The sequence below is a fragment of the Synchiropus splendidus genome, chromosome 2, assembly GCF_027744825.2.
Source record: "Synchiropus splendidus isolate RoL2022-P1 chromosome 2, RoL_Sspl_1.0, whole genome shotgun sequence".
Lineage (NCBI taxonomy): Eukaryota > Metazoa > Chordata > Actinopteri > Syngnathiformes > Callionymidae > Synchiropus > Synchiropus splendidus.
In genome coordinates, this window is record NC_071335.1 from 21,435,714 (window position 1) to 21,542,115 (window position 106,402).

Below are 106,402 nucleotides of genomic sequence, written 5' to 3' on the forward strand. Positions count from 1 at the left end.
GCTCTGGGTTTGTTCATCTGCAGTGGAGAACTGCTTCAGATACAGAGGTCGACCTGCCTTTCGCCCTCTGTTTTCACAGCCAGCATAAATGTAAGGTAATGAATGTCCATTTAAAGAACAAATAAATAAATAAAAACAGCAGCTGAAAACATAAAAAAATAAAAGCTAGTTCTACAAACGGAACAATGGTAGCAGCAGGAAGAAGGAGACGTGCGCAGCAGAACAGCACTGAGCAACAGGAGACAAGCTAAAATAGCAAAGTCCAGCCGAGGGGCTCGAGTGTGGATCCAAGTGTCTGGTCAATGTAAATGCTGAGTGACAAGGCTCTGACCCAGTGTGAGTGACAGCAGTATTATTAGGGATCTGGCTGCATTAAATGAGGCTCCTTCGGCTTTTGTTTCCATCTCCTGTGTGTGCACTGAGTTAATGATGCCTTCAGAAGATGTTTTCTTCGGGGGAACCCCAGCAGGGCCCCGTACGCCCCCTATCTCAGGAAAGCCTTTAATGCGACTGGACACTGAGTTGTCTTCAAACCTTTTTTTCTTCCCTGCTGTTTCACTTCCAGTTGTTCGCTGTCACATATATGGTATTGGAAGTGCTTATGTTTTATTTTTATTTTTATTTTTATTTTTATTTTTATTTTTATTTTTATTTTTATTTTTATTTTTATTTTTATTTTTATTTTTATTTTTATTTTTATTAAGTTCTATCTCAGGTATAAACTGAGATAGAACTGGACTATTTTTTTTTAAATGTATTAAACAAAATTTTATTTTTAATTTCTGTTTTTATTTATTTTACTTTTTTTAAAGCATTATCTTGACTTATATCTCTGCTGTAAAGTATGGAGTGGGCTTTAATTAAAAAAAATAATAATTTAAATAAATTATTTTTATTTTATAATTAACAAAATGTTTTTTTTGTTTTTTTTTAACTATTATATTCAGTGATATCTCAGCTTTAAAGTATGGCCTGGACTTTAATTTAAAAAAATGTAATAAAAGAAATTTTTATTTTTATTTTGTTTCACTATTATATTGAGTTATATCTTAGGTTTAAACTATGGCCTGTATTAAATGATTTTTTAATTTTATTATTATTTATTTTAATTATTTCATGAAATGGTTGTTTTACTTTTTTTTAATTGAAATATAACATTAAACAGAATTTATAATATTATATCACCACTGCAGCTATTCCCCATAATTCTGATCAAATCTGTTTAAAAATGAAAATCCATACACATCCTTCATCTCCATTCGACCAAAGGGATTTGAAAGTACTGACTGATCAGCGATGACTGACAGTGATTCTAATACGTGGTAATAATAAATAAAGTTCTGTCCTTTTGCTGTCAGCTCCCTGAAAACAACATCAGAACAATACACTCAAGACACGCGCCTGGTGAACCTCGAGTCGATGTCCTCTCCAATAATTGTTAAGTGGCACCAGCTCTGGAGTTATTCCTCTTCACTCTATTATGGTCATGACATGACTGAAACGGTTTGCTTGTTGGCCAGGATATGGCATTGCTTCCCTCCGAGTGAGTATCCAGTGAGCAGGCTCCAAATATGGCACCCGTTTGTTTTATACAGATCGAGGGGCGGTGAAGAGGAGAGTGCAGGCAGGGTGGAACTTGGAGGTGAGATGAGGGGGACAAAGGGTGAGGATAACGGAAGGACGACATGACTCTTCTCTAACAGGTCAGGACCGGCTCAGGTGAGGAAGTCTCAACCACTACTGAGAAATGTGAAAAGGCAGAGAAAAGAAGCAGCAATTTTGAAATGTTTAAACTCAAAAAACAGTGCAAGGAGACCAACATGATGTTGGCATGGCAAAACGCCTGCATGCTTATAGCCAACAACATGAAAACAGATGGTCAGTTCTTCAAGTGTCTTGAACAGTGTTGCAATGTGGCTTTAAAAATGATGTGTGTACTTCAGATTAAAAAAGCTTTTCTGCTTTCATATTTGGCTTAGTATTTTTGTGTTTCATTTTTTATTGTTAGTTTTTGTTTATGTTAATAATAGTGTTTAAATAGAACCTGGTCTGGAAACGGATCAGACGTCTTTGAAAGATCTTGGCTGATCCCTTGCTGGAGCCAAAAGAGGAAGGAAATGACCCCTGGATCAAAAGACTCGTCGAGCATCTTCACTGGGCGTCGGGACTCTTCCCTTCTGAAAGTGGATAATTTCCGGCAGAGATGTGCCTCAGATTAGCAGGTGCAGAGTCTTATTCCCACCTCAGATGCTGATAACTGAAAAGGATCCAGCCTCAGAAAAGCTTCTCTCCGAGACACACTTGCGACGGCGCGTTCACGCATATTCTGTCCTGTTTTACGCTGTGTAAATATTCCCCAACGTCAGACGGCGCAGGCTTCCACAGAAGACATGGTGCCATGCTGTCAAGCTTCAAATAAACGTGTCAAAGAGCCTTTTTTTTTTTTGTAAACAATTCCTCCGACGGTCCAAAGGAGAGGCGCAGGCGAAGACAAGGCACTGTGTTTTGCATTCTTAAACACACCTGATCCAGTCCTTTAGGAGCAGCCATTAATTCCTCTGCTTTTTATATGTATCTTTCTTTGAGCTGATTGATTTGGAAGGAGTGAGATGATAATCCAGCGAGAAACAAATGAGGATGCAGTGGAAGATCTCATTTGGAAAAGCAAAGGGAGGCGCAGCTCGGTAAACAAAATTCTATTTCACATTGTCAAAAGCTAATTTGTCTCCATCTCGCCTGCCAGTGCCTTCATAAATAAAACAGTACACACTGCAGGTGAGCGCACCTCCTTTCTCCCCCTACACTTCCTCTTTTGTTTGCTCGGTCGCTTGCATGCAAATTAGAGAGGGGTAATTTGAGATAAGAAGGAGCAAAATTAATAATCACTGGGCCAGTAGCAGCGCTACACAACAACATTTTTGCAGTAACTCCCCAGAGAGAACGAGAGAAACACGCACGCGGCCGCGAAATGTGATTTTCCTGCCGAGCGGCGGCACAAGCAAATAGTGTGCTAAATGTGGTAAATATCTATTGTTCTTCTCGACCTCAGGTCAGAGTTGTTGGTGTAATTTTTAATGGGATGCGGACATGAGAGACTGCTGTGCTGTGGGAACACACACACACACACACACACTCGGACACTTGTGTGCTGCCTCCAGATGGCGCTCTCATGATTTCCATGTGTGCTTTAGTTACCATAATTTCCAGACTATGAGCTGCTACTTTTTTCTCGTGGCTTATAGAGTGGCGCGGCTGATATATGGATTTTTACAGGATGAAGAGTTGCTTGCTCTCAAAATTTTGAGGGTTGTCACATCAAACCGATGGCATCACATGTGTTTTATTGACCTTAAAGTGCTCAAAATGCGCTGTTTTCTCCCGAGTGTCCACTGCTTCCAGAGGAACGGAGTCGAGAAGCAGCAGCTGAGACCGGCTGTGGTGTCGGAACTTCTGACATTTTGAGCGCTCTAATGTCAATAAAAGATGTGAGGAGAAAGTGATTCCAGTTCAGAACATTGCCCAGTTTGTTTCATCAGTCAGTCCCTGTTTTCAAAACTAGTTTGGAAGTGAACCTCATGCATTTTTAAGCACCACTGACCTTTCTACGGTGCAGACAGCACCACTGCACCAGCGGCTCATAGACTGCCGTGACTTATATCAGAATCAGAATCAGAATAAACTTTATTGCCATGGTCGGAGGGAATCCCACCAACTAGGAAACTGCTTCGGAATAAAATAAAATAAAATAAAAAAGGCTGATCACAAATTCAATATTGATATGTTTATATTTTAATTCTTGTGTTTAGTGGGTGGGGCTAATATTCCAGTGTGCTCTACAGTACGGAATTTACAGCGGATTAACAAGCATGTAAAGTACAAAAAAAAATCAAAATTAAAAATTAATATTCCATGAACTGAAAAAAACTTTAACTCCAGGCCAAACATGGGGGAAAAAAGACAAAAATAAATAAAATTACAGAAACAGTGCAGAAGAGCTCATGAATTAAAAATAAATAAATAAAATAAGCTTCATTATTCTATATTTGTGTTGGTTCATGGCAAAGAGGAAGTGACCTTTTTCTGGATGGAGCCTGGGCCACAGGTCGCACGACAAGACCGCCAGTGCTGCAACTGCATTCCTGAGTCCATTAGCTCAAAGCTAATGCCAATGGAAAATGCAATTCAGTGGAGTTAGCATCGACGATCACAAGCTTCCAGAAAGAAGACCCTGCAGAACTGAATGAGAAGATGACGGTTCTTATTCAATACACACTGCAGGGAACCAGACGACATACCCTGAGCCTTTACATTGGTTACTGACTGCCACTTGCTGACTGCCAAAACTAGAGGCTAAAGTAAAATAAATGCAACAAAGCACCAGCATGGTCAAACAGAAGCAGGAGACACACCAGGACGGCTGGAATGTGTTTGCGTCCAGGTGTCCCTGAACAAGATTGGTCCTAATGGCTCAGCTGCTGCCGCCGGTGTGTGGGTGATGGTGTGAATCGGTCACTTAGCGTAAAGCGCTTTTGGCGCCGAGACGGCACTGAAGAAATGTGTGCTGTTCAAGAGCGAGTCATTTACTTTTTGAGCGAGTTAAGACCTTCACTCAAAATGTTTTGAAACAATGTACAGGAGAGTCACATCTGGAGAAGTGTTGGACAAACAAAGTTGGAGGAATACAGTGAGGCCTTGAGGGGTTTGGCCTGCTTTGACATCGTGGATTTGCTGTTTACAGCTCATGACCGTCTGAGCAGGCACTTGGTGAAGGAAGCCAACAAAGTGTGGTTTAGTGTTTCTCGAGTCCTCTTTCGCTGCGTACTGACAAGTGAACACTCGACTCAGATATAAAGAGAAAACTGCCATGTTGTACCTGAATAGCTCAATAGTCCTCTTGTACCTGTCCTTTTTCTGTCATCGAATGATAAGCTTCATGGATCTAAAATAAGAATCTCCATATGTTTTGACTTATATTTTTGCCTCAGACCAGGATGTTTCATCTGCCTGTTCGCAGAATTACCCAAAAACTGAAGAACAGAATTCAATGTATTTCATCAGGTGGTGTTGTATCTTCGACCAATACACTTCTTCTTTATACCGGTTTCAGTCGGACCCGATGCCAGCTCCATGTAAACAAGCACTGAATCCACACCTAAAAGATGTCATCCATAAAACAGGCCACCGTGTGATTCGTCCCTCCAGCAGGAGCTGCTCCTTGCTGAAGACAGGGGCGCTAAAGTCCCTAAATTTGGTCCTAGTGTTTTTGAAACAACCCATTCTCACTCCCATATGGAATGCCAGGAATGAGTTTCAGTCACGGTGACTTGCTGGCGACACCGTCAGTAAGGAGGACAGCCAGCCACATACAGGGGTCTGAAATAGCAAATGACGTTTGTCACTACGGATATTTGACTCCATTGTAATGCCTGTGCATCAAAATGCAACCAATGCTGCCTTTTCTGTATAACACAAAAGTACACATTTGAGCGTCAATATATCACGTCATGAGAGTGAAGATGGGTTGTTTGGAAAGCCGTCATATTTAGTGACAAAACTGCAAAGTAGGCAGCACTGGAGAGTCTGTTGGTCTGGCTATTTACACGCGGTTATACAGTACTGCGCAAGAGTAGTTCAGTTCTCATTGAATTCTCGCGGCATGACCTCGCACTTTTGAATCCGACGGACGATTCAATCTCAGATTACAATACATGCATTCAGATTGAGGAAATAGTGCCCATGTAACCACAGCTCTCAAGTGATGTGTCATTCATGGGTCGATGATGTTTCATGAAACAGTGTCCTGATCTTCAGAGGCCACCAGATGGCACTGTCTGCTGTAAAATGTTTGGACAACTCATTCAATGAAGCCTCACATCATTTATAAACAAGAGCGCCATCTAGTGGCCTCTGAAAATTCGGACACTGTTTCACCCACTCTGCAATACTGTTTCATGATGCCTCATCGACCCATCACCATTGTACATGTAGCAGAGGACTGAAATATAAACTTTACTTCATTGTTTCACATACATCAAACAAATGAAGTAGTTTTCTACTTTGAATTGCAGTACAGATGGATTAGTTACTTTAGCGTCTGCATTGAAACCACCCCAGATGTCAGGCCTCAGTGGCAGCTTGTAAAACTACTGTTTATTTATTATTCAAGCACACAATAACACCATCTGCACCCAGAAGTAACCTTTCTTTCTGCCTTGTATGTGAACGGTGCTCAGCCCCGAGTCTGATATAACATTGTATTAGTTTGCATCCAGAAGTCATGCTGGGCCTAAAAGCATCCAACAGGGCCACTTACTTTGGGATTAAATCATCATTTCATGCTCTCCACGAGCCGGCGGTTAACTGGATTAACATTGCTAGCACAGCAGGAGCCGGGCCTGGCGCACAAGAGAGAATGAAAGCCACCGCTGTGAACTTTGTCCTGGGAGATCCCATTATCTCCAGTCCATTCACAAGCTCGTGCACTTTATGAAAACAGCAAGTCAAACTGCCAATCAGTGAGTTTTGCCTGAATAATGCATTACCTTCCACCATCTGTTTTACAAAATACTCTGCAAATGTGTATCCAAGTGACAGGAGAAACACAGTACTTTGCTTCCAAAACCCAAAAAGAATCATGAATGTCAAACTAAGCGCTGAAAAACATATCAAACTGCAGTGTTTTAAGACGCCCCCTAATGGAGGGGTGGGCAACTACATTTCCTTATGGGCCACGCGATCTATTGCAACAAATGTGTGGAACTTTGCTTTATAAATATTACAAAATACTAAGAAGTATACTTTTGCCTCGGCATTATGAGCTGAAGATATATAACTTTTTTCATGATTATTTTTTCATTTCTTTCTTATAATTCTTATTAAACAAATTTCACCATAAATTATGAGCGTTGTTTAAATTGCCGACAAAACAATGGGTAAAACATATGATATAGATTACTTCAGAAAACGATAAATTATTTATTTCTATTGAGGGTCAGGAATTGGGGATAATCATTAAAAGAATTTAAGTTACAAAAAAAAAAAAATACAAAGAAAGGAAGATGATAATAAAGGCCAAAAATATAATCAATGAACAATGAAAAGATAAATGCAACATAGTTTTGACATCATGGGAGCTGCATGAATATATCAGCCCGATATATCGGCTGCATATATCGGCTGCACTTCTTCTCTCACGTGTGGTCAAAGCGGTAGTACTCACCTTGGAGTGTAAATATCGGAGTTGTTTTTGTCTTATTTATGCACGCTTCATATTTTATTCATTGAATGAGCTTCTGCTCATTGTTTCAGTTTATCACGATTCTGAGGAACTTATTCTTTATTTCTTAAAGATCTACAGTTGATCGGTGAAACAGCTGGAGCGGTTGGTCTGTGAAGGCCGAGAGAAAACGGTGTCTGTGCCGGAGCTTTCACTTTCATACACGTGTGGTGTCAAAAAAGCCTGCATGGAGCAAGGAATCTGGTTATGTGGCTCAACCTTTAGGGCAGAAATGAAGACAGAAATACCATTCAATTCAGGATGAAGTCGCTGGCGAATTCGCTGCTGAGAACAAGAGGAAGCCTGAGGACGGTCCAAAATGGAGAGGAAGCAAAAGTGGTGTATAATTAACTTTGCTCCTGAGAGAGAGAGAGAGAGAGCGAGGGAGGCGATGATAAAAGGCTTTGATACTGTGGTTTAACTTTAAAAATCAAGACTCAGTTTGTGTGAAATGAGGGTAAATATTCACTGACTATTAAATCCTCTATCAAACTTTAAATGAGCTAAATAAATTGCTTTTCCTAATTAACACTTCCTTGATTCCATCCAGACGCTATCAGGAGCATTTGCTCATTTGCTTTACCCCAGTTGGGCAAAACATCTCACCTTTTTTTTGTTTTTTTTCAGAGTGCATTTAAGAATCCTTCCTGGTCACAGTAACGCCATTAATCCCCTCAATGGCGCCGCACATGTGGCTGCCGTGTGTCCTGTCTGCGAGGAGAAAACGGCGGTGTCAGACATGTAAACAGAAACTGCAGAGTCGTGATGAACTTCTGCCAACTTTCTTTTTTGATGAAAATTCTGGGCTATTTATACGCGCTACAGATATCTAATTAGTTCCCTATGGGGTTGTTTACGATGCTGGTTTATTCCATGAATTCATGCAGTAATAGTGGGACTGTCAACAAGCTGAGTGACACAGACCATAATGGTCCAAGAGTTATATGAAAAATGTTGTTGAAAAGCACTATTATTATTGCTATTATTATTATTGGCGTTGTGCATTTATATATATATATATATATATATACACACAGTGGCACCTCGGTTCTCGACCACAATCCGTTCCAGACGGCCGTTCGAGAAGCGATTTGTTCGAAATCTGAATGGATTTTTCCCATTACAATGAATGGAAAAAGAAAGAATGCGTTCCAAGCCTTAAAATAGTCTTTTGTAGGAGTGAATGTAGAGTGTCTGCTGCAGGTGGCTGTTCCTCTATGTGTGTGGCCGCTGCATGTGGGAGGGGTTGCCGAGTGAGTGAGGTCTCTCCAGAAGTGAAGAGGTGCCCGGTGCGTGTCCAGCTCTGAATGTGCGCTTCTGTGCAGTTTGGCTGTGACAAAGTCATAAACCAAGTCACGCTCTGTCCCAGACTGGCCTCATCCCTGTCCCAGCTCCAGCCCACAACAGGACATCAAACCCTGGAGTGAGCGCTCCAGCACCTCCCCTGTGACACTCTACCACGGTCCAGTGTGGAGACAGCAAAGGTTTTACACCTCAATATGAGGAAAAAACAGCCAGTAAATGTAGCTAACGGGACACGTCTGCATACAGAGGCTGCGTTATACACAATAACAAAGCGTGTCGTGGGTCAGCTGATCGGTCCGCGCGCGTTATGTTTTTTCTGGCTTTTTTCGAGTTCTGGATTTTCGTTCGAAATCTGAAGCAAAAAAATCTCGAAATATTTGTTCGAATTCTATATATATATATATATATATATATATATATATATATATATATATATATATATATATATATATATATATATTCTTTTTTCGTATGAATCACAGAGTTGCTTGAGTGAATTTGGATTATGATTCATTTTTAGTCGATTTTAATCATGTTTCCTTTTGCCTGAACAGACGCTACACAGAAGGGAACAGAATAGAATCAATCATCACTTTTCCGCTGACATGCTTTTCCATTGACCTTCAAATTACTTACATTGCTTCTGGTACATTACACAAACTATAAGGATCATTTCCTGAAACATTTTCCAGAGTTTGAAAAGGAGCAGACTGAAGAACCGTTTGTGTCATTTCTGACCCTAATTCCCACTTTCCTTTATTTTACTGAGCAGTAGTTAGACGCTGCTGTTCGTAGTGCTTTTAGTTTGTTTCGCTTTGATGTTTTTTTTCCTGTGTCATGTTCTCACCGCTATGTTCTGTGTTGTGTTCAGTGGCTCCTCATCTTTGAAGTCCCTTCTCTGGAGTAAACAGGCAGTTTCTTTGTCTCTGTGTCATACATTTTCTGTCTCTTTTAGATATTGGGTGAGAAGTTCTCTACATATATATATATATATATATATAGAGAGAGAGAGAGAGTGCACACTCCAGGGTTTGATGTCCTGTTGTGGGCTGGAGCTGGGACAGGGATGAGGCCAGTCTGGGACAGAGCGTGACTTGGTTTATGACTTTGTCACAGCCAAACTGCACAGAAGCGCACATTCAGAGCTGGACACGCACCGGGCACCTCTTCCCTTCTGGAGAGACCTCACTCACTCGGCAACCCCTCCCACATGCAGCGGCCACACACATAGAGGAACAGCCACCTGCAGCAGACACTCTACATTCACTCCTACAAAAGACTATTTTAACGCTTGGAACGCATTAGTTCTTTTTCCATTCATTGTAATGGGAAAAATTGATTCAGATTTCGAACAAATTGTTTCTCGAACGCCGTCTGGAACGGATTGTGGTCGAGAACCGAGGTACCACTGTATGTATATATATATATATATATATATATATATATATATATATATATATATATATATATGCGATGCAATGTCGTTCTGCGCTGCGACTGGGTTGAGAAACGTAAGGAGATTAATCCAGATGATGGATTAATCTGCTCTAAAACATTTAGATAGCGCTAATTATTATTTCATGGCTGAAGTGAAGCCCAGGATGCAAAATCAATTGGAAAATTGCTTTATCGTTGCCAGCTCTTTTCTGTTGGCTTCAGCAAAACAACCCCACTGCTTCCATTCTACATTCCGATCTCCTCACACGAGACATTTCTCCTCGTTCCTTCCTCCGTCAGAGTGTTCGCATGTCTTCTCTTAGTTTCCTCCGTGAATCTGTCGACCGGATTAATAAATCATCCTGCGACTGCATGCGTGTCAGGGACGTGTTTGGTGAATCACTATCAGCATGGATCAAAATTTTGGGAAATCAAGGTGGAGGTCCCACTGCGACCTCGTACACCACTGTTATTTAATCATTTAGAACTCCATGAATATTAAAGAAATCAGATTGCACAGTTGTGCTGGCATATATTTCCCTTTTGTAAATGCTTCGTACTGAACGTTCCCCAGTCGGTGGGCAACAAAGTGGCCTCTGGCTGTGGTTGGTTGCCAGTCAAATCCCTGTTTTTCTTTATTTATCAGCTTCAAATCGCACTTTGGTGACTGCGTCGACAAACATATCCAGTGTAGCCACCTGATCTCAGTGAGAACTACACAGCAGGTGGTGAAGGGTAAATGAGGTTTCATGAAACAGTGTCTTGATTTTCATTTGTCTGCTGTAAAATTTTAGGACTTGAACAACTCGTGCAATGAAACTTCACGTCATTTATGGACCAAGTGCGCCATCTAGTTGCCTCTGAAAATTGTTCCATCAACCCTGCAATACTGTTTCATGATACCTCATCTACCCATCACTTGTGCTGACCAATGTTAGGCCACATGGCCCAGGAAGTATCAAAGAAAACTTCATTTAAATGTAGGAAGAACACTAGCATCACTCACTTGTGGAGGAAAAAGTTCAGGCTTTAATCTGTTTTCAGAGCGGCACTCAGGCTGCTATGTGCATTTCTTCTTGTCTGGAGAAGCTCTGTATTCTATTCTCATCCTTCATTGGACTTAATATATCAATTATTGTTTCCTTTCATACAAGTATAAAAGACACTAAATTACCGTTGTCTTGCCATTCAGCTCCTGGTAGCACCTTGTCTGAAGTCCCTATACAGTAGTTCTACTAACACAGCAGCGCAAGAGTGGCTGCTTGAGCTACTCGGCATTGTGTTTGAAGGAGTGAACTTGATTTATATCATACATTTCCACATAGAAGTGGGACTTCACCTTCACCTTCACCTTCTTCTTCAGCTTATCCGGGGGCGGGTCGCGGAGGCAGCATTCGGAGCAAGGAAGCCCAAACTTCCCGGTCCGCACAAACCTCCTCCAGCTCCTCCCGGGGGATCCCGAGGCGTTCCCAGGCCAGACCGGAGACATCATCTCTCCAGCGAGTCCTGGGTCTTCCCCGGGGTCTCCTCCCGGGAGGACATGCCCGGAACACCTCCCCAGGGAGGCGTCCAGGGGGCATAAGGATCAGATGCCCGAGCCACCTCAGCTGGTTCCTCTCGATGTGGAGGAGCAGCGGCTCCACCCCGAGCTCCTCCCGGATGACCGAACTCCTCACCCTATCTCTAAGGGTGTGCCCAGCCACCCTGCGGAGGAAACTCATCTCAGCCGCTTGTATCCGCGATCTCATCCTTTCGGAGAAGTGAGACTCAACGTGCTAAACTAAGAGGAATGCCATCTTTTCAGCTTCAATTTCTCTTGTGTTTCTCAAAGTTTGAGTTACAAATGTGCTGTTTCACGGTATAGTTTTGAGAAGTATGGTGGTTAAATGATGCATCTTTCTAGATCGTACTCACTCACAATGGGTGGATGAGGTTTCATGACACAGTGTCCTGATTCTCAGTGGCCACCAGATGGCGCTGTCTGCTGTAAAATGTTTACAACTCATTCGATGAACCCTCACATTATTTCTGAACCAAGAGCTCCATCTGGAGTCCTCTGAAAATCAGGACACTCTTTCATCCACCCTGTAGTACTGTTTCATCGTCATGTCAACACTATGTTGCTTGTTAAGTTGCTATGGAAAAAGCTTGAGTGAAAACATTGGTGAGCAAATCCACACATAGGATGGAAGGGAAAACCCCACAGGTGAAACAATTAAAAAGCTTGCTGCAAGTTTACAGCAGGTTGACTGTTCTACAGTGACACATGCCTCATGTTTTCATGCATCTTCTTATCATTATTTCATAGGACTCGAGCGACTTCAAAGCCAGTTGTCGGAAGCCCTTGTCTATATTTCCCGCTCATACTCCAGCTGAATCCAAAATAATTGCTACGGAGGCAGGCGGCTGTAAGGAAGTGGCTCCTACAAGAAACAAGTCCGTGGCTTTTTATCATCGACAGTGCAGGGTGCAGTCGGGCTCCATCAGCCACATCCTCACCGTCTCCTCCTTTCTAGCTCAAGCAGCCCGTGGACATTCTGCCTGTCGGTTTAAGCAATCTCATTCTGTCAAGCCTTCTCTGAGCTAAATATCTCATTTAAATTTTAAACCTTGTGTGCTGCCATCAGCTGTCATTCCCACGACTGTTGCCAAACGTTTCTTCATCTGCAGCACCGGGGTTTAAATCTGACGTACGTCGGTGCCACGGCTCACTGTCACATCCCTGCTGTAAAAGTGACTCTGCATGCCTTGCTTGACTCTCATGCTGATACAGGCCTTATATTCTTGAACTCAGCCCGATAAAATTACATCCAAATAATATATTTTTTTCTAATGCAAATATTCAAATGCAACAAAATTGAAACATGCCTTTTGAAATTTATGTTCATAGCGTGCGAAAATGGAGACTTTATGGAACAGACAGATTTCAATATTTAGAAATTAGGTATTGCCAATATGCTTCGTGGGACATTGTCAACACAAGGTAGGTTTTTTTCTGTCTTTTAGAAATGTACAGCTAGTGATGAGTCGATGAGGCTTCATGAAACTGCACTGAATGTTTCCCAGTCCGGTAGGCAACAAAGTGGGCTCTTGCTGAGGTTGGTTGCCAGTCAAATCCCTGTGGGTGACTGAACATATTTCGTGTAGCCACCTAATCTCAGTGGGAACGATGCAGCAGGTAGTGAAGGGTCGATGAGGCTTCATGAGACAGTGTCCTGATTTCCAGAGGCCACCAGATGGCGCTGTCTGCTGTAAAAAGGATTTGAACTAATTCAATGAAACCTCACATCATTTCGAAACCAAGAGCTCCATCTAGAGGCCTCTGGAAATGAGGACACTGTTTCATCAACACTGCAATACTGTTTCATGATGCCTCATCTACCCATCACTAGCATATGCTAATCTCATCTCATTGGTTGATCATGGGACAGGTGTAATATACACATCTGACTTATGACCTGCTCGACTTACGTCCACCTGTTCTTACGACCACGGCCAGCAGATGTTTTTTTAATGCAACGTCTGTCATCGCGTACGACAGTTACGGCAGCACTGTGTCCTAGCATCTCACTCTCACACAGTGATCTACCACTACAGTAGTAGCTATAACCCTCGCGTCGGCCATTTTGAATGGCGTTCGACTCACGTCCAATCCGACCGATCCCAGTCGTAAGTCGGATGTTACGTGTATATTGTGCCACCTAGCATCTGCTAGACTTTGGGCGTGGCCACTGTCCATGAAGGTCCAGCATAAAAAAAAAAAATAAAAAAAAAAAAAACAAGAAGGAAAGGTGAATGATTGTTGTCTAATAAAGATTCCCCCAGTCCTTTATTTCATTGGTCAGTTTTATGACTGCGGCCCATTTCAACTGGCATTATTGAAAGGTGTTATTAAATGGCGTTTATGTCACAAAGATCTCCCACTAGCTTCTTAATTTTTTGAAGGGTAGCCCAGTTTTCACTCGACTTTCAGTTGGCAGGACGTCTAGCAAATGGCCAAGCCGGACAACTGCTGGATATATGGAGCCTGACTGTCTGCCAAAATCCACAAACATTTGTCACCTCACCCAGGATCAACTCTGAAACAATAAACTCTGATAAATATATATGCTGCCAACAGCATCAGCATTCAAGTGCTGTTCAAACATCCGGACGAAGTGCTCGCCTCCAAACATTCTTTTAATCTTGCCATTTGTTTCCTCGCTCACCTGTTTGGTTTATCGCACCGATAAGGTGTTTGTCTTTATTTCATGGATATTCACTGCTTTACAATCCATGAAAGGAGATTGACATTGCGGTGGCATCACTTTATCAAGAGACACAGATGTTTCTGGGCTTCTGACAATGCTGGAATTGCACCAAGAGTTCTGACCTTGACGTCTTGACAGAAATAACAGGGATTATCCAGGGAGGGGTGTTACAATGCATCTAGACTAATGGGTCCTTTATGGATTTAAAGGAGGAAATAACTGGAGGAAAGTCCAGGGATACTGGTCGAGATGATCTCTCAGAGATGAAGCTTCGTGAAGCCTTGTTTCCAGAGCCTTCTGGATCACACTCTCTTGTCTGTAAACAACTATTTTCATTTCATTTTTAAAATTGAGAGCGCCGCCCGCTGTGCTCTGCTGTGAGGACACAGCGTCATGACGCAGCCCATCTATGTTTCCAAATTGCCTCTTGCATTGTGAAGATTGGCTAATAATGACAGCAAATGACCCTGACATTACAGTGAAATTGCCGGGATGGTTGCGTAAAGGTTGGATTGAACTAACAAAAATATATTTCTTTCTCTCACATTAACAGAAAATACTGAGAATGTATTAAATTTCTTTCCAAGGTGATTATGTAAAGGTTAGCAAGACTCTGGCGGGTTGTGATGTTTAGAGCATCTGAGCGAGGAAGTGCTCTCTCTTAGGCCCTTGCTGAGCACTGTTGAGGGTAGCTGGCTGCTTCTTACAGCAGGAATGTTTGGACCCTTTGTCAGAAAGGAAGCACACGTGTGACCACAGGCTGGTGGCGGGACATAATATTCCTCACTGTCAAGGCAGAGTGCAGGTCAGAAAGCAGTCACTCGCTGTTGCCCGAGGTTCAGGCATCATATCGCAGGGAAGGATGCAATGAAGTTTCTTGCACTGAATTTTCATCTGGAGGACGAAGCTAGCTTGTGTGAGTTGGTGTATAAGCGTATCTATTCTAGTGAGGACCAAGTTTGGGGGCCCTTTGACAGGACTTCACAAGGCAAACCCTCAAGGATGAAGTCCTCAAAACAACAAGGATGGTTAGGTTTATGAGGTGAGGCTAGGGTGAGCGGTCCTCACAAAGATGTGTGGCAAACCTGTGTGTGAGTGTGTGTGAGACAGAGGGGACACTGGAAAGGTCATTCATGTGTAAATGAAAAATAGATTTAGAATTACATCCACCGGTTGTTGTTGTTTTGGCTTGACATTTTGCCTCTTCACTCTGTTTACTCAGAGAACTGAGCACTGCAAAGTTCCTCTGTCTCCAGATTAAAAAGGTCTTTCACCTTTCAAGTTCAATCAAAGGTTGTTAAGGCAGGGAAGCATGAAGATTTTCCTCAGCGTGTTGAACTCAGGAATTGACCAAAGAACACCTGTCATGGTCGATCATCTGCCATGTAGATCACATTCCCCAGCAAGAGAAGTTTACCTTTCCCCTGGGAGGACTGCAGTCTGCTCGATGCTGGTGTCTGATGTTGTTAATGTTAGTCAAGTTGACGTCCCTCGGCCTGAATGTAAAAAGCCTTCTGGTGTACGACACTGAACAATTGTCTGAGAGTGAAGTGGAGAAAACAGCTTCACTGTTGCCACTTCTTCTTCTTCTTCTTCTTTTTCCACGGCAATCGCTGCTATTGATATAAAAATGCTTTGGCTTGGTTTGTTGAATAAACCAGAGACTGGCCCACGAAAAGATAAACAGCCGCTAAAATGTCTGTCTCCACCATGGGATGGTGCTGAATGGTGACAGGCAGGTGAGGTATCATGGAACAGTGTTGATGAAACAGGGTCCTAGTCTTCAGAGGCCACTAGATGGAGCTATCTGACGTCCCAACATTTGACAGAAGACTGTGCCATCTGGTGACCTCTGACAGTCAGGACGCTGTTTCATGAAACCTCATCGGCTCTTCACTACTGTGTCATGAAACTTCATCCACCCAAGTCATGTCTGTTCATGCTTTAGATCTTGGCTAAAACAATGGCAACATTGAAGTCCCCCTATAACCGCCCCCCCCCAAAAAAAAGTGGCACTTGAAGTGTCCATGCGCTTCACTCTTGGTGCCCAAGTCAGCAGTGACAAGAGCGCCTCCTGATGGCAAAGCTCTAACCCCAGCCACTGACTTTTCTTCAACGTGCAAGTCCACTTGATATCTGACACCTAAGAATGCTGGGGACCAACTGCTGGGGAGATGCTGAAGCAGGACACAAAACTGAACATGGTGACCCGACACATGACCAAGACAACCACCGCCTCGCGAATGAACCTGGGGGTAAAGGTGATGGATTGGCCCAGTATGCGTCCAGACCTACTACATTGTGTAGGAGTCTAAACAAATTGGATGTGGAGAGGGACAAGGTCCAATTTCCTCAGGTGTTAGAAGAGTGAAAGTCATGGTGATGAACAATAAAGGCTGTGATCCAATTATTTTTACCTGCAGGAGACCTGAGTCGCCCTGTGGTCTGGTTCATTTCTCATAGATGGAGAAGCTTAAACTAGGGATCCACCAAACCACATTTTTTGGACTTCAGATCGGATCCCGATATTTGAATTAGGATATCTGCAGATACCGATATTCCTCCGATATGATACTTTTTTTTTTTTTTACCATTATTGTTGGTACTCTGAAGGTTTCACATCGGCATTTGGTATTTATTAAATCCAAGACAGACATATGTAGAAAGTGAACAGATACAAGGTACATCATACACTCGCTCATGGAGCATAAATAAATCCATTTTCCGACGGACAAGCGATGTAGGATGGACGTCTGAGGTCCAACATTGGAGGTGTCTTACTCATCTAAGGACACACACTGTGTTTGCAAATCGAAAAAACATCCAACGCGCTGTTCGTTCACATGTTGCGACTCTTCACTATTTCGTGCTCCTGTTGTGCTTTGTCAGCGAACACCTCCGCTCCACACCTTGGATTCTAACTGACTCGTAAATCCTACACATCCCAGGACAGATGTGCGGGAGTTTTTGCTCAGGGTGTATTCCGCTAAACGCTCGCATGCTGAGTGGCTACATGTTTTCAGCTGAAGTCTCAGAACGCTGCTCCGCGAGCTCACTGCAAACTGTGGAATGGACTTCCTAAAGCACGTCTCTTGCCTTTCACCAATGAACAGGAAATCCATTTCCCATTTTGCAGTGAACTCGCAAAGCAGCCGAACGTGAACAGATTTCCCCTGAAAACATTAAGCTCAAACTCGGATCGGTCATCGTCTCGGCAATTCCCGATGTGCCAAAAACGTTGGTATCGGAGCCAGATACCGATACCACTACCGAAAACCCTGAACATATCTGCTCCCTCACGACTGAAAGTTGATGTTAGAAATGGATCCATCACCATCTGGCCGAACATTGCTTCATGGCTACTGCAGGAGCCTAACACCGACAAGGTCCAAGACTCAAGACGCAACCCAAGTCCCTTTTGTTCAGCGTTGAATATCGGTTCATTTAACCGTGTCCTGTGAACCCACAGATCCAAGTCGTCACACACTTCATCTCCAGTGGCCTCGCAGAGTTCAGTTCACCGTCTCAACAGTTGTCAGAGCGCAGTCCTGGCATCAGGCGCGGACATGTCACAAACACTAATGAGATGTCGTAGTTGACACCGTAACAGATGATGATGTGCCTTCGGTGCACGCCGCTCCATGTGGACCGCTGCCTTGGCATGGTCTCAGTCTGTCTCAACTGTCTGGATCTGTTAAAACAGTTGAGCCTCGAGGATATTCCGTCCTGCACTAAGTCACATGGAGAGGACTGGTAAAGTTAATGGGCTGCAGTGGCCACTGGCATTTTAAAAGTTAGGTCTGGTTTAATGATCCCGATTGTAAGAAAGTAGGATGGTTGGCTTTGGGGCGCTGCTCCTCGAAGTCACGTCACTGGAGATCTAGTCGCCAAGTGGCCAAGATGCTTTTGGCAACTGCTGCTAGGGCCACGAAACACATCGCCAATTCAATGGCATTTTCAAATGGCGTTTGACATATATATATATATATATATATATATATATATATATATATATATATATATATATATATATGGCGGGAGGTTTTTCACTACACAATGGCCAGGGTTTCCACTACTCTGAATGTACTTGAAATTCTTATGAAATTGAAATTCTTATACAAATATTTTCAAGACATTAAAAGAGCTTCAGTTTAAATAAGGTGATACAAAAACCTGAATATAGTCACCATCGTGATTTATTGTGCTGTTGTCAAACTGATGCAAAATAAACAATATGTGGTTATTTAACTGTATGTATGGCTCCATCATTTGATTCAGTAATACCAAAGTATTCCGTACCAAATTCATTCAAATTGAAAAATGTGGCTTTTTGTGGCAAATATTTTTATACCATACTATTGAAAAAATTCTCTAATTCACTAGATTAATTTTTTGATCGAATCCCACCCCTAATATATATCAGTAAAATATGTCATCACAGTCACATGACAGTTGATTTAGTTTAAAACTTTGAGTTTGCTCTGTTTTATTACGGCAGCATTTTTTTTTGTGGTAATTTATTTTTATACTTTGTTCCTATTTTTTCTGAATATCTGCAGTGTTGCTACTGAGTTTCTTTTTTTTTTCAAGAACTATTTTCTTTATTGGGGCAGGAGCTCAAGAGGTTGTAGCTACGTGGCGGAATTCCAAATATTTTTAAAAATCAGGAAAAACCATTTGAATGAAAAACATAAAGGAGACTCTCAAAAAATGGAACAGTTGCCCAGAAAACAAACACAGAAAAACAGAAGTAAATGCCAGAAACAAACAACAACAAAAAACCTTGAAATTAAATGACCAAGTTTTTACTAGATATGAACAGGATGTGTGAGCAACAACAAACCATTGAAGTGAACGGAGATTCCTTCCAGTGTTATTAATTTAAGTTTGACTGGAAAATGGAATTCATCCCTGAGCTATTCAGGTGAAGCAGTAGAAAATAAATAAAACAGTGGTAATGGGTCAAGCTTCATTCTCAACACAAAAAAAAGCCAGTGTCCTTCTGTGATAGAAAGTGGAGCTGTCACTTCATCAATGTGTGTCTTTCAGAGGCGGCTGACACACTTCGCTGCGTTGACGTCAGTAACTGCAGATAATTCTACCCTTCAATGCACCACATTCATGGGACAGAAGACGCCACAATGTGAGGTCACAAATACCAGGGTCCATAAATGAATGAAGTGTATTGAGTGAATGGAATCTGACTGAGGATTCAAACACTGTGTTTTTTGAAAGGGTTTCACCTGGCAGTCTGTAGTTCTGGGAGAACACAGTACCATCTGTAGTGATGGGCAGATGAGGCATCATGAAACAGTATTACAGGGTTGAGGGAACAGTGTCTAATTCTAGATGGCGCTCTTGATTTAGAAATGATGTGAGGCTTCATTGAATTAGTTGTACAAGTCCAAACATTTTACAGCAGACAGTGCCATCTGGTGGCCTCTGGAAATCAAGACAGTGTTTCATGAAACCTCATCAACCCTTCAATACAGTGTCATGAAACCTCACCAATAAAAAAACTGTAAAAAAAAAAAAAAAAAAAAAGTTTGCAAAATAAGCGTTTGCATCTATTCTCGTATCGCGTGCACCTTCATGCACTGACAAAAGCATAAGACTTGAATAATGTGGGATGGAAGTCTGCGCTCATAGAGTTGCCGGGAAGATGAAGCCGCTAAAAACCTTGACAACAGAAGGCCGGTTCAACGCCGCCAGAATGAGTCTGCGCTGATCCAGTTTGAAACGTGAATAAATAAATGACACAGCAGCCTTTCTCTAAAAACGCCACAGCCCCATTCCGATGTGTAATCGCCACATCTAAATGCACAAGTCTTTTTAAATAGCTGAAACAGCCGCATTCAGAAGCGACTTGACAAAGCCTGTTTCCACAGCCGGCAACAGGGAGTGATGAATATAAAGGGAGATAATGGCGCATATTCTCGCCATGAAGACATTTATCGTGCTCTTTCTCGCACGCAAATGTGCCGAAACAGATTTGCAAGGATGGAAAATAGATGGGGAATTTTCTTGTGATGTTATACTCAAGTTAAAAACGGGATGTTAAACAAGTACACAGCTCTGTATGCCCCGCTTAAAAAACGGTGTGGTTGAAAAACTAGAGTCCAGACTTACACTATTTCATTCAAGGTGTTACAATACACTTAAACTGCATTCAAGAATAAACTGCACTGCATCTGATTGATCCATGTAATTCGATAACTTTTAAGCTCTTAAGTTTCACGGATCTAGTTGTAGGTAACTCTTCAGTTCAAGTCAACCACCATAGTTCTGTGTCCTCTCCTGCTTGGAGATGAGATCCTCGTCCAGAGAAAGCATAACTCAATAAGACTTTTTCCTTCTGGGTTCGACACAGATGCCATTCGTGAACCAAATAAGGATGCTGAGGCAAAGACACCCACTGGGTCTGATTCTTAGTGTTGAGTCAAGGTCACCTCACCCGAGGTATGGCCTACGCCAACAGACTCTCACTCCCAAGGCGTGAGATATTGATGTTTAAAGCCGGACTTTTCCTTCAACGTTATATGTTGACGCATTGGGCTTTCAATTGGGGCCCGTCAAATACCCAACAAAAGGGACTACATTTAGACCCCGTCCTGAGAGGAAATCGGTCGTGTTTCGTCCACACAGTTACTGCATTTTCACCCATGGTAACAGATATTTTTAGGCGTGACAAAAAAAAATACACTTCCCCATGTGGACAGATGATGTCACGGCACTGTTTTTACGAAGCACTTTTTTCAAACCAACACAGAAAATGTACAGATAGAAAAATGTGTGACTCTGTGTGGATGTAGCCATAGTCACATGGAGTGACTTCAGGTTGTATCCCCCATGTGAGGCACGAATTCCCATCCCACCGCCTGGAATGTTGAAGGGGGGGGGGGCATTGTTACTCCTCTGAAACACCTATGCGCCAACACGCAAAAAGGCTGACGTCAATGTCAAGAATGAATGCAAAAATCCACCAATGGGTTGTCGAGACCAAACTAAATACAGAAAACAGAAGCATACAGTCATCACTATTAGTTATATAGACCTATGTTAATGTCTTACTGTATAAGAACAATGCTGAAATAAATCTAGTACTGAAATGCTTTCATTGGTAATATGTGTTTGTTCAGACCCCAATTGGTCTTAGACTCACGTCTCTGGTAGTGACGGGTTGGTGAGGTATCATGAAACAGTGTCCTGATTCTCAGAGGCCACCAGATGGTGCTGTCTGCTGTAAAAGGTTTGGACTTGAACAACTCATTCAATGAAGCCTCACATCATTTCTGGAGCCGTCTCGTGGTCCCCTGAAGACTAGGACATTGTTTCGTCCACCCTGCAACACTGCTTCATGATGCCTCATCTGCTCTCAAAGCACTGGTCTCTAGTCGCTGCATTTTATGTCAGGCGTCTCATTGACTTTCTTGACTGGCCCCACTGATGGTTTCCAAATGGCAGCATACGAAATGAGGGCGGCTAATCTGAAATGCCCCTTCGGTTGAACCACGTAGCCTTTCTGCGGCGCAGAATCATTATCTGCTCTTTGAAATGGCATCAGAGAAAACAATCTCTTCAGATTACAGCATTTCCATTTTGACCGAACTTCTGATGAGCGCGCCTTCGCACAGAGTGGAGAAAGACGGCAGACATCTTACGTCTTTGGACTCAAATGGAAGAACGTTTCATGAAGTTTTCCTGTCACAGCCATCCAAGTGTATCAGAAGAGGGAGGCCAAATTTGAGACCATTTATTTCTGCAGTGTTATTATCACTAATTAAGTCATGAGGGGGAAATAGTACTTTGAACATTACTTCTCTTTTTAACATAAAAGTCAGTGCGAGCACGACGCCAGTAGGAAGTGTGCAGATAAAGGCACTTGAGCAGTCAGCAAGACGCCTCACATAGTCTGCCAGTGTCTCCCTGCGGGTGAACGCTATCTTACACTCTTGCAGCCAGCAGCATGCGATTGAGCCGAGAAGCTCAATGAATGCAGATATATTTACTCTCCGCTGCCATGGGAAACATCAATCCAGGAGACGTTGTTTCGCCCAAGTTGGCGCTTCATCGATCCACAAAATGGTTTAAGTGTGAGCATCTTCAGCAGCACTTAAGCCGCAGTCAAAGGGCAAACATCCAAGGGATGCAGAGTGTGTCCATGTATGTATGTGGAGAAAGAAAAGACCGGTGGGCAGAAACACAAAAGGCCTTTGGTTACTGAAGCGCCCGCTCAAAACTGGACGACGCCATTTATCAAGCAAGCACAGGCCCATGTGGTGATTTATCTTTTTTTCCTGCTGTAGATTCATTCATAGGCATTTGGAACATCATTGATAACAATGAGCTCAGTGGGACAGCAGGTAGCAGTAGTGTTGCCGATGTTGCTCGTACAAAGTCGGAGCCTTGTCGACTTGTCTAGCGTTGCTGGTCTATGTAAACAACATGACACGCAAAGAATTTGGTGGGAACTTGAAAATGTGGCCTCGAAAAAATACCACTTACTGTACTCACAAAAATGTTTTTTGTTTTTTTCGAAGGTCAGAAAAAGTGCCAGTAGTTATAGAATGTAACCTACATTCTCCAAAGCTCAGCCCTCTAAAAGGATTTGCTATTTGTTATTTCCCGCGCTGACTGCATTGAAGAGAAAGACATCCGATACTCGCCACTCAGCAGGGGGCAGCAACACTTCCTATAAAAGGGTGTTTTCACAAGGTCCTCGCCCTTCAATTTGTTTAGAGCACTGAGCTTTGGAAAAAAAAACTTTTTTCATAAGTCAAAAAACTTACACAAAATGACAAGTTGGTCAAATGAAAACCACTGCTTCATGACACATTTTGGTTTAAAATGTGTATAAAAGAATTTGGTGGGAAATTGCTAGAGTTACAAAATTACTTAAATACTTACAAAAAAAATATGATTTTTTTTTTCTAAATACTTTTTTTGTAGTCAAAATCTTGGGAATTAAAGAAATGATCCACAACAAAAAAAAAATATATATATATATCAAAAAGTGGAAAAACATTTGGTCTGTCACTGCAACACCATGTTGTGTCTGACTGAGAAAATTGCAGAATTGCACGACCACAAATTACATAAATAAAGGGAAACTTCATCTGAAAATAAAACACACACGCACTCACAGTGTAGGTGGAAATGAGAGCCTTGGCGAAGGTGAGAGCTTTCTCTGGTGCTGATGCTTGGACGTTTCCACTGGTGACTGGAGCTTCGGTTTTCAATTCAGTCTTATGTTGAGTCAAAACACGTTGAAGTCTCTGAGCTGTTCCCCTTGTGGCTCCCTCAGTCATGCAAGGAGAGTAACAGTCCTCTGAGCTGAAGAATCGGCTCTGCTGGACACAGTTTGGGCAACAGCCACACCATTGCTTCCCACGTCTAAAACAGTCTCTGTGAATGGTGAGTTCAGGGCAGCGCTTTGCAACACTTCACCTCTGCAAAAGAACAGCAGAATAAAACCGTGTTGCATGTAGGATCCCATCCCTTTGAAATTCAAACAGCCATCTCTCAGACTGTAAGAACAAATAACAGACGATGATTGATAGTCTAGCAGACCGGTTCTGCTCTCCACGGAGACTGACTTCTGTGTGGGCAAATCCAGATTGGATTTATTTCACTGCAGACTGTATCTTTAGCTCTCGTCAATTGATAAAGGGACGCAGCGGTCGGAAACATGAACAGGTTTTATCGCTTTATTTACAACCACACAAGGTTGTTGTTTTTACAAGTATGAGAGGAGCCAGCGAACGAGGTGGGAATGTTCCTCCTGCCCCGATCCAAACCTGTCGGTCAGCAGGAGGCGATAGCCAGGTGCTGAGGAGGCCACTTCATTTGCTTTTCCTTTCATTTGTGTGAAAGCCTGGTGATCAAACTACGTATGAGAAGTAGGTCTTGAAGTGCTGGAGTCTCAACTGTTTCAGTGCAATATCAAAAGTGGAAGTGTTGCGATACCACATTTTCACAGTATTGTACTTCGACTTGGTGTTGTTTCTGCCCAACTGAATTTTTTATCAAGACCAGTCGAGACCAGAGCTGTTATTTTCCCAAGTTTCCAACGTTGAAATGCGAAACCATCAAAGCCTTCTGTCATATCGTAGTCAGGACCAGGGTGAAGGTATACGACAACAAACACTCTGACCCTAATTTTCCACCAGAACTCTGACTTCTCAATTTCTGGTGAGGAGTCGAGTGGTTGTTATCCACTCAGTCACGCAATCCTGCAGTACTTTTGTCTTCCAGTAATTCCACACAGCCAGTGGACAAATTGAAAGCAATTTATTCTCTTTGAAGAACCTCCGCACAGCGTTGCCTCCACTTCTGGACTCGCGGCTCACAGGTTGTTCAGTGCAGGTGTTTGCGAGTGTGCGACAGGCATCCTGACAAAAGATAGATGGGAGTCAACCTTGACCAATGTGACCTTGACTTGGCGTGGGGGAAACACAAGGGGGAGGTCACTGGAGGTGGCGACACCTAGTGGGCGTCATATATGACCTTGTGAAAGTGGCCTTTTGCGTCCTATAGTGACGAAAAAGGCAGCCTTCAGTGTGAAATGCTGTTTCAATGGACTGGAAGAACGGTTTCCTTCCGTAGTGTTGTAGACAGGGCAGTGTGGCTCATGCGGGGCCACGTGGAGCATCATGCGTGTGGGTGAGGAAGAAAAAAGTTTTATTTCCATGTAGCCCCAGGCGCGGTGTGGGTCGGGCGTCGCGGAGGGCGAGGAGCGCCACACGCGAGGGCAAGACTGGAAGTCTCTATTTACAGTATTACCCTTTACGTGGCTTTTGTCCTTAGTGAACACCGTGACTAAAACACGTAGAATAGCAATGTGACACACTATTAAACGTAAACTGAATGCACCATACCATGGCTTACCGAACCCCAACCTCCGTCTTTTTTTCACGTGTCATGCTGCTAATGCGTCAACATGCGACGCTGAAGGCTGCCTTTTTCGTCAGTGTAGGACGCAAAAGGCGACTTTGCCAATGTCAATATATGGCGCCATGGGAGGGAGGACAGGTTGAAAGTCAATTGAAAACTGAAGAGAAAACTGAGGCTTGTATTTGTCGCAAACGTTGCCGTGGACCTGGACCAGTTTGGGAGAAGACGCACGCCGCTCTGCCGAGTCTGAGCGACGACCGCGTGGTTGCTGTGCGACTAACTGATTTGCCGAACCACATCTCGCTCACCTGGCCGCTGTCATTCATCGTCTCCATGGCGACAATAGGAACTTTTGCGAGTGAATAATGCTTGATTTACGTTTCCTTGTGTAACCCTGAGAAGAAATCAGTGATGTTCAAAGGATTCAGCACTTACTCCCCCAACCTCCCCCTCCGCCCCCCCCCAAAAAAACTCTATTGTGTGTAGCAGTTCAGCCTTGAAAAATGCTCTTCACTTCACACTCCAAACACAGGTATTCAGCAAGAAATAATTGACTGTCCTTGTAAAGTCTACAATCACGGTTGTGTGTGCCGCTCCCCTCGGAGGCTGGCATACATAAAAATACTCCATAATTGATGAGTATCCTCAGTGTGGAAAATCCGCAATCATGCCAAAAAGCTCTCGTCCTTAAAAGCGAACAAGGCAACAACATGTCTTCAAAAAACACCCCAACTCATTGCTTTCAGCGGCCCGCGTTTCTCTCTCCGCCAAAGTTGTTATGCAAGTGTTTAATTCCGACGCCCGCTCATGAACTATTCATGCTCATTGCTTGTACACCCACAGAGAAGCAAAAAACCCAGCCATCGCAACCTCTTCCTTCTGGGGCTTCAGTTACAGCCCACTTCTTCGAATATGCTCATCCACTTTCATTTGACATGATGCAAATATATATATATATATATTTTCCCTCCTCCTCTGCCAGTGTTGTTTTCAGCACAGATTCTTATGAAGATATGCCACTATTCTTTGTGGCATGTTTTATCTGGCATGTTCGTTCTTTTATGCACAGCAAGCCGTTCTGATCTTTTCAGATTGGTGAGATAGCAGGCTGTGTGGAACACTGTGTTCAATTTCAAGACTGTTATTTTGGGACGCGCAGTTGGCCCCAGTGATGTTCTATTAAAGCTCCGACCGTAATAAGCATTTAGCTCTGTTCCAACACAGTCAACACACTGAGAAGCCAAGTACGATCTCTGCAGCGGCCAGGCTTCCTCTGGCTGCCGACAACAATGCTGATATGTCAGTTTGAGCTTCCTGCGCGCATCATCGGGCTGTTTATTGACGTCCACTTGTGAGACACTAAAGGCTGTTGCTGTGGACATGGAGGTGTCTGACTCACTCATTCTTTCATATTAATATTTAAACTGTGTTAGAGCCACATAGAGAAGGAAAAATATGAATTTACCAAGAGACAAATATCGTCGTAAATTGTTATTATTATTTTTTTTCACAACAATAATCTGGTAATAAACAAATTTACTTCAAGATTAATCTCCCAAAAAAGAATCTATTATTAGGTTAATTCTGTTTAAAAAATATATTAATTATGATCTTAATCTCATAAAAAACAATTTACTTCAAGATTAATATCATAAAACAAATTTATGATGAGATTCATCTCATGATAAAATATTTTTTACAAGATTAATCTTGTAGTAGATTCGTTTTTTATTAAAAAAAAATACTTGTAAGATTAATCTCACAAAACACTTATTTATCTCAAGATTAATCTCGCAATTTTTCATGTTTTGTCGACTTTGTCATCATCAACTATAAACGCCTTTTTAGTGAATTGTAAAGAGGGCTGTTAAGATATTTCGTAAGATATTGTGGGCTTCTGTTTCATTTATTAATTTATTTTTAAGAAAAAGAAAATGACACAGTGTTTGTTGGTTTGTGTGTTTGCTTGTTTTGTTTTAGCTGAAGTGTCTTAAAAGCACACAAAATAAACAAACATGTAAATAAATGAATAAAATGGTGGGGCATTTTATACTGATAAAATAATACTTTTTTTTTTTTACTTTTTTTAATATATCCATGTAAAACTATTACTAAATAAAATAAAATAAATATAAAATGAATTCAATTTCTATATACAGTGTATAGACAGTTTTAAATGTTGCAAAAGTTTCATCACAGTTTTGCCCAAATAACTAACAGACACAAGTTGACAACAGTCTAACACTGCAGTGAAGGGTCGATGAGGCTTCATGAAACAGTGTCCTGATTTTCAGAGGCCACCAGATGGCGCTGTCTGCTGTAAAATGTTTGGACTTGAACAAAATGTTTGGACTTGACCAACTAATTCAATGAAACCTCACATTTCAGAACCAAGAGCGTCATCTAGTGGCCTCTGAAAATGTTTCCGTTTCATCGAGCCTGTCTGTGTTCCCACTCGGATCCACCTCCTCCCCCCTTTGGGAGGATGGACGTGTCCCGGGGGCCTCTGCTGTCAGGCGGATACAGAGTTTCCACACTGTGGGACTAATACAGACCCAACCTCAGATGAGATTCCGAACAGATCTAAATAAATAAAAAGTATGATCCTCAAGTTATGACACACAAATTCACAGACTTCCTGAAAGTTTCATGAAGGCGCCGGCTGGTCACGTGACTTCAGAGCGGCAAATAATGGCGTGTCCTTATGTCCTATCAAAAAAAATTCACACGCTCACAGTAAGTTCAGTGAGATCAGAACGGCTCGAGCAAAGTGAAGACCCACAACACAGATATATGCTGCAACACTGGAGAAATGGCTGGTGTATCCTTGAGAAAACAAAGATCCACCTCAGGGAGAAGGAGTCATCGTTTGATGTGGGTCTGAAGAGGTGCAAAAATAATAATCCACTTTGGGAGTTGGGAGCAGCTGAATATCTTTCCTGGATTATTACATTATTACTGAAATGATGGGCAGAGCAGGGGGGTTCAGAAAACGCTCTCTTCCTTGCATTATCTGGAGCATCACAGAAGTAATGTGTGTTTTTCTATTTCAGGGTGCAAATATAATGGAGGTAGGATTCCGGTGAAATATACTGCAGCAGACCTACTACGCTGTTATCTTTGCCTTGCTAACATCTTAAAGAAAAGAACGATGGTGGGACAAAGGATCGAGGACATTTGTGGTATTGTTTCACAGCTTTAAAATGATCGAACTAGGTGTTTTAAAATGGTTGTTTCCAGCACTAGCTGATTTAATTTGCTTTGCATCTGACTTTCGTCCAAAAGAAAAACATTCGCTGCCGTTCTTGGTTGGAAAAACATTTCCTCATCTACTTAAGCAGGTTTTTTTTTTGGGGTGTGTGTGTGTGTGTTTGCCGATTCAAGTCCCTTGGTTTTTTGTTAAAAGCCAACGTCACATCTCTGGGAATCAGTTCAGCAGTAATTACCTTCCCACGCGACATAACGCTCCAACAGTTGTTTCAACTTTTCACCAGCGTTGAGTGAACATTACGCTGAAGCCACGAGGGGATCGAGCGCCAGTTTTAATGTGAGACCAGAAAAAAAAAAAAAAAAAGTGGGCAAAAGAGGCGGCGATTGAATCTCAGCAAAGAAAAGAACATTTCGTGAAGATGTGAATCCAAACAATGAGCCTCACTTTGAGTAAAGTGTGTGTATTTAAACTGATTTAAATAGTTTGCTTTCAACGCTGAAGTGCAGCAAGGCGACATCAGAGAAAGAGGCGACGCAAGACCTTTTCTAAACCTTTGTTGTTCAACGATTTTGGGTTTCAATCCGCCAGACTCTGTCCTCATTTTTGGCCGGCGAGGGGTAAAGGAACCTTTGAGAGTGATCTGGAGCTGAGTGGTTTTGAGCTCTGAAACATTGTGACATCATTGAACTTAGCCAGAGGGCGACGCTGTCTAATTGGTCTCATCTGCCGTCACCCTGGGCTCGACTCCTCAGACCAGAGGAACACGACACAAGTCAACCAAATCGATGCCGCTGGTGGGGAGGGGGGGTCATGACAACGTCTTGGGGAAAAAAAAGTTGTTCTATAGTTCTGCATGCCTGGACGTTTGTTGCTGCTGCTGGGAACTTGATGTTGCCTTTTATCATTTTACACAACTCAAACAGATGAGATTGGTCACCGCGCCGCTTTATCTGCAAACCGTCTAAAACATTTACATAGATATATAAGAACTCAGGGAGCGCACACCTCTGTGATTGTTTAGCACTTGTGAAAATGAAACTAACTAAAAGTGACAACACTGCCGACACCTTTCACAAGGGGACCCATTCTGTACTTACATCGGTTCATCATCACCACACATTTCTTGTCCACACTGCACAGTACCTGTTTAAGTTATTTTGAAAAAAAAATCACTTGAAAACATTAGCTCCTCGGCAGAAGTAATAATATCATATAGGGAGGTTTACCAAACCGATTAGTGTACGAGGACTTGCATTTGACTCCTTGAGTATTCCGAGTACTTACGTCATTACACATTAAAAGTTTTTTTTTTTTCTTTCCATATATATCGTCATTTGACCATTTGTCTGTATGGTTTTCTTGTACATTGGTGACGGTTTCGCGGCAGTCCAAACACAAAGTTTACAAAACTGTCATAAACTGTGCTGCTGTAAAGTGGTATTGGTTTCATGGTATCGATGGCCATTCTATGAGTACGAGTGCTCAAGCCTGGTATCGGACCGATACCAGTATCGGTGCATTGATCAACAGCTGTCAAATGAGAACAAAACAATATCGGAGCAAAAGTGTCCAACAATAATAACAAATGTCTGTTTTCTACCACATTCATCCACTCCCATGATGCTTTGCAGTGCTTCTGGATCGCCTCATAATATACTTGAAATCCCTGAGAAAAAGGTTGTAAACAGCGGTACACAGCGGTTCTCGACCACAATCCGTTCCAGACGGCCGTTCGAGAAGCGAATTGTTCGAAATCTGAATCAATTTTTCCCATTACAATGAATGGAAAAAGAAATAATGCGTTCCAAGCCTTAAAATAGTCTTTTGTAGGAGTGAATGTAGAGTGTGTGCTGCAGGTGGCTGTTCCTCTATGTGTGTGGCCGCTGCATGTGGGAGGGGTTGCCGAGTGAGTGAGGTCTCTCCAGAAGTGAAGAGGTGCCCGGTGCGTGTCCAGCTCTGAATGTGCGCTTCTGTGCAGTTTGGCTGTGACAAAGTCATAAACCAAGTCACGCTCTGTCCCAGACTGGCCTCATCCCTGTCCCAGCTCCAGCCCACAACAGGACATCAAACCCTGGAGTGTGGCTCCAGCACCTCCCCTGTGACACTCTACCACGGTCCAGTGTGGAGACAGGAAAGGTTTTACACCTCAATATGAAGAAAAAACAGTCAGTAAATGTAGCTAACAGGACACGTCTGCATACAGAGGCTGCGTCATACACAATAACAAAGCGCCTCGTGGGTCAGCTGATCGGTCCGCGCACGTTATGTTTTTTTCCGGCTTATTTCGGGGGCGTTCCGGTTCTGGATTTTTGTTCAAAATCCGAAGCAAAAAATATATATAAATTTTTGTTCGAATTCCGAGACGTTCGAAAACCGAGGCGCCACTGTAGTTGAATTTCATTTTTCCTTATTTTATACTTGACAATACGTATTGTTCAGTATGCTACTTTTAAGTATTTGAAGTGTAGTATGTCAATAGTAAACTTCACAGTAAAATAAGTACATTCATAGTACACTTGCATAAACCTCTTTTTGCTAAGGGGAAACTTTGTACGTTCAAACCTTGCCTGGTCTCCCTCCACTACCCCTGTACTGTAATGTCATATGACTTATCTTAGTGGTTTGCAAACCGGCGGCTAATATGAGACATGCTAGCAAACTTTCTTTTTCAGATCCTGCTGGTAAACGTTCAGCTCTCCGTCATGTGCTGCGGGCGACTGTTGGCTGATAACGCTGGTATTGGGCATGAATCAGAGGAAAAGCTGAAGCCTGTGGAATATCAAACGGCACAGTCTGTTTCTCTTCCCTTCTTTTTTTTCATTAATTTTCCCTCAGACGTCCCAAGGTAGCAGTGGCCTTATTGACTGATCTGCAGACTGTGACCTTTGAGTCAGACTGGCGGCAGTAATTAATCTTAGCAGAGTGATACATTCACAGGTGGAGCCGAGACGCCACACGGACGTGTTTCCTTTAATGAAATCCACCGCCATATTCCCAGGGCAGTGAACTTTAAGGCGAGGTTGGGCTGATAATAGAGATTTAAGCAAACATGTAAAACCTCGTGCGCTATCTCGGGAATAATACAATTGCTTCGCGCAGTTGTCAGAGAAATATATGAGACAAATATTTGCAGCCCCAGATAAAAGAAGAGGGGATTTTGAGAAGCACACCTCACTGAGCGCTGCTAGTTTGATATTCATTTCCCTGTTGGATAAAAGGGAATTCAGTGGATGCACGGGTTATTCAGCTGTGACTCTTGCTCAACCACTTATCTCAACTGCAAAAGCAGAGCGGAAAGAGTGGCTCTATCGAGTTAGCAGGGGGCTATGAGCCGAGATATTTGTTGTTTTTTTAAATGCCCAGCATATAACTAAAGGAAACGGAGCCTGTTTTATCTCGCCGTCACCTGGGAGCATCATTGGAATAAATGATATTTGACAACACGTTCGTCTCTGGCTTCAGATTGACAAGAGAACGGCATTTACTCGGTTCCATTTTTGATGCGATTCAAGGATTCTGTGTGAGTGATGGACGCGAAGCGTGGATGAATAACAGGTAAAGTTGAGTGGAAATCTCGCCGCCCAGTGCCCCCCCCTCCCCCACCCCCCCTCTGTCTCTCCGACTTGTTGTTCCGTCCGACGCAGAGACGGCAAAGCATTTTCAATGGGTTATGGTTGTGATGATTATTGCATTTTGCTGTTGAGAGGAATCTGGCACAAAACCTCTGGGAGAGTACAGCATGTTGGATGCATCTGAAATAATAAACAGAAAGTCCTCGGGTGGAGAAATAGTCTTCTAGGGTTCAGGAACGGCCTGATTCTGCCTTGTTTTGCAAGTCACATGTGATTACCTTCATTCACACTGAGGTCCATTTGCATCGGCAGATCATATTCAGTGGTTCCCGAAACTGACAGCCATTGTTTTCATTTCAAGCAAGTCATCCACATTTCAAGATACTGCGGTGACTAGTGTGTTTTCCAAGGTAGGCGCCATCCCCCTGACGTTGTTTGAGCTAAAATTCAGCTTCAGACAACGTCACTTGTAGCCGAGACAACTTTACCTGGAACAGACTCGAGACTGAGAGCAGAGCATAAAGAGACCAAGGATGAATTCCAGTTCCTCCCATAATCCGGCATCTTAAGTAGGAGTACGAGTGCTCGAACCCAGTAACGGACCGATAGCCGATACCAGTATCGGTGCATTGATCAACAACTGTCAAATGAGAACAAAATGATATCAGAGCAAAAGTGTCTTACAATGACAACAAATGTTTTCTACCCCCATTCACCCACTCCCATGGTGCTGTGCACAGCTTCTAGATCGCCTCATATTATACTTGAAATCCCTGAGAAAAAAGTTGTATACTTGAATTTCAGTGTATCCTTATTTTACAAGTGAGTATAAGTATTGTTCAGTATGCCACTTTTAAGTATTTGAAAAGTAGTATGTCAAAAGTAAACTTCAAGTACCCTCAGTTTTAGTATAAAATAAGTATATCCATAGTACACGTTGAAAAAACTTCCTTTTGCTACAGGGAAACTTTGTATGTTGAATAGGTTTCTAGGAAGAGCCTGATTCTTTATGCCTTGTTTAGTGAGTCACATGTGATCACCTCCATTCACACTGAAGTCCAGGCCACTTGATTCATTCCCTGCATGAGCAGACCATATTTCGTGGTTCCTGAAACATCTTAACCCTCAACCTAAGCCATCAAAACCAAGTGTGAAGGGTAATGTGAGACTTGTAAGCCCACTTAAATACAGATACAGTGGGGGGCAGCATTACGCAAAAGCGGTGTTCAGTCTGTCAATTCGGGAGAAGAAGAATAAAACATCGGAAAATAAATGTCATGCAACAATGAGGGAAATAATCCATCGTATAAGATAATGCAATGGTTTCTGTTTACAAAGTAAATACTTACAATTGCAGCTCGCTGTGTGTGCCATGTTTATTGGCTAAAAATACGCATTATTCTGGGTATTCCTTAAGCCAAGGGAGGTGCCGGCAAATCTCAAAACTGGGGGAGATGCTTTCCCCATCCTGTTCCTTGAGAATCGGGACAGCCCTTGCTCTTCGCGTGTATTTTTGAGGTTGAGGAAGGAATTAGAATTCAGTCCAAGACCTCGAGGGCCTGAGACCGAGTCAAGACCCAGACCAACGAGAGGAGTGAGACCAAAACTGAGACCAAGCTGAATACAGAATAAACCGCTAGTTTGTTCCAATAAAAGCATTTCAGCTCTTACAGAATAGAAATATAAATAGAAATAAAAGAAAGAAACCTGTGTGTCTCTATGACCCATCGGGGCAACGTGAAATGCCATGGCGGAGCAGAATCAGTCCTGTGCTCATGAGTTAAAAACAATACAAGTCAGAACGTTTCTGAACAACTACATCTTTTAAATATCAGTACATATTGTCCAGGAAGCCAAACCGGCATGAGAGAGGATTTTCAATTGAATCCCTTCTTCGTTTTTTAAAAGCCTCCGAGGATTCCGGGGGCAATAACAGTAGGCTCACCTTCGGTATCTTGCATCACACCTGTGACCTTTCAAATACCAAGGGATTCTCTCTCAGCCGCTGAACTTTTTCTTCCTGCCAACCCGCCAATAGAGACGCCCCACCACACTGATTCTGACAGTAAATTTAATAAAGGCACAAGCAAGAGACTCGACTCAATCGCATTAAGTCTGACATTACTGGATCTGCGATCTACACCAGGGATATGATGGACATGAGGCTGAGAGAAGGGGCTCCACAGCAATCTGCTTGAGAGGCAGGATGAGCAATGGAAGGACACTATTGACTTTTGTGAGAAGAGGTGAGGAATGTTGCTTTTGTCTTGGAGGGAAAAAAAAACCCTTTTGTGCTGCTGGAATGAGGTCGATATTTCAATCAGGAGCTGATATAGAGGTCCCAAAATGAGGTGGTGGGGTGGTCTTTAATAGGCCTCCTGGGCCTCCTCATAATCCCAGCTACACAGGGTTGTCGGCCATCGGAGGATCCCAACTATATGTAAAGAGGTGTCATCATTGTGTTTGGCTGCTTAGTTTCTATATTTGGCCTCTAGAACAGTTGGAAAAAACCACCCTGAAATGGTGTGAGCTGTGGGAGGAACATTCAGTTTGGTGGGTTTCTGGTCCAGATAGGGATCGTGATGACTATGAATAATGCACCACTATGAATATTAATAACTATCACTTTTAATAAATGTGTATTTAATAATGCAAAACTCACACAGAATGTGCCCTCGCTGTGAAATGACTAAAACACATTGCAGTCTACTGTAGAAATAGAACCTACAAATTAGATAAAGACATTTTACATTTAGTGAGCTTGGGTCATAATTTGAGCTTTTTCATGACTATATTATTTTCAGTTTTCGCCTTTTTTGAGCAGCGGGTGTCACCGTCTTGGCCCCTCCCCCTTGTTCCTTATCACGGCGGCGGCACACGCTGGCTGAACTTTGATGACGGCGGCGCCACACAGTGATATTGAACAGCTTAGATCAACTTTCCTTCTGCTCTGGATCTGAACCCGAGTCCGGTCTTTTAAAAATACCAGGCCCAAACTGGCTCCACAAAGGCACCAGTCAAATAAGATTTCTTCAGACACTCTTCCTCCTTCATCCCTTATTAAAAGATGGATTAGCATTCTTCGCTGCGCCTCATGTTCTGTAGCGTCTTTTATCCTCGGGCGTCGCCCACAGCCTCTGATCGCATCACATAAAGAGTCGAACCATCAGCAGACGGAACCGATTGTAAACTCATATTTACAATGAGAGTCACTGGCAGTTCTCACACAGGAGTGATGACAATTTGTGTTTAATGAGTCTTCCTTTGATGAGTCTAGTTTGTGTCCAAAGACTTTTTCAAATCATCCATAATCCAAGATAAAAGGGAAGACGCGTGTTTTGATGACTCAAACCAGTGAAATCAGATGTAAAACAGCCTCTGTGTGTTGTGATTAGTTCATAAGGCTGAAGCTATGAAGATGTTAGGAGTCTTTTCGAGTTGCTCATTCACAAGATAGCGCCGGTGGCGCTCTGTGGGGGCCCTGCAGTTAGCTTTGGCACCGGGAAAAAAAACTTATATATATATATATATATATATATACAGTGGTGCCTCGGTTTTCGAACGAAAATCCAGAACTCGAACGCCCCCAAAAAAAGCCGGAAAAAACATGCGCGGACCGATCAGCTGACCCACGGCACGCTTTGTTATTGTATATAACGCAGCCTCTGTATGCAGACGTGTCCCGTTAGCTACATTTACTGACTGTTTTTTCTTCATATTGAGGTGTAAAACCTTTCCTGTCTCCACACTGGACCGTGGTAGAGTGTCACAGGGGAGGTGCTGGAGCGCTCACTCCAGGGTTTGATGTCCTGTTGTGGGCTGGAGCTGGGACAGGGATGAGGCCAGTCTGGGACAGAGCGTGACTTGGTTTATGACTTTGTCACAGCCAAACTGCACAGAAGCGCACATTCAGAGCTGGACACGCACCGGGCACCTCTTCACTTCTGGAGAGACCTCACTCACTCGGCAACCCCTCCCACATGCAGCGGCCACACACATAGAGGAACAGCCACCTGCAGCAGACACTCTACATTCACTCCTACAAAAGACTATTTTAAGGCTTGGAACGCATTCTTTCTTTTTCCATTCATTGTAATGGGAAAAATAGATTCAGATTTCAAACAAATTCTGGAACAGATTGTGGTTGAGAACTGAGGTACCACTGTGTGTATGTATATATATATATATATATATATATATATATATATATATATATATATATAAAAAATTCCACCTATGTTGTGACTGCAGGGCGATAACTGGTGATGGATAGAAGACGTTTCATGAAACAGTGTTCTGATTTCCAGAGGCCACCAGATGGCGCTGTCTGCTGTAATCTAGTGGCCTCTGAAAATGAGGACACTGTTTCCTCAACCCTGCAATACAGTTTCATGATACCTCATCTGCCCATCACGGGCGATAACCGAAGCATTGGTTACTTGTTGCTGTGTATTACGTTTTGTGTTTGTCTTTGTGCATGTGTGCGTGCGTGGGCTTGGTTATACTGCCTCGTGGGGACCAAATCCTGACAAAACACTTTCCAGGTCCAATACTCAATGACATGTTTACAAACGTGCGTGTGTGTATATAATATATATATTCAGTTTGGAGTCAGGCCCTCAGAGTCTTGCTCTCTGTATGCAAGAGAACAGTTTCCCAAATTAAATGAGCACACAACAAAAGATAAGAAAAAGGAGACGGTCCACTTTGCGCTTCAATGTTGATGCCTAATTATGAAGCTTATTTTGAAAGCATAAAAAAGACATCTTTTAAAAACAGCACAGGGAAAGCAGTGAATTAATCTCATTGTAATTGTAGGGGAGTCACTGTGCACAGCCTGTCATGGAGATCAAGAAGAAGAAGGTTGAAAACTTGTGTTGCAGTTGAACTGCAGATACATGTGGCCAGTCAGGAGCGGCTCCAAATGAAAGGGCTTCGACGCTTCGAGGGAAGGCAGTTGAGTTTGTTTGAGGATGTTGGGCCCCTCTCTCTGGTGGTCAGTATTAACTAGTGATCACTATATGAGGCATCATGAAACAGTACTGCAGGGTTGATGAAGCTAGGTGGCGCTTTTGGTTTAGAAATTATGTTTTCATTGAATTTGTTGTTCAAGTAGACAGCAGACAGTGCCATCTGGTGGCCTCTGAAAATCAGTACACTGTTTCATGAAACCTCAACCCTTCAGTACTGTCATGAAACCTTATTGACCCTTCAGTACTGTGTCATGAAACCTTATTGACCCTTCAGTACTGTGTCATGAAACCTCATCAACCCTTCAGTACTGTGTCATGAAACCTTATCGACCCTTCAGTACTGTGTCATGAAACCTCAACGACCCTTCAGTACTGTGTCATGAAACCTCATCTACCCTTCAGTACTGTGTCATGAAACCTTATCGACCCTTCAGTACTGTGTCATGAAACCTCAGCGACCCTTCAGTACTGTGTCATGAAACCTTATCAACCCTTCAGTAATGTGTCATGAAACCTTATTGACCCTTCAGTACTGTGTCATGAAACCTCAGCGACCCTTCAGTAGTGTGTCATGAAACCTTATCGACTCTTCAGTACTGTGTCATGAAACCTTATTGACCCTTCAGTACTGTGTCATGAAACCTCATCTACCCTTCAGTACTGTGTCATGAAACCTCATCTACCCTTCAGTACTGTGTCATGAAACCTCATCTACCTTTCAGTACTGTGTCATGAAACCTCATCTACCCTTCAGTACTGTGTCATGAAACCTTATTGACCCTTCAGTACTGTGTCATGAAACCTCAGCCACCCTTCAGTACTGTGTCATGAAACCTCATCGACCCATCACTAGTATTAACCCAGTAGAACAGGAGGAAGTTTCAGTTCAGAAGTTCTCTTTACTTTACGCGTGCTCCAACACAAGGGTAGGTGTTCGGGGCAGCTCAGGCATCGAGAGGACTCACAGCATTCACCCAGATGAACTGAAGCTTTCAGAAGTCTGGGCTTCCTTAGCAAGGCTGCTGCCCTGCAGTGTTTGTCGACTTACACTACATTCAGAACTCAACTGTTTGTGACTCGAGGGTGGTTCTCCGCGCTTTAATGACTGATCAGACATGGAAAATCCTTCAAGGATGCCCTTGTCTGTTTCCACAGCCGTGAGGTTTTGTTTCAACGCAATCCATCTTTACTGCATCGTACGTCAGAAAAACAACAGAAAGGCATAATATTGACTTCCCATATGTCCTGGGTCAGAACTCCAGACGATCGATGGAAGCCCGCTGCACTTCAAAGATGGTCACATGCAAATCGTAGAATACACTTTATTGATCCCCCCTGCGAGGAAATTGAGTTTGTCCTCGGACAAGCGGCCACTCGGGGGCGGCGCCGCGGCAGCACGCTGGACAAACCATCGGGGGTTAAGAGTCTTGCCTGGAAACATGGGCACACAAACATCTGGGATGGAACTAGCAGACTTGCAAGCAGGGCGGGGGGGACCTTTGTTGCTAGCTTGGCGGTGGCATATCAACCAGCTTTTCAGTTATTATTTGAACTTTCAAATGCACATTTTCACCAACCGTCTGTCCCCTGACAAACGCGGAATAAGTCTCCTGCCTTTTCTTACATGTGAATGTCGCATTTCAGCTATAACTGACACACCTGAGTGACACGACTGTTCCCTCAAACCCAGTCCAGAACTCATTTGCAAAAACAGCTTCTAATTCTGTACATTCCTGGAGGTTCCATCCCTCAATTCCCAAAGCAATCTGAAGCAAGTCCTGCTATTAAAACAATAGAGTCTAATGCAAATTGCTTCTGCCAATCCCTGTGGCTTTATTTCTCATCCTCGCATCTGCTCCCCGAGTTTCCTTCAAATCAGCTGCACAGCGTCTCAACAGATCAATAATGCCAATAGGATCAGATCTAGGCACCGTGCATCAAGCACGGCCCCACATGTGGAAAGAGGAAAAGCACTCAGAGAGCGCGGAGCTTCGCCAAGCAAAGAGACAGCTGGATTTTCTTCTTGGATCCGGAACACCACCAAAATCATCTGCCCTCGTCTCTTTGCCAAATTTCACCAAGACTTGTTCATAACTTTTGAGTATCATGGAATCAGACAGTCAGTCTCATGAACTCCTTGGCTGAGTGAATGATACACCAAAAGTATTGGGACTAATGTTTTGTACATAGAAGGAGAACTCCCAGCCTGTTGCCCAAAGCAGCTGGGACAGACTCCAGGCGGCGCCCATGAAGAAATGAGAGGAAGACGATGAACGAAAAACAAAAATAAAAAATGCTAATGCACCATAAACAGTGTTATCGACCAGGCTAGCGATAGCCACTGTTAGCATTACGGTTCGCACATACAGCATTTCAAATTACACTGCAGAAATATTTCTTCATGTATGTGTCAATAACTTACAAATGTATTTGACCAATACAGCGAAAGAAATAATGGACAAAAGTTGAATAAGCTCAACATGACTGAAGGGCAGCCATCTTGGATTGCACACTGAGAATTCTCCACCTTCCGATTGGGAAAAGCAGACTTTCACTTACACTTAAATCTTTGGCATTTTAATAAAGTATATTATTTTTATATTATAGTATTTAGACATAGTTTTATAAATTTTATTTTATTCAGAATTGAATTCATTTTTTCCAAATTTCGCAACAGTTTGCAAGTGTATTTTTTTTCTTCATTTTTTTCTTTAGTAAATTTGATGAATATGACTTGCACAGTGCTCCTGCTGCTTTTCGATGACAAATATCTTTGCGATGATCACATGGTTTCATGTCACTTCACAAGGTTTTGGTTTGTTCACGTGTAACTAGATTAAATATGGTTATTGAACAGAAAGAGTTATGGATCAGTTCTATGACTTGAATGGGCCCCGAACCCATTTGTTCAGGGAAAGGTGACCCCCCCCAGATCAAAAGGGTCCCCGGGCCCTCGATGGATCAAGAGGACTAAGAGTAGTGGTAGCATTCTCACACTTGACTGACAGACGGGCCGGGAGCAACAGGAAGATGCAGCCAAGTGATAAAATAAATCCAGCGGCTGCTCCAGGTGTCAGATGAGGAACCTACTTATCCTAATGAGCAGGTGGTGGTCTTTGTTTTCACTTGCCGTGATTGAAATGAACCGGCGCACTCGGGGCGTTAGCATCCACTCATCCCTTGAACCGAAAATCTCCCTCCTAACACTCGATTATACGACCCCTTTCATTAGCAGCCTTTTAATTGAAGGAGCACTTTATATGCCGAGCACACGGGCGCTCTCCACCTCTCCTCACATACATTAGTCATAAGGTGTTGCCGCGCCGCACAAGCACTTGTAGACTTTGCTGCAGAGTTCATTAGATGTGCCGGCAGCGCCGAGACGCCAGTGAACTAGGGTGAATTCAGGAAACGCTTATCACTCTGTAGGTGGCACCACGCCACTTCCAAAGGGAAGAAAGGAGGCTCATTTCTTCTTCCTCTTCACACGTTTCAGCTTCTAAATACTTTTTAAATAATTTTGTAAGAGACAATATTACTGAAAATAAAGGCCACTGCAATGTGACTTTTCTAAAGAAACAATCTTACCGTTACTGATCACTTACTTCCATGCGTTCTTTGCGTTGGTGTTGCTGTTCACCAATACATCCACCAGGGGGAGCAGCCCAGAGTCAAAGGTTTATGACAACGACAAAGTCCAAAACAAACATGGCGACTGCCTATTGATAACGTACCTCTTGCACAAAAGAGGAAAACGCAAACAGGGTTGTAGGACGCGCTGTCGTTAAATATATCACGACTAGAGGACGAAAAATTACGCCCATTGTCATTTCTTGTTGTCGTATCATTACAGCTACATATCTGGTAGTAACAGCAACACTGCCCCCCACGATTCCTGGTGGTACTGCACCGTTTGGTCCGTATCCATGAGCTTGGTGGAAACATGTAGAAATAAAGAGTAAATGAATGCAGAAGGCTCAGTCCGGATCCGAACGCAACGTTGAGCATGAATGGGCCTTGTGCGGCAAACAGTTATGTAATGATCTGCCAATCATGCTAGCATTACGGAAGAGTCCGAACACATATGTGGCCTGATCTAATAAAACATAAAACAAGACTGAGTCATGGGGAGGAGACTCAATTAACCAGTAGCAAAAAACACTTTGGTTTGGTGGTAGGTACGTGTCCACGTACAGACTGTATAAGGTCCTCATTCGGCCCTTGAGCCGCACATGTCGAAGTATTTGTGTGAGAGTCACTTGCTAGCTTCTAGACTTCATATACTTAAATAAAAACATCGTAAATCAAACTAAAACCTACGGAAACCCTGGAAGTGACGTGTGTGTTTATTTTTTTGGATGTGACGTGCATGACTTTATTTTTTTTTTTACCCGGAGATAACAGTTGGAGATCATTTTTATCTTGTGATAAAAAAAATAAAGTCATGCATGTCGCTTCCAGGGACGCGTAATACGTATAGCTTAGCCACCTATGGCATTATTTTGAGCAGAAGGCACTTGACCAGAGTGTTAGAAACGCACAGACTTTGCCGTCGGCAATATTCTGACCTGCAGACAGTGAATGACAACGTTGAGGAACAGTTGCAAAGCCATGGGAGACAAAGTGGTTACAGGAGGATGTATACAAAATGCTTTGCCAGAGAGGCAGCTACGCAGGCGCTGACATTTAGGATTGTGTCTTTAGAAAACAATTCTCAAGATAACTTATCTCGAGATACAAATTATCACGAGATAAAAATGATCCAGATAATCGTCATCTCGGGATAAAAAAAAAATAAAGTCATGCATGCCAGATCTAAAAAAATAAACACGTGCATGTTACTTCCAGGGCTCCATAAACACCAAAGCAGCGCAGCTAAAACTGGATTCAAAAAGGCAAGGTGGATTATCGGAGCAGATGATGCACCAGCCCACTCAAAGATCAAAATAGAGATAAATACAAATAAGCAGCTGTTGAACAAATTCTGCCAACACGAGGAAACTGTTGGCTGAAGAGCTCTCAAAAGTACCATCAAGTTCTCCCATCTACTTTGTCACTCTGCCAACATGGTTCCTTGAAACTCATTACAGCCGCTTGGAAAGAGATTTACCGTCCATAGTTCAGCGCTCCCTGCGTGCCAGATATTAAGTGAACGCTTTAAAACAGCAATTACCGGAGCAGCGCTGATACCACTAACCTGGAACTTGGATAACTGTCCATACATTATATCGCAACAAGTTTGTGAGATGATCTAGGAATCCAGGAAGTGAGCACCAATCTAGTCAAATAAATAATCATTTTTACGAAGTTCATATACTGAAACATTTGGCTGTTTAAATGCATGTCACGATTCTGAGGTCCAGAGTTGTAGTTCATAAGAGCTAGTTCTGGCACATGCTGCATTATTCATGGGCATCAACCAGCGACCCTCTCAGCACCCTGACAGACACCATTACTTTGCTATGTCAGTTGGAAAAATACGAACCGCTGCTGCGGTTCACACTCCAAACATTACAGTAAACTTCACTGATAACTATATTTCACGACGGATCTCAACAACTCGTATATTATGCAGCATATCACAGCTTCCTGGCTTTCAGATGGCCATGATGTGTGCACCCCAGGATCACAGGGTGTTTTGCCCCGATATCATGATGCCCACATGATGTGGGAAGAGATCATTGAGGAGCCCATAGAGCACCCTTCTATTCTGCCACAGCGAGGGGCTGTTTCAGTATCATGACTGTCACACCTGAACCTATCCCTGTTCCTGAACCACTGCTCAGATCTCAGCTGAAAGGTGCACTACCTATGGAACTGTGGGCATCACAATGAGGACAGGTTGGTCTGTATGATCTCTGAAGCTACGGCTTCAACACGTCAACAAGTGTTTCCCAGTCCCTGTCAGAGGGCCGAGGACTACATTCGCTTTCCACCTCCACGGACTACATGTGTGGGCGAGAAACCTGAGCAATGAACCAAGGATGCCGCTTGGTTGAAATCCTCTTGACCTCCAGCACTGGAGCCATGGTATCGTGGCACCAGGTTTATCTCCATCTATCGAGGCGGGCTTGCTAACCCATCAGGACATGCCTGAGGGTTGCCGCGGCGGCACTCGGGTCATCATTATTCATGTAGACCGCAGCAGGTTTTTTGTAAAGATTGATTGTGTTTCTAGGATCTCGTGATATAGTTGGGTGGTCAGGTCCTCGACATAAACAGTGGGGAGGCCAGCACAGAGTACAGGTAGGTTGGAGGCCAGTCAAGCTGCTGCATTGCACCAACAAAGACAGGAAATGCAGCGGATGGGAAGAGTCTGGACCTGAGTCACCGTCTGGGTTGGACAGAAACATGTCTGCTGGGTAACATGTCTTGCAGGGTATTACAAGAATAAACCATCTTCAGTCACTCTCCGCTGAGGTGATCTTTAAAACACACAGATGTCTGACTTTCACATCGACTTTTTAAAACAGAGAAGAAGCACATTTCAAGAGGCGAGGAGTCATTGTCCGAACAGCCCATCCATCAACTCAAATATCACGTACAGAGGCCACCGTTTCAAGACAAAGACATTTGGATTGATCTGCTGGCAGCAGAGCGATCGGAGATTTCAAGCCAACACAGACAGCACCCGGGTGGAACTAGCTATCTTTCAAACAAATAAATCGGGATTATCCTGAGAGCCACTGTGGATTACTGATGTGTGAGCATATTCTCAGTCTGAACAACGTGGGATTTTGGACGTTTTGACTATCAGAACAAGGGAACACCACCCTCTCAACAACAAAAATGTATTGAAAAACAGCCATAAATGTATTTCCTTGTTCAACCCCGCAAATGTTATTGGGCGGCATTGAACTAAAGATGTACCATTATCCACAAATGGTTCAGTGAGAGTTCAACCTCGGAATTGTTGATAGATAATATGGAAAACTACAATTTACTTTCCCCATTTTAAGATGAAAAATGGGGGCTTAATATCACAAGATCCAGAATTACATTCAAAATCTCAATTAGCCTTCCCTGCTCAACGTTAAAAACAAAACAAAAACAAAGGCACGTTCAAAGGAAACAGGGTTTTCCGTGCTTTCGCTGAGATTTAAATGAGATACACTTACATTACCGTGTTAAAGTGGGGTCTGGGTGGGAACAGCTGGACAGTGACACTCATGTTTTCACATGCTGCTCTTCTCAAGTTGAGCACAAGGACAGATACGAAGAAAATCGCAACATGCACAAACTAAGTCTCTTTGAAGGAAAACCAAGAACCAACACATTGCTCAAACTCTAGCAACATATGATGTAACTATAACATTTTTTCTGCCTTGGTCACGAAAAGTCTCTGCCTTCACTTGGTCTTGTGTTGAAGACCAAGACAGACATTGCTTGACTTGAGCCCAAGTCAAGAAATTAAAACGTGTTTTTCAAAAAACGGTCAGAAGGCCTAGTCCTTCACTACAGGTCAAGCGGTCAAATCACATTCACATTCACAAATCACAAAAAAGGACATCACGATCAAGAATGCTGAGCTGTTTCCAACAACAATGGAGTAGGCTGAGCCTGAATAATAGCTCGCGGCTGGCAAACTAACACATATAAAGCCATGATATACAAGATGCTAGGTCTTACTAGTCACTTTACACACTCAAGTCGCAGCATTATTCCAGCCAATGGAGCTGCTGTGGCAGATTCTTACCATTCATTTTCATGTCAAACATGTGTCAGGTGTCATGTGTTACTCGTGGCCGACATGTCAACAAACAGTCCAGAAGATGGGCAAATATAGCAACTTCAATTTCACCTGCAGAGTCACAGAACTAAAGCGGCACAACCTTCCAACAGGTCAGATTCATGTGTTCCGCTGCAGGTCTTCTGATATCACCAGGATCTAAACTGTGCGACAGCCCGCTCAGAAACCAAATCCCTGTTCAGGTCTTCTTATACTTCAGCAAAAGTTTTTCGAGCAGTAGGTTTTAATCACTCTCCAGTGGCTTAAAACTGCACCCAGCAGAATAAGAGACAAATGAAATTAGATGGTGCAGCAACTTTAAAAAAAAAAAAAAAAAAGAGAGAGAGCAGCCTTAGAGCCTCCAAACAAATAATCTCCCTTTTAAACTGTCAGTCATTATGCTAATGTGCTAATGCAGATTAAAAAGTAATTGTTCACAATGTATACACTGAATAATCTGCCTTGGCTGACTGCGGCAGAGGCGATAAGAACAGGCAGAGAAGATGGTCTAGTGTCGGGCATTATATGCTTCATTACACACTTTTGGTCACCCAGTGCTCACTTAAAGAGATTCAGCGGGAGAGCGACCAAATGTTGCCTTATCTCGCTCACTCATTTCCTACACTTAACCCTCTGTACAATAATTACTTGCTAATTTCACTTCCTGAGTCTTCTTAATTTGACATCATTTGGGGTAAAAGAAATGCTTTGCATATTCACATCACTTCTCAGTCGCCGTTGAGCGGTTTGTGGCGCGACTTTGACGGTATTTGTCAGCGCCAGGATGCAATAATTCTGTTGGTGTTCTCTCTTCAATCCACTTTTCCTGTTAAGGTCATGAATGCGTTTGCTTTATCATCCCACACAAACACCACAATCCCCTTCAGCGGCTTCCAAAACAGAGGTGAAAAATATTTGAAGAACCGTTGTGTTTATATTCCACTGAGATGGGAAACGCTTCACCTCAAGTAATGCATCTGTAGTTGCTGCTGAGTTGTAAAATATCGCGAACAGTCTTGAAATAGCCATGTGCCAAGTTGATTTGTCTGAATACAAATTGGGGATGGTGAAACATGAAGTGAAGCTTCATGAAGCAGCGCTGACTGAAAAACACTGCTCAATAATATTTGGCTTTGAACAACTATTACCACATACTGAGGTGAACATGAGGAACCTGCTTCACAAAGCTTCATCAGCCCATGACAAGTCATGAAGGGTAGATGAGGTTTCATGAAACGGTGTCCTGATTTTCAGAGGCCACCAGACGGCGCTGTCTGCTGTAAAATGTTTGGACTTGTTCGACCAATCAAATGAAACCTAAAGTCATTTCTAAACCAAGAGCTCCATCTAGTGCTTCTGAAAATTAGGACATTGTTTCATCAACCCTGCAACACTGTTTCATGATGCCTCATCGACCCATCACTCATGAGAAGTCTCAACCACGTAATCCAGGCCCCATTCTTGGACGCCCAAAATCTTACTAACAAAAAAATTATTCGTACTTAGAAGGGTTTCCACGTGCAAACACTTGTGGTGTATTTGTTTGTTTTATGGGGTCTTTTCTAAAGAGCCGATTTGACAGTCATTTTGATCTGGAGAACCACAAGCAAGAGGTTGTGGGCACCAAACAATTTTACAAAGAGTTCTGAATGGCCCATTGGCCATGACTTTGGCCACATCTCGGGCTTTTACCGGCCACACAGCAGTAAACCTCAACAGGAGGTGCTATATAACTCAGATATTTGTTAAATCTCACAATAAGTTGAATAATTTTCCAAAAACATGCATCCTAACAAAACAATGTTAGAGTTTTCTTTTATAATTCTACATACTACGACCCATTTCACCCTACACATGAGAAATATCTTGCAAGTTTATGAATGTATCTTCGATTGGGCTCGGAAAATCTCAGTTAAAAAAAACAAATAAATATATATATATATATATATATATATATATATATATATATATATATATATATATATATATATATATATATATTTGATCCCATTATCACTCTTTAAACCTGCCAAGTTGTAAATACGCGTTGCTACTTTATGTCGCTCCTTCGACAAAGACGTATTGGCTCTGGTTTTATTTCCACGTGAATCGGTGCCTGTGATGGAGAGAAACTCAAGCTATCGCCATGTGACATGTTTGAACCTTGCAGGGCATTCAGCAGCCTCCTTCACAGACATGGACGCAATCATAAAGAAAATACATCTTGAACGTTTGCTGAGTATAAAGTGGATGTATACAGTACATCCAGCACAGGTACAGGTACACAAGGCCTCTGCACTTACGTGAGTGAATGAGGCGCTAATCTGCAGGACTTGCCAACATCTACTCAACATGTCTCCATCTGTTACTTCACACGAGAAAAATCCTCCCATGAAGTCTGAGAAGAAACAGAATCTCATCACACCAGATCTGATCACAGACAAACACGACACAAAAAGAAAAAAAAAAAAACAAGACAGCGAGACTGATTTGAAAACATTTCTTATTCAGTAAGGATACATGTGTTTGATTTGTGATGGACATTAGGTGGCAGAAAACAAACATCTATAAAGCGCTAACGTTGTGTACAGCACGTCATTTAGCAACAGCATGATGAGTTAATTCTGTGTGTGCGAGGTACAAGTTCATGGCAGAAAGTACAATATAAAAACTGCGCCTGTGTGCCGTCGTCAGATTTCTGGTACTGTGAGGCGAATCCACATACTGAATCAGGGCCGTTTCATTTCATTTTCAGGGCTGGGATGGGGTTGCAACGTTCTCCCGGATTTACAACATCTTCCTCTTCTCAAACTCCTGAAGAGACGGACAACAAAGAGAGGCAGAGAAGGACACAAATGATTTATTCATGCTGGACTCGCATAGATGTTTTGATCATGTCCATCTGATTTGCCATAAAAGGAGGGGAAAATTGGCAGCGAGGGTCCAAAAGCCTTCCATGTTTTCAATGCTTACGTAGGGAGGCCAAATCCAGGAGCACAAACGTACCAGAGAGTTTCAGTTGTCAACATGAAAACGTCTCACTTTGCTGTGATAGATGGCGGCTACGGAGCTGCTGCAAATCTAATTTATATTGAAGCAGCAGTTGCTGAGTTTGTCTGCAGACTCCAACAATGTGACTGTGACCGAGCAAAAACATTATGACAGCCATTAAAATAAGGGATGTGGATATTTACATATTTAATTTTGGGTGAACCATCGCAGAGCGGGAGAGACGGCTGAAAGAGACATTTCAGTACATTTCTTTATTGCACAGGAGGAAAGACATTTCATGCAAATGTAATTTATCAGGTTTGCCCATCACACACAAGCGCCCAGACGCATGGTGGCCAGTGGAAACCTGAAGGAACACTGCCACCTTAAGGAGGAGACTGGTACTTGACGCCATTGAGAAGCCATCCCTTGAAGAGTTCATCTTTTTTTTAGGTAGTTAACACTTCAGTTGGAACAAAAACACAGTAAATTGATGCAGTCAACACCAATCAGCTATGACATTAAGACCATCTGCCGGGCAAATATTGGCCGGACCACCAAGAGGAATGTGTCGCAAACGCAATAACCTCTCGATGACTGTGGAAGGCTGTGATCAGTTTGCTAGATGAGATGAATTCATCTGATCCTTCCACACGGATGAAAACATCTGCCAGCCAAGTTTCACTCTTTAAGAACTGGCCAGCTCCATGCTTACACTGGCTAAGACACCGAGGGCCCGGAACTGAGGCGAGACTGAGACCAAACAGAATACAGGAGCACAAGCACATTTATCTCTTACAGCCAAAGAATCTGGAGTCATTTTTCAAAAATAAATTAAGAATTCTTTCAGTGGAACAAAACAGTAGTTTGTTCTGTACTCAGTTTAGTCTCGATCCTGGTCTCGGACCCTCAAGGTCTTGGAGTCAATTCCAATCCCTCCATTAATCCGCAATCCTCTGCCCTCATGATCAACCCTCAATCTTAACCCTCAAAACCAAGTGTTAAGGGCAAGGTGTGACTTAAACACATCCTCAGACTGTGGGGGGGAGCATTAAACAAAAGCCGTGTTCAGTCTGTCAATTCAGAAGAAAAAGATTGACAAAAGATTCTAATAGACCAGTAAATGCCATGGAACAATGAGGTAAATAAAACGTAAAGTAATATCTGTGAATGTTTTTCGTCATACATTTATATCTACACTCAAAAAGAAAATACATGCATGCTTCGGACGCCATTTTTAATGGCTGAAAACGTGCACAGCACACTGGGTAGTGTGGATATTCCTCAATCCTAAAGTAGGCGCCGGTGAATCTGAAAATTGAGGTAGATATTTCCCTCTATCTCACTCTTCAAACCAACATCCTGAGACTCAAGCTGTTCACCTTCGCAGGACGGTGCATTTTTTGAGGGTGAGGACGGACGTTGAGGATTATGGAAGGACTTGGAATTCACCCTTGATCTCAGATTAGATGGTCTGGACTACCACATTGGAGCAAGGGCAGCTATTCTTCTGTTTGAGAACGATCGCTGGCCAACCTGGCATCCCACCTGCGTCCAGTGTAAACTTGAGCCAACTGGTTTTGGAGAGATGGTGTGAGTCTAACTACAGCATTTCCCCAACATTTCTGATCCTAAACACCGAAGTATTTCTGGAATTAGCTACTGTATACTTTAACCAGTAGGTCTCCAATTCCTTGGACCCCCACATATCTCAGGTGTGGTCCGAACTAGGATATTGCAGTAGCAAGAACAGCAGACAGCAAAGTACAGCTTGTTTTGTGTTGACAGAGCCATTTTTTAATGATATGTTTTCATGCGGATAAGACCTCGAGCCCTTGCAGCCCATGAGAATGATGAGCCCAGTACAGAAATAGATGAAAAGACTTGAACAAAAACGCTTTTCAGTTGCGACAGTCACAGAAAAAGTTCAGCCCAAAAGAAATTTTAAGACCGAAATGTGAAAATGGCAAAGCCTAAAAGAAAGAAATAGTTGAACACTTGAAAAAGTTTGTTTGATAACTCCACATTCATCTCACCAAGTGCCAGACTGAGAAAGTGAGAGAACCAACCGCCGTGCAGAGGACCCAAGCCAAGAAGGTTTCTTTGACTAACAACATATTTTTGAACAATGGCCACAACAGCAAATACGGAGAAGAATAAGGAAACAGGAGACTGTCACTCAAAAGATACAGGTCCAGACTCCTGGATGGAAAAATGTCACTTTTTAAGAAGGGGCTGAGAAGCTTGCACTGACAGCTGCTGAAACACACGTGGCGAAAGGGTGACGTGTGAAAACATGCAGGTCCACACTAGAAGGAATATCCAGCAGCTACTGAAGGACATCAGCAGCATGAGAGCTGCCTGATCTACTACGCAAGACCCCAACTCAGATGAGGGTCTTCTGCATCGCACGTCTATGAATCTGACTAATTCACCTTCAAATGCAGCTGGAAGCTTTGCATATTTAATTTGGCATCAACACGTGCCACACATAAAGAGCTTTAATGATAGGACTCTTAATTGCACCAATTATCACGCGGAGAGCGGTAATTTGCAGAAAGTAAGCAAATAAATAAATGAATAATGCATACGCCAATAAAGTTTACAAACCTAAAACAGGGATGCATGAGCGAAGGAGTGCGGCGTTAAAAATGCATAAGGTTTAATAGTCCAGCGGAGGGTGAAGCACCGACTCGCAGCCCAGGAGATCCAACAGTTCACATGCAGCATCACTTACAGACTTGGCACAAAATGCCACATACCTTGAATAAAAACGGCTTTTATCATCAGACTAAATGACAAAACCAGCAAGATGGACGGCTGGTGTTTGGAGTCATAATGCTCCTGGAGCGATGATAAAATAAAGCATGCCTTCTTTCTCTAGGGAACGTTATGAAACACAGTTTTGAATACAAAACGCATACAATATTATTTACGCCTTATGAGGAGGGTTCAGTCAAAAAGGGGGCCAAAAAAAGAAAACAAAACTAGCCAGGGGCAATGAACATAAGGTATTTCCTGAAACTGACCATGTAGGGTCAGGAACACAAATTAATTTTAGGTATACTTGGACTATTGCAGAGGACAATGAGGACTTGTCATGGCTTTTAAGCAAGGAGAATTTAAGTATTTATAAAACAAATGAATCTTCTCACTTTGGATATCCGTCTCTAACGGGACTCATTCAATGTCCGAAGTCTCCTAACTTCTCCACATGAGTGGTTCCTTTCATATTAGACAGGTAACTCCCAATGACAATCTGTGCATGTTCACCTCTGCTTCTTGTCTTTGCACCAGATATACTGTCTCTAAACCACACATGATGGCAGGTCTTACTACTGTCCTATAAAGCTTCTCCACCCTGCCTGCAGTCTCCTCTTCACCTCTTGATCCATTCTTCAGGACGACCACCTCTGCGTCTTCCATTCGCTCCCTTGATCACAAATTCTGTTTTGTTCTGCAGACTTTCATTCTTCTCGTCGCCAACTCCTGCTTCTCCCCCTCCTAACGCTCACTGTAAGTCACTATATCATCAGCAAACCTCACCTCCATGGAGACTCCTCTGTGACCTCAACCTGCAGTCTCACCATCATGACAGCAAACAAGAAGGAAATGGGCCCACTTTCAATTTCTGCCGAAATCCATTACTCATATATTAATGTAAATATCCCAATGTTGATCAATAAAAATATCATGAGCTTCTTTCACAATTATCAATACTGAGCATCAGAAAAAGAATAAGGACTAAATCTCAATATTATTTGTAGACTCAGCTTGAACCCTGTCTCTTTAGTTCTCCCTTCTTCTCCCTTCAGGGGTGGCCACAGTGGATCCTCTTCCTCCATCTCACCCTGTCCTCTGCTTCCTCTTCTCTCAAACCTACAGACCTCATGTCCTCCTTCACCACCTCCATCAATCTCCTCTTTGGCCTTCCTCTCCACCTTCTGCCTGGCAGTTCCAACCTCAACATCTTCCTACCAATGTACTGGCTCTCTCTCCTCTGTACATGTCCAAACCATCTCCATCTAGCCTCTCTGACTTTGTATCCAAAGAAAACCCTGTCTCTTAAGTTGAACTGCACATATTTCTCTAGATGTATTGAAAAAAAAGTAACAAAAACAATAAAATAAATATTGTATTATTATTATTTCTAAATTTGTATTTAGTAAAATGGTTTCAATGAATTCTCCGAGGCTAATAGGGATTCAAAGTATGATTCATGTATTATATTTTTTGGTGGTGTGTTTCCGTTATTGTACTAATAACACCGGCTTAAGCACTTGACGGAAAGAATGAACATAATCATGTGCAGTGAATACGCGACCACCTCGCTCGGGCTGAATCGTTACACTCCATGATTATTAATAGAAAAAAAACGTGAGTAAATCTATATCAGCGAGCGGCGGCGGCGGCGCAGTGGTGTTATAAGATGATGACGAATGAGAGTTAAAGGCTTCTTTGGCTTTTTACACATCTTGTTAACGGTGGTTCCCTGGAGGACAAATCCGAAGGAAGAGGCAAAGGCATCTGCTCAGCCACGATCATCGAGCGCTCATCAATTCGCCCTCTTCTCACTGCATAGAAAATTCTGGAACTAATCCACTAACAAGACCTGCTAATCAAGTGTGAAATTTAAACCAGCGACGATCACTGTCATTGGGATTTTCACCCGTTAATTGGAGGAAAGTGTTATTGATAATTGTATCTCATAACTGTATGGCGTCTTTTTAATAATACAAATGTCATAAATGCAACACTTTGTAACAAGATGCATTGTCATTTTACACGTAACCTTGCAATGTAACTTCACCAGGTTCAGTGGCGGAGGGAACGCAGAGTTGAAGCGGAACCGTAGTGAGGTTTTCAATTTCCACCAGGAGCAGGGTGCGGAGTGTTGTGGTTCTTATCCACTCGGTCAAGCAAGAATCGTGATCACACAAGAATCAGCAATGGGCCTGGAAAGAGGCAATGTCTTCATAGAGTTTATGACAAGTGCCATGAAGTACGGGCCGACGCTCGACTTGTCATCCAAGCTGTCACTGTTCCTGAGTGACTTCCAGCGGTTATGACGTAATGTTTACAGTGCTTGTTCATAGTAAGTCTATAGATAGCGTTTTATTTAGAAAATTTCCCAGATTGACATATTTTTTCACCGGCTGACTTCCAGTATGAACGACTTTCTCTGCAGTGGTGCTGTGTGGAGCCCCACAAACATAGCGCTGTTGCGGAATTGAAGCACAGTTCCAATGGAAGCCTGCCCTCTGCTGTTAGTGAAAATTGACAAATTGAAAACAATTTATTCCCTTTGAAAACATCCACACAGCTCCTCTGCACCGCACCGCACTCTAGATGATCTGCCAAAGTGAGGAGATCACATGGATTGTCGTGAATAAATGGGTCCCACTTGCAGAGGAAACTTTGTACACACGTCCCACAAAAACTCACAGTCAAAGCACACAAGCTGTTGAAAAGCAGAACTTTGAATAGTTTTTAAACCTGATGCTACTCTAACCTGCACACACACCTCCACTGCTGAATGATGGAGTGGTCCTTGTCTGACCCACAAAGCCAAAGAGATTGCTAATGGTTAACATGACATTTCACTTCCGCAACTTTACTTAAATGCTGTTCAGAAATGTTACTTTGGCTTAAATCATCTTTTTTATTCCTCTTTTGGACCAACATTCTCAAATGGTTTGATTTAACCGACCACAAAGTTGCATATTACATGTGAGAAAAATTGTAACCGCAATATTACAATTTTTAAAAATCCTGAAGGGATATTTTTTGTAATATCGCCTACCCCTACACATAACCTACACAGCAATGAACCATGATAGGGATAATTGCTTTCTCAAGCCAATTTATTGGGCACGCTGGGTTCAATTACGCACCAGGACTGGAGGAAAATTACTTGAGAATTGCAGCATGAGCAACAGGATATAAGTAACAATGACTATTAGCTTTCAGTGACTCCCTGAATCAAAAGTAGTGGAAAAAGTATGTCATTACACTGCCGAAATTGTAAAAATTGAAAATCAATTCAAATCTTGAAGCAACAGTCCGAGCAAATTGCTTTCCATCAGACAGTGGCGTGTCATAATTGGTGCCCATTCAAGAGTCTGGAATATCCAATCCCAAGGATACACGCTTCTATTTTCCCACACAGCATGACAGGACCAGTCCGCCCAGATCAGGACAACACTGTGATTAGGGCTTATTGTGGAAATGGATACTCACCTTGAACATGGTGCTGCCCAGCTGAGCAGGAGACATGCTGACTACTACCCCGGCTGACTGCAGTGCTGAGATTTTCTCTTTGGCCCCTCCTTTGCCTCCGGCAATGATAGCGCCAGCGTGGCCCATGCGACGCCCAGGAGGAGCGGTTAGCCCCGCAATAAAGGAGACGACCGGCTTGGATTGAGCTCCCTGAACAAACAAAAGAAAAATGACAGATAAGGACGGGCAACTGTTTAAGATGCGAGACAGTCAGTTGCAGGAGTACGGAAATGAGTGCGCAATGAGCAGTGCCACTTTTCGAAAAATCTATCTATTTATTAGGAACAAAAATCTGACAAGTGCTGCTCCCAGAGCTGCCAGGACAAGAGGTTTGTCAGCAGCCATCTTCTGTTTTCGCCTACGTTATTAAAACAAAGGTTCAATCGGGCCATTTAATTGCATGGGTTGGTGTGTGACGAGATAGAGGCACTGGCTCCTGCTGCTTTATATCATCTCATTTTAGAGATGGTAATTAGTCATGCAGGCACTGATTAGCATGGTGCATGTCACCGCTGCTTGCTCATTTGTGGTGTTCCCTTCCACCGTTCCGAGGTGAAGAGCGCTAATATTTCATCTTTGGTAATAACATCATGACAAGCAGGAGAAAATGAGGCTGTGTGTACAAGTGTGTGTGTTAAGGAGGCAATATGTCATCCGCGGGACCGGCCCCAGCAAAAACCAAGGCACCCATTCACAAAACAACGCACCCCGCAGGAGCAGGCTGAGCTCAGGAGCAGAAACGTGAACAAGGAAACGCAGGGACACTTCTATAAACACGCTGCGAGCATCTGCTCTACGTGTGCAAAATGTAAGTACTTAACAAATTAGCATCAAACCTCACTTGGTATTCTACAGTCGACCTGCGCTTTAGGTAAACAAAGCGCCTTATGCGAATTAAGCTTTAAATTTACCTTCAATGAAAAGAGGTTTAATTACTCTCCTGCCTGCCTCGGTGTATATTGACTACCAGCCATGCGTTGAAGAAGGGAGCCACCCTGCCATTTATAGAAAGTATATACACCAGTCACACCGCTAGTTAGACCTGCATTCGCCCTGTTAATGGAACACAACGATAAGTAACACGGAGAAAGCAAGAAAGGTGATTTAATTAAACATGGCATGGATGTCTGCGCCAAAAAAAAGCCTCGATTGACCATTTCCCAAAAAGGCAGTTTTCTCCTCGGTGAACACTTGGGGGGCCGACTACCAACAAGGAATAAAATCTATCCATTTTACTCCTCATAATTTGTCAATACGGGCAACCACACTTCCAGCTAAAGACACTGAAGGCAAATGTATTCAGCCATACTTTCCTGTAATAAAAGTAATGTCTAAAATATGTCGCCCTGATGGGCAACGTCCCCTCAGCCCTTTGAAAATTGAACAGGGGCTCTAATATTAAACGTGTCACTCTGTGAAGTCACTGTCAAGATTGCATGTTCGGCTTGTTGGAGTCCCCGAAACAGATATTAGTCAGTCAAAGTGACAGCCAGGTTGATAGGAAATGGGCTCGTACACAGATTATAAGTGGGACAGAATGATGTTCTGGCACCTATAATGAATAATTTAATAAACCTGATTGGCAGTTTGATTTATCATGATGTCAGGCAAGTTCATTTTTCATGTGCCGCAAATTACCGCTTCCCGCAGCTGAAACCATGAAGCTTCATTCAACAAGGCGAAAAAAAAACCCCCCCAAAAAAAAGTCATCCCATCGTTACCCTTCAGATGCAAAACCCGTCCATCACTGCACATCTCTAATATTAATGGGACATTTATACAATGTCCTTTGAATACTAATGCAACAACAATCACGCCGTCAAACTTTTCAATGACAAGCTTAAAAAATAAATAAAAGGTACATACTTCGACATGTCATTCAACAAGTTATTCACACAAAGACCAATTCACATACATTCCTTTATACTGTTAACAACTAACAATTACCTGTCGACCTAAAAAATTAAAATACTTCAATATTTATTATCACAAATTATTATGTATTACTTCCAAAAAATGATAAATTATATAAATACTCAAACTGTTTTTTTAAAGATATTACCAGAATGCAAAAAGAGACCAATATTTATTCAATATTTTAATTGGCTTGCTCAGGCCTGGTGCTCTCCAACTAAAGAAAAGTTACTAACTAAAGCGAACAAATATTCAGCCAATTTTTTTAAATGAAGTAAAAAAAAAATCTCCAGGTCAACTAATTGGTTAATTCCTCACACGTCCTTCATAGCTTGATATTATGCACATGAATTATGTTTTATAGAAATTAACTTTTACTTTTCCATGCAGAAGAAAAGAATGTGCAAGGTTAATTCTTGCATTATTGAAATGCTTGGCATTTTTAAGCAGGGGGAAGGTAATGTTGGGCAATGTCCTTGAAAACAATGAATTTATTTCTACTGTTGTGGAGTCATCAGACGGAATTGCTTATAAAAGAAAGTGCCATTAGCCTGAACATAGGGTAAATCAAGTGAGAAAAACTGGCTAAAAAGCACATGGCTTTCTTGAATAAACCGCGGGGGTTGAATGATCGCTTCGACTTTGAGGGCACACACAATGTTTAAAGAGGAAAAATCTGACTTGGCCTGTCTCACCTTGCGGGTACACAACTACAATAAACCAAACTGGATTAGGCTGTCCAGGCGGTTCAAACTGATCTCCTTCACAGAGGGTCAAGGAAAAGCATAATTCAGGCACTGAAGTGAAAACACTGAGGCCAGACTCAGAATAGGGGTGTGTGGTTTAACATGAGAATTGGACAAAGCGATGACATTGCAAGGCATATCCTATGTACTACATGATCTCTCTATGGAGTTCCTGGCTACCATCTGGATCCAAGAGGCTTTGAATACAGGACAACAATATTGTGTGAACAAATAAGAAGCAATAGGCAGAGGTCTACACCCTGAAAGAATTTAGCTTAATGAATAACTCATTTGCATCAAGAGTGTAAGCAATTGAGTTACAACAACATTGTCTTTCTTTATATGGGATTAAACAATTCAATGGAGCGGAAGCATTAGCGCATTGTGTAATTCAAAGTCAATTTATACTGTGTATAATCCTTTACTTTGAGGCACAAAGAATTTTTCTACAAATCTTTTAAGCCAACACGATGAAAATATCACATCTTAACTCCAACAGTATGAGTCGCTGAAACTAAATTCCAAGCAATACACAACTAAATGATCTCTTATACAATAACCAACTCAACTTCAGAGCAACATTCTCCTACTCACGCTCTACTGGTCATTTCATTCCCGTGATTCATTTAAATTGTCTCATACTGTCAACACTTTCTGCAACAGTGTGTGCGCGTGTGTGTTTTGCTGAGAGAAATTATTCTACTGTGACACCAACAGGAGATTTGCATGCATTAGAGCAGCTGATGTAAAATCAAATCCATTCCTCACCTCAAGTACGAATATGCACACACACACAAACACACACAGATATGAGTTTGTCAGAGCACAAACCCTCCATGAGAAAGTTCTTAAGCACTTGGCTGCACAGCCCCATTGCTGTCACACTGTTCTTTATCAAATGTGGCCATCACAGAAGGTTCTCTGTTCATCAACACTGCTGTTTTCCCACAACATGGCCCGTTGGTTTCACCTTCATCCCATCTGTCGCTACTTATATTTATCAAGTAAATTTCATAGCCATTCATGGACAACATCCAATACTTCCCATGAAAACTTTTAAGCACTGTCTTGTTAACATGGAACTTTGTCCAGAGTTGCAGATTTCAGCATAATGACCCATAACTTCCAAAGACAGTAACATTTCACTTCCACAAAAGCAAATCTGAACTGCAGAGGACGCAACAGTGATAGTAACACGGTTTGAGAAGCGGCTTTCTTACAGAGTTGTGTTCTTTAAGGTACTCGGCAGCATTCTCTTCAGCATTGCCACCGATTTCCCCGATGAGGATGATGCCTTCAGTCTTTGGGTCCTGCAGGAACACTTCCAGACAATCTATGAAGTTGGTACCATTGAAAGGATCACCACCGATTCCTAGGAAGAGACAAAAAATGGTGTCAAAAAAAAAAAAAAAAAAAAGACAACGCACGCTGCAGTCTCATCATATCTCCTCAAACCAAACCCACTCTGCAGAACAAGCTGCCATGGACTCAGAAAACACAGCATAAAAAGTCAGAACTATCACATCACCACTCTCCAAATCACTCTCCAACTTTCCTATTATTATAATTATAACTATTACTGTGATTGAAGAGGCTTTTTGCCTCTTTTTCCATTTGTTGACCAGGGACGGGGACAATTTTTGACTAACCACCTCAAATTAATACTTTCTTCTAAGGCAAAACACTTGTTCATGAACAGGAGAAACTACAGGAGACAGCTGACAGAACACAGTTTTGCGGCTTGGATCCATCATACCACTTTGTGCAGCCCAACTTCACTGTGCACATGGCCAAGCTCCTTTATGGAGACCTCCTTCAATCCATCTCCCATCACAATTCATCCAGTAATATTCTTCTTTCAAAGGCTTCAAAGGTACCAGACAAGCCGGGCACAAACAGCCAGAGTTCCTGAATGAGACCCACTAAATCGATAGACAACAAAGGTCTGAGTCAAATACTAAAGAAGGAGAGATGATGAGCCACATGATGGAGAAAATGAAGAGAATGGAAGAAGTGATCAGAATCAAAATTGAATTAAATTATGGAAAATCTGAACATACAAAGGAGGCTATGAAGGAAGAAACTGCCACAATAATGGAAGATCAAATTCGACCAAAGGAAACTGTCAAAATCAAGAGTAAAAACAAAATTAAATTAAAAATAAATGAACTCTTCAAGCCATCCAAGGAGTTATGGGCAGGCCAGACACACGTCTCTTTAAATGACCAGACAGGATTTCTACTAATATTACCCACTAAAGGCCTCCAAAGGGAGAAAGAAACAAGTAAAAGCAAATTTCCTGGACAAAATGCCAGATGCACACATTCTCTTCCCACCAAATTTGACTTCAAATCCAAGATGGGGGAAGTGGAAACCCGCAATTTTATTTGCAGATGGGGTTGTTCAAATGCCACGATGTTGCCTATCAGAATTTCACGACTTTGGTTCTGAAATGGATAACTTATTGAACATTAGAGAACACAACGGATTACAATGACAATAATCTTAAATCGACAGATTTGTCTGGCAAAAAGAAAATGAATCAAAAAAGGGGCAGATATAAGATTTATTCTTCTCTCTACTCCGTTTTGATCCCTGATGCAATGAGTGTATACACATATATATATATATATATATATATATATATATATATATATATATATATATATATATATTCATACACTTGGTCAAGTGGGGTCGGATTAACTTTTTCCTTTTTAATTCCATTCCACCACTTTCTTCCCAAAGGAAATCACACCTTGTTCAAAGCAGAGAACTCATTTCCAATTGTCTCGAAGTCATAGACAATGCTCAATGAACACATCAAATCTCGAACAAAAATCCCTGGAAATGCCGTCCAAAGATCCTTCATGTGCCTCCTTGTTAAATCCATCATAGAAGTTGAAACATGAATTTTCATCAATCCATGTAGTGAGCAGGTAAATGCATAACTTTCAAACTCAGTTTTATAAACTCATTTAAACAAGTCATTATATGTATATCGTTAGAATATGGATAATAAAATCGTAATTTTTACTTCAATCCATTCTGTACCCATAAGAGACGTATAGCTTTTACAGTCAATAACTAAAGCGAGAAAAAAAGAGACAGGAAAACACCTGATTTCCATGAATAATGGACACCAGTGCCCACGAGAGCAACATCGTTGACAGACATTAAAAATTACACCAAGTGCAATATTCTTCTGCCCCTGGGTCGTAGTGGCACTTAAAAGTAAGTAAAAGAACTACCAATAAACTACACTAATGAACTCGACAATATTTAGTGCAGATGAGACACTGAATTTATGAAGTCTGGATCGCAGACACCACATAATTTAAGAGTCTAAATAATTGCGATGCCAAGATGAGTTTGCATTGATTAGAGTCTCCGCCAAGTCCTCGGGATTTGGAATGCAAAGATAGATATCGAGGCCAAATTAATCAGATTTCCTAATTCATGTCGAACACTTGAGTTGGGTGGAAAATGCCAAGAGGTTTTGACTGTTGGATGACTTTCTTTGACTGCATGCATTCGCCAGAATTGAGAGAGTAACAACAACAACGTGTCAAAAAAAAAAAGAAAAAAAACTGCTTCTCATTTGCAGCTTTTCCGACTAGTGAGCCCTAGGATGGTGCATGGCATGATGTCAACATGGCCTTCCACTGAATAAATAAAAAGGTACAATATGTGACATGCTTATAGCCATTAGTTGCATCTCCAACAAGAGATAATGATGCAACTTCACAATGGCACAGCACCTTTGGTTAGAGCTGTAACAACTAGTTATCCATAACAAAAATGCACCAACATGTTTGTGCAAACATACAGGAGTATGGAGATATGTTAATTCGACTGAGGTCCGACGGCGCATCACCACCTCTGCCTGCAGTGAGTCACAGTCATGGAGGAGTTCAAGCAGCCACGGATCAGAAAGTATAGCTTTGTTTTGTTTGCAAAGATGGGCTCATAATTGTTAACAACTCATCAATAATGTAATATTAATATATCTGCTTAAAAATGAATGGTGTTGGAACACAACAGTGTCACTTTCACAGGTGAGATGATTTAAGCAACTTAAGGTTAAAAAGAAACTTTAAATAAAAGTTCGCAAAAAGAACAAATAAAAATCTTATGGAACAGAAATGATCATCAGTTGCAGGCCCAATGTTGATGCTTCACACACTGAAGACTGCTAGTCACAGGACGACAAACAAATTGGACACAGAGGAGGAAAGAAGGAAAATTGGTGTTGATCCGACCTCACAGCAAATATAGAAATAGTTATGTCTAGCACAAACTCAACACAGTTCAACACAAAGTCAAGAGAGATCATTTTACTAAACAAGGTTGGTCTTAGCTATCAGATAAATAGCCTTGATATACATGAATAAATGCAAAATTCTGAATAAAAGTACTTGAATCAGTCTCTGAAGAGAGTTCATGGACCTGAAATAAAATGGGCGCTGACAAGAAAGCGCGAGGTAAATTGACTCTGCAGATATTGCCACTTATTTTACAACTACATTTCCTAAATTTAAGAATTCCTGACCCGACGAGGCACAGGCGATAAACATTTGAGCTGGTACTATTATAGCAAATTGTGTCAAACAAACACAACAAGAAACATGTAGTGCTGAAATGACTGCAGGTGCATGTAAAAGACAGATCAAAGAGCTTGGACAGAGTCCAGTAGCGATAAATATAAACAAACAAACCAACTGTTGCTGCTGACAATGATGACCTGTCAAAAGCAGGCAAGCATAAAATGTCTCCATTAAATCTTACCAATGCACAGGGACTGGCCCAGACCAACTTGTGTGGTTTGGTGAACAGCCTCATACGTCAGGGTTCCTGATCTTGACACGATGCCTGAAAACGATAAATACAGGCGGTAATTTTATCCTTCAATAACACATTACTGGGTCACTGTAACAGAATGGACTATTACTCATCCAAAATCTAACCAAGTTAAATCAACAATATTGACATTCAATACGAGTCATTTCCACAAATTACATGCAATCTTACCAATTCTTCCTTTCTTGTGGATGTGGCCAGGCATGATTCCGATCTTGCATTCTCCAGGCTGAAAGTATTATCAGCATTATTACTGTTATTATTACAGAATAAAAAACAGGCTGCAGCTTCCAGAGAAAGCTACTTAAGAAAGGCATGAAGGAGCAAACGGTAACTATAACAACAGGCACCTGGCTGGGCATGAGTCAGACATAGCTTCCATTAATGTCAGTCACATCAGCTAATATACATAAGCTTCGTGGCTAAAATGTTTAAATAGCCGTAAGTGGCGTCGGAGCAGAGAGGGCAAACACCAATGCTTCCCTTACAGCAAATACAAGGGACGACGATGATAGAATTGATTGAATCTGAGCTTTTCCAACATCTTAATCTGTTCCAATTTTAAATGCAATAAAATGGCTTGAGTCCTAAGCATACATATAAAATTATCAGCAGAGGAAAAGAGTGTGGTTGTTGGTGATAAGAGCAGAGCCAGCGTGACTTGCAAATGAAAAGAATATTCAGTGGTAAACATTAAGATAGCTTTCACACAAAACCCACACTGGCGTTAAGAATCAGCATGAGTAAATCTTATTCTTGGAGACATTAGTCCAAGTTTGCATCATTTTCCAGCTGAAATAAATCAGGAAAAAGATGAATAAATTACAGCTAAGAGTGTTGCGTCGGGTGTGTCATGGATGCTTACATTGATGACTCCAGGGCAGTTTGGGCCGATGAGGCGAGTGGCGCTCTGACGCACCAGCTTATGCTTCACTCTCACCATGTCTTGCTGCGGGATGCCCTCGGTGATGCAGACAACCAGGGGAATCTCTGCATCAATAGCCTCAATGATGGCGGCTGCCGCAAAGGGAGGGGGCACATAAATCACACTGGCATCAGCCCCGGTGCCATCTCTCGCCTGCGGCCAAAAACCAGAGGGAGAAAGAAAGAAAGACGCGGTGGTCTGTTAATTACCGACATCTTAAACAATGATGAAATACTGCCACCTTATGCTCAGCAAAAACATTCTTACTTTATTAAGGTTCCACTCACCTCCTTGACTGAATTGAAGACTGGCAGGCCGAGGTGAGTCTTGCCACCCTTTCCAGGGGACACACCTCCGACTAACTGGGATCCATAATCGAGAGATTGTTGACTGTGAAATGTTCCCTGGAGATGAAAAAGAGTGGGTGTTTGTTTGCGTAATGAAGTCGTGTACAGCCAGTTCTGCAGTCTAACCCCAGTGATGGCCAGGAAGAAATTCACTGGCGTCGAGAATGAATCACCGCAGCAGAGGGACGGGACACACAAGCAGGATCGGGTGCATGTGAGAAAGGCCGTGCCACCAAACATTGCTTAGGAGATAAATGGTTTTCTTAGCAAATGATTTGGAGTGTGGAGTTGGCTGCTCTTCATTGTCACCGTTTCCAACAGTAAAAAAGGTGGAGGAGGTTAGATGGTTCAGACATGAGAATGTCATCCATCAAGTCAGTGTTTGGATTGTTAAACACACATTAACATGTTTAATTGTACGGGAAATTTCGTCATTCAGTTAATGGTCTATATTAGAAACAGGAAGACAGATGGAGCGGGTGAAAGGAAAGTACTGACAAAAAGTTTTGTGAGACCTTGTTCTGATGCGAGAACCATGATGACGTTCAAAGCAATGTTTTTGACACAAAACAATTAAATAAACATACATGTGTACATTTTATCACATGTTAAATGGACAGAAATGTGAGATATCCAGGTGATGATGATGAGGTGAAACAGTCAAGGACATAAAAGTAAATAAATAGCTCAGTCCATTATATGCCACTGTCTAAAATTAGTCACGGTTCGATGAGGTATCATGAAACAGCATTGCAGGGTGGATGAAGCAGAGTCCTAATTTTCAGAGGCCACTGGATGGAGCTTTTGGTTTAGAAATGATGCAAGGTCTCATTGAATTAGTTGTATGTTTTTATACAACTAATTGAATTTTTATGTATATTTAATATTTTACTGAAAACAGTGCCATCTGGTGGGCTCCAAAAATCAGGACACTGTTTCATGAAACCGCAATAACCAAAGCTCTGAAAGATGATTCAACACGACACAGGTCAGCTTCGTCTCTGGGAAATCAAGGCTGCTCCATTACATGACTCTCAACTGACAATACTTTACTTTGGGAAAATAGAAACTGTGAGGTTTGTAGCTGGTATAACGCTAATGTTTACACATAAATGTAGATGCTTTGTGGATTTATTTATACTATTTTAACTGCATCTCCGATATTATTGACTTCTCAATTACCACCAAATTATTCCTCTGGTGCTATTCTGCTGCAATAGTAGGGATAATAAGAGAAAATGTTCCATTATAAGGGAGGTGCTCGACCTTTATTCATTTTGGGGAGTACAATTTTAGTGTATCAATTTTGCCAAATTGGAGCAGTGTTTTTTCATGTTTTGTGCCTCTCTGCATGCTATAATTATCTTATTGTGAAACTTAGACTTTCAATAATTTGTCACATAAAAATGCACCCATTTACTTGCAGGTGTTGACAGGATGATAATCCTGCTTCAACACAATCGGGAGTCTAAACACATCTTCTGAGATGAGGCGCGCTTGCGTTCAGAAAAACAGATGAATGCCAAAAAATAAAAACAAAAAATCCTCTGGTGCGCAGTATTAAAATGAGTGGAATACTGGCCAAGCCAATATCAGACCCAGCCAATCTTCCAATCTTGACCTTGACTAGAAAGTCTGAGCTCTCAGTTGTCTGGGCACATATGGGCCAGTCTCTGCTCTCTGCTTCCTTCCAGGCCAATTATCTCTGCCAAGAAGATGAAAACAACTCAAGAACGGATTTTAATTCAAGTTTCAGGATCTGTTGCCAAAGGCATAAAGAAAAGATGATTCGTTTTTGCTGGTTTTGCTCCACAGCAATATGCGTTTGTCCATAGATTACATAGTTTACTAGTCATATAGTTTGCCATGTGATTTTAACAGGGTTATTAACTCGTGTACATTTCTAAAAACCTATCAGTAAAATTGTGTTTGATGAATTTTCAGTACAAGTAACCACTAATGTTGATTCCTTGAGACTGGCCAAGCAATAAATTAACATTTCTTAGAAGACAAGCAGTAAAATAGAATAAAATAGAATTTCTAATGACATCTCAATGTTGGGGAGCCTTTAAACTGGACACCGATGAGATCCTCTGATGATCCATTCACTCACTTTGCAATGAAAAATTCAGAGTATTAGCGGGTGTAATCTAATGTGTCAGGGAGGGAATACAGTTCTGTGCTTTGATAATTGCACATTAACCATTTTTCCATCTTGCGAGGGAAAAAAAAAAGACAAAAAACGATTCCTTGCTAGAAAGAAAAATGTGTCTATTATTTCGTCCAGTCAGATAGTACAAGAGTTAAAGAGCTTCCATCGGCAGCAACTAAAGTGGAGGTAGACTGCCTAACTGTGAAAAATGAAATGTAAAAAAAAAGAAGTAATTAAGTGGAATGTATCAGAATTTATGCCATATCACTTCACTCTTGCCAACTTGGCTGTTCTCAACAAGTATTATTAAACGGTGAAAACTATAAATGTGAAGAGCGACTCGCTTATCAAGCCAGACGACACGACATTATGCACTTAACATCAATTGCTTCATTTCTCATCCTTTTCCAATTATGTGGAGTGTCCACCGGGAATTTATTTAAGAACCTTTTCTGAGATGCTCAGAGAGAAATATGGCAAAGGACAAAGGGGAGACATTTATAGGGAGCATTATTTTTTATTTTACTGTATTTCTTCTACACGACTACATATATATGTGTGTGTGTGTGTGTATATATATATATTTTTTTTTATCAGAAAGACTTTTTTCGTTATTTTCATGTCATTTTTGTGAAGTTATTTTACTTCATAGTTTTCTACAAACTGGTACTAGTGATGGGTTGATGAGGTTGCGTGAAACAGTGTTGGAATATTCAGAGACCACCAGACTGCATTATCTGCTGCAAAATGTTTGGACTAGGAAAAGCTAATTCAATGAAGCCTCATATCATTTCTAAACCAAGAGCTCCATCTAGTGGCCACTCAATATTATGACACTGATTCATCAACCCTGCAATATTGCTTCATGATACTTCAGCTCTGAACGAAGATGTTTCATAAAAAATCATATCCAAATGCAGCCTCAGACAGACAGACAGATACTGCAGATATCTGCATTCAGGACTGTCACCGCTGTCTGAAAAAACACTGTACTTAAGTCTGCATGTTCTGGCTGGGATGCATCAGTACCGTCTGCCAACGACAGCCATTCGGCGACTTGAATGAAAAAACAGAAACAAGCGGCGGCATACAGACCTGCTTCCCTGTGAAGCCTTGGCAAATGACCTTGGTGTTCTTGTCAATGTACAGGTTCTTTCTTGTTGCAGTGTAGCAGTGTCTGACTCCACTTTGCTGCACTGTGTGAAGAATAAAGGATGAAGATGTGAAAAAGAGAATTCAGGGACATCTAAGTCCTGAGGAGGCTCAGTGAGAGGATCCAACAATAGAAAGTAAAACATAATGAATGGAAAATAATCTTGGGTTTTCTACCAGGCATCTTTCCCTCTACTGCTGCAACCGCAGCCCGACCTCAGATAAGCAGAGGAAAACGAATGAATAAACAGGATGTAGGTTAAGGAGATGTCAGTGGGCGACCGAGCGGACGTGTTTAGTCTTGATGTTTCTCTATGTTACAAAATCCTATCGCAAAAACTCTGACTTGTCCGTTTAAAATATCAACTCACAATGGCATCAAATAATTTCCCTTATGTCGACATCTTCCATGCAATGCAATTTCATGCATCAGGCAAAGCCTGTTAGACTAGCTCCTGCACTCTAAACTACACATTAAAATGAGGTAAATTCATATTTCAATATTTATTTTTGTCAAAGTACCCTCATTGTCAAAACATGAAGTTGAACCTGGAAGTGACAAATACACTGCCACTGATCCAATACAAACACATTCCTCATTGTTATTGAAATATGCCAGGAAAGGGAGAGAATGTGTTTTGCCCTTCACAACCCTGTGAGTGAGTGGCAGAAAGGTATGTCTGAATTTACCATCAAAACATCCACAGGCTCTCTCAAAAATCACGCACCCAAATACATGTTTTTCTTGTCCATATACCAAAAATAATGACGTCAGAAACCGGAGTTTTAACCATCCAGACCAGCAATGACTCTGTTTAAAAAAGTGAACTCTGTCTGAAGAGGCAGCTGTTATTGTTGTTGTTGGTGAAAAGCAAAGAGAAAATGTCACAGTGCATCCTTGTTAAAACAGGATGTGATATCAAAAGTGTAGAATTTTTCAATCGGTGTTCCACTGTTTCTGATGATGAAGTGTGATTTTGCAGGTGCCTTTTCATCTTACACAGTCACGGCTTCTAGGCTTAGTAACACACACATTTAATGGTGAAAATGTTCAAAGTCAAGCGAGGAAATCCACAAATTAACAATAAACGGACAAAGATTCATAACATAGCAATTTCCCCAAGCACGTGGCAGAGAGATTAGCAGAAAAAGAAAGTATATTGGATGGAATATTAAGCATGTACACCATCGCCTTCCATATCTATATCACTTGGAGCTAGACCCACATGGGTCATTTAAGATGCAGGGCAATTTATTCTCAAAATTGAAAATCTGAACCGCTACTGTATCAGTTGTTGCTCATGGCTGCATGGAAAGACAGTAACATTATTTAACATGGAAATTAACATCCACAAACCAATTTCTGAAAAGTTAATCGAGACACACACCCGCAAAAAAAACAACAAAAAAAAACAGGGAAGTGGGACTTAGTGGCGTAACAATCAGTATTTTTTCAACAACATTTCTTGCCAACATGAGAAAGGGCAAGGACATTGTAAATATGGTGAATTAAACCTTTTTGTGAGTATTAATTTTCTCGTGCAATGATTTGTTTTTTTGCTTACGTGGCAAAGAACAAATCTTAAATGCAAACTAGAAATTTTATAAATGAATTACATGAAGCACCGTCTCTAGTCTGGTGTGAAATGAGTGTCAATTCTGCTAAATATGACAAGCCAGGTCGAGGCTGAATCAAACATAAACACAGAATGTACTTTATTGTGTAAACACAGTTGATGACATAAGCATCAGAGTTCACCCTGGTTCTTAACCACACTCACAACACAGTCGTACTATTTATTGTCTCCAGTCTTGAAACATATGACCAGCATAGGCGCCCCATACAGAGGGATTTTGACCCCCTACAGGGCGATTTCTAAATGGAAATATGATAATATAGTGAAATATGACTCCAATGTCAGGCCTCCCTCCATATGGGAAAAGCAAGACTACACCTTTCAAGGTAGAATATTGGTAAGAAGGAGAGGGAGTACAATGCCCATCTTCAAACTCTGACACATCTTCCTCAACGCTGATTTTATTATTTTATTGCACACTGTGTAACTTTTTTCCATGATACCGTGAATAAGTCATTGTGTGTGTGTGTGTGTGTGTATATATATATATATATATATATATATATATATATATATATATATATTACTTGAGCAACATCACAATAAATCGATTAGACTGTTTAAAGGAAAGCTATGATTAATATACCAGACCATAGAAATGACATTGAGCTGTCACAAAACAAACATAACTGTGCAGGAGATGTGCAGGAGAAACATACTCCAATCTTGAGTTACAACAGACGGCGTCCATCTGACCAGTTGCCCATTTCAATCCCCTTCACATGTGGGAGCAAATGCAACATACGTGCTCTGTGTTTGAACTTTGGTCTTAAGCAACCACTCACGGGAGGGTCACAGTTCAACAACAACTCCAGACACTGATAGGGAGACAAACACAATCCATACATCTTGATCGTTCACCAAATAGTTGCATTATCTGACGTGGTTCATGTTCTGTATTCAGCTGCAGAGTTTCCTAGCGAGCTAACAGCATTGCCCTAGTATTAAAGCAACTAAACTCGCAAAACACTGCCATATAAAGAACGTATTCACTGGCATGAGTGTTTCGGCATGCCTCGTTAAATGTCAGCAGCTCTTCTCGTCTGTCTTCTTGTTGGCTGGAGGTTAAAGTTGTGTGGAGTCAGGCTCTTAGCAGCAGGCTAACTTGCTAACTGACAAACAACCAGGATTAAGTCAGACTGTAAATGCCAGCATGACTCGACGAACACACGAAATTAATATTGTTGACCTCAACTGTAGGGAAGACGAATTGGTGAAAGCGGATATATTGAAATACTTACAAAGCAGCCTTGCAAACAACCTGGTGTGTGACATCTTCGGTCATTCGCCAATGACACCGGAGCCTGACGTCCTGAGAGCTGGGTTTTAGTTGACCAGATATATCCCTGCTCAAAAAAAGCATCAAACACGCGTTCAAAGAAAACTGAATGTCACGCGCCTTTTCACAGTATGCGATATTATTTGTAACCACAAGACAATATAATGAATTATAAAATTAGCGACACATTTCAGGCAAAATTGCAGAGTGCACTTTATAGCAGTGCATTATGGGAATTGAAGTAAATTGCGACCAGGTGATGGAGTTATTTTTAAATGAAGATTAAATAATATTACATTAAATATATTTATACTATTGCAAATTATTTTCATCCTTACTAGTGGTAAAAGAAAATAAAGCTTAACAAGAACATCAGAAAGGTATATGGAATAATGACAACAGTATCTATGGGTATTTCGAAATATATTTACACTTTGTTTCCAGTTAATGTCTCCATTTCCAATCCCTTCTTTATCATTTAATTCTGTCACTCCTGGCATTCCATAATTCTCATTGCGTCCATGACCAATGCATTCATTATATTTATGGTATTTAAGCCTGCGATTTCTTATTATTAATATCCTGTTTCCACTGGTTCCAAACCGTTTTTATTATGTCATTTATTTATCTTTCACATTCAAAATATTTTGGGTAGATACAAAAGACTTGAGAAAAATAATCAAAACGATCATCACGAACTAACTCAATTTTTGTCACGTCAGTAATAAAATAATGAACGCATTCAAACTATTACTGTACAGTCGGTTCATGAATACCATTATGAAGTTACATGTAATGGGGGAGATCAACAGCTGGGTGTTACACTGGAGATGTAGATAAAAAAAAAAAAGTTACAAAATGTATGAATATAAAGAAATAACATATGACAGTAGCAGCGTAAAAAAACACATTTTACATTTTGAAAAAAAAATATTTTAAATTCCTATAAAATTAATTCTTCAAAAAAACGTAACTAAACGTAAAACATTCAATCCGAAAGCATAATTTCCGAATCCAGTGAAGTACCCAGAAACCACCGCCATCACACAGTCCTCCAATCACGCGCGACCAACTCCTCGGAAGCTGATTGGCTGCGAACTGAAACGTCACAGGTCAGTTTGACGGCTATTCAGGAAACGTCTTACGCCTTTTCCCGAGTGTCCGCAACTGCCATCCTGGGACGTTACGTACCGGTTGTTAGACTGTTCTTAGCGAGAGTTCAATAACAGAACAGCCCAGGAAACACCAGAAAAACTGCTCCAGCCAGATCATCCAAGATGGTTTTGGAGACCATTTCAAAGATTATTAAAGTACAACTCCCTGCGTACCTGAAGAAGCTTCCTCTTCCAGAGACGATCGGCGGATTTGCAAGGTTAACAGGTACGGACGACGGTGTGTGTTTGAAAGTAGACTCTTCCAGAAGTAGCGGCGGATTTTCCTGCAAGTATTTAACCTTCCACAGACCACATCACGATCAGTTACATCTGATAAATAAGTATATTTATGGTTGTCCAGCATAGTCTGCACTGGGAATCGAACACTTTTTTTTCAACCAATAAATAATTGCACTTATGTCACGGCTGGAAATGGAGATCAGAATTGCTAAATGAACTATTATTTTTATTCTGTTACTGAAACGATTTAAGCTTCATGCAACTGGTGAAATGTAGTTTTCGTGTGCACAGATAATAGTGTCAAAAAATCCGGAGTCAACTTTCAGATGGAGTTGTTTCCTCTGTGTCCAGTACAGAGAGTTTTCTGAATTATTCTTGAGGATTACCTTCCTTTTGCAAATGTGACAGCTGACCACCGTTGAGGGGGGGGGGGGGGTTCACCGGTGAAAACAAAAATAGCTGGGGGGGAACTTTGGTCCTGGAGGGGAAGCTCACAGAAAAACATGTTGAAATACACAAAAGCAAACGCGATAAACTCACTCATTCAAGTATTTGCAGAGAGAGCAGGTGTTGTCGACAAAAAAAGAGGTCATCTGTATGAAATCCGCTGCGTATTCAAATTCAAAAAGCATCCACCGAGTGTCATATTCAGAAGTGGAAATTCAGGTTTAGTTGCATTGCATTCATGCATTGTGGATATAGTTGGTGAGATTCACAGTGGATCACTTTCGCTTTCCAAGCCAAGAATGCAGGTGATGTGGTGAAACGAATGGCAAAGGTGAATAAGCATCGAAGGCTGCTATGACTGGTGGACATAATCCACTATGATATTTAAATGAGTCGCTGACAGGTTCATGAGTCGACCAGTCGTGACCTCACGATTCTCGCAGCACAATCCGTCATGAGAGGAGAAACGGCTGACGCTACGTGATCGTCGCATGAAATGCAAAGTTTCACCTCACTATTTCACACTGTACCAGTGTTTAACAATTGACATACAATATTTATCGTCTTTTTACAACACTATAACCAAATATGTTGCAGTGTTCCTCTGCCCCTACCTGTCACGTGCCGACTCGCTGACCAGCCGCTGAGGTCGCCTCGAAATGATCATGTCATTTTGCCTCCAGTGTCGGAGTGGCTGCGCCTCTTGCCGCTGCTGGGCATCCTGGCTCTGCTTGGGTATCTGACCATCCGGCCTTTCCTGCCCAAGAAGAAGAAGCAGCGGGACAGCCTCATCAACCTGAAGATCCAGAAAGAAAACCCCAAGGTGGTGAACGAGATAGACATCGAGGACCTCAACAGCGCAAACGTTTGCTACTGTCGCTGCTGGCGTTCCAAAACTGTGAGTTATTTCACTTTAAAGTTTGACTATTACTGGATCAATATGGGCTGAGGACGTGTGAGTGCAACTGATCAACCTTCATTCAGTTACATTCTTGATCTAACACTGTCTTTCGTTCATGCATCCAAACCCCCTGACCTCTGTCTGCACTCTTTTCTTCGCCGCCCTTGATCTCTGTCCTTGTATTGGCATTCCTTCCTCTTCACCGTTACCAGTGCTACGTAAAATCCAAAGACATTCTCAGAAGTCTTTGTGTAAACACTGTGACACGATCATGTGCGTGTTCTTCTTGAACCCCGTTAGTTCAAGAACAAGTCTTCAAAGACATTTTGAAGCCTTCGAAGAAAAAAAAAAACATTTGCAATTTATCCCAATTCTAACTTTAGTTGGTTTCAATGGTGAAAAGAAATCAGCTTTCCAGCAGTTTTAATGCTTTCCTGACAAAGAAGCGGTCGGCGAAGATAACATTTTGCCAACTCAGCTGTATTTGACGGTCGATTTTCCAGTTGCTCATGGAAACTCTTGAAACGGTATACAGGATGTGGCTGCCTCTCAAACAGGAGTGAAGCCACTCAAAACAGTGGCATAAGCGGTTCAGTTTTGTCTATTATAACATGAATTTAGTTCAGTATAATCTGTCTCCTTTTCGCTCTTGTGGTGTTGATGTAAGAGCTTGGCTTGTTTTCGTTCTTTATTTTTTTTAAATTTCATGTAAATTTTTCCGAAATTACTGTTCTCTATTAATTTATGAATGTTGTTTTTTTTCAGTTCCCAGTTTGTGACAAGTCCCACCTGAAACACAACGAGCTCACGGGAGACAACGTGGGTCCGCTGATACTGAAAAAGAAGATCCTATAATCACGCTCCCTCCCACTACCCCACCAGTTATTAGTATTTTTTTAAACTCAACCTACAGATCAGCTCATGTAAATCTCTTAACTGGCATCATGTTGAAAAAAGGTGCCGTTTCCCTGAGTGAACTGTGTTTGTCCAATCAGACGTTCATCTCTTCAGCCTTTTTTATCTTTGGATGCGTCTGTATGTCACCGGGACCAAACAACTTTGCAAGAAAAAAACAGTCAACATAACTTTGTAAGTTCATTTTTGGCCATGCCTCTTCATTTCCTACTGCCAAAATGTCTTCAGAATGTGAAATGCTCTAACTTATTGTTTGTTAAAGCTTCATGCCGTGCTTTATATTGCTGTTTTGTACAACTAACCTATGGGAAATCATACTAAACACATTTGCAATGGTCAACAACACCGCCTCCATTCCGTGCCGGACCATGTACGCTAATGTATCGGCACTACAAGACTGTTATGAAATACTACGATTCACAACAAATGGAATAAAACATGATGTTGGAGAAGTTTTGGACCTGTTTTTGAAAAAATAAAATAAAAATACCAGTGTTTTGATGGGCTTTGTGAAGCAGTACCAACTAGGTCGGGACAATCTGAAGTATTTTTGGTTGAAAAAGGCTTATTTTGAGTCCCTGAACGGATTAATCCTCAGACCGTCTATTAAAAACAGAGGGCAGTGATGGGTAGATGAGGTATCATGAAACAGTATTGCTGGGTTAATGAAACAGTGTCCTAAGAGCCACAAGATGTCGCTCTTGGTTTAGAAATGATGTGAGGTTTCATTGGATTAGTTGTTCAATATCAGGACAATGTTTCATGAAACCTCATGGTCCCATCACTAACAAAGGGTGACATGAACTCCACTCTAGTGTCCATGTGCAGTAGAAAGAAGTAATGCAGTCACATGTTTTCACCTGTTTTCCTGACCACAGATGGACCTGTGAAAGATGTAATGGACTAGTTTAGTAGTGGTACAAGTACATCTCATTATATGCTTCTTCACATGAGGGAAAAAAACAAATAAAAATACATTTTTATAAAATTTATTGGTAAAAGCACATGTTAAAAAAAAAGCTAATGCTAATCTTTCTAGAGTAACACTTGCCAATTTATCTCACAGAACATTTCCAGCAGGTAAAACACAAATATATATATATTTTTTTTAAGAAATCACACTGCACAGTTAAAAAACAGTAAATAAATCTAGAAAACATTTAAATAGGTCTATATTTCATATTTTAAAAAAACAGTGCATACATGTCTCACATGAGAACAGTGTGTAGTATCTTTGAACATGTACCAAACAAACTCATTATTAAGGTTATTTCCTGAGTGTTGGTTGGCTTCAGGAGCCAGTCACATACCCCGCAGCTCTGCCATCGTTTCATGAGACATTTTCAGTAGTGATGGTCAGATGAGGTATCATGAAACAGTATTGCAGAGTTGATGAAACAGTGTTGTAATTTTCAGAGGCCACTATGTGGTGCTCTTGGTTTAGAAATGATGTGACGTACCATTGAATTAGTCGTTCAAATCCAAACATTTTACAGCAGACAGCGCCATCTGGTGGCGTCTAAAAATCAGTGTTCACTGTTTCATGAAACCTCATCAACCCATCACTACATTTCAGCTCGAATCAAAACCCGACTGCTTTACATTCAGCTGAATCCAGACGATTCTAATGATCTAGTCCTTTTCTATAAATACTGATACCAATCAATAAATAAACAGATAAATAATCTGCATTATAAAAGCATAAATAATATTCTAGAGAAGATAATTACAGTTGAAATAGCTGACAAAAATGAAGATGTTTTGGGGTGAATACACCTGATATTCTAACGTGTAATCTGAAAAATGTAAAGCTCATTGTCATCATCTTTGTACACAGTTTATAGTCCTTGTATAGTACATGTTGGCATTTGCTTACTTTTCATTAAAAAAAAAGCTTTCTTTGCCGGTGTACTTCACTTATATCTCTTGAGGAGCAAGTTTCTTCAAAGAACAATGTCTGTTTTCAAACTTTCTTCATGAAAATGTGCCGTCAAATGACGCAGTTCCCTGATCAACGCTTCATTTTGGCAACAAACAGCATCGGCCACTGAGTCAAATTTAACAGTAATAGGCGAGCCAACGTGAATTAGTAAAGACAAGGCCAATTTTGAGTGGCTTCCCTTTGAATGACAACGCGCCTCATGTGACCAACCAATATGCGGTTTGACAGTTTACTTGTTCAGAAATGTCCGTCATGTCAGGGGAGGAAATCACTTGTGTTACACTGCTGAGTGAAAACCGTCCAGCAGACAAGCTCCAGCGTGTGACAAGGCATGGTGTGATTTCAACCTAACTTACGTCGCCTGTTTGACGTGTTTGTAAACTAGGATTCCTTGATAGAGAGTGATGCAGGGATATGACGTACAAGATCAAGAGTAGAGGACTGATAACCAGACAGTAGCTGCAGTAGTTTTGGGCAGCACCTCTTCATCTGAGGCCATGGTTCTCCGCTGGAAAAGGGAGGCTCCAAAGCAGCCTCTCGCTGTGAAGAAAGAGCTGAGCCAAAAGGCAATCCAATCCAATCCACTGCAGTGGCTCCTTTTGTCCAAATGGGAGGAGACCTTAGGGCAGACCCGGGTCACAGTGAAGAGCTTCAAGAGGTACTTAAGGAGGGAACTCTGGACCTTAGTTTGACCAGACTGGATGGACATCATGATGGAAAAATGAAATCATTTTAAGGGAATCGGGAAGAGTGACTGATACATTCTGTGTTAGGAGTCGCACAGTGTCTGGCCGTGGTGTAACATGGAAGGTGGCTAAATGCTGGTAGAATCAGTTGTGTAAAACACAGAAGCCAAACATGTCAGGCTGGTGTGGCGGCTGTAGAAGGGTGGTGTCAAAGAGTACTTTCATATGTAACAGGGGTTTCAGTGTCATCTTCTGTTCCTGCGGCTGCACCTGAGAAAGAAAGACACAGGTGTGAGGAGCAAATAGAAAGGTTTTGCTACGGTGCACAAGCAATGATATCAAAGAAAACAACTTTGAAAACAACCAAGATTTTGCTATTCTAACAACAGGGGTTGGTGGCGTGAGTGCAGTCCTTGACCTACCTAAGAAAAAAGCTGATAAATTCGGTTTGACTCGCTCACCACAGCTTGAGTTTTTTGGTTTCTGAAGGAGACGAGGCCCGGCCAGCCCTATGATCAGAGCACCAATGGGGGCAGTGATGAGAATGGAGAGGACCGCCACGGTCAGCACTATGAGGCCATAGTCCTCCAGCTGCTTGTTCTTTCTGGTCCTCGCCATGTCCAGCGCCGTGGAGCCGATAGCTGCCTGAAATGGGACATACGCCTTCAGTCTTTCATCCTGACACTAAATACAGTGTGAAACAATATGAACCTGAACCGTGGCTTTGGGCATCCATGCCAGGGCGATGAATATTTTTTCCCTTAGTTTGAATCCGGCACGCAGCACACACACATAGGTGAACAGGATTCGCACCAGCAGGGCAATGAGGAGACAAGCCACACCAAGACCTGGACACACATCAGCACCGTTGAAAGGTTAAGATTTCGACTGTTTTGAAGTAAGTTGAGAAGTGAAACTATAATTCTGGGTGTCAGTCATAACATGTTTAGACTAGGGGTGGGATTTCATTTAAAGAGGAGCACTTTTTTCTTTGTGCTATCTGTGTATATGATGCAACTAGTGACAGGTCACTGAGGTTTCATGAAACAGTGTCCTGATTTTCAGCGGCCACCAGATGGCACTGTCTGGGACCGGTTTCAGACCTCTGATCTAAAGTTTCTAACAACTGTACAGTGGTAGGAACTGCCTTATCTTCATGTCACAAAAAAACATCTGCTTCCTGACTTACCAACTTTGAGTCCCTCCAGCTCAGACACTTGAATTTCTGCACCGATTAACCCGAAGAGGAGCGGCTGGAAGACATCCCACGCCCAGCTCACCACTTCTTCAACTCGAGCCTTAAATCAAACAGAGAAGAGTGTTAAACTACACAGTGCAGAAGGAACAATGACTGGTACCGAAGGAAATGGCAGGATTTTGCTTCAGATGATAAAGAGTTCTGTGCTGAAATTGTGCTGGGAACTTACATAAGCTTCAACAGAACAATATCCGTGAGCAGTGATAAGTAAAACGCAGCAAATATTGAGCGGGAAGTTCATAATAACGGCTCTTTACAACCCACTGAACCAGAATAAATACTTTAAATTCTACCATTCCATCATGTTTGAGTTTGCTTGCTCACAATTTCTCCTTTACTTAACACTGCAGTCGGAAGAGTCACTCCAGAATCCAGAAATATAATTCTATTTTAGTACCTTCTCTACACCCCATCCAACACCAGCGAGGAATGCCAACACAAGAGTGCAGAGCCCTCCAGAGCCGGGGAACCCAGCAACAGTGCTGCCGAAGACGGCGAAGATGGACAGGCCCAGCACCAAGAATGACCGCTTCATGATTAAATGTTTCTGGAGAGCAGACCCAAAGAAACAGAACAATCAGTTCATTCCATTCACGTCAGTGCAAACTCTTTTAATACATGTCGGTTTTGAGTAAGCAGATTCCATGAGAAAACTGCAACAAGGATCGCAAATTCTCATACTGAAATGAAAAACAAAGCCACCTGGTCCAAGCTGGGAAAGTACTGGATGATGAATCCGAGGAGAATCCCAGCGAGCAAGCCACCACCCACCTCCAGGACGCCCCTCAAAAGGTTGTACCAAGTGGACCCTTTCAACAGAGCAGACACATATACAGCCCAATATGAACATCAAACTCTCTTTTCTATTCAAGACAGGTTCAGAAAATCAGCTTAAGGGGTGAACTAAATGTAGAAATTCTCTACTGGCTCTTGGGGAAAATTGCAGAGGCGGCGAGGTGTAAACGGGGGACATGACAGCTAGAGCACTGGGATGTGATTGAATGCCAATCGAGCTCAGCTTTCCGCCGAAATACGCTTCCTGGAAGTTTTCATTTAACAGCAGAGATCGATACAACCTCAGTGAGGACCTGTGTTCGCCTAACACGGATGGTTTTCCTCTTCCTTCCTCCCAAACATCCAGCAGGCTCAGGGGAAGTACTGCAGATACAACTTGGTCTGAGGAAATGCATCTCTGAGACTTGTTTTCCAATGTCGCTCTTTTGAAGCAGATGAAGGGTGAAAAATGAAAGGTCGACGAGTAAACAAACTAAGCCCACGAGTATATTTTGAGGAAAGAAGAAAAAAAACCTACCACTACAACATATTCATAAGAAAACCAAAAGATAAAAAATGAATACTAAAAATAAAAACTGTTATGCAAAACAAACCACAAAGAGAGAGAGCAGAAAAAAAGAAACTCAACAAAAAAAGAAGAAATTGTGTGACATGCTCTCCATCTGCAACTTTTCATTTCGTGCCGAGAATGTGACAGTATCTAGTGAAATCATGAAGATGACTAAACATAAAGAAATACCACTTGAACAGGATTCAAATACATTGATTGTTATTATTATATTATTTCCGGACTGTAAGCCGCTACATTTTTCTTATGGTCTGAACCCTGCAGCTACGACGACGCAGCTAACGATGTGGATTTTTACAGGCTAAAGAGCATTACGTTGCCAAAATATTCAGCCTCGCCACTTCAAACCGATGAAATCACACGTTTTTTTTGTTTTTTTTTACCTTAAATTGCTCAAAATGTCGCAGCTCGGCTCTCAGAGCCGATCCCCTGGAGGACCAGAGACGGAAAGCAGCAGCTGAAACCAGCTGTGGTGTCGGAACTTGGGACACGCGGGTGAAAACAGCGCATTTTGAGTGCTTTAATGTCTATGATTCAAGTTCAGAACATTGCTCAGGTTGTTTCTTGAGTCATTCTCCAGGCAGGAACCCGTTTTCCAAACTAGTTTAGAAGTGATCCACATGCATTTTTAAGAACCACTGACCTTTCTACAGCGCAGACAGCACCACTGCACCTGCGGCTTATAGACTGCTGCGGCTTACGTATGAACAAGATCTATTTTCCTTCTTAAATTTAGTGGGCGTGGCTAATACTTCAGTGCAATAAATAGTCTGGAATTGACTGTATTAACATTATCTCATGCAGGCTTTCACTACAGTACAAAGGACTCTATGAGACAGTCCAGAAATATGACAAGTAGAAGGGCTTTACAGATTTACACACACTCATGTTTGACAATACTGACCTACAGTCAAAAAACACTGGGTAATTCGGGCGATGGACATTTGAAGAGGACACTATGACCAGTCAGTTGCAGGTCATATACATATACGGAGAGACAGCAAAACTACTACCGCCACCTATAGAAATGTCTAGCAGTAAAGCAGTAGAAAGATGTAACATACATCGCACATAGAAAAGCGGGGGGAAAAAAGTTCAGGACAGGACTGACAGGCAATTTGAATGGATTTTTGCTTCTCATTTCTAACAGCACCAGGGGTGACCTGCAGGTAAGCCACTCATACCTGTGGAAAACGCCATGCCCAAGCAGGTGGTGAAGCCTGTGATGGCTAGAATGTCATCGAAGCTGCCAGCTGCCATCAGCAGAGTGGGAATTCCCTGCTCCACACCGTAACCATCCTTCTGCAGCAGGAGCATGGAGGGAACCACCACGGCTGGGGAAACCGCTCCAAGCACAAACCTTGAATGGTGGTTGAGAAGAATTGTTTGTGGGTGACACATGGCCTTCGGATAAGGTAATACTTCTACATGCCATATGATAAACACAGAACTATTTTGCTTTGTCCTGAGGTACATGCGGATATAACCTAAGATGCCACTGCCATTGCCATCATTAAAAAAAAGGTGTAAACACAATTATGAAGTTGGTACTGGACTTCTTCTGCGATAAACATCAATGTAATTACCCGAGGATGAAGCCCCACACCCAGGGCAGGTCCAAGAGGAAGTGAGAAACCAGAGCGAGTGTGCAGGCTTCTATAATGCACGGACCCATTGCCACCCGCAGACACACTGACTTGAGTTTTCTCAGGGCCTAATAAAAAAGATAAGATGTGATTAATGCGATAAAAAGACAGAAATTGGTTTGTTCTTCAATGGAAAAAAAAAAATTACAGAAAAATGACAGCAGACTCAAACAAGTGACTATTGACCTTTCAAGTTTGATACATTGCTGCTATTTTCAATGTCAACATTTCAGTTGTGTCGCCTACAAAAGACTGTGGAGCAAAGGCTTACTTCGAGATACAATGGCTGTCGGCAACACAAAGTAGCTGAAATAAATAGCACGACGAAGCAGATAAATCCTGCCGTCACAAACATCTCAATATGCGACCTTCAAATGTCAACATTTGCATAATGACTTGAGGGACAAATAATTCAGTTTAAAACACATTTGATTCATCACTCTCCGTCCTTGTTTACTTTCACAAAACGCAACTTTAAAACCTGCTTATACCAAGAGATGTAACTTGCTGAAAAATACCAAAAAATATGTGTCTTTTACTTACAGAGGGATCCAAGCCAAGTCCGGCTCTAGCCAGTATGATGGCCAGAGCAATGTTCCTCAGGGAGGCCGACCACCTGTAGTCGATGTAGACCCACTCCGTTACGACAGGAATGTTTCTCAGCATTAAGCCCATCAGCAGCATACCTGCGACACAACAGGAGAGCGTCAGAGGGCAGATCAGTTTTATTTACCTCCAAAGATATTGGTTTTCTCACACCCAGAGTTAGGAGTAGTGAGACCTCACAACTCCAGTAAACAACCTCTTGAATAATGTCACACACAGAACTCCATCACAGAACAGTTGTGAATGGTGCAGATACTTGAGATGTTTCTTCTCATCACACCCATGTTCAGTACCAATTCTTGAATTCAATCCCAGCTCCCAGCAAAGCATTTATCCCTCACCATTATTATCAAATACTCACCCAGAAGTGGAGGGAAAGGTGGAAGTTTCGGGAGACGGATGAGCGCTACTATTTTTCCCCCAGTGAGTGCGCAGATGAACAACACTGTGATGCCAAATAAGTTTCCTTTTGGGAGACATTCCTTCCCCGTGATGGACCACACTACTCCAAACAGAACAGCTGCCAGAAGAACTGAGGAGAAAACAGGACACTGATGTCAAACTTAACTTCTTAAATCGCACTGTTCTCAGGAAAAGCTAACTTCATTTCAGTCAACAAACTTTCCCTGTGACAATTAGACTGCATAATAAAGCAGTTTTTGTTTTTTTCTGGCCATAAATAATATAATAATCAGCCCTGGTGTGAAGTGTCAGCTTAGTTAAGTAGATTAAGTAGATTATTATGACACAATTGGACATTTTATAATACCATCACTGTGTTTTCGACAGCATTGGTTTGTCTGTGTTCAAAATAACTTGAAAAGCTATGGATGGATTTGCAAGAGATTTTCGTATTTACCGTAATTCCCAGACTGTAGGGCGCACCGGAATATTAGCTGCACCCACTAAATTTAAGAAGGAAAACAGATCTTGTTCATACATAAGCCGCAGGTCCAGTGGTGTTATCGGCACTGTAGAAAGGTCAGTGGTGCACCTGGTCTAAAAATGCATGAGGATCACTTCTAAACTAGTTTTGAAAACAGGGTCCAGCATTGAGACGGACTCATGAAACAAACTGGGCAATGTTCTGAACTTTAATCATGAACTCCTCACATCTTTTATTGACATTACAACGCTCGAAATGCGCTGTTTTTGCCCACGTGTCACAAGTTCTGACACCAGAGCCGGTCTCAAGTGCTGCTTCTCCTCTTCGGTCCTCCAGGAGATCAGCTTTGTGGGCGGAGCAAGAGCAGCGCATTTTGAGAACTTTAACGTAAATAAAATGCCAGTGATTTCATCGTTTTGATGTGATGAGGCTCAATATTTTGGAAGCACAACGCTCTTCATCCTGTAAAAATCCATATATTAGCCGCATTGTTGTATAAGCTGAAGGGTTCTGACCACATGAAAAAAGTAGCTGCTTATAGTTTGGAAATTACAGTAGTAATAATAATGCTATTCCATTTTGGGACTGCTCTGGACTGTACGGATCCAAGAATTTTATTAAGGATTCTTTAACATTGGGAGATAGTGTTGGGGTGGAGTGAAGTGAATATGTGCACTCTCTGAGTGCTTTTCTAACAATGGGAATATAACAGTGATGTAACCTGTGTTTCTAAATATGAAAACAGGATTCAATCTCATAATATAAACTATTAATTTTGATGACATCAAAACATTTTTCTTTGGTTATTGTATGAGATAGAGAGCACCAATTTACCTTTAGTAATGAGAGAGGCCAACAGGCCTCTCGGAGGACACGGGCAGAATCTTTGCAGCAAAGGGCAGCAGATAAGTGGTGGGTCTGTGTTGGTGCCGGCGTCCACCACGGGGTTGCGAGGAATAAAATAAGTAGTTTCTTCTGTGACATTTGGACTGGAGCAGCGCCGGACTACCACCTGGATCTGGTTGACATTTAAGTGCTGAGGTAGAAGGAAAGGACATTGAGGAAACATGTATTATTGAGCCACTTGTGAGAGTGTCTGAAATGTTAAGAGGACGAACAAAAACTGATGCTTCTGCTTGGTGATAGTAGGAAACTAGAGACGCAAACTTGTCCACGAAAAGCCAAACCTGATGCAACAACAGGCTTAATTTCTCTTCTCTCTTTTTTTTGGTACTACAATGCAGCATTCTTTGATATACCCTTTCTATCCATCAAATATCATTTAAGAGGTACACTAATAAAAAGAGAGAGTCACAGAATAACACGAGGTTGACAATCTGTAGACTGTAAAAAAGGGGCAGATATTAGATGATGCTATCTTCACTCTGCTCCTTTTCAATCCCGGATATGACAGCAGCTATGTTATACGCTATAAAGTGCACTGAACAGTTTTCTCTTAGCAATACCTTCTATTATGTTTGTGTCGAACATTAAACAGCACATTAAGTTTTTAAAAAATATACATGTTTACATTATTTAAACTCCTGTGTATATATAGTTTTAAATAAATATTAACGTAAATATCTATATTTTTCTAAATACTATTGACAATATTAAAAATAACAATATTATTATGCAGTGATAATATTATACATTTGACTTTAAGAAAATGTAATATATTATGCCGGATGTCAAATGTGTGATGTGGTAAGTGATGTCACTCATCACTCATCTTTCATATGCAACAATTACAGTTAAAAGAATCAAATAAATGAATTTCAAAGGAAACAATGCAATAACATCCAGATATCTGACCTGCTTTGCAGGCTCACAATGAGTATCACACACATTTCATTCATTTATTTATTTATTTAATTTCAACTGTCACTAAATAACAAGTAACGCGCTCTTTGGAAAACAACTTCAGTGTCCGTTGAAACTAGTTTGCTACTCCTTTTAATCTTGTTTCCACAATCCCTGAAATAAGAATTGAAATTCAGTGTTGAGGAGGCTCCAGTTGACGTTTACGGATTCAGAAGGTCTTATCAGTCATGAATGCTACAGGTTTACCAATAAAGTATACTTTATATAAACTCCATTGTTTGCATAGGAACCTGTACCAGACTTTTTTTGTTATTGTTATTCATAATTCGTAGAATTGCTGTAATAAGTAACCGAAGTATATGTTCAACCAAGTGAAAAGTCACACTGAGATCCATTTTATACTGGGTTCATGAGGTTCATGCTTCACCAGACCCATATCAGTGTAGTAAAGCCAAAGTGCATCGCGGCCAGACTTTTATTTCTCGACATATAATCTACAGATATCAACTCACTGGGCTGGCTCATTCATTCTTTGTTCGTCCCAACTTACAAGGGAGCAAAGGTTTAAAAGACAATGCCAATAAAATGAGCGAACGGAGTTGAGAAACCTAAACGTATGACTGCGTGACATGACAGGAGGAAGTCAGGTGACCCATATTAGCACTGTACCTCCTGTAATGAACAACAACAGATAATATTAAAAAGCACATCTTGACATTACTGATGACATTTCTCAATAGCTGCAACGACTGGTGAAGAAAAACAATGTTTTCACGCTGCCAATTCCAGACGACACATCTTGCCATTCAGTTTGCCTATAGCACAGAGGCATTTGGACCGTAAAAAAAAAGATGAAGAAGCAAAACAGCATTTGATATGTAATTTTAACGGGAGCAAAGTGGTCTCAATAAAACTTGCAATGAAGTTTGGTACTTTACCTCAACATGGTTTGGTGATGGGATGGGAATCCTGTCCAACATCGGACTCGGAGCTGGGCTAGGAGCGGGACTTGGTGCAGGGCTGGGTGCAGGACTTGGGTCCGGCGTCGCAGGTTTGGACTGTGTCTCCTCCATGGCAACTGGCAGTAGGATTCCTAGTCCACTCTCTAAACCGGTGCCTCAAGATGAGGGGTGGAGTTTGCCATGGAAGGGAAAGTCTCCCACTTTTACTTCTGTGTGCAGCAACTCAGCCCTCAGCACAGTCCTGCTGATAAAAGAAGCTTTATCAATAGAAGGAAATGTATTCTCACAAGCTGGAACAGAGTGGAGGTCATTGTGTGCACAGATGCTTGGGGACGTTTTGTAATATGGATTTGTATTAATGTTATTTCTGTGGATAAGATTTAAAGAAGTAGCCCAACTGAGAAGCAGAGTGGAAGTAGTTTACATAAGACAAACGGAAGGAGATGAAGCAAAAAGGAAATGTCTTTATTTTCAGAGTATCTGTTTAGAATCAGTTTCAGCTTTATTGCCAATGTCAGTGAGGATCCCACCAACTGGGAAAGTGCTTAATAATAAAAAAATAATAATAGTAGTAATAGTAACCATAAAAACTATTATTATTTTAAATTACAATGGCCACCATTTCCAGAACAAATGGGCCCGGGGCCCATCGAGGGACTACAACTGAGTCATAACTCTAAGTTTTATTTGTGTTCAATAACCGTATTTAATCTACTTGCATGTAAACATACCAAAGCCTTCAGAAATGACATGTAACCATATGATCATCACAAAGACAGACCAGCAACAGAAGTGTGAGTCATATTCATCACATTCACTAAAGAAAAAAAAATACACGATGCAAAATGCATAAATATCACAAAATAAAAATAACATATGCTATAATATATACTGTACTTTTCAAAACAAACTTGAAAGAAGAAATAAGTAAAGTGTAAATGAAAGCATCAAATATGATAAATTCATTTTAAAAACTGCTTCAACAGGTGCACCCCCTCAACAGTCAAGTTTTTACTGTTTCTTTCTCTTATCTCTTAAGCACAATTTCCCTTGGGATGTTTTTCTGATTCTGATTCTGATCAAGAACTTCTCCATAGTCGTAACCTTCACAAAGTTGCAACTGTCAAGTCAATTCAATGACTCACTACTGCCACCCTATGTGGCAAATGTATTGAAACTGACCATATCACGGCCCACAGATGTAAAACAAAAAACTTTTAGCGGCCCTCTAGGAGGCACTCACAGCCCAACTATGGGCCTCGGCCCTATGGTTAAGAATCACTGTAATAGACGACATATGTAGTCAACTAGCCAAGGTACGGCAGCTGCCATACCCCCAGTTTCAGACCACATTTTCAGCAATTCAAATATTGAGCTTCTAAATAACATTCTTGACTTTTTTTCAAATTACTTCTCACAAAAACTGCAGTCAGACATGTTCGTCTACCTTTACATGTCATATGTTGACTGGTCAACGAATCATCATCGACTAATCTGACTTGTCACCTACCGAAATAGTCATGAGTTGCAGCCTAACATTCAACAGCACATTAGAGAACTTGCATCCACGGCGTTATGAACTAGTTCCATGACCATTGCTTCGTGTTCTGGGAGATGACAAACCTGACCTGGAAATAAGTCCTGCGATGACACTGTGCTAAGTCTGCAAGCAGTTCAGATCACACCAAGTCACCGACTGAAGAGGCTCAACATCCGTCATAGTTCATCAACAAGAGGGTGCGACTGACCCTCCTCTTCATCATATAGTCCTGTTTCTGTCCAGGCAAAGAGTCAGCCGTCTGATCAGTTTGAAACTCCCAAAATCAGCTGACTGTGACAATGGCTTATTTGACTCGTGTCACGTGCATGATATCATGTCCGACAGGAAACGTAAACATAAGCTGGAGAGCCACCATCTTTGGTCAATCTCGAGATCAGGGGTTGGTATATCACATGGCCCGGTGTCTTAAACACAAGACCATGACAAAATGTCTGCTTCACAGCTTTCAGAACAACTAATATCATAAATAATAATATTTATTCATACTATTATGTTTTAATATATATTACACCCTAAACATCAGCAGTTGGGATAAGCCGTTTATTGACTGGAAACATAAATAATGTACAAGATGTCAGTCATGAGCGGAAATATTCGGCAGCCCCGCGCCTAAAAAATTTTAGTATCCCAGAAATTACCTGTGTTTCAATGTTTGTTTTACACATTCATATTGTGTAATATGGCTCGTGCAACTACAACCATGCAACCTCATGTTTTGAAAAATTGTGTCAAGAAATGTAAAGTCATATCCCTGCTTTGTGTTATCATAAAACAAAAATATCCGAGGATTAGTTACATTTTATTGCTTTGAGAGGCTATGAATATGGTATTGTCGAAGCCTCTTTTCCAGAACCTGCTATAGAGAGCAATAATAACCCACAAAAACAATAATAATAATTAAAAAAAACACTAAATATATTATCATATATTTTGTGGTTGGGAGATAATTCAACGTGGCTGTCTGTTTCTATGTGTCTTTTGATGGGAAGGAAAGAATGACCGAATGTAAACACACCATTCTCAGACGTCACTGCTTCATACTCAAGACGGAACTGGAAAAGGTGCGCAGCTCTGGTACGTCATGCTCCACGTCAGGGCTCCACAACCGTCTGGACGCAGGGATCAACACAAACTACGATGTTGTGACACTAACACGTCGAGCTCAACAGACGCCAGTTAATCCACTTGTAGGAGAAGCACACTAATCGACGCTTACAGCTCCGCCATATGTTCAGTCCAGTAGGTTAATGTGCGCCTCAGCGACACCGCCACCCGAGTGAGAAATGGCTTCGCAGGGGCTGGTTTAGCGAAGAAGGAGTTAAAGACAGTCTTCAGGGGCTCCGATGCTAAACCACGTGGTTGCTAAAAACATACAACTCCTCGCTCCGTTTTCTGACAGACGGAAGCCGCTGAATGTGCACGAGCAATCGCGTCATATGGGTTTATTCCCGGAGAATCGATGTTGACGGCAGTTTCATATGTCGGGGACTTTCCACGTATGTCATTTGAAAAAGCTACTTTCCGGTTAGCCGGCTAGCGTAGCTTCGAGGTGACCAAACAAAACGCAAGCGATGCGAACCTGTTCGACAGTTTTGTAAAACAGCACAAAAACAGAGGTATAATTTCACTATCCAGCACATACATGTTTACACCACCATTCCGAGGAACTAGTTGCACGCTACTTGCTACCTACTCACTTAGTTCCTCGCCTGGTATGCATTAAAAACACTGACCTACCTGACATGATGATGACTGCAGCCCCTGTTCGTGGGCAGAGACGGTGTTTCTGGAAGTTCCACCGGCAGGCAGTCGAGGACTGAGGCGGATTAGTGAAGCCCATGCAGGTCACTGGGCGCTCGAGTGAGAGATGGAAGGATGATGCTGATCTAATGCCGCTCTGACAACTTGAGACAATGTTTGATTTCATTCCGCTTTTCACATGTCGTGTATGTTGCATTTCAACAATTACTTACAGTCCAGTGTTATTATTTTTTAATCCACAATAAAAAATAGCAGCTGATAAATTCATTTTGATTTGAAAACAAAAATAATAAATAAGGAACATATGTATTGAAATGTAAATTAAAATAAATGTACCGGCAATTTTAGTGTTTATATGACGTATGTTTTAAATGACTTTTTTTTTTCCCAATACTATAGTCTCATGATATATATTTATAGCTATGACAAATGGAATCTTTACCAGGCTGTTAATGCACAATTTGCTGAGAGGATATTCCGTCATGACTTAAAAATAGTTCAAAGTATGTTATTTTTAAATGCCACCACAAAAAAAACAAAAAATAAAAAACACTGCGATGGAAACATTTAATAATAGCCACAACCTGTGTGAAAGCAAATATTTATTTCTGGGTTTATATATCTGTCAATATTTTCATTTGATCAGCTGAAAGTGACAAACAGGTTTCTTCTGATGGATCTATTCAGAATATTTGTTATTTAAAAGGCAACTATTGTCGGAATATTAACTGGTCAATTAAAAAAATTTGACATTTATAGTTAAATTTATATTACAATCGTGTTCACTTCTGCCAAATATTGCTGAAATTTCTTCATCTCCCCGAATATGAATTTTTGACTTCAAGATAAAGAATGTTTACACATTATAATCTGTCACGGATGATGAATCAAATTCACAGCCGCCATCCTCCGTCGATGATTTGCTCGGTCCCAGTCACATAGGCAGACTGTCAGGGAGCAGAAACAGTTTATAAAACCAGGTTAAAGTGAACTTTATTGACTTGACTATTCTGGTCACTGCTGACCAGCTTATATTTGTTCTTAAAATAGTCACACAAGTTATTTTGAAGAAACGCTGACCTCATCAGAAGCCAGGTACACACAGAGGTGCGCCACTTCCTCGGCTGTACACATCCTGCCAGTTTTCTGTCGTGCCATGAAATCCTTGTACGCCTGTAGGTGACAGTTCATTCACCATTACATAGTTTACCATTGCCCTTAGCGCAGTTGGGCATTAGGTGGTTAATCAGACTGCAGGCAACTGTACTTGTTCGGGGTCAGGTTGAGCCTGGATTCTTCCTCTCAGCGATGGAGTGTCAACAGTACCTATGGGGATGTGAAAGTCCAAGGTTTGCTTTATGCAAGTTAGAGAAGTGTAAACAGTATTCATGTCATCTTGCAACATATAGTTCAGGGCAGTGGTCATGTTTCAAACGGATAAACAAGTAGCAAAGTCTGTTAGAGTACTCATAGAACTGGAGTTACATCCAGGTATTTACAACATGACATGAATATTATTAGTGATTGGTAGATGTATCATGAAACAATACAGGGTTGATGAAATAATGTCCTAATTTTCAGAGGTCACTAGATGGCGCTCTAGGTTTAGAAATGATGTGCGGTTTCATTGAATGAGTTGTTCAAGTCCAAACATTTTACAGCAGACAGCGCCATCTGGTGGCCTCTGGAAATCAGGACACTGTTTCATGAAACCTCTTCAACCCTACATGACGTTATACTCGGAATGTGGCACACTAATTTGTAGGCTTTTATTTTTTGAAAAGTCGGAGTACGAGTTCTCATATATATAAAAAAAAAAAAAATTCTCAGAACTTCTCACAACTTACCGGGACACACACAATTACACCGAATCCCCTGCTCAATGAAGTCAGCAGCGATGGATTTGGTGAGCCCGATCACGGCAGCCTTGGAGGTGCTGTAGACGCACCGATTCACAACACCTGTGACGTGGGAAACCCATATGTCACTCACACATCGACTGCAAATGAACATCAGTAAGAGGATTACACAAGACATGTTCATTCTTTAGTTACTTAGCGCCTCCTTCATCTCATAATGTTGTGACTGTAATCATACATATAGTATTAACCTTTGATGCTGGAAGCCACTGACGCCATGTTTATGATGTTTCCCGACTTTCTGGCCAACATCTAGAACGAAAAAAAAGGTACGCAAGCAAGATTATTTCAACGTAAAAATGTTCAGTTAAGCTCAAGGTTAAAAACTGATTGTGTGACGAGAATTTAAGAAATTGCTGAAGTTAAAATTCCCCCTCCAGAACAGTTTGCCTGTAAAGCTGGATTAGCTTTTGGGCAGGTGCCAGCCTCCAAGTCACAGGCTCAGGTTAATACAGCTAATCCCAACGCACAAAGGAAGAGAACAAATAAAAGCATATGCCACTCAAGCGGACAACAGCAGACATTTGCTCAGTTGAAATGAGGGATAAGGGGCGCAAGGGGGTATAGGTCACCTTTGGGAGGAAGGCCTTGCACATGAGGTACATGCTGCGGATATTCACGTCCATGGTGAAGTCCCAGTCTGCTTCTTCGCAGTCCAGGATGGAGCCATGGTGCACAAATCTGCATGGAACATGAGTGATCAATACATGACCATCATGTGTGGAAGAAACACTGAAAAATGAACATGCCCATATTTGTGTAAGCAAATTAATTAATAGCCAAGGGGCGGCTTCATTCACGCTGCGGACTCTGCCTGAGACAAAGTCGTTCGGCTCAGAAGTCCGAAATGTGAACACAAGCGAGTCGGGTTTTAGCCGCGGACTTGATCCCAGCTGGAGAGCTACACCTTGCCTCGGGAAACTCTCCACGGGGGGTGAGCTTCTCACCTCAGGCGACTCGGCGCTAGATGCCGGAAACTATGTGTACAGTGCGACTCCACACAAACATAAATGAAGGGTCTGATCGCTGTCTGGGCGGACAACATTGTTCAAAAACATCTTCACCAACTCCCTGAACACTGAGGTCTGCAGCTGGGAGCTGCGGGAGACTGGTGCTGTGGAGGAGCCCAGCGGACCGGGACTCGCGATGTGTTGCGTCAATGAAAAATGCTGCCCTTTACAGTAACTGTTTTCACTGCTGTGATCTTGCTGCTGTCTGCATGAGGACAGCAAAGAGGAAAGACGCCGATTTTCCCCAAGTAACTGAACGTTTGGATCTGGACTGCACAGACTAAAATTTTCTCGATTACCAGTAATCTCTCACTCCGTTCAGCGCGTTGTGAGAGCGGTGTGGATAAATCAAGGCACTCCGTATTACGCTGCTTGTTCCGCTATTTCCTTGTAAAAAAAAAAAAACATGACAAGACACAAGTGGGGGGCGAATCGAACAGACAGAATCCGCAGAGTGCAACCACCTTAAAGCAGGACCACTGGGAGTGTGAGGCAATATACACTGTGATACACTTGAAGGGCACATGACCAGCAAGGTCCGAGGGTCATTCATTCTAGCCTATCATTGCAGAATTTTCAAGTAATAACTGTCAGATTTAAGTGACAAGAAAAGAAAGAACTCTAGAGATCAAGGCTGCTACATGTCGCACCTGTGCCTCTAATGGCGACCTTGCACTTGAATCAAATAAACATAACCCCAGCCAAAGTTTCAAAAAACACCTGAAAGAAGAAAATTGCTGTAGCCCCCAGTGCTTCGGCAGCAGGACCTCCCAAACACAGAGCAACTGCACCCGAGTTGCCGGGGCATCTCTGTACAACAACTCCTGAACGATCGGTGCCACCAATATAAATAATCATAGTTTTGGAAAGCAGAAAGCGACAGCTTTCCAATGATTCATGGAATGAATGACAGAAAAAAATTGACTCAACACACGCAGCTGTGGCGACTAACACACTGAGAGGGAGCGGAAAAAAAGTTTTGTGTGTAAGTTTTTGAGTGTATTGAGTTAGAAAGTGACTTTATTTACATTAAAAGACAAATTTGGGAGTGCTGTTTCATACCCTATACACACCTGTACTTGTAGCAAATGTCAGGAAAAACTGAATAATAGAGTGAATAAGTGTATAAATATAAATATCTATAGCAGTCCAGAGTTCACATTCATCATCTCAGCTGGCTTATGGATGTTATTTTCTAGTTCTTACCATATTATTAATAGTCATAAAAGAGATGCCACAGAAACATTGCAAGAGCTGGAGGTCATGTTATATACAAATTATGGGACTAATAGTCATTGCAATTTAATTTAATTTCATTTGTGTATGACACTAATATATAGTGTGTATGAGAACTAAAATATATGAATTATTAAAACGCATGTTTACACCCTGGTCTTGTTATCATAACTGTATCATTCAGACATTGCACTTTATAATACACTATATTATTTTCCAGAAGGACTTGGTTTTAAACAACCTCAGAAAGTGGACATGTCAAACAAAAAAGACTTGAAGAAAGTGGCAATCGTTGAATAATGTTTTGTGAACTAGCTATACAAATGCTTTGTTTGTCACTAACCACTTATTTGGGAGCTGTTGCCCCATCACAGCTGTGCTTGCTCTCCAACCAGCCCACTTTCCAGTCAGCCATTGTGATTTTTGCTCTGAAGTGGCTAATCACACATCTGCATTTCTCATCACACATTCAGCAGGAATCAAAAAAAAAAAAAAAGGGAGCTAATAAGACGACAGACTTGGTGGAGCGTTGCAAACGCAGCGGTAGTTCAAAAGCAGTTTCAATCAACAGCTCGAGCTGGGGACCAATCAGTCACAAGTGTCAGAGCTAGAAAGGTTGTGTGCTTTGCCATGATTGCTGAGGCGGTGTATGGAGCCAAATATAGCAGTGCTGCGTGTCCATCACGTCTCTTTACCATTCAGCAAATGTACTACAGGCGTAAATGAAAAGCTAAATAACAGCTTGAAATGGCAAAGACATTGTGACCTTGGAATAGACCTTGGAATAGATGATTTTTTGTATTTATTTCAGGCAAATTGAGGCATTTTAAGTGTTTTCTGTTACAAAGTTATTCAGTATTGTAAGTTGATCTATATAACTTTCTTTTTTTATTGAAATTAACAAGGACACAATGTTATGCAGACCACTTATAATATAGACTACTCATAATCAATTTATATACAAATGATACTCTTTATAGAGGCGGTGGCGAGTTTGAGGGCGTGAAACGTTTAATACTTAGTAAAAAAAAGTATTATTATTAAAATAATTGAGAAGCACTGCTCTAAGCATAGTTCAACAGCCGTTGATGTTCCGCCCGGATTTCAAAGATGTCGTTCATTTAAGCTTCTGTTTAAGAAGCTCGAGAGAGGTCAAGCTGAGGTTAAACCCTTCAATGTTGGCGGCAACTTGGAAATCATATGCCTGTTTAAATCAGTTTTCTGGCATTTGTTGAGAGGACAGATACATCAAAACATGCAGTTTCACATCAATTTTAATGAGGTGACGGAAGAAAAAGGGGAAAAGATAGTAGCAACCCAATGATTGACGAGGCACAGACGCACAATTCTGGACTTCAAAATTGCTTTACTGAGTAAGACAGTGCGAGGCCTGAGCTTCAAGTGACCTCTCAGACAAGTCCAATTTGTTTCAATCGAATTCTACTTTATTTGATTTCCCTTTTGAAATATTCCACTGAGAGATTCTCATGATCTAATGATGGCTGGACAGAGTTACCCTGAGCATGTGGTGACTACAGAAATCTTCAGAATGTCTCTATTCAACAGTAATAAAGACCTATGGCTCTGGTTGCCTGGGAAAGACCACACATCGAATAAATAACAACTCACATCACAGCAAGGACATTATGAAGCAAATCACAAACGCTAGTCAACATTTAACACTCCAGCCGTCACCGTATACCAGTGACCAGAGATGAGGTATCATGAAACAGTATTTCAATGGTTGAAGAAACAGTGTCTGAATTTTCTGAGGTTGAGAAATGATTTGAGGTTTCATTGAATGAGCTGTTCAAGTCCAGACGCTTTACAGCAGACAGCGCCATCTGGTGGCCTCTGAAAATCAGGACACTGTTTCATGAAACCCTTTCAATACTGTGTCATGAAACCTCATATACCCATCACTACAGTTTTCATACTGGTCAGTCTACTTCACAGTTCTTACATGAATAACAGTCAAAAGAAAGACAGGGAAGCCAACAATGTTTGTAAACGCAATGTAGCAAGACCTGCTTAAACCTCATGTCAAGGAAAGAACTGCACAGTCCAAAGCAGCCACTGAATTTAGTATTTGAGGCAAACCTTTATCTTCAAACCCAGATCAAAGAAGAACTAGGGGTGAAATTAGTTTGAGAGTAGTTAGTGACGGGGAGTTGAGGTATCACAAAATAGTTTTGCAAAGTTGATGATAGAGTCCTGTTCTCAGTTTCAGAGGCCACTAGATGGTGCTCTTGGTTTAGAAATGATGTGAAGTTTCGTTGAGTGAGTTGGTCAAGTCCAAACATTATACAGCAGACAGCGCCATCTGGTGGTCTCTGAAAATCAGGACACTGTTTCATGAAACCTCATAGACCCATCACTTATCGTAGTTATTTAGTCCAGCTCCAGCTACGTTTTCTTCTTCTGAAACAATTTAGCCCATAAATCCTAGTGACAGAAGGAGCTCTTAATCTTTGCTAATGCACATAAACAGCCTTGTTTATTTATGGGAAGAAAGTAATACGTGAAACCCATGTTTCTTTAAGTATCACTCATATATTACTTCCAGAAGTGTATGATGGAACTCAGTAGACTCCCTACATAAATCAAATCAACAAACACGTACCAAGATTCAAATCACAATGGGGCACAAGCATATTGTACCAAAAACTACAAGCTTTCTAAATTCTCAACGCTGCTCAACACACAGCAGCGGCGTTCATGTATGAAAAAGATGATTTTCGGATCCTTCATGGATCAGTGCGGAAGTAAGCATGAACTTTAACATGGTGTGACAAGCATGGGCTGATGAAGTGGTGTCCTCTCCTTCAGAGCTCACTATAGGGGGCGCTCTCGGTTTACACACGATGGGAAATTCAGGAACTAATAATCCAGAGCCCAGTTTTATCACGTTGCTTCAGCATGGCTCCAGCCCTCACGCCACGTGCATCTCTGAGCCTCAACAAACCGTTAATACCATCACAGCAGATCAGGATCAGGTGGTGGGTGTTTAAGAATAGCTAGAGTATCGTGCTCCGCCAAGGATGACATGCGGATATCAGTCCGTACCAATACAACAGAAAAACCCATGAATGGATTTTAATGAAATTATTCAGGGAATGCGGATAACAGGACAAGTAACTGATGAGTAGACGGTGGATCCACGAATCAGTTGAAGGACTCTTCAGTCTATTGAGAGACAGCTGTTCATTCTAGTCTTTCACTGTGTGTTCAAGTTCTGGCTCCTTGCTTATGAATTTTTAATATCTCAAAGGATGAAAAAAAAACAGCTGTATCGATGAAAACATATAGGTGGGTAGAAAAACAAGGTAAGTATTGACATATCGAGAGTCAATGCAGATGTTTTGAGTGTTGGTTACCCAGCTACGTTGAACAGCACGTCCACGCGATCGTGCTCCTGGGCCAGAGCCTCCACTTGGTCCTTCTTTGTCACATCCACAACCTTGATCTTGATCCCTGTTGACAGTTCAGAGCATGAAAAAGAATTAATGAATGTAGAATGTTTTATTTTCCCACAGAAATGTGTGTATATCTTATCATTTACATTCTTTATTCATTGTTATTTATGTTTAAGCCCAATTAAGGTCATCATACTTAAATCAGAATTTTAAAATTATCATTATTTGTACCTTCAGAACAATCAGTGTGGATACTTGTAATAACCAGCAGAGAGAGCTATTGCACTCTAAAACCACAACCCACCTTGTATGCCGTCCAACTCCTTCAGCTTCTCTCCATTAATGTCCGTTGCAGTGACTTGAGCGCCCTCCTTCGCGAAAGCCTGAGGAGTCATTCGCAGACGTCAACATATATACATCGAAAGAGAGGTATTCGAAGTTAGACCGTCTTAAAGCTGGTTAAATACTTATATATATATATATATATATATATATATATATATATATAAACAATTCTGGTAGTGTGTTGAAGGATGGAACCAGATTTAAAAAAGTATTTAACCAGCTTTAAATACTTTTTCAAGCTGGTTAAATACCAGCTTTAAAGAGTATATATATATATATATATATATATATATATATATATATATATATATATAAACAATTCTGGTAGTGTGTTGAAGGATGGAACCAGATTTAAAAAAGTATTTAACCAGCTTTAAGACGAAGACGAAGAATAATAATTTTGAGCTGTTATTTGTGTCTCAGTTACCCTTCAATATTCTTATATACCCATCACAATATTCTACAGAAACACAACCCTATTTTAACAAGTATTTAACCAGCTTTAAGACGGTCTAACTTTGAATAACTTTTGCATAATTGGAGTACAAAAAGGCAATAATGTGCTTGAGTAACTACTTTTGGTGAACAACAAGTTATTATCTTTACAGATTGCATTAGAGAAGTCCATTACAATGGCGGCGGCACGTCCAATCCCCTGCGCTGCAGCTGACAACACAATCACTTTTCCATCAAGGCGGCCCATGGTGCTGCGCTGGCTGGTGCTGGTGCGAAGCAAACACACAGAAAAAAAAGACACATTTGTTTTGATGATAATGTCTCCATAGCAAAAAGACGGAATAAAGGAGCAAGCCCTGTGGTGAAGGCATTAGTCATTTACCAGTGTGATGACAAACATCTCGGCCATGAGACGCCTGACCAAATTGCTTCCCCCTCCCTCACAGTTCGCAACTGCTGCAGTGGTTGATTAAACAGCAGAGAGGAAGCGTTTCGATAAATCCACAGGCAGCCGCCAGTGAAAATCTACCATCTGAATTTAACTGCAGAGCTGTGGTTATTAATTGTTTTCCAAGTGGAGTCAACAGCCGTAAACAAGTGTCCTAACTAAACACTCTGGAAAAAGCGATCAGCTAAACACCTGCAAGGATGGGTTGGTGGGAGTCTCTGCTGTAATAGCTCATACACAGTATGTAATAACTGTCGGAAATTAAATTTTGAAGAGTGCAGTTTCTACTTCCGGTTTAAAAACAATTTGATGTATGAATGGAATATGAAATGACGTCATCTAATTGATTATTCTTTTCGATAAGAAGGGTATTATTTCTATTAATGTCATTGCAGTTGTCTGCTTTCCAGTTCCCTTCATTTGTGTTGATGCGTTGCGGTTGTTGTGTGCTCCCCCCTCTCCATTTCCCTCGTCTTGTCACGGACAAAACCTCACCTCTGGGAGCAATACTGTCAAACTCCTGTCGACACGACCATCATCACTCTCATTCAAGATGGTGATGTGTTTGCGTGCAGACTTGAAGGGTGACTGGCTGGCTTCTCTGGTGCTGCCAGACCCACCTGGAGCTTGACACACTCAAGACGGTTCAGTACAGATCCCAGGGCTGCATCCTCTGGCAGGACCTGCCGCACACCCTCGGCACACATCCCCTACTGCAACGATACAAACTGCCCCAGGCAATGCTGGTGCTGCTGCTTCTCTCCTCCATCACAGTGTGGATGAGCTCAGCCACAAAGAGCAGAGTGCTGAAAAGGATGGTTGGCTCCAGCTTGACATCCATCCAGCACTCGGACAGGGTCAGGAAGAGGGCAAGCAACATCATTGCAGAACCCTCTCACAGCCTCTTCTTCTGGCTTCTCTCCAGTTTTCCATTACAAGGACAAGTGAAACTGAGTCACAGTCCTCCCGCGAAAAATAGAGGACTCCGATTATGTTTAGGGTTGAGGTTTAAATTCATAATAATTAATCCAGCACATATCAAATGTTCACACCAAAATTATTCAACAGTATCTGTTTGTTTATGTCATTGATCAATCCATTTTATATTCTTTTGAATTTCATTTATTATTTATGTATTATTATTGTACTGTATGTTATCAATATTATTGCTGCTACTACTACTACTACGAATAATAATAACAAAAACAACAATAATTTTGAGTTGTTACTTGTGTCTCAGTTACCCTTCAATATTCTTGTTTTGAATGGTGCAGCTTTATTGACACAAATAAAACGTTACTCCCTACTTTTCAATGCAACGTTATGAATGAAAATTTCCAACTAACCTGTTCGTAAAACATTTGCTTTTGAATGAATATTCACTGACTGTAGAGGGTAAAGTACGTTTCCGAGCTCGACTGCCTTTTTACATAACCTTTCTCGACATACAGAAGCACAACCCCAACAACACTTCAGTCTTTCTGAAGTATATTCACCTGTAGCGAAACCAAAAAGGCGCTAGCTACTGTGACTATAAGGTGAATGTCGGCGTTGCAGTTGGTAGAGTAAACTTACCTCGTGCAGAATTCCAAGACACTGCACGTCAAATTGCATAAGCACACGTGACGCTTTTCCTCCAAAACTATTGGATGCTGACCAGTCGTCCGGAAGCGAGTTGTAAACAAAGAGCAAATAGCAAGTGAGATGTTTCACAGCACATCTGCTCGATAAAAATCAAACGTTCTTTATTTTTTTTGCGTTTTTCATTGTTTGGTAAGTCTCTACAAGTAAAATGGACTAAGGTTGATACAGAAGAACTCTTAACTTATGAACTTATTTTCATAATTTATTCGAACTGAATATAGATATTTACTTTTAGCTATTTCTTGGGAGATTTATATCTTGACTAGGTCTCCCAATGTTTTCCATTCAAGCAGAATTACATTAAGTTGGCGTTAAGAAGGGAAAAGTCAGGCCCGTTTATGGTCTCATTTCATACAACCTACAGCCCCTGTCATAAAATGAGAAAACTATAAAACTAAAAGCCAACAGTACACACAGTCAAGCCTGTCTGCTTTGCAATCCAATGGCTTGTGTTACAGTTGAGTCTCATCTTGTATCTATTTTTGTTTGACGTCTGGATTCCAAAAATATTACGCTGATCTACTCTAATCTGAGTAGGCAATGGTATATTCATTCCGCTCGTTATTTGAATTAATATTGCATTTATTTATTTAACCTTAGTCATCCACTTCCATAATCCACAGGAAACAATACCTCACACATTTGTCAGAAAGTCAAATATTCATGAACAATTTCACTCTCATCACATCCTTGACCAGCGGAGCAGCTGTTCCCGCGGTGATGACGACTCCTCATTATGCCGGTCAGCACAGATAAGTGCTCTTTAGATCCTCGTAGGCGCACTTCAATCACAGAACAATATCACGCCGAGATTGAGCGTCTGACGGTTGCACATATTCTGTTTGTTAAACCAATTGTCTTGTTTTGTTTTCCTTCCATAAAATGACTGGCTGCCATCATTTTGTCTTTTACAGGTAAATGTTTAAAGTGAGTGCGACATTTCTGAACAGCTCAATATTTCATAGATGAATGAGAAGACAATTTAAAGTTTAGTTCTAGTGTCAATAGATGTGGTAGACGCGCAATTCATTTTTTTGTTAAGAAGACTGCATCAGTTTCAGGAGTTTCTGTGCTGTGTTAATGCCAAGAGCGGGAAAAAGCCAATAGTGCTGTACAAAAATGATGGGATTGGAATTCACTTTGCTCTCTTGTCCTTTGATCAGAACCAAAGCAATGTCCTCTCCAATCTCTTGCTCCAGTGTTCACCAGGTTCAACTCATATTACGTTCCTAGATAATACATAATACGTAGATAGATAGATAGATAGATAGATAGATAGATAGATGGACGGATGGATGGATGGATAGATAGATAGATAGATAGATAGATAGATAGATAGATAGATAGATCGATCTATGGATGATGGATAGATAGATAGACAGATAGATAGATAGATAGATAGATCGATCGATCGATCTATGGATGGATGGATAGATAGATAGACAGATAGATAGATAGATAGAGAGGTAGATAGATAGATAGATAGATAGACGGACGGACGGACGGACGGACGGACGGACGGACGGACGGACGGACGGACAGACAGACAGACAGACAGACAGACAGACAGACAGACAGACAGACAGACAGACAGACAGACAGACAGATAGATAGATAGATAGATAGATAGATAGATAGATAGATAGAGGGGCTTCCTGGTTGCCTGTACACATCGTTGAAATACAGTCCCATGTGCATTTCAAATCTATGGCCGTACAAGTTTAAAAATATTTGAGGTTCAATGAAAATAGTTGTCCAACACCCGAGATAAAGGAGCAGCGCCACCTGGGGGGCTCTGACTCTTGCTTCGTGAACCACAATCCTCCCACCAACAACTGGCGCAGACACACTCAAAGAGTAAGCTCATGGAGACCTTTGATCTCACCACCCTGTTTTTGCAGAGTCAACACAGAATTACCTTCTTCAAAACGGAAGCTTGAGTCTGGTTATGTCAAAGTTTCTCTCAAAAAAAGAGGTGAGGCTGCAGCTCGTCTGGATGAATACTAACGTTCAGGGTATCCAGCGCCTGAATGAGCTCTAAAACAAACATTCATTTTCTCTCTGTTTTATGAACAAATAAATATGGTGATCCTGTGGCATACTCTGGTTCCCACTTTGCAGGCTCAGCACTTTGAAAATTGGGCTCATTGGAATTTGTAAAATGAAAAAAAAAATGGAATTATGGGCTGCATTATTCTGGTGGATGTCGGTGTTTCATAGTTTTCGATGGATGGGGCATGACAGTCAGAACATGCAGCAAGGTTTGCAGTAGGTGTTTAGTGGCTTCACTGCATTCTGAATTTCAGAAACCCGTGGCATCTATAATCTAAAACACAACACTAAACCTGATCCCGTTTGAATTAAAAATCAAAGCAGTATGCGCCAGACGAGGGAAGAGAATGAACAAAAGAATGAATGCTGTGAGTTGAACTCATTGTGGCAAGAATGCCATTTTAAAAAGAGGAACATATTCACCCTCAGTATCAACAGCTGACCTGTCACCTGTATGGCATGCTAGAGCAGCGGAGAGTAGAATCTGCATTGAAATTGTTCAGTCAAAGGAAATCATCGGTGGAGTATCTCTCTTTCTGCTGTCGGGGAACAGGAGGAGAGGAAGTGATGTTCAGAAAGTTAGAGCGATTACAAAGTTAGAGATGTGACCCAATTAGTGTGTTCAATGAGGTGCAAGAGTTTAAAATTGAAAGCTGCCGCAGTTTTCCTCAGACGTCTGATAAACTGTCCTCATCACCCTGGAACAGATGGTCCCTTGTTTGAATGCCAGTCAGCTGTCCGGCTGACCAGGGTGGACTGGGATCGTGGATGGAAGGATGGATAGATAGATAGATAGATAGATAGATAGATAGATAGATAGATAGATAGATAGATAGACAGACAGACAGACAGACAGACAGATAGATAGATAGACAGACAGACAGACAGACAGTCAGACAGACAGACAGACAGACAGACAGACAGATAGATAGATAGATAGATAGATAGACAGACAGACAGACAGATAGATAGATAGACAGACAGACAGACAGACAGACAGACAGATAGATGGTATAGATAGATAGATGGTAGGTAGGTAAGTAGATAGATAGAGAGACAGACAGACAGACAGACAGACAGATAGGTAGATAGATGATAGATAGATAGATAGACAGACAGACAGACAGACAGTCAGACAGATAGATGGTATAGATAGATAGATGGTAGGTAGGTACGTAGACAGACAGACAGACAGACAGATAGATAGATAGACAGACAGACAGACAGACAGTCAGACAGACAGACAGACAGACAGACAGACAGACAGATAGATAGATAGATAGATAGATAGACAGACAGACAGACAGATAGATAGATAGACAGACAGACAGACAGACAGACAGACAGATAGATGGTATAGATAGATAGATGGTAGGTAGGTAAGTAGATAGATAGAGAGACAGACAGACAGACAGACAGACAGATAGGTAGATAGATGATAGATAGATAGATAGACAGACAGACAGACAGACAGTCAGACAGATAGATGGTATAGATAGATAGATGGTAGGTAGGTACGTAGACAGACAGACAGACAGACAGACAGATAGATAGATAGACAGACAGACAGACAGACAGACAGACAGATAGATAGATAGATAGATAGACAGACAGACAGACAGACAGTCAGACAGACAGACAGACAGACAGACAGACAGACAGATAGATAGACAGACAGACAGACAGACAGACAGACAGTCAGACAGTCAGACAGACAGACAGACAGACAGATAGATAGATAGATAGACAGACAGACAGACAGTCAGACAGACAGACAGACAGACAGACAGACAGGCAGACAGACAGACAGACAGAGACATGGATTATGCTAGATATATATATATATATATATATATATATATATATATATGAATAGATAGATAGATGTATGTTCACTTATTGTAAACAGCTCAGTGTGCATCATGACTTGTCCATCACGTCATTGGGTCCCAATAGATGTGACTACAATCAAGCTGTCAAGGGCGTCCGCCTAATAACTGCTTGATACCAGTGAAGTGCCTTTCAGCCGCGCACTGAACAGCTCTTACATGCACATTATAGAGACTTCGGTCCAGGGTTTTAAAAATACACTTGTCTGCCCGATGTTTCTTTCTTTGACGGCAACAAGCAGCACAGAGCAATTCCTCTTCATGAAGTAGCACTTCAGGGAGAATTTTGACAAAGACAAAGTTGTGTTCATAATAAAAAGTGTCTTCTTCCTCCAGTGCGGCAGCCAACTGAAAGAAAGAAAGAAAAAGCCTGTTTATGCAAACACAAGAGCTCAAGTTTTCTCCCTCGCGATTGAAGACTATCTCTCCAGCGCAAGTGACATTTATTAACAAGGGCTCTGTAAGGAAGCGCGGGTCATTTGTTTCGTTCAAACCAGGAGCTAAAGATGATAGAATCCCCACACAGTGCTGGACTCAAACAACTCTCCCTGAAAGGATTTGTCCAGATTAATATTCAATAGTCCCACTGTTTGGTTCGAATAAGCAGTGAATTAGCATGCTGGTCATTTATGAACACGCGTGACTGGTGAGTCAGACTGTCATCCCATTAGTGTATGAGCCAAATTATTACAAACATAATCATTTAGATTCAGAAGGATACGCTCGGATAACTTTGAATTACAGCTGCGTGGTGGTGTAGCTTCCTGCGAGGCAACCCTCTGTGGATTTATATGCTGGATCCATGCTCGCACTCCCACTACCTGAAAACATGTCGATAGTGAAGGCTGGATGAGGTTTCATGAAACAGTGTCCTGATTCTCAGAGGCCTCCAGATGGCGCAGTCTGCTCTAAAATGTTTGGACTTGAAGAACTAATTCTATGAAACCTCACATCATTTACAAACCAAGTATCGGTAACTATTTATTTTTCTTTGGGTCTATCGCCAAGCAACCAGGCTCAATGTGACTGAGTGCCAAATCTGATGAGGATTTGTAATGGACAGTATCTCTGCATCATGGAAGCAGATCAGATAGAAGGACTGGAGGCAGCCAGAGGAGCAGTGAGGAAGAGAGAGAGACCAAGAGACAGCTATGATAAACAAGGTATGACTATCATGGTTGCAGTATTCTAAACTCTATTTTGGATAAAAACAACTCCAACAGTGTCCTCAAACACTTGACCTTTGACCTCTCTGGCTTATCCCCCGTGAAAGTGATTCTTCAGCTCTTAACTCCGGAACACAAAGCTTTTTCCTTCCATGCACAAGAAGAAAATCTTCCCAAAAAAAAAAGAAAGAGTCCACTTTAAACATGAGATGCTCATTATTCCTGAGACAGGCTTCGGCTGCCTCAGTCACAAAGCTATCTGATTTATTGACTGCTGGATCACGGTCACTGGGCAGACGTATATCTTGTTCCTTTTACTTGTGTTTTCCAAGAGAAGTTCCTTTGTAGTGCAGGTGAAAGTAAAGGGAACAATAGAGCAGGAAATCATGAAGACAAGCATCTTCATTCAGTGTAATCTCTATGTTTGTCCTTTTAACAGATGGTTATTGAAAGCATCTGTGGAGGGGAAACAATACAACACATAGTGATCAAACATACTCCCATTATTATTAACTCATATCCAAAGCTAACCTGCAAATACATGGCATTTAAAAAAAGAAATCCATAGTGTTGCTCTCTTGAGAAGCTTTTTGAGGCATTTGAATATAGTCCCAACAGCAGCATTAAAAAACACATTTTGCATGGCCTTTTCTTAACTTCCAGGAATCTTGCTTGGTGCTCAGATTACACTGGTTCAGCCTCATCTTGTTGCATGTGAGGACAAAAAGTCAGGACGAGACACTTCGAAAAGGAGTCAGCTGAGGTGGGTCCCCCCCAGACGCCTCCCCCGGAGAGGTCTTCCAGGCATGTCCCACTGGGAGGAGACCCCGGGAAAACCTAGTTCACGCTGGATGGACTACGTTTCTGGGCTGACCTGCTAAAGCCTCGGGTCCCCAGAGAGCAGCAGGAAGAGTGTGGGTATGGATGGACTTTTGTGACATGCTGGCCACCCATGATCCAGCTCACAGTTAGATTCATTTCCAATTGTTCCTAAGTGGAGGCTAAACTCAAAGGACGACTGAGCATTTTCCGCCTCGACTTTGGAACAGTCTGCCTGAGGAGATAAGACTGGCTGAGTCTGTGCCGCCTTTCATGTCTCTTCCACAAACACGTTTTACAGATTGGCTTTTGTGTGATGTTGACTGGATTTGTTAATGGGAATTTTAGTTTATTTGTTATTTTACTGTCATAAAGCATTTTATTCTCTTTTGTTTTTCTATGTATTAGCCTTGTTTTTATCTGTGTTTTGTGCTATTTTACGACGACCATGTCATGTCTAGTTTCTTCATGGTTAATGCAGCTTTTATGAGATACTCACCAGTCACTTTTTTGCAAGTCAAGACTCAAGACTTTTGTTCACGAGTCAAAGTCAAGTCTCAAGTCCTGTAATCCAAATTAACTTTGCTGTGATTTACAGCCAATATCCAGATGAGACCACTATTATATCAGAGGAAATCAAAGCATGAGCTATGACATCATCATCAGGCGCCACATTCATTTTATTTTTTTAAACACTTCAATGACATGAACGTTTTCACAGATGTCATTTTAGCATGTAATGTGTGCATGTTGCAAACAGTTTTTGAAGTGAAGAGGTGCCCGGTGCGTGTCCAGCTCTGAATGTGCGCTTCTGTGCAGTTTGGCTGTGACAAAGTCATAAACCAAGTCACGCTCTGTCCCAGACTGGCCTCATCCCTGTCCCAGCTCCAGCCCACAACAGGACATCAAACCCTGGAGTGAGCGCTCCAGCACCTCCCCTGTGACACTCTACCACGGTCCAGTGTGGAGACAGGAAAGGTTTTACACCTCAATATGAAGAAAAAACAGTCAGTAAATGGAGCTAACGGGACACGTCTGCATACAGAGGCTGCGTTATACACAATAACAAAGTGCGTTGTGGGTCAGCTGATCCGTCCGCGCACGTTATGTTTTTTTCCGGCTTTTTTCAGGGGCGTTTCAGTTCTGGATTTTCTTTCAAAATCCGAAGCAAAAAAATCTCGAAATTTTTGTTCGAACTCCGATTTGTTCGAAGTCCAAGACGTTGGAAAACCGATGTACCGCTGTAATTTTTTCCTGAGTAAGTTCCTTCTATACTTGACTCTGGAGCCCGAGATCAGCAGAAACTGGAGTCCAATTGATGTACTGCCAGTGAAAGTCACCTCACTTCTCTCAGGTGTGAAATAATAAAACCTGCCTCTGTACTTTAACCAGAGCGATCCCTCTTTCACGGAGTCCTTCTTTTTAAACTTTGCTCAGTTTATTATTTGCTGCTGTCATGTGGATGTAAAAGCCAACAATTTGTCTGTACTGCAGTGAAAAGCAAAAGCTGCCAATCTTAAGTCCCAAACTGAGAAAATTCTGTGTGAAGTAAAAAAAAACAAAGTTACAGAGATTCCTCTGTTAGGTCAGCAAAGCTGAAAGTTTCCAGCTTATTAGACCCAGGTAAAAAAATAATTAAAGGAAGTAACATTTTTTTTTGACACAAAAGTCAATTTGACCAAACTCCAAAACTTTTAATGAGTCAATGTAATGATGTTGATTCATCACTGTCAGGTGTTTAATTGGATGCGCGCTTACTAAGTTGAGCTGCGGTCGATTAGCGGCGTAAGTCAGTGAGATCAGAGGCTCTTATTTGAAGATGCTGGAAGCCCCCTCATTTCGTGTTTTAGCTGAGTGTGTCAAAAGAAATGTGGCGCTCCATCTGTGCAACACACAACACAAAACCTGCCAAAACCGTTGAGCAGACAGTAACCTGCGTATTCTCAAGCCGCAAGGTGGCAACTCATTTTCTTTTTTTTCTATTTGTACAAGAGGTTGTTTAGGAAATGACTCTCCTGTCAAGTTGTCTGACACACAGCAGTTCACCCCGACCATGTAGCAGAAGTGGATTGCTGTTCTACAATTGCCTTATTTAGCTGTGACCACCTCTGCTTGTATGGAGATTGAAAAACGACTTCAGTTCACAAACGCTATTATTTGGACGCACTCAGGTGTAAAACTTTATGCCTGATTTTTTTTCATTCCTATCTATCTATCTATCTATCTATCTATCTATCTATCTATCTATCTATCTATCTATCTATCTATCTATCTATCTATCTATCTATCTATCTATCTATCTATCTATCTGTCTGTCTGTCTGTCTGTCTGTCTGTCTATCTACTTACCTACCTACCATCTATCTATCTATACCATCTATCTGTCTGTCTGTCCATCCATCTATCTATCTACCTATCTATCTATCTATCTATCTATCTATCTATCTATCTATCTATCTGTCTGTCTGTCTGTCTGTCTGTCTGTCTGTCTGTCCGTCCATCCATCTATCTATCTATCTATCTATCTATCTATCTATCTATCTATCTATCTATCTATCTATCTATGTATCTATCTATCTATCTATCTATCTATCTATCTATCTATCTATCTATCTACCTATTTATCTACCTATGTGTCATCCACCCACCCATCTATCTATCTATCTATCTATCTATCTATCTATCTATCTATCTATCTATCTATCTATCTATCTATCTATCTATCTATCTATCTATCTATCTATCTATCTATCTGTCTGTCTGTCTGTCTATCTATCTATCTATCTATCTATCTATCTAAAAACTTCCGTTGAAATATAGATGTTAAGTTCTGTATCTCTCAAAACACACACTCCTTAAAGTTCTATTTTGTCTCTTCAAAGTTGATCGTACTTTGAAGAGTATGATCAACTTTGACTGCGTC

General features: G+C 41.6%; 4 protein-coding genes across 9 annotated transcripts; 1 reads left to right on the plus strand and 3 right to left on the minus strand.

Moving 5' to 3' along the window:
* Positions 1-47,131: 47,131 nt before the first annotated feature.
* On the minus strand, positions 47,132-68,987 carry suclg1 (succinate-CoA ligase GDP/ADP-forming subunit alph). The gene is made up of 9 exons (XM_053858043.1): positions 68,891-68,987; positions 65,956-66,056; positions 62,649-62,765; positions 62,302-62,514; positions 61,608-61,665; positions 61,365-61,448; positions 57,797-57,948; positions 53,878-54,066; positions 47,132-47,460 (listed from the first exon to the last, which is right to left on the minus strand). Exons 1-9 carry the CDS (start codon positions 68,922-68,924, stop codon positions 47,434-47,436), a joined length of 975 nt encoding a protein of 324 aa, XP_053714018.1. The 5' UTR covers positions 68,925-68,987; the 3' UTR covers positions 47,132-47,433.
* Positions 68,988-70,074: 1,087 nt separating this feature from the next.
* Positions 70,075-73,903, plus strand: cisd2 (CDGSH iron sulfur domain 2). The gene is made up of 3 exons (XM_053857622.1): positions 70,075-70,308; positions 71,453-71,667; positions 72,436-73,903. The coding sequence occupies exons 1-3, from the start codon at positions 70,206-70,208 to the stop codon at positions 72,523-72,525; spliced, it is 408 nt and encodes a 135-aa protein (XP_053713597.1). The 5' UTR covers positions 70,075-70,205; the 3' UTR covers positions 72,526-73,903.
* si:dkey-162b23.4 (sodium/hydrogen exchanger 9B2) lies at positions 73,579-87,186 on the minus strand. Of its 3 annotated transcripts, none has more exons than XM_053857619.1 (13): positions 87,057-87,186; positions 83,735-84,002; positions 81,807-82,008; positions 80,448-80,618; positions 80,024-80,166; positions 79,421-79,548; positions 79,019-79,194; positions 77,174-77,280; positions 76,869-77,018; positions 76,403-76,511; positions 75,925-76,061; positions 75,636-75,858; positions 73,579-75,483 (listed from the first exon to the last, which is right to left on the minus strand). In XM_053857619.1, exons 2-13 carry the CDS (start codon positions 83,867-83,869, stop codon positions 75,422-75,424), a joined length of 1,743 nt encoding a protein of 580 aa, XP_053713594.1. In that variant the 5' UTR covers positions 83,870-84,002; positions 87,057-87,186; the 3' UTR covers positions 73,579-75,421. The 3 variants fall into 3 exon arrangements, with proteins under 3 accessions (XP_053713594.1, XP_053713593.1, XP_053713596.1); XM_053857618.1 differs by having other exon boundaries at positions 83,735-83,999; positions 87,057-87,170; XM_053857621.1 differs by having other exon boundaries at positions 73,580-75,483; positions 75,675-75,858; positions 83,735-83,999; positions 87,057-87,170.
* A 483-nt stretch (positions 87,187-87,669) lies between these two features.
* On the minus strand, positions 87,670-97,517 carry bdh2 (3-hydroxybutyrate dehydrogenase, type 2). 4 transcript variants are annotated; one of them, XM_053856816.1, is made up of 10 exons: positions 97,486-97,517; positions 95,638-95,728; positions 94,966-95,044; positions 94,623-94,719; positions 89,572-89,680; positions 89,191-89,251; positions 88,928-89,041; positions 88,348-88,406; positions 88,161-88,253; positions 87,670-88,027 (listed from the first exon to the last, which is right to left on the minus strand). In XM_053856816.1, exons 2-10 carry the CDS (start codon positions 95,707-95,709, stop codon positions 87,974-87,976), a joined length of 738 nt encoding a protein of 245 aa, XP_053712791.1. In that variant the 5' UTR covers positions 95,710-95,728; positions 97,486-97,517; the 3' UTR covers positions 87,670-87,973. The 4 variants fall into 4 exon arrangements, with proteins under 4 accessions (XP_053712791.1, XP_053712792.1, XP_053712793.1 ...); XM_053856817.1 differs by lacking the exon at positions 97,486-97,517 and adding an exon at positions 97,407-97,461; XM_053856818.1 differs by lacking the exon at positions 97,486-97,517 and adding an exon at positions 97,257-97,350.
* Positions 97,518-106,402: the final 8,885 nt, after the last annotated feature.

What these genes read in the sequence shown, in the direction of transcription:
- suclg1 (XM_053858043.1), bottom strand. Translation starts at nt 68,924, where the DNA reads ATGTCACACACCAGGTTGTTTGCAAGGCTGCTTT. An exon ending in ACTGCCCTGGAGTCATCAAT is followed by an intron (nt 61,666 to 62,301) that starts GTAAGCATCCAT and finishes TAATACTTTCAG; the next exon opens with CCTGGAGAATGCAAGATCGG. An exon ending in TGGGCAGCACCATGTTCAAG is followed by an intron (nt 47,461 to 53,877) that starts GTGAGTATCCAT and finishes CCGTCTCTTCAG; the next exon opens with GAGTTTGAGAAGAGGAAGAT.
- cisd2 (XM_053857622.1), top strand. Translation starts at nt 70,206, where the DNA reads ATGGTTTTGGAGACCATTTCAAAGATTATTAAAGTACAACTCCCTGCG. An exon ending in CGGATTTGCAAGGTTAACAG is followed by an intron (nt 70,309 to 71,452) that starts GTACGGACGACG and finishes TTTTGCCTCCAG; the next exon opens with TGTCGGAGTGGCTGCGCCTC. An exon ending in GCTGCTGGCGTTCCAAAACT is followed by an intron (nt 71,668 to 72,435) that starts GTGAGTTATTTC and finishes GTTTTTTTTCAG; the next exon opens with TTCCCAGTTTGTGACAAGTC.
- si:dkey-162b23.4 (XM_053857619.1), bottom strand. Translation starts at nt 83,869, where the DNA reads ATGGAGGAGACACAGTCCAAACCTGCGACGCCGGACCCAAGTCCTGCA. An exon ending in GTGTGGGGCTTCATCCTCGG is followed by an intron (nt 79,195 to 79,420) that starts GTAATTACATTG and finishes CCACCATTCAAG; the next exon opens with GTTTGTGCTTGGAGCGGTTT. An exon ending in TTGGATGGGGTGTAGAGAAG is followed by an intron (nt 76,512 to 76,868) that starts GTACTAAAATAG and finishes GTTTGATTTAAG; the next exon opens with GCTCGAGTTGAAGAAGTGGT.
- bdh2 (XM_053856816.1), bottom strand. Translation starts at nt 95,709, where the DNA reads ATGGGCCGCCTTGATGGAAAAGTGATTGTGTTGTCAGCTGCAGCGCAG. An exon ending in GTGCTGTTCAACGTAGCTGG is followed by an intron (nt 89,681 to 94,622) that starts GTAACCAACACT and finishes TGTTCCATGCAG; the next exon opens with ATTTGTGCACCATGGCTCCA. An exon ending in GCAAGGCCTTCCTCCCAAAG is followed by an intron (nt 89,252 to 89,571) that starts GTGACCTATACC and finishes TTTTCGTTCTAG; the next exon opens with ATGTTGGCCAGAAAGTCGGG.